At 46.0% G+C, this 143382-nt stretch overlaps 5 protein-coding genes across 9 annotated transcripts; 2 read left to right on the forward strand and 3 right to left on the reverse strand.

Moving 5' to 3' along the window:
• Positions 1–14473: 14473 nt before the first annotated feature.
• Positions 14474–24563, reverse strand: AMER1 (APC membrane recruitment protein 1). 2 transcript variants are annotated; one of them, XM_082323050.1, is made up of 3 exons: positions 24457–24512; positions 23434–23527; positions 14474–22659 (listed from the first exon to the last, which is right to left on the reverse strand). In XM_082323050.1, exon 3 carries the CDS (start codon positions 22563–22565, stop codon positions 19227–19229), a length of 3339 nt encoding a protein of 1112 aa, XP_082179176.1. In that variant the 5' UTR covers positions 22566–22659; positions 23434–23527; positions 24457–24512; the 3' UTR covers positions 14474–19226. The 2 variants fall into 2 exon arrangements, with proteins under 2 accessions (XP_082179176.1, XP_082179177.1); XM_082323051.1 differs by lacking the exon at positions 23434–23527 and having other exon boundaries at positions 24457–24563.
• Positions 24564–26193: 1630 nt separating this feature from the next.
• ASB12 (ankyrin repeat and SOCS box containing 12) lies at positions 26194–28919 on the reverse strand (the record flags this gene model as incomplete). Its single annotated transcript, XM_082323073.1, is given in 3 exon segments — positions 26194–27077; positions 28096–28891; positions 28893–28919. Coding segments are annotated over 3 exon segments (957 nt in total). The 3' UTR covers positions 26194–26943.
• Positions 28920–37534: 8615 nt separating this feature from the next.
• On the reverse strand, positions 37535–63864 carry LOC309595820 (phosphatidylinositol-3,5-bisphosphate 3-phosphatase MTMR8). 4 transcript variants are annotated; one of them, XM_082323186.1, is made up of 15 exons: positions 63771–63864; positions 62063–62185; positions 61222–61384; positions 58725–58882; positions 57036–57164; positions 55914–56048; positions 53831–53963; positions 51969–52078; positions 50717–50842; positions 49000–49049; positions 46705–46905; positions 46137–46265; positions 45057–45183; positions 42902–43229; positions 37535–42819 (listed from the first exon to the last, which is right to left on the reverse strand). In XM_082323186.1, exons 1-14 carry the CDS (start codon positions 63792–63794, stop codon positions 42945–42947), a joined length of 1893 nt encoding a protein of 630 aa, XP_082179312.1. In that variant the 5' UTR covers positions 63795–63864; the 3' UTR covers positions 37535–42819; positions 42902–42944. The 4 variants fall into 4 exon arrangements, with proteins under 4 accessions (XP_082179312.1, XP_082179311.1, XP_082179313.1 ...); XM_082323185.1 differs by having other exon boundaries at positions 37535–43229; XM_082323188.1 differs by lacking the exons at positions 37535–42819; positions 42902–43229; positions 45057–45183 and adding an exon at positions 45186–45249.
• Positions 63865–88585: 24721 nt separating this feature from the next.
• LOC309595712 (protein shisa-1-like) lies at positions 88586–90164 on the forward strand (the record flags this gene model as incomplete). Its single annotated transcript, XM_082322970.1, has 2 exons — positions 88586–88856; positions 89680–90164. 2 exons carry the CDS (start codon positions 88586–88588, stop codon positions 90162–90164), a joined length of 756 nt encoding a protein of 251 aa, XP_082179096.1.
• A 36995-nt stretch (positions 90165–127159) lies between these two features.
• On the forward strand, positions 127160–138185 carry LOC309595900 (uncharacterized protein C8orf48; the record flags this gene model as incomplete). The annotated part of the gene is made up of 4 exons (XM_082323420.1): positions 127160–127226; positions 134071–134303; positions 136805–136957; positions 138087–138185. 4 exons carry the CDS (start codon positions 127160–127162, stop codon positions 138183–138185), a joined length of 552 nt encoding a protein of 183 aa, XP_082179546.1.
• Positions 138186–143382: the final 5197 nt, after the last annotated feature.

A 143382-nucleotide genomic window follows, 5' to 3' on the forward strand; every position in this document is an offset into this window, starting at 1 on the left:
GGTATCGGTCTCACTTCTGGGGCCAAAAACCAGTGATTTATTTGTCAGGCTGTGTTAATTTACCTGTGTCAGCGCAGCAGCACTCAGCCAGCTCCGTTTCCTACAGGCTGCTGCTCAGCTGCCAAATCCATTGCCTCTGCTAAAATCCCTGTTATGTGCTTTTTCAAAAAATTTAAACAATCCTGCCAGACACCCGATTGCACCAGCGGTCGGGTCATGCTCCTTCCTGGGGGAGGTCGGGCGATGCCCGGAGCAGCATCCCTGCACATCCGTACAGCACCGACAAAGTCGGCTCAGCCCTGCGTGAGAAACGGCTCCGCCAGCGGCTGCGGCAAAACCAGAAGCGGCCCCAGTGGTTTCAACCAGAAAAAATTCCCTGCCTTTTCCTCTGTGGGAAAAAAGCAACGGCTTTGCACAAGCCCCTCTGGGGTGGGCTGCCAAGTGTGCCACGCTGTGGCCATGGTACAGATGCTGAGCTTGCTTTATTTAAAGCAGGTTTAAAGCCTGTCCCCAAAAATGCCTGTTCACGGCCACTTTTGCCCCCATTACGTGGTGCCTTGGTCACCGCAGCTCTCCTACTTTGAGGAGCTAAGCATCCAAATGCCAGCATCTCTTCTAGATGCTAGAAAATTGTAGGATTGGGTTTGTTCTGTTTAATGGAAAAATAGAGGTGAACCTCCCCCTGAGCTAACAGATCTACCGGATCCTCTCATTCTGGGGGTCTCATTGCATCCCCCTCTCCTCCTTGGCACAGGTCTCTCACTAGCCTCAAAACCCCCAAAACAAGGAGCTGAGGATGCTGTGCAGCAACCAAAAATATTCCAAGGGGGGCCAATGTTATAAAAGGATTCAAGAAGAGGAAAAAAGGCCCTAAATAAGGGCTGAGAGTTGTCATGTCGCAATAAAACGTCAAGTGCACAGTGCCCAAACCCGCTCTGCTCACTCGGGCTTCGTTACTCACCGCTCGTCACCAAAGGGAGATCGCCTGCAGACCAGCAGCTTGCTCCAGCGTTACGAAGCACCTGAGCTCACGCTGCTTTGGATCAAAATCAGGGGATTTTCTAAAACAGAGAACAGCAAAACCAAACAACCACATCCCCGATGGGGACTCTGAGCTGCGACGGGTGGGAGCCTGGAGAAGCTGTGCTGTGCCACCCTCTGCGAGGCACCCAAGCAAGCAGCCACCAAGCAAAACCAACATGCCATGAGGCCAGGAGAGACATTTCGGGTGTAGAAATACAAGCAGCAAGACCCAGCTTCGCTCCGGGCACTCAGACCTCGGCGCTTCCCTGGAGCCGGTCGTGTCACGCTAATGAATAATCTATAGGCACACGCCAGGGAGTTTTCTTTTTTAGACTGGTTCATGGGTGTTTTTGGAAGAAACAATAGCAGAACACAGCACTCTTCCCTCCCCGGGTCTGGCTCAGTTCCAGATTTCACTTTTTTTTCCTTAGTTTCACAACAAGAGGCACTTTATTATTGCAAACAAATGATTTATCCGAAAAGGAATAGGAGCTTGTAGAAGATAACAGCACATCCTTGGCGTGATGTTAATATGCACATGGAATTTAACTTCCCCACGTTGCAAAAAAGCACAGGGAAAGACGTAGCAGAGCACGGCGGGGAGGTGGGAGATCAGATCAAACGGATCAGATCAAAGAGAGCAAACCTCCCGATCAAAGCCAACACAACTTTGCGTGTCGCCGTTCAACGGCAACGACCCGGGGCGGAGGAGGAAGGCCCTCAGACATGCTGGAAACGCATGCGGGCACCGACATGCGAGTTCCTGCCTTCTCTCGCCAGGCCTCGTGCGAGAAAGCGCCATTTCTTCCCACCGCCGAGCCCTCTGCACGGCAACGCAGGCGGGATTCGCCCCGGGAGGAAGGCAGGGCGCAGTGCCCGGGGGCTGGAGAGGCACCTACCGAGGCTGGCAGGAGGTGTCCTTACAAAGCCCCGTTATGCTGGGTGGGGTGTTCCCGAGGGGGAAAAAATCAGGGTGAAGCCAAGCACATGAAAATTGAATGAAGGCGAAATCACCCAGGGAACAGAGGCGAGCAGGCAAAGGAAGGAGCAAATCCCCACCTCTTGCATCGCTGGAAGGGGATTAACCAAGGAGCAAGCCAAAGATGGAGCACAATCTGCAGCACCCTGAGCCAGAGCCTCCCCAGGCCGCATTACATGAAGGCAGCACACAGCCCAGATGGTCAAGGTGGAGCCAAGCTCACCACCACCACCCCAGCAGCAGGAGAAACCTTCTCTGCACGGCCAGTTAAAGCAGCGCGGCCTCACTCCCTCATCTGCACCCACCCTTTGGAGATGCTAAGTAATGCCCTGGAAACCTTCCCGTGCATTTCCAAAGCGCTAGGAAGAGAAGGGAGTCTTCCTCAGGCAGCTCTTGGCACGAGAACAAACATAGCCAGCCTCGTGTGGCTTTATAAAGGATTGGTTTATTTATATGTTGGCGGGTCTCTGGCACCCTGCCCTTTTGACATCCCTTCTCCAAACACAGCAGCTCTTGCCTGGCCCCAGAGCACCCTTTAGGGGTGTTTAGGGACATCTGAGGTCAGCAATGATGGCACCAACTGCACTGGCCAAGGGCCAGGAGCAATAACCCAGCTGGCAGGACAGGGGCTGGCCCCACGGTACCTGAGCAGGACAAGGATGGTGGCCAAGGCCAACCAAGGCACGTTCACAGTGATGAGGCAGCTCCACAGTCAGGCTGGGAAGTCAACCCATGTGTCAAGGTCTGCATCAACAAGGTCCATGGCCAGTGATGGGCTGGGCTGAGACTGAGCAGGAGCCCTGCAAAACAGCCCCGGAAAGGCTGGGGAGCCAGGGCTGAGCTTAAATGGGCTCCTGGGCCCGTGAGTGTGGGTGGGGGTCTCAGGTGAGGCTACTCAGGGCCATTAAGGGCTGTTAGTGCCCTCGAGCCCTGGTAGCCTGGCTCCAAAGCTGTCCTGCAGGAAAGCAGGAAGAGAGAGATGCCATGGCCAAAAAGGATGAGTTGATGCAACAGGAGCTGGGGCTCAGGGAGAGTCCAGCCATCGCGGGGGCCCTCATGGCTCTCGGCAGCCCCTATGGGGACAATGCAAAGGGAGCACAAGCCATCACCACCTTTGCTCTGCCCTCTTGGGCCGGATCTGTGCACAGCACCCATGGAGCAGCAAGTGAAGACCAGGCACAGTGAGAAACAAAAGATCTGACCCAAAAGGTCCAAATGTGTCCCATCCAACATGAGCGCGAACCACAGAGAAATCCTCCTCGCTGGTCCCCGGGCTGGGAGAAGCTGAGCTGCTGGGACCAGAGTGTCTCCGTGCCCAGCTATGTAGTTTTCAGCAGGCTCCGTTCACTGCAACAAATAGAAAAAACGCACACAAAAACCCCCACAAAATTCATCGACATCTGTGAGGTCTGAGCTGTGTCAGACAGACCCAGGCTCTGTGGCTTTCCTTCAGCTCAAGCCATTTCCCCACGCTGAGCATTCAGTGAAATCCCTCTGTTTATCTCATAGGATTTCTTTCCTCAAGTCCTGTTTTTCAGAGTCAGCCTTAATCACTTTTTAATCATATTTGAGGAGTCTTTGCCTTCGGCATTCCTTAATCTTAGAGATGCTTCTTGTAAAACAGTTGTGCCTGTCTTCCCTCCCGGGGCTCCCACACGGAGGCTACAGGTCTCATTCAAACGAACGTGTCCGTCGTGTCAGCGGCTTCTCCAGCCCCGGAAAGCAAGGGGAAAAGTTCATCGCTGCCTCCAGCTCTGCTACCATTACTCAAAAGCCAGAGCAGCCAGCTGAGGAGTCTTGACTGGCACGAAACGCAGCTTGGCTTCTCTCGCCCAGCTGACTTCTCTTCCACGGTGGTTGTAGTTGATGCAGTTTCTTGAGGAACTCAGACCCAGATTTAGTGGGGTAGGGTTTTTTGGCAAACTTCTGCTTAAAACTGTCTGTCATTAACCATGGGCAATGCACGGGCATCTAATCATTATTCTTCAGTTATTCTTCCATCATCTATAGGAGCTGCCTTTGGCTGCCTTTGGCTAATAAAACCATAACTACCATTTCTCATGTGCCATCAAGTAGCTGTGACACACCAGTGTCATGGTTCCTTGGCTTTTGCTGTCCCATCCCTGTAGTGAGCCAAGCAACTTTCTGCTGTTGTCCTACCATGGAACCCCCATGGCCATACGGTGACATTCCGCTATCGCAATCACATTTGTGGCCATGTATCTGCCTGGGACGCGAGGACAGGAGCAGCCCCAAGCCTGGTTGGCAGCGAAGGCCGGGGGCAGCCAGGGCTGGACCTGGCAGAGCCCATCCCTGCCCTTTGCAATCGCTGGCAATGGCTATGGGGGAAAAGTGATGCTATCTAGATGCAAATCTCCTCGTTGGTTTTATAGAAGGTCCAGCTCAGATCTAGAGAGGCAACCGATGTTCAAGCTTGGAGAGGAAACCCTCAAAAAGCTCAAAAGAGTCTTAAAGTCAATGGGAGCTGGCAGCTAAGGTCATCTTTTGCCCTCTGAAATTCTTCTCCTGTGGTTTTGGGATGCAGATGGCAAAACCAAACTCATGTTCACTTCATCTTCACATGTGCTCCTGGCAATTTCTGATGACTGATGTTTGAGGTGCAGGAGCTCCTCGTGGCATGTGCTAAGGGTGCCTACACATTGACACGGGGCATCCCTAGCTTGTTGGCATCTGTAGATAACCTTACACTTAAGGGGCCTTTGCTGAAGTGTTTCCACCAGCTGGAGAAGATCTCGGCTGGAAGGGATCCCACAGCCATGCCAGCCAGCCTGTCCCACGGTGACGCTGCTCAACGCGGCACTAACCGCATTATCCTGCCCCTGACGTACGGCCACCCTTCAGCCCTGTTCCCCTCTTGGCCGGTATTTATGGGGACAGCCCATTTGTGCTGGAGAACAGGGAGCAAGTGAGTGCCAGGAAGACCACGAGTGACTACTTGCTCCTGATGCCTTCCGGACAGCTGATGAGCAGAGCAATAATGCAGTGGCAGCAGACGTGGCCACTCACAAACCTCCGGGAAGGAGGAGTGAGCTTGGTGAGGATGGGTAAGGGGGAGCAGGGCAGGGAGGTGCCCCCCAGGAGGCTGTGCCTTGTCTAACTGACCCCCAAAACCCACTGGGGAGGAGCTCTGCTGCCCTCAGTGAGGGCTTTCCTGCCCATGACCTGGCAGTTTCCACCACGGTTTTGATGCTAGTGATGGGCAGATCCATGGCTTCCCAACCACAACTCCACTTCCCAGCCAGACCTGGGTCAAACCGCGCTGCCTCGGGTTCACCAGGAGCTTCATGGTGGCTTCTTCTGGCTCCCTCTCCTTTGAGCTCAGCTGGAGAGCAGAGCCACACTTGGGGCTCTTCTCCCCTTACTCATAAGGGGACAACGAAGGGGCAGTTTGGTCTCTTCCATCTCCCCGAGATCCCACCCATGAGGGGACAGGGTGCCATCGCAGAGGATGGGGACATCGCTGCCCCCGGCGCCCCCCGCTGCGCCCTGCACCCAGGCCGAGCCCGTCCTGCTGCAGGCACTCTGCATCCCAGCCCTCCCTGCTTCGGAAGATACGCCATTGTTTGGGGTTTTTTTTTTAGCAACATGGAAACAGGAGGAAATAGATGAAAAGCTGGTGCCTGGGAGACGGCCACCTCTGTCCTCCTTCCGCTCCGCTTGCCGGCAGCGTCTCCTTGCAGCTCCCGCAGGCGAGGCGTCCCAGCGCCAGCCGTGCGGCATCTCCCGCTCCCCCGGCATCCAGGTGCGGCTGGGGAAACCAAACGCTCCCGGGTGAGGGTTGTTTTATCCCCCCCCCTCCCCAGCCACAGAGTTATGAGCTGGTGGGACTGGCAGGAGGGAGGTGGGGTTCAGCGAGGCCGCAGCCGGTCCCCCAGGGCTGTGGCAGGGCTCGGGCTTGTCGGTCCCTCTGCCGAAAACACCTCCTAGGAAGGAGAAGGACGTGGGGAGGGAGGAAATCCGGCTGCTTGGCACTAGCAGCTCCCGGCGAGCAAAACGAGGTGATAATTGGGTTTATAATATAACACGATCCTTCAGGCTTCACCTTATGGTCTCCAGGAATCCTTTATTCATGCCTACCCGCCGAAAGCGCGGCCGGGGAGGCAGTTTGCAGGGCAGTGGCCTGCGGGCACCCGGACCCGAGGGTCAGAGCAGAGGGGGACGGCATCCCGTGTCCTCAGACCCCGCGCTCGCCGGCGGGCGATGTGACCGGCTCCGCCAAGTGCAGCGCACAGGAGGTCCTCTGCTTCTAACCTGGAGTGTAAAACTCAAAAAAAAGAAAAAAAAAGTAATAAACCAACCGTTATACAGAACAGATATAGCTAAAATTATAATATTGTGTACATCTTGCTGACTTGAAGCTGGCTTTTAAAAATAGGACACATTTTCGGGCTCTCAGACCAAAGGGGATGACCAAAAGCCACCGCCTGCCCAGTGCCTGGGGCAGAGCCCACTGGTCTCACTGGTGGCGCTGGGCTGAGCAGGTCCCTGATGCCCTCTGGTGCCCGAGCAGGCCGCGGTGGCGGCTTTGCCCGCCTGGGTCCCGCTCAGCTGCGAAGCCACGAGGATTTGGCACCCAGGGCCCCCCGCACGGCGCACGGGAGCTGCACGGGAGCTGCGGGTGCTCTGACGGTGCAAACCCTCCGCTGCTCCCAGCGCCTGCAGCCACCTCACACACAGCCATCCTGCAAATTCAGGCAGCACCGAAGCCACCAGACCCCTCCAGGGTCCCCGGTCCCCTCCCCACCCCTCCTTCAAAGCAAGACATCAAGAGCCAAGAAGCTCCCAGGCCCTTGGGGTTTTTTTCCTCGTGTTGTTTTTTTTTGTGGCTTTGATGAGGGACAGGGAAAATGCCGATGTGCACGGCTTTGAGATGACAACGGCTTTTCATCATCAGCGCACGGCACCGGCGCATTCATCCCCTGCGTGCGGAGCATGGCCACCTCCGTGTCCCCACAAGAGCAGCGCTCGTCATCTAAACCAAACATCTCAGTGCCCAAACCCCCCCTGCTCTCTCGTCTGTTCACTCGGTGGAAAAAAAGGGGGGGAAAAATAGGGAAGAATGGAGAAACCCTAAGGAAGGCCAGGTGGGGTGGAGCAGACACACGCAGAGGCGGGCATCCAGCCGGCAGCTGTGTGTCCTTCCAGCGCGATGGAGCTGGCTAGGGTATTTTATAGGGCATGGCGTACCTCGCCGTGGGGTTGTGATTCGGAGCTGCTGATGCTGAAGGCTCGGGGGACCGAGGGAGGCCAGAGCCACGGAAGCGTGAAGCTCCGGCTCGTCTCCGCGTTCCCCCTGATGCGTCCCCCGAAAGCGCTGCAAGGCCCTGGGCTGCCTTTGCGGCTTTTGGGAGGACTTTGGGGGAGACCTGGCTCAGCATCGCTCCAGCCCAATAACTGCAATAACTGAGCTCTCCCTTAGAGGTCAGCCCAGCACCAAAACTGGTCCAAAAATCCTCACAGACAGATGCGATTCCTGCAAAGAGCGGGAATTTGGTTAAAAAGGCCGTTCGAGGAGGGCAGGGATGGGCCCCAGCACCTGCAGCCTCCCACCTTGCTGTTGCCAAAGAGCATTCCCAAAAGCTGAGCTCTCCTGCCTGCTCTCCGGCTCCTTCCCACGCACCGGCTGCTCCCAACCCCGTGTCTACCCTGGTCAAGGGGACCCCCCGAAAGGGGAAAGTCTGCCCGGCTCCAGCGGGTGGGTTTTGGGGATCTTGCTGCTGCTGTGATATTTTGCATGCCCCAAGCGGCCAGGACACCCGCTCGGCAGCCTTTCCTTTTGGCTTAATTCCCCCTTCCCTTCTTCTCCTTTCTAACAGACAAATACGACTCAACAAAAATACCCACCATCCCCCCCCAAAAAGCCTGCACTGACAGTTCATGCATCAGAAAGAAAATAACTCGTTTTTTTTCTTTTTCTTTCCCTAAATCCCTCTGGCATAAAAGAGATTTTGGCATCGTACTAAAAATAGAGAGATTAAAAGTAAACCTCTGGCACGGAGCCCCCGCTAGCGAGGGGCACCCGGGGCCGGCAGCCGCCCTGGGGATGGCAGCAGGACCTCGGGGCTGAGCCATGGGGGGACCCAGAGCCCCGCAGCGACGCCAGAGACCCCCAAACCCAGTTGCTGGGGCGATGCTGGGGCATCGCTCTGTACCCAGGACAGGCACCTGGGGACTGTCCCCCGCTGCGCTGGGATGGGAGCCACCGGCGGGGAACTGCTGCCGTGCGGCCCCGTAACGTCAGGCAGGATGGATGGGATATAAGTGCTGCTTGAGCTGGATGGGGGACGAGGCCATGGGCATAGGGAATAAATTAAATCAGCTGTCCCAGGGATGACAGCAAACCTCTGGCAGGACATAAGGTGGAGCAGAAGATGGAGATGGGCGCTGCCGCCGAGCTGCGGGTGACACGAAGGCCACCCCACCGCTCCCCTTCGGGCCAGAGGGATGCAGAGCATCGCTGTATCGCTCATGGGCTGCTGCACGGAGCTGCTTCAGGCTTTCTGGGGGCATCCGCCGGCCCTCGCCGGGGAAGGAGGCAGCAGCCCCGCGCCGTGGCCCTTCTGCCCGTGGCAAACCAGTGCCGCGTCCCTCCAGCCCACCTGCAGCTCGTCCCCCCCTTTTTCTTAATTATGGGAGCTCAAGTAAAGCCTGAAAATGCAAAATGAGGGTAACCTAAAAGAGGCGCCAATAGAAAGTAAATAAAAACAACAGCATTTTTTCCCTTATGAAAAAAAAACAAACAAACAATAAAACGCGCAGCGCACCGGTGGGTTTGAGGGTTTGGCGGCTCATTTTCGGATCCCTCACGCAGCAGAGCCCATCTCTGGCGTGGGCTGGTGGTGAAACAGGGAAGGGAAGGGGATTTCAAAAGAAAGCAAATGCATTGCTGCTGCTGCTGCTGCTGCTGCCTGCTGCTCAGCCCAGGCGGGAGCCGGGGACTGGGATTATCCCGGCGGGATGCCGGAGGAGCGGGCGGGGGGAGCGGATGCTCATCCCAGAGACTCGTGCAGGAGAGGAACCGTGGACATTGCTAAAGCTCGGCCTTACGAGCTCTGGAGGGAGGTGAGAGCCGGTCGGAGACCCGGGCCTTTCCCCAGCCCTCGGGTCCAGGCTCGGGTCAGCGGCTCTGCCCGATACCTTTGCAAACTGGGGCGGTCTCAGGAAGAAAAGCCCGGTCGCCGGGAGTGATGTGCAGAGCCAAGTATGCTCAGGGGTGCGATCCAGCCCTCTGCGAAAAGACGGCAATTAAACAGCAACCGCTCGTTCTCTGCAACCGGCCTGCAACGTCCCGAAGCGCCCAGCCCCGCTTCCCTTCGCCATTGCCTGTTTCTGAGGCGAAATGTTATTTTCGAGTATTTTTTTTCCATCTCTGCAGAATTCAGGGGGGCACAAAGGGTTTTGCCTACCTGAAATATTTTCTCCTGTGATACTTAATCACATTAAGTAGGTCCTGCCTGAGCCGTGGCTCCCTCCTCTGCCTGACCCCATCGGCTTTGCACGCCTTTGAAAAGGGATTTACCCTGACCGGCGCTTGTCTGTGCTTTCACACCCCCGAGAGCAGAGAGTTCTGCTTAAAGCAAGGATTTAGAGAGATAAAGATGAAATTAAATATACAGTGAAGCTTGCCGGGCTGGGCTGTGCGGCAGAAGTGGAGTCGGAAGAGCTTCATGGCCACGAATCCCCAACAACTGCGTGGAGTGAAGGGCTGGCTGCTGATTATCTCACCCGGCTTAAGAACCAGGGCCAGGCTGTGCTTTGCCTGGCGGCCTCGTCCTACTCGGGATCTCAGCAGGACCCAGGGAGCTCCTCGGGGGGTCCCCATGAGTCCCCCCAGCACCCACGTTATTGCTGAGCTGTGTCCCTGAGCTTGAAGCCCTGGGGCCCCACCGCTGCCCTACCTACCCCACCCCTTCCTCCACCAAGGTGAAGTCCACAATCCCGTTGTTGTGGGGTTTTTTTTAATTAGCATCCTCAGCTGAGACTACATCAGAGCCATGTTCAGCCCCAGAAAGACCCATTTTGCTCCAGCCTCTGGGAAACGAGTCCTGAGGAAGCCTGCCAGTATTACAGATGCCCGCGCCTTCCTTTGTGGAGCGATGTTGTTGTGTCGGGTCTTTCTAAATTACTTTGGAGAAAAAAGGGGAAAGAAAAAGAAACACTTCAAAGTGTGAAGTACATTTGCATGATGACAACTAACTTCCAGTGTGCTTTTTCAGTAGGGCCTTGTTTGCAGTGAATGAGCTGATGTGTATTTACTAGTAGGCAATTAAAGCTGAAGGAGCGAAGTGTCCCCGGTGGGACCGGCCGTCCCAGGCGCCCATCACCAGCAAGGCTCTGCTACCCCAGTCGGATGCTTCTCCTGCCGCGTGTGCAGCAGGAAAGCGGTGGGAGAAGGAGAAGGCAACACAGGGACAAGGGGAAATCCATCTCCTGCAGCATCCCCCCGCCAGTCTGTGCCGCGGTGGCTTCTGGCATCCCCTCCGGTCGCCGGTATCCATCGCTCTGCCAGCGAGCTGCTACTCGCTGTGGGTGAAGCCAAGGGGAAAACGCCCTAGGCACCACTGACAACGTGGTATTAAACACCTCCGTCGTGAGCGTTGCCAGCAGTCCCCCCGATAACCCCAGGCCCTGCCGGGGACCCCCAGCCGGCGCAGCAGGCTTTGCCATGGCCCGCGGGAGAAAATGCCGTTGCAGCTTTAGCAGTCTTGGACCTCAAAAAATGGGATCTGGAAAGGCAACCCGAGTGCTTTGGGGAATGTATTTTAAGCCAAGAAGCGTGTAGGATGCAGGAAGGATGCTCGGCATAACAGCCCGGCGGGCTGCAAAGAGGTTGGGCAGGCTGATGACTCCAGAGGGAGAATTTGGAGACTAAGGTGACGTTTGAGCTCGTGACCCAGGCACCACCAGGCACCACCAGGCACACAACCCTCGCCCCTGCCACCCTTTCAACGGCTTTTTTTATTTCCTTTCTGGATGAGGTTTCCATCCTCGGCAGGAGAAAGCCCTTGGCAGCGCTGACCCAGCCCCACGTTTCATTTTTCCCAGCTGATTACTTTCCAGACCCCTGCCCGGGTTTAAAATGAAGGAGAATAATTGGAGCTGATCCATCGGCGGCAGTCAGCGCCTGCCCTCTGCCCTTTCCCCTGCCTGCATATATTTTTTTTCTCTCCCTAAATTCAGTTAGGGACGATCAGGAGCTTCTCCCCCCAGAGGAGCGCTGGGCCAGTGGCCTCTCCCCCGTGATGGTCCCACTCTGCTTGTTGTCAGGGGTGGCCTCAGCTGCTGCCTTCGTCCCTCACCGTCCCCACGACGGGGAGGTCACACGAGCGTGCGGTCCCGTGGGATGGCTGTCAGGGACAGAGCAGGGATGGAGCTGCCCCAACCCCTGGCTCAAACCCCCCTTCACCTTCTCCTCCAGCTCCTATTTTGGGCAAAACCCACCAAAGCTGCAACCGCCATCAACTGTCCCCGATGACATGGTGAAACCTCCTCCCAGGGGCAAAGCAACCAAAAGGCCCGTGTTTAAACCCAAAGGGAAAGCCACTGCCTCACCCCACTGCACCGTGGCTTTGGGCGCTGCCGGAGGCTGCACCCCGGCTCCATCCAGCCTGGGGAAAGCCTTTCCCCACGGGCTCAGGGTATTCCCAGCTGAAATGCAGCAGCTAGCCAGAAAACAAGGCTATGGGTGCAGCCCGTGGTCCTCCCCGGCCGCGCTGATCTCTGCGACAGCCCCCAGCGTCTCCTCCAAGTCGGACAGCAGACAGCCCTTCAGCACGTATTTCCCTCTCTCCATCAGGCTTGGAGGAAAAAAGCTTAAAGTAGGAAAACGTATTAATTTGGTTAAAATAACCTTTGCTGTGGACTGCGTGCGGCACGGACGTGTTCAGGGCAGGAGGGGGGACCTGGCGGTGGGGCAGCCCCGAGCCCTCTCTGCTGCGCCCAAAGGCAGAGGCTCTTTGCTCTTGTCTGTTGAGAAAGCTCTTTAGATACCTGAGCTCTAGCTACCTGCTCAAGAGCCTCTCCGCCACCTTTTCTACACCTTAATACAGTGAACGGTGGTTTTTAGCACCCACCCGTCGCACTGCTAGTTCCCAGCTGCCCCCGTTAGAGGCACCAGGCATAAATAGGGGTGCCCTGCGCACGGTCTGCGGTGAGGTGCCCTGAAGCTTGCCATCGGCTTCAGGCGTCCACGGCCGGGCGAGACAGCGGACGGTGGCTGTGCCGAGCCTGGCACCGGGTGGTTTCCCTGATAGCCGATGCTCAGCCGCATCTGGTGGTCCAGGAGCAAAATCGATGGCCGTGATACAGCCTGTTTGCATCTAGAAGTGAAATACGGAAGGGTTCAGGCTTGGCACGGGAAAGTCTTCTGAAGCGCAATGTTGGGGAAGGCACGGGCAGCAGAGAGGGAGCTTTGAGCGGAGTGTTACAGAAAAGTCACAATTTTCAGAGAGGATCTCCTGTCTAAGGAGGTTTGGGGCAGTGCAAGGGGGAGGAGAGGCGATACGCGCCCCTGGTTGCTCACAAACCCCACCCTCCAGCAGGATGGATGGCTGGGAATCTGCAATGGATGGAGCCAGAAAGGACAAAGCCTCCCCAGGGCATCCGCCTTGCAGCCGGGGCTCGCTCCGGGGCCGCTCCGGACTCGTTAATGCAGCAGCTAATCAGGCGCTACAGATAATTACAGCTTTTTACAGATTCAATTTTTGCCTGAGGAAGGGAGGGAGGGGAAGCAGGACTCTTCTGGGTCTTTCAATGCATTTTGAAACCTTGGGACGTACCCGAGGAACGTGTAAAGCAGCATCCGAGCCACCGCCGTGCTTGGAGCAGGCTGGGTGGGAAGGATGCTCCTGGTACCTGCAGCAGCCTTACGGAGGTACCCACCGTCGCTGCCAGGGCAGTGCTGCAGCGGGGCCCCATTGCCAGCACACGGCAAGCGGAGAAGGTGCCGTCACAAAGAAAAGCGTTTGGCCAGGGCGAAAGCCCTGTCTCCCCCAGCTGCCTCATTTAAGCTGCTCTAGAGGCAGCTGAGCCCCGAGCCAGCATCTCGCACTGCTGCCTGCCCCTCACCCTGCCTCCGGTCTGCACCTCGTCGCACCTCGGACTTTGCAGATTTTCAGAGAAAAGCCGGCCTGCGGTGCCATTAGCAGCAGGAGAGGTCCCGTGCCCCCACACAAACACGGGGTGACGCATCCCCAGCACTCTTGGGTCACCGTTTCTATTCACTCAGAGCTATCGCTTGGCTCAGGGAGTTTTAGCGAATCTTATTTCAGCTTTCCTTCCGAAATCCAGCAATGAAATCGCCCGGCTGGGTGCTGAAGAGCAAGAGGAGGAGGGTGAAGCAGGAGTAACGCAGAAAGGTGGGGTTCTTTCAAGCAGCCGCCGGAGCCCAGGGAAGAGCAGATGCCTCGGCTCGCCTCGCGCCCTGCCCCGTCGGCTCGGCCACGGGCTCCCTCGCCCCAGCTCCACGCTTTTGAGCGCCTCATCACCCAAACTGATGCTGGAGAGGCCGTTAATTAAAGCCAACTGGCGGGATAAGCTATCAATCGGCTGCGAGCTGGGGGAAGACGCAGCTCTCGGTGGTGCCCACAAGCACGTGCCTTTGGCCAAGGGTGCTGCTCCCAAATCCCCGGGGGAGTAGGACACAGGGCTGCAGCAGACACAGCCCAGAGAAACTAACAGACCAGGAAACTAATGCTACTGAACCATAATGCTGATAAATTCCCTTAGAAATGCTTATTGCACAATAAAAACCCAAATTAAAACCATCCCTTCAACCCCTTCTCTTCTATACCAAGGAACCTACCGGTGAGGCCAGCTGGGTAGCATGGGGGAGGCGAAGCCGTCACTGGTTTTCCTGCTCCCACGGATGCCACCGAAATCCCCGTTATAATCAATTTTGCTGAAGAGGAGGGAGCCCCAGCCCGGCTCGCTGCCGTGTGCCGGCGCAGCCGCGGCCGCACCCCGCCAGCGACGCTTCGCTAACCCCGAGCCACGCGATCTCCGCTCCCCATCGCCCGCCGCAGCCCTGGCCCCGCTCCAGTCCAGCCACTGCTGCAGGCGACGAGAAACGAAGAGGGAAAATTCGACTCTGGGGGCTGGTGCCTCAAATGACGGATATTTTGCAGAGTTCATTTAATGGCACGGGGCTTGGCCGAGCAGTGCGTGTTACGGACCGGCGGCGTGCTGCGCTCTCTAAAGCATCTCTTCTGTTGCCTTCTTCCATGGAAAAAGCCACTTCACTTGCAAATAATCAAGAGGTAGGAGGGGAGGGAGAAGAAAAAGATTAAAGCAAACATAAAATAAGCAGGAAAAAAAAACCAAACAAACCACAAGTGAAATCCAATGTTGAATCCAATGTTGTCTAAAAATCTGAAGTTTATTCATTAGAATTCAGTGAAAGGAACATTCATTTTAAAACACAATCAATACATTAAAAAGTTTAAAGGACTAGTAGCGATGAGACCAGAAAGAAAACAAAACACCCCCCAAATTCAGAGGAGGCAGTCGCCGGGGAGGAGCGGCCCCCGCTGCCGGGCGCCTGCGGCCCGGCTCTGCAGCCGGACGGCAGAGGGGAAGCTCGGCCCGACTGCCACAGGGGCTGATTTCTTTTTTTTTTTTTTTTCTTTAGAACTGAGAGGCTTTTGTTGCTTTTAATTTATCACTTCACCCAAGCGTAGCTTCTAGGATGACTCCATACCGGCGAGAAGAGCAGGAGAGGAGGGAGCCGCAAAATTAAAGGGCAGAGGGAATGTGAAATGCGGCGTGGGGCCGAGCGCCCCAGGAATGTTTGCCCAGCAACCTGCCCATCCACTCCCCGTGCCAGCATGGAGGCAAACCGGTTTAAGAAAAATAAAAAAAAAAAAAAGCACCATCAGGTGAAGAGCTATTTAATTAAAAGACATAAAAAAAAAATAAAATCTATGCAGAGCCAAATGTCTCAGTGGCAACTGCCATCTCTGCTGGCATTGGCAAGGGGGAAAGAAGGGGAAAAAGTTTCCTTTCGGCTGTAATCTTTTAGCTGTTCAGCATTTAATTTTCTTTTTGCACGTCACTGTTTGACATCGTTCTTGTCCGCTCAATTAATCACCGTGGCCTTCTGCAGAGAAGCTATTTCAGCCCTTACACCCCGCGCGGGGCTGCAAACTCTGCAGGGGCACAACTCCTACAGAGGCAAGCAAACAAAGCAGCATATTCATCCAACTACATCAAAAACAAAAGCAAGAAGAGCCACGTTAGTGTGGGGCCGTAGCTGACCAGAAGCTCACCTTGCACTTCTGATCCCAAAATTCAAGGCAGTGTTATTCCAGGAGGACGCTTTGCTGGCGCTGGCAACGCAGGCGGCACAGGGCTGGAGCTCCCCGGCCTCCAGCCTAGGGCGGCAGGAGAGGAGGAGAAGGTGGAAACCCTGCTAATCCCACGCGGACCCCAGGATTATCTAAGGATTATTTAATCCTCGGACACGGAGCAGGCGATGCTGCCTGCGCAAGGGCAAAAGCCGAGCTCCCAGCCCGGCCAGGGAGCACCAAGGGGAGAGGAAATTTGTCACCGGTTTCAAGAGCATCGCCCCGCACCAACCAACGGCATCTCCTGCCCGGGGATTTAAGAAAAGCCCCAGTTTTGGATAACTTAAGCACACAGAAGGGAAAGCCCCAAATGAAATCTGTGGGTTTTCTAGTTTAAAAGACAGTCAATAATACTTTCGGGGAGAAATCACCAAAGTCCACAAATTCAGATTAAAAACAGAGATTAAAAAAAAAAAAAAAAAAGAAAGAAAGAACAGTTGACGCGTGTGGCAAAGCGGGATTAAAACAAAGAGGTCTCCGCGGCGTGCGCAAAGGGAGCGTGTGCGGTGAGGGGCCCGGGCTGCGAGGCCGCTTCCTCGCACCGCGCCGGCCGCGGCAGCCAAACTTTGCCTTTTCTCCAGCGGAACGGTAAGCCACACCGCTTCTCAAAGACAACAGGAGGAAAAGAACAGTCCGTAAAATTTCCCCGTGAATAGAAAATGCAAAACTATACAAAAATAGATAAAATCGACCATTTTCTTATGTGTATAAAAACAAAAAACCCCCCCCGAGTCCCCAAAACGCAATACAGAATTACTTGGTAGACCGACCCGAACGTCAGTGGTTTAAGCGCAAGTTAACAGCCGTAATTCACCACTTTTTTTGAATTTTTGAGGCAAGACCTTCCCTGGACGGGACGTATTCAGGCGACATCTTCGAGGGGAGTTTTTCCGTAATATCTTGGCAAGACAGTCTGCTATTCCTGACTTTTATGACTTATTTCTGGTTCAGAAGCCCTTTTTCCATAAAAAGCCTCAATTACCACTCTGAATTCCCCGAGTAAGGCAGTATTTGCCTAACGGCTCGATCCAGATCAAGACAGGAGATCTGCTCCTATTTATCCCGGACAGAGGGGTATTTTCGGAAGAGCGGTACATTAGGCAGTGGAATCCAATCTCTCTACAGCAGTGATAATTTACAGGCTGGGTTAGTGCACTGAAAATTCTTATTTCTTTGGGTTAATGGGGCAGAATACGCCAATAATCCAGGAAATTAGCTCCAAAAATGCTTTTAGAAAGCTCATTTTAAACCAATAGATATTTGCTTCATTTAGTTCACATCAAATTAAGAGGAGAAACCTTTGGTATAAAGTCAGATTATCAAGTCTTGGCTGTATTGCTTTCACGCATTCGAGTCTAGAAGCTGTTTTCACTAAGCCTTTCCGTTACGTACCTATGACCAAAAGAATTATTCCTAGAGACATGCATTTGCAACTGAACATTCATTTTAGCACCGAGACACTTCCATGCCTCACCAAGACTTTGGCAAAGGCTGCACCGTGTCTAAACAAAACGCTACGCAAAACCCCCTTAACCCGCGAGATGCCTTTGGTGACACGCTAAAATAAAATAGTAATTAAAAAAATAAAACAAACAGTAAGGGGCTGCTGCTCAGGCCAAGCAAGTACTGCGAACGCCTGTCTGCGCGACGACGTCTCCGTGTCGCCAGCAGCGTTTGTGATTTTTGATTTGCGAGCGGCGGCGAGACGTGCAGTGCCAAGACCTGACCCCATCCTTGCTCCGAGCAAGAGGGGAGCCTGTCCCAATGAGACAATACTCGTTAGCAGACGCTCGCAGGGGAGCTAACGAGGGGAGGCTGCACGCGGAGCCGAGGGGACCTGGCCGACCGCGCTCTCCTCTCCAGGGCGGGGATGGATGCGGAGCGGGAGCGGCATCGGGAGCCGGGTTTGTCCCACGAAATCCTCGCCGCTTGCGTGGAGGGATGGGCGGAAAAAATGGGGCACGGCAGGTTCCTGCGGTAACTCCCTGCAGCAGCACTGGTAGGAAAATACTGAAAAATTAAGGTTTTAGCCCCTGGATACACAGACGGGCCTACTCTAGCCTCAGCAGTCTGTTCAGGAAAGAAAAACCCATGGAAATAAGTCAAACCGCAGGCAAGCAAAGCCTGGCTTTGCCATTCCCTGCTCCTTCACAGATATACAAGGACAGGGCAGTAAGGAGTCTCTTCTCAAAAAGAAATATCGGGACCTTATTTTGCTTGAGGGGAAAAAAACCCAAACCAGTTCCTTGGGCCTGTAAATTCGGCGATGCAGGGAGCTGCACTTTCCGAAGGGAGCCACGTCTGTACGGGGCTGCGGGTCGGGAGAGCGGCAGGGGTTTGCTCGCCACGGGCAGGAGTCGGCAAGAAAAGCGGGTTAGGGCCGGGCAGAGCCGCCCCTTGCCCCGTACTTTGCCCCGGCAATGGGAGAAACCTCTGCTATTTCCAATTTGTGATTATTTTTTTTACTGCTACAAACTCTGCTGCAAAGAAAAGCAGAAAAGGGGGCAAATCTGGGGGGAAAACAAAAATCGTCATCGGTAACTGAATTAAAATCAGAATACAGAGCTTGGACAGGAGGAGGAAGCAGCTTTGTAAGTCACGGACAGGGAGGTTTGGTTTAGAGACAAGCGCGTTTGAGGTCACGGAGGACATGGGAGACGCCTCGAGGACCAAGGGCCTGATGTCTCCAGGAGCTCGTACGACCTCCTCAGACAAAGTCTGTCTCCGTGGCTCGTGTGGCTCCTCCACGCTCCTTCGAAGAGGAAAAAGAAATCTGAAACCTGCAGCAACCTCCAGCTTTTTTGTTCCCTCCAGTTAGGAGGAAGAAGTCGTGAAGCCTAATTTAGGCTGCGTTACATCCTGTATTCCAATTAACAGAATACTTTCCTCGTATGAGTTTATGCAAAGAAAACAACCGTAAAATAATTAAAAAAAAAAAAGAAAACAACGGAACAACCCACAAAACTTCCTTTTGAAGAAAGTAACAGCATCTGCAACTTCGCAGCTACAGGCACGATGCAAATTTAGCTTATTTGAAAGACCTCGTCCATGTGCCCATGGCCCAGGAGAGACGAGGAGCGCGGCACAAAGCACGGGAAAGGTTTCAACCGGGAATTACGCACCGTGAAGACAGACCACGACAAAGACGGGACCGACACTTTGTTCTTAAAAGGGACACCATCGACAGCACACCTCTCCGAGCGCGGTATCTTTGAGCAAATTAAAACTAGACCTGGAAAACGTTATCGGCACGCACACAAAAGCTCCTGCTTTCCTTTGGGGCAAGGGAAGAAAACCAATAAATAAAAATGTTTCTGCAAAGTTCCCCTTTCAGCTGACTGGCCTCCCGTCCTCGCTCTGGAAATAACCGGCGTCCGTCCTCCCAGCCTCCCCAAACCGAGACTGAGATGGAAGACATTCAAAGTAAGTCTGAACCAAAACATTTCACCGAGGAAGAAAAAACCCAATTTCTCTCAAAAGTCTCCCCAAGGCTTGCTCTGCTAGCTCCAATCCTGCAGAAAAAACCCAAACCTGCCACGCTAGCAACGGGTCCGTTCCCAGCTCGTATTCTAGCAGCAAGGTGAGAGCGCGCCGGGGCCGCTACTGCACTTGGCATTTGAGAGCGTGGCGGCTCGCGCCGAAAAACAAGAAAGTGCCTCAGCATCAACGTACGAATCCTGGCGGCGGCTCCGAACCCCGCCGGAGCATCCGCCGCGGCGAGACCGCGTGCCACGGCTGCGGGAGAGGAACTCATCCTTATCAGCCCAGGTCTAAATTAAAGTCACCCCCAAATTTCTCGCTAATGTTTATTTTCGCCCTCCCTGCACTTTGCAACCCTTTTCACGCCCTCCCGGGAGCAGCTATTCGGCTTCGGTGACCTTCACTGCAGTGCTCCGGCAGCCGGCAGGCAGCGCGTGGCCGGGGGCGGCTCTGCCTTTCAGGGGCTCCCCGCAGCACTCCGGGCTTTTTACGGTGTCGGTGCTGCCGTTGGGATGCTGAGGCACGCCCTGGGCGATGCCGATGGGTTTGCACTTGGCGCGTTTCTCCGGGGAGCAAGCAAAACTAAAGCTCGGGGGCAGCTCGGGCTCTGTTTCTCCCAAGGGTAACAAGCGGGCCAGCTTTTTGGTGGCGACTTCTCCGTGGTACCTGTAGGAACCAGCCGCCTCCCAGGGCCGCCTCGCGTCGGTCTGCAGAGGCAAATTGGAGGGCCTGAGCGGGTGCCTGTTCAGCTCCGGCTCTTGGGACCGCCTGTCCGGAGCGTCTCCAGCAACGCTCCGGGAAAGAGACAGGAAAGGGGACACGGTGCCCGGCTGCTCCGATGGCTCCCAGGCACTCTCCATTGCGGCGGCCGGGGCAAAACCCCAGTGCTTCATCCCCCCGGCAGCGGTGTCGGCGTCGTGCCGGAGGTGCTGCAAGCCCGGCCAGCTCAACCCGCCATCAGGAGCGGCCAGCTCGCCCTCCTCCTTGCTCCTGCTCCTCCTCGCTCCGCCCAAGTCCTTTTTGCCACCCTCCCGCTTCAACCAGAGCCGGCACAGCTGAGGGCCGCCCTTGGCAACCTGCGAGTCGGCGAGCTCAAACTCCAGGCTCTCCGTGTCAAGCGACCGGCTCCTCCGGTTGACGGAGAGCGGTGCTGGCATGGAGGGGCTCAGCCCGTGGAGGCGCAGGTGGCGGGGCAGGCTCGCAACCCCCCAGTTGCAGCTCTGGAAGGAGCCCGGGGCGTACCCCGGGGACATTCTCTCGTCACATTCGGCCAACGACTCTTTCCGTCCGTAGCCGTCGTCAAAGGCCTCGGCAATGTCCTCGCCGGCGTTCATCTCGGGATGCTGCTCGCACTCCCCTTCTCCTTCCTGCTCCACGTCGACGACGTCGAAGGTGACCATGGTGGGGAGGGCGGGGAGGTTCTGGGTGAAGGAGGAGCCGGAGTTGGAGCTCCCCAGACTTTCGGAGAGGCTGGAGAAGAGGGTCCCGCTGCTGGCGAACTCCACCAGCGCTTGCGAGAAGCTCACAGCGTGCTCGGGCTCGCATTCGCTGCCCAGCTGGGGCTGGCCGGTGGTGGCCTCTGCTCCGCCGCCACGCTCTTGCTCGGGAAGTCTGTAGCCGGGGAACACCCCTGCTTTGGCTGGGGCTACGCCGCCGTGGATGGAGCCCCCAAACAACCCACAATCCGGGTCTGAATCGAACCCCGGGTTGCTCTTTGTGAGCTGAATAAGGCAATTTCCTTGGGCTTTTTGGCTGTTGTAACAGTTTTCTGGACACAGAGTCCCTGGAAAATCCCTCCACTCTGGATTTTCAGCTCTAGCCACCAAAACCCCGCTATTCACACCCCTGTTTGGGGCGTGCGAGGCCACCTGCTCACTACCAAGGCCACTCTGACCCTTGCCACTCGAGCTGGCCGCTCTAGTTTTACATTCAATGCATTGCTTTTCCCGGGGACACTTCTCCTTGCTGGGAATATCAAGTCGTTTCAAGACCGGTTCCCTCTGCAGCTCCCAGTACAGCAGCTCCTTCTGAATGGCCGCTAGCCGCTCTTCTTCTGTTTCCATCACCCCTCTTTTCTGATCCATCATCTGGTTCAGGGTCTTCTCAGCAGGAGGGCAGATGTCCAAGAAGTAGCTGAAGATCCCCGGGCTTGAGACTTTGCTCTCAAAGAGGGATTCCTCCCCGTGAGAGGGACTCATCAGCGCGTCATCAGGCTCGTAAAACTCATAAAGTGCATCACCGCTGTAACTGTCTCTGGGAAGACGGTCCTTCTTGATCTCACCGAGCCCATCTCCGGCTTCGTCCTCCGGCCCCGGCGTGGTGGAGTCGTAATAACCCTCGTCGCTGTTAGGGGCGGACTCTTGCTGGTCACTCTGAGGCGTCAGGAGGTCGACGCCGTCCATCGCGTCCCCCATGTAAGGGTGGGCTTCCGCCTCGTGCGAGGCATGTGTCTCCAAACTGCTACTCGACACCTGGGCTCTGTAGCTCCTGTCCCCTGCCGTGTTGCCGTTCCACATCTGGTGGAGGTACTCCTCCGCCTCCTCCGGTATGGCCATCTCCTCCCCACCGCCCTGGTAGGTGACCAGGCAGGAGCTCCGTTTAGCAGCATCTCTGCTGCGCTCCACAGAGATGGTGCTCTCAGCGATGTCGGGCTCAGCAATGTCATCTCCGCACCCCGTCAGGGAATCGAAGCTCTTCAGGGATGTGACGTCTCCTAAGATGAGGCTTAGCAGGTCTCCGGAGTGCAGGCAGGGAGGGTCGTTGTCCATGAAGTCCGGATGAAAGGCCAGCAGAAGGTTGCCATAGTCAAACTCTGCGCAGCCAACGGCATCAGGCTCTGATTTCGTATCCAGAACGTCCCTCTTCCCCGGCATCGCCACCGCGTCGCCCTCAGAGCTGCCTTCATCAGCTGCGAGACAGCCGGGCTCGGCAGCCTCGCCACCGTTGGCAGCAGTGCCTACCGAGCGGTCATCCTCCGAGCTCCCCGGGCAGGCTGGGGCAGGAGGGACAGGGCCCAGTCCCCTCCCCTCCGCGGCCCCTCGGCTCTCCGCTCCCACACCAGGAGCTTTGCTGGCCTCCTCCGAATCCCCGGCCCACTCGGGGAGCTCTGCTTTCTCACACTCGGCAACCTTGCTCTTCCGGTGACGCCGGATGCTGTTAAAAAACCCTTTCAAGCCTTTTTTGGGTCTGGGAAAGGAGGACTTCTCTCCGTTGGGCTTTTTCTCACAGCCCTCGATACTCCCGGGCGGAGAGCTGTCCTGCTGGCCGAAATCAAACTTGGCGCTGGTGTCTACAGCCAAGTGAGCGCTTTGGGAGCTCGGCAAAGGGCAAGGATGCGAGTCCCTGCTCCCCTCGGAAGGGCTTTCCAGCTGCGCCCCGCCGCCCTTGTCGTACGCAGCACCGCTGAGCCCGTCGTGGGTCTTACACTTACTGAGGCCCTTTTTAGAGGCTACTTTCCCCTGGCCTTTGCTTCTGCCTCCAAAGAAGCTGGGCAGCGTACAGATGCTCCTCTTCCCTCCGAACAGTTTGAAAGCCGTTTTCTTCAGCTTGCCGGGGGGCGGCTGAGGCTGCTGCGGCTCCGCAGCCGCGACGGAGGCATTGCCCCACTCGGGCAGCCGGTCCCCGTTCTCCTCCCGCCGCGGGTCGCTTCCCTCCCGCTGCCCGCAGGCCACCGACTGCGACCCGGTCCGGGCAGGCTCCTCCGTGCAGCCCGTTTCCATGGCAGCTGCTCAGTTTGGGGGCATCTAGCTGGAAACGAGGACTTTGGTAGCCGAGTCCTCTTCTGGGCGCAGAGCTCGAAGCATCACAGCTGATCTAAAGCAAAGAGAAAGGGGAGAGAGGTGAGGCGACGGCGGCGGACGGTGCAAAGCCAGAGGCGTAAGTGTCACAAGGCGAAGAGCTTCGTCGCCAGCTGGAACCGGGGCTGCAAAAGCCTCCGATGGCCGCTCGGCTCCTTAAATCCGGGCACGAAAACATCGCGGTGCTTCCATCTACCAGTTTGCAAGCGCGGGAAAACCACGGGTCTCCATTCGGCAGCATCCCCGCTGCCCGGGGACAGGCAGGTCCGACCCCTGAGCCACCTCGCCCCAACGCCTTTGGATTCCCGGCCTTTTTGCCACCGGGGCGATGGGGTTTGGTTCCCAGCCGCCTTCGAGCGGGGAAACGCGGGCTGCTGCGGCAGGGAGGGGGACTGACCCCTGCCAAACCCTGCTTCCAGCTCCCCCAGGCCTAACGCCAAGCTACGGGGAGCATTTGGACCGCGAGCCAAACCAGGACGCAGCCCTTACGCTAAGCACGTGTCCAGGGAGAAAGCTGTTCGCTATTTTTTTTTTTTTTTAAGATTTCAATTGTTTTTAAAATCATCTGTCCAGCAAGAAAGAATTGCATTAAAAACATCCACTGTGAACCACCCTGATCAGATTATCTCAGAAGCAGGGAGATAGGTTTTAAATTTGATCCTGGATTAACGTCGGTACCAGGAGAACTACAATAATAATATTTCTTTTGCAGAGGTGAGGTTGGAGATAGCAAATGCAATAAAAATCGTAACGCGCTGCCGAGCTGTAACGCCCGAGGCTTAGCTCTTACCGGTGTGAGGCCGGTGAAGCTTTCCGTAGTGTTCAGCCCAAATTAAAAGTACACCCAGACAACGGCCTCTAGCTCCTGCGACCCGACAGCAAACCTGCAATTTAAGATTTATTTTTTTCCACCCCCCCCGAAGTCTGGGGACCACGGCAGCGCTGCTTGGCCTCTATCATTAACGATAACCCCCGGCGTTCACCCGCCCCGCTCAAACCAGCAGCTGGGGCGAAGCTGGGGGGCGAAGCCTCCTTCCCACCGCCAAACCGGGCTTGTCCAGCTCTGCCCAGGAGCCCTCGGCAGCCCCCGGTGCCTCCGAAGGCTCCCGGGGGCACGGCGGGGCTTTCCCGGGCGCCCCTCTGCACAGACCCGGGCAGACAGGCCCGAAAGAAAACCCCGCGCCTGCACCGGTAGGCACCGACTGCTTGGAAAGTAGGGGAGGGGGGGAAATGAAACAGAAAGAGGATTTAAAAAATGCAATTGGGAAATTATTTTGCTCTGGCTCCACATCGGCGCTGGCATCAACAGCCACCGCTGCGAGCGCGCAGCTGTTCCCAGGCGCTCGGAAAATAAAGCCACCGAGGGCAAACAGCACGGTAATAAAATAGGAAAACGGGGTTTTTTTTTTAAAAAAAGGACAATAAGCACCGCCGCCGTCCCAGGCGGCGCCTGCCCCCGCCGGGCCCCGCGGGGCGGGTGCGGGGCGCCGGGGACGGCGGCGGGAGGGAGCCCCGCGGGCCGCCGGGGAGCGGAGCCGCCGGGAGACCCCGCGGCCCGGGGCGCCGGGCCCGGCCGAGGGCGGGCGGCCCCGCTCCCGCCCCGAACTCAGCCGCGCCCCGCAAACTTCGGCGGGCGCCGACCAGCGCCCGCGGCCGCCCCGGGGCGGCGGAAAGCGCCGGCGGGGGCGGGCCCCCAGCGCGCCGCGGCCCCGCCGCGCCCCCCGCCCCGGCCGCCGGCAAAGGCGGCCCGCGGCCCGCTCGCCGCCCGCCGCCCGGCCCCGCCGCCGCCCCGGCCCCGCCGCCCCGCACTCACCGGCTGCGCGGGGCGGCGGCGGGGAGCGCGGCGCGGCTCGGCCCGGCCCGGCCCGGCCCGGGCCAGCCCAGGCCGCCGGCAAGTGGCCGCCGGGTCCGCGGGTCCGCCCGGCGCGGCGAGGAAGGGCGGGGTCTGGGTGACGAGCGGGGGGCGTGGCCTCGGCGGCAGGGGTGGGGCGCGGCCCGAGTGACGTCAGGCGGGGGTGTGTGACGCGGGGCCGGCGCGGGGCGCGGCCACGGCGGGGGAGGGGGGGGGACAGGCGGTGCGCGGCGGGTGACACGGACACACACACACGCGGGGGGGGGGGTGTCTGTGACGGTGGGTGACGCCGGGGGGGTGGGGGAGGGCGCTGTCGTGACGTGTGCGCCCCCGCGTGAGAGCGCGAGCGCACGTGTCTGTCGTGACAGTGAGCGCGGCGCCGTGAGGCTGCCGCGGTCTGGCGCTGGTGTCACGCCGCCTGGGCGTCACTGCTGCTGCGTGTCACCCACCCGGCTCACACCCGCCCGGCTCACACCCACCCATTGCACACCCAGCTCACACCCACCCATTGCACACCCGGCTCACACCCGCCCCACCCAGCTCACACCCACCCATTGCACACCCAGCTCACACCCACCCATTGCACACCCAGCTCACACCCACCCCACCCAGCTCACACCCACCCATTGCACACCCAGCTCACACCCACCCCACCCAGCTCACACCCACCCATTGCACACCCAGCTCACACCCACCCATTGCACACCCAGCTCACACCCGCCCCACCCAGCTCACACCCACCCATTGCACACCCGGCTCACACCCGCCCCACCCAGCTCACACCCACCCATTGCACACCCAGCTCACACCCACCCCACCCAGCTCACACCCACCCATTGCACACCCAGCCACCACCCACCCCACCCAGCTCACACCCACCCATTGCACACCCGGCTCACACCCACCCATTGCACACCCAGCTCACACCCGCCCCACCCAGCTCACACCCACCCATTGCACACCCCCAGCTCACACCCATCCACCCCCGCACACCCCCGGCGGCGCAGACACCTCCCCATCTTGGGGAGCCCAGATCCCGACAGCCCCACGGCCGCCGCGGGCCCCGCGCGGGCGCGACGCCCTCGGCTCGTGGGAAGCCCTAACGCTCCCGCAGGAGATGCCCACGGCCTAATTAACAGGTGCTGCTTAATACATTCCACAGCATTTGAAACAGGCCCATAAATAACGCGAAGCCGTGCCTGCGTTTTGGGAAGAGCGGTCCCCGAGCTCCCCCGGGCCGCGTGCCCCCGCCCCGACAGCGCCTGCGTTCGGGAGGCAGTTAGGGTAGGGTGGGCTAAACCGCAGGGGACGCATCCTGCTGCGGCCCCAAAGCGGTCCAGAGCGTCACCGGCCGGCATGCGCTGAGCTGCCGAGGAGCAGCGTGGTTTAGCCGTCAGCTCCCGGCCGCGGGAAGAGCTAGCGAGGCTCCTCCGGCCGCCGGCGGCGGTTGTCCCCACCGCTGGTGACGGGAGCCGGAGAGCGGCGCCGAAGGCGGGAGCCACTGGCGGGCACCAGCCCCGCTCCAGCCTCAGCCTGGAATTCCCCGGCTGCGGCGTCTCCCTGCGTCCCTCCCAAACGATGCCGGCTGGGCTCTTCCGATTAAAGGGTATTTCACCAAACGGGTCACGAGAGTTTAATAAGAACAGTAGCAACATTTTTAATTTAAAAAAAAAGAAATCGCAAACGATCCCTCGGCCATAACATGAACCACTTGTGAGGCGAGTAAGGTGATGTTTAAAGACAGAGCCGGGGCAGGGAGAAGGGAGCCTGGGGGCTCCGGCCGCTGGATGCCGATCCCAGCCCCTGCCCGCGCGGGCACCTGCGAGCGCTGGGCTTCGCACCCGCGCCTCCTCGGGGGCAGGAGCACCCCAGGCCCGGGGACGCAGGGGCGACGGGCACGCACGGCCGCGTCCGGCCGCCCTTCTGCCCTCGCCAGGCTGCCGAAGGGAGGAGGCGCTACGAAACCCCTCGGGGAACGGGGGCTTGGAGGCGGCCGAGGCCACGCTGCGGGGGAAACCCGCAGCCATGAAGCCTGGTCGTGCCTCCCTCCTTCCCGCTCTTCCCCAGGAGGGGAGGAGGTAAAAGCAGCCATCGCTCCTCTCCCTCTGCCCTCCACGCCTTTTCCCAGCCCCTTCTCCAACCAGTGTCCATTAAAGGTGTAAAATCCTTCAGTAAAGAAGGTTTAAAGCCAAACCCAGCTAAATCCGATCCTGCTCTACCATCACCCTGATGCGGAGCCGGAGCTGAGGTCTCCTCTCTCTTCTTCCCCCTTCCCTTCCCTTCCCATCTTTTCGCAGGGGCGCCGCTTTTTGGAGACACCTCGTAAGCAAAAATTACTTCGCGACCACAAATTGACGGCGGTTTCACACCGCGCAGATGTCAGAGCGGCTTTTAATTCGGGCGCTCGACACGTGTACGGCGCAGGCATCTCTCGTGGCGGGCTGCGCGTCACGGCTGGTGTCGGAGGTAGTTCGCCAGGACCGTCGGGATCTCCAGCTCGGCGAGGGCGAGCGGGCGGCCAGCCTGCTTCAGGAGACGTCTCAGCGCCAGCCTGGACTGAGACATCAAGGATTTGGGATGAGCTGCGTAAGGAGAGGGAGGAAAAATGGGATGGTCACCTTCAAGAAACACAACCCCGCTCCCCTCCGACCCGGGCATTATCCGAAGCAAGGGACGTCGGCAGACCAAAACCGAACGCCTTTGCTAGGGCTGCTTATTCAGCCGCAAGTTTTGCAGCACGCGTTTCACGGGAGCTGGGCATACCGAGATGAAATCTTCCACTGTCATATGGAAAGAGGTGCAGTTTTCCTGGACATGGGCAGTACAGGAGAGCCCAAATTGAGCAGCAGAAAGGAGAGGAACGGCGAAAAGCAGCCTTTAACCCAACAGATTTCTATTAAGTGGAAAAACCAGGCTGCGGAAATCCCCGCGTGCTCCGGCCCAGCACCGACCGCAGCGAGGACCCTCACTGAGAGCAGCTTCTTTAGCAAGCGTCTAGGAATATTCATGAAGAGCAGACGCCGAGGTGAGTCCGAGAGGGAAGGTACCACGTAAACGTACGTGGTGGCCGCACCGAGTCACAGCCCAGACCCAAAGCAAGGTAGCCTGCCTCCAGCCGCCGCCAGCAGTGGAAATGGGGCCATTTGGTGGATATTCATTAAAAACAAGCCCTCCCATGACACTCTCCCCGAGAAATTCGGTTTAGGAGTTTCCTGCGGTAGCACGGGTATCCAAGCCATCGGATTTAATCATTTAATCATCAATTACATCGGTGGTGTGCCTCTTCTCCATAACCTCGTGATGTCCTTCTCTTGCTATGTTCAGTATCGGAGACTGGGGTTTTTTGGCCTGAACACAGCAATCATTGGGGGAGAGGGAGGAGTAAGGGTTCAGAGTAAAATAGTGGTAATACCCAAGAGTTTAAGGCTAGAGAGACCCATGCACTCAAGTGATGCTGCAAAGGGAGTCGAAGCTTGTAGGAAAGCCTGGGTAAGGCTTTTGGGAAGCAGAGGTAACGGGAAGGGGAACCTGAAGCAACTTGCACCCAAACGAGCAAAATTAGTGCTCGTTTCCAGCCCTGGGGCCACGCACGCAGATTACCTCGTGCCTGCAGCAGCAGCTCCAGGCCCTTGCTGCGGGATGCCGTCTCGTCGACCGTGACATTGGGCAAGTAGACATTGGCTCCAAAGTCAATGAGCAGCTTGACGAACTCGCTCCTGCAGCCGTGCCTCAGGCAGGTTTCCAGCAGAGTCTTGGGCTCCTTGATCTGGGCAATCACCCTCTCCTCGGTGCAGTTATAGTCGGGATCGGCGCCGTAAAGCAACAGCATCTTAAAGCACTCCAGATGCCCGTACGCAGCGGCGAGGTAGAGGGGACCGGAACAAGCCACCGAGTTGGCGGCCCACTCGGGCAACCTCGCTTGAACGTTGGTTTCCGCGCCGTGGTCCAGGAGCTGCTGCAGGATGTCCGCATTCCCGTCCCTCGCGGCGATGAGCAGCGGCGAGCAGTTGTTGTAGATGCTGCCGACGGGGCTGGCCCCCGCATCCAGGAGGACCTTCACGCATTCCCGGTGGCCGTTGCTGACCGCCGTGAAGAGCGGGGTTTGAGCCTTCACGTCCAGGCTGTCCACCTCCGCCCCGTGGGCCAAGAGGACCTTCATGCTCCTGACACGGCCCCACGTGGCGGCCAGGCGCAGTGGGGTGCTGGGTACCCCCCAGCCGCTCCTGCGGTTGATGAACCTCCTGTACCTCTCTTGGGACAAGAGGTTATCGAGGGCTTGGTAATTGTCCTCGGAGACCGCTCGGTTCAGCTCCTCGCTTTCTCCGTTGTCTTCTTCATCTTCTTTGGGCTGGAGCATGGAGAACATTTTAGTGATATCCATTAGGCTCATTTTTTTTGGTCTGTCTCCCATGTACCGCTTTCATCGTAAATGGTAAAGCCAAAGATCTACGGGACGACAAAAACACCACCGCCACAGGGTTAGAACCAGCCCCCTGACACCAACGCCATCTTTTTATTATTATTTTTTAATACACAAGTGAAGGAAGATTCGGAAAAAAAAAAGAAAGACAAATAACATTGGAGTCTGATGCTGCTGACGTGCTTATTGCCCTGCCACCGCGGGTGAGGAAATCCCCACTGGCGAAGGGCTAAGGCAAAGGCGGAGGTCGCTGCTGTAGCACGTACGTGGGCCACCTCCCCTGCGCCTGTTGTGATCGAGAACGCGCTGAGATAATCGAAGTGTTGGAGTTCAAACGCTGCACGGGGGAGCTCACAGGCTTTTACTTTATTTTTTAAAATTATTTAATGCCGTACTGCTAGCCCCTGAGGCGGTGAAGGGTAGGAGACTACCCATGGGATCCTCGCACCTTGAGCTCAGGGAGGCTCCTGGGTGGCCACGGGCTCTTGCAAGGACTCTGCACCCCGCTGCTGGACGAAGCCACCCATTTTCCCCTAACCCGCGGAGGTCACCCCATCCAGCTCCTCTCTGCGGGAGCGGCTGAGCGAAGAGCACGTTGGAAAAGAGCAGGAATCAACTCTGCTTCTTATCAGCCAAGGCTTCTGGTGGGAGCCTCAGCAGCACCTGCACTTCCAAGGATTTGGGGACCCACGGAAAACTTGGAGGAGTTTTAATTTAGGAGCTGGCAGCGTTGCAAGGTTTTTACACCCTGCCACTTGTTAACGGGATTGGATTTCAAAATAGGAGATGCAGCGAATGGGAAGGTGGCTGGTTTGATTAAGGACTTTCAGCATCGCCCTTCCCTAAACAACGTCGGCGTTTGAACTCAGCAAACCCTCTCCTCTCTCCTGCCTACTCGAGCCCGAGGAGCGCGGCTGCAAGAAGGATCTGGGATTTATAGCAGGGGTTACGGGGTGGTGGGAGGAAGGCGAGGGGGTGCTGAGCCGACCACACCGGAGCTGGGACCGAACCCCGACGCGTCTGCCAGGCGCTTGCTGCAGGATCTGGCCTCCCGGCAGCAGGGGAGAGGAATGCGAGGCCCCGGCCGGCACCTGAGCAGCTGGGAAACGCCGCCCGCCGGGAAGGGCAGAGGAATTTCTCGCCGCGCCGCAGCCCCGTAGCATCTCGGATTTCCTCGGGGAGAGGCGGCAGGGGCAGAGCTCCGTCTCCCCAAGAGGCTCCTCTGATCCTCCCTTGGAGGAGACAAGGAGCTGCACCGAGCAATTAGCCTCTTTCTGCTAACGAGCCTGGCGGTAACGAGGCAGCCACGGGAGGCTCGCCCCACATCCGCCTGCGGTGGCAAGACGCGCGAGCTCGGAGGAGCCCCCCGCGCAAGGCCACCTGCGCAGCCTCGCGTCTGGTTAAGTAGAGCAAGTTTGATGGCAGCGAGCGACGGCAAAGCTCCGCCGCGCTTCCACCTGTTAGGCTAACCCAGACAATTTCTGTAGGAACATGTGAAATTATTACTGCTATTCATTAGAGGCGCTGGTAATGAGCTCTGGAGCTTTGGAACGCCCTCACCTACGTGGCTAATGGGGCGGGGGGTTTATCGCAGATTTGATTCCAAAGGAAGGCCCAGTTATATTGCCAAGGGAAATAATCTGGAAAAGTAAAAAACCAGCTGTACCATTCCCTGAACACACAAATAAACATCCCCAGAGGGACGTTACTCTGACGGCGTAAGCACTGACATGGGGAGCTCACCGATGTTCCTCAACCAGAAGAGCGCAAACCAGAGTTGTCACCTCCTGGGCTGAAGGAAGCTGTCCATGCCTCCGCAGACCCCAAAACGGGGGTTATGACTGGAGCTAAAGGTGACAGAGAACACGCTCACGCTTTTACAACGGGTAACCACGTTACCTTCCATTGCCCGATGCGGCGTAGCCGTCGTCGTGCTGCTGCCTTACCTTTGGGAGGGAGGTGATGCTCACAGCCAGGGCGGGCGAGGCAGCGGCGGTCCCATGGCGAGTTCTCCCTCGGATTAAACAAAAAAAAAAAAAAAAAAGGAGGAGAGAAAGAGAGAGGATCTTGCTGTCTCGGGGATGGACGCCCGCTCTGTGCGCCCGCAACGACGCAGGCTGTCAAGCTCGCAGCCGAAATGCCACCGCGGGGAGAAGGGCCAGGGCGCTGGGGCTAATTTTAGCCCCTCAGGGGTTTTATCTTACCACTTCCATTCTTGGAAAGTTCCCCCTGGATAAATATAGAGAGGGGCAGCGAGGCGGGGGGAGGCTGGGACAGGTGCTGGAGGCTGCTTGACCCATCCGAGCAGACACAGAGTGTTTGCTTCACCGATTCCCTGCAGAAATCACAGGGTAGCGGGAGTTTCTGAGTCCCCAGCCAGGGCAGCGCGTTCCCTGCTGCGGCACCGGCCTCCGCGTTATCTTGGGTGCTGCCAGTCGCCCCATGGATCCCCTCTTAACCCCTCTCCCGACCGCCTTTTCCACTTTCAGAGCAATACAAATGGCCATTCGCAACATCCAGAATTGTTTATTGAAGACGAGAAGGACAAAAGGCACCGAAGAGGGTCCAGATTTCGCGCCCGAGCTGCTCCCGAGGCTTCCCTCCCAGCCAAACCTGCCAGCACAAACCGCTGCTTTGGCTTCGTAAAATTAAGCAGCACAGAGCAAGGCAGAAAACTTTGCAGGGGCAAAAAAAACAAGTGGGAAGCAGTGCTTGGGCTGTCTTATCAAAAGCTGTCAGCCGGTAAGCGCAATCGTATTTTATCCAGTTCCCTTTAAACCTTTTCCAAACTTTTCGGCGGCGGAGCAGGAACGGTCTGACAGTTTGAGGCAGCGTTATCAGCAGGACTAGATAGCGAGAGGGGAACCGAATTATCCCGCAGAAAAATCTCCACTGCTGCAAGAAGCAAAATCAGGGGCTCTGCAAAACATTTACGATGCCGCCGCCATCACCGCCGCACTCGCAGTTTGTCGTCACGCTGTGAAAAGCATGGAGAGCAGCAAAATGTTCAGTATTGATAGGGTTTGGACTTCTGGCTTCCTCATAAACTCACTCAAAAATAGATTGTCACTTCAAAAAGCTCAATTTCCCAAAGTCAACACTACGAATGGAATTATTGAGTAGGAGAAATGGGGATAAACATCGGAGCAAAAGCGGGGAGTTCAAGGTTTATTAAGCATTAAGAAGCTGCAACCACAACAGGGCTGCTGCAGTCAGAAAAGCCAAGCCTGGCTGGAAACCCCTTCAACAAAACGCAGAAATAAAAGCAGCAATTAAGAAGACAGTGTATTATAACGGGAGAAAAAGGGGATACAGACAACAGAACGAACACATGTTAGAAAATATGAAAGGTAGGAAACTGTAAGGGAACTTAGAGATGAAAGGAAAATCCTTGAACGGAAAATGTAACGATAAACTGCATATTCTTTTGTTGTTGCTGCTGCTGCTTAGTTGTTAACCAAGAAAAGAAGTCTTAGAAACAAGATCAGCTCTTGGGTAAGGAAGAGATTAAACCGAATACTAATGCAGCAAAGCGTATGAAGTCCTCGCTGATAAACCCACCCTCCACTGGAAGAACGCAAATGGAAATGCTCCTTGTGCTCCCCGAGCAGCCAAAGAGACAGGTCAAACAGCGTCCCGCCCGAGCATTTAAATCGGGAGATCGGATAAGCCCCAAATGGGAGCCCAAGGAGAGGCGACTGATAAGTCTGGCCCAGCTCGGAGAAGCTTCCCAACGCTTCAAACAGCGGGGAAGGCTGCGGAGCCGGGAGAAGCCTTCACCTTCGGCCTGAGCTCCGAGCGGGAGCGGGCTGCCCCCGAGCCGCTGGCTGCCCCGGCCCGTGCTCCGGGCAGAGCAGCTCCTCGGGCGGCTCCCCGTTCGTTGGGGAAGAATTAAGGGCAGAAGTATATTTAGTGCCAGTCAAGAAGGTTTTTTGGGAAGGTAAATCTCGCCCAACAAAGTTGCTTCCATTAAAGAGATTATAGTTATTAACGCAGCTGAAAAGAGGTAATGAGCTTTCTGATTTAGCACCGCTAAGCATTCCGATTTAAAAGTTTAGCGCTAAACAGCACCAAATAAATCATTCTGCAGGGATTAAGGATTTACTAACGGTCCTCAAGGTCGGAAACGCACAGTTATTGCGCGGGGCTGCTTCTGACTCCCGCCTTTGAACTGTAAGCCACTGCCAAGCCGCAGCAAAGCCTTTGAACTTGGGAGCTCCCCTCGGTGCTCACAACGCCCGCTCGCAGCTTTCGGGCGCCGACGCCTGCCTGTTCTGCTGGCCACCTTCTCGCCACCCGGCCTGGAGCCGGCTCCAGCAGCCGCGCGATTCAGGGATTAACCACGAGCGAGCACGGACACCTGCGGACCATCCCTGCCGACACCGTGCGCACCCGCACGGCCACAGCTCCCAGGGCCCCTTCTTCGGCACTTCTCAATTCGATGGGTGCACTAACGTACAAAATACGGAGTTAGAACTGAAGGAAAAAATCCGGGAACTGTTTCTTCTCCTCCACAAGCTGTAATTCCTCGAGGAATTTCGGCAACATCGGAGCCCCAGAGGTTCGGTGGTGTTGCAAGACGGCTCCCACCGCCTTCCAGGAGCCCCTTTCCTTTTAGGTCCGAGGATGCACTGGAGCCAGCAGCTGCAAACCGGCGTGAGAAGATGATCGTTAAGATGATCATTAAGAAGGCGATTGCTCTCTGCAAGGGCCTGAAAGGAGGCTGGAGCCGGGGGGGTCGGTCTCTGCTCCCCAGGAACAAGCGATGGGACGAGAGGGAACGGCCTCAAGCTGCGCCAGGGCAGGGTTGGGGTGGGTATTGGGAAAAACTTCTTCCCCAAAGGGCTGTCAGGGCCTGGCCCAGGCTGCCCAGGGCAGGGGCTGAGTCCCCATCCCTGGAGGGATTTAAAAGCCGGGGAGGGACATGGGTTAGTGGTGGCCTTGGCAGTGCTGGGTTAACGGCTGGACTCGATGATCTTAAGGGTCTTTTCCAACCTTAACGATTCCATGATTAAGGACCTGAAATACAGAACCCAAAGCCCACTGTTCGTTACGCGAGTTATCTGCACAACACTGATCGTTCACATAAATCTGCCTGTTTGCCCCGGTTGCTCTTCTGTGTGCTCCAGGGCTGGCAACACTTGGAAGTTATTCCTGGGAGAGCTAAGGGGGTCTTCTCTGCTTTTATTTTACAATAGTAAAATGTGCTGGGTTTCATTCCAAAGCTTTCAGGAAGAAGTAAAACTCTACTAATCCGCTCTGAGTCATGCCACCCCCAAGAGCATCTTTGCCCTGAGATCACAGACCATATGTTCAATAAGTTTTTTTTTTTTTATTATTCAAAATATCAGGCAATAAGAGCAGGCATGGGAGAACTACCTGCTCTTAAAGGATTCTCCTACAGCAGGTAGGACGGCGACGACCACCTTTCAGGAACAGAATTTCTGATCCGTGTGAATTGCCAGGTTTACCCCAAACACTTTCTCAAGCCACGCGCGCACTGGATCACCGTGCAACAAAAATCATTGCTTTCAAAACATTACTGGTCATCCCGAGGGGAAAAAAAAAAAATAACCACCTCAAATAAGCAGGAAAAGGAAAGTATCAAGTTCCAAAATGCTGTATGAAGGGACATACGAATAGGATAAAACACCAGAATTGGACCAGATTTCCTTAAAATGGGAAGTGGACTCCCCGTATCTTCATCCTCTCCCCGGTTTCGCCTTTGTCAGGTAAGATCTGTGAAAGTCTCTGTGCTGCCCGAGTCCCTCCGAGCGCCTCACCAGGGAGGGGACTGCCCTTGGGCACCGTACAAAAACCAGAACGCTTGCAGAATACTCCAGTTTTGGAGTGTCAAGTCAGCCTCAGCCTTTGGTCCGTACGCCTGCCTGGCCCCCGGCGCGAGCCTGCGAAGCCATCGGCCAAGAGCAGCGCCTGCTAATGCTGCAGATCCATACCCGTTTGGTCTTTTTGCAAGAGAGCTTTTATATATATATATATATTTTTTTTTATTGATAACCACTCACACTGGGTTCCTTGCTTCTCTCCCGCAGCCGAGCAGGCTCCAAGATCTGTTCTTTGTTGAGAGAGAGAGGAAAAAAACCAGATCCCGTAAGTAGCGTTCCCTTTTCCCAAAACCACTGCAACAGAGCCATGGGAATCAGGGCTCTGGTCTGGCTCACAGACAGGTTATTACTCCTAAGGCTGCTGGGTTTTGCATCCCCCCCCCATCCCCTCCACTCCCCCCAAGCGAAAGAAAATACAAGTTACAGGAGAACACTTGAATTTAGAGAGAAGTTACAATTAACACACCTGCTGCCTATCGTTAAAGAAACATTATTCAGGACAAAACGGCCCTTTGGTTAGGGATTTGAGCGGGGGAGGACCTGCCGCAGCCCCACACGCCGGCCGAGCCGCGCGGACCCACGCCAGGACCGAGCGCGGTCCCCTCTCGGCAGCGAAGGGCTACGGTGAAGGTTCAATCCTGCCCCTGCGCCGTGCTGAGCGCAATGACAGTACCTCCCCTCCTTGCCTGTGCAAACAGATACAAAAATGCTCTTTCTGCTGCTAGGCTGAGTTGACTTTTTTTTTTTCCCCCTTTTAAAAAGTCATCAACCCCCAAATTTGTAGTCTCGCTTCAATATCAGAGGAGTTTATCCATTGTACGTACACGCATGAAGCCTCAACACCGATATTTCTCTAGCAAATCCTCACCGGCATCTTTAACTGCTGGGTGACTGAATGGGATAAAATGTGAGTGCAAAGCTGCATTGCTACCAAAAAACCCAAGTATTATTGCTCTACTGCAGCAAAGAACGCACCGACGCGGAAAGATGGATCAACATTTGAAGGTGGCCTCGGCGCGCATGAACCTGAACCTCAACGAGAAAGCAGGTTAATGTAACTTGCTTTTTCAATCTGAACTTAGAACAGCAGGCTTCACCTTAAACCAGTGATTTTCCAGTCCGTGCCTCCAATTAAGTTTCCTGATCAGTATTTTACTCAGCACAAGTTCGTTAAGAACAAGTCTTCAGCAATACTCCTGCGACGACTCGGAGCGGAACCTGCCCCCGCAAAGCTACAGGTAGCGCCGACAGGGCAGTTTCAAATCACCCGCAGCGACGATGCTGTCAGACAGACAGTAAATTTTCCCCAAATGTAAATTACAGCTTTATCAATTCTAGTCAGCGCTAATGCTAATAATCCAATTAAATGCAAGGCAAGTCTAATTTAGGTAAATGAAGGATTTCACTGGCACCATTAAGAACATTTAAAATTAGCAAGAAGGAAAAAAAAGACTTGAAACATCTGGGGACTGAGTATACCCAAGTGTCAGGCGTATTTTTTGCCTTAATACATAGGAAAGAAATACCCGTTTTTAGGATGCACAGTGCAGTGGAAAACATTCACCGGGGCTGGGTACGAGGTCTGGGGCTTGGCTCTGGTCCTTGCGTCTGTCCGCCCCGACCGACGACGGACGGTTCGGGGCTATTCGCATTTAGGGTTAAAGGCCGAACCGCTGCTGAACTGACCTGGGAGAAACGGTTTGTCCGTCTCTCCCAGGACGTCCGTTGTCCTTCTCCGAAGGAGGACGTTCGGCCTTCAGCACGTTCTTCCGCAAGTCCCATCCCCGCCACCCAGCTCCCCCATCTCCCACACAGAGTATTAAAAACCTCCAGATGCTTATTTTAAAATTAATTACTAAAATAGCCTACATTACCAGGCACCAATTTAAACCATTTACATGAATTTACCCATCCAAATGGCATCCTGAAGCATTTTGTAAAGCCTTATAAACATCAAATTAGCTCGTGTTACCTAATTCCTCTCTGCTTTGCAGATCTGTATTTAATTGTAGGATTTGACTGTTACCACACAGCTGTAAGTTATTAAAGCACCAATTCCCATCTTGGTTATAAACACGAGGCAAGTTTTGCACCTGGAATCTCCCTCTCGAGCATCCTCCCACCTCACTTGAGTTTGTCTGCCCCACCTTGACTCACTACTGAAGTCATGATTAAGAAGAACTGGATAAAAGAGCATTTTTAAGTGATACCACCAGCAGACGGACTGCAGATTCTTCACTCAAAGGTAGCAGAAAAAGATCTCTTCACCTGGTGCTGTGCAACGCCCACGAAGGCCAGGCTCGGTTCCTCACAGCGGGCCAGGAGGAAGGTCTGCCTGCTGGGCAGAAAGCTTCTGAAGTCAGCCTGGAGCCACCTGTAGACAGACTTACCCACAGGTGAGGGACAGACAGCTCGCCAGGAGGAAGGAAACACTGAAAAGGTATTCGGTTTTAATATATAAAGAAAAATCTAATTAAAAAAAACCCCACAGAGTAACAAAGTGTACAGAAGATACCAAGCTTTAATACAGCTTCATTAGTACTATTACTTAAAGACAAGTCCCTCCCGGGGCAGGGAGGTCCCCTGGTTCCGTTCTGTAAAGAAGGGGAATGGACTCCGACTCGCTTTGAGATGAGCTCGCTGCCTAGGAGCCTTTAGTTGACTTCACATTTCAACCTGTGAAGTTCTGCTTTGAGTTTAATTAATAAACAGACTAGTCGTTTACTTTAAAAAGGCAAGGTATTTATTTTTGTAGGGAATAAAAATAAACTGTAATACAAGTGAAACTTCATGGAACAAATACATTTAGAGAAAAAAAGACACAGTGCTCCTCTAAACATGGTACAATTTCTTTTTTTTTTAAGCAGTGCATTAACTAAAATGACTCACACGTATACAGCCATCGCAGCACATTCAAGAATACAGGATTTCATCATTCACAATTTTATACAACTGTCCCTCAACAGTTACACTGACAAAAATGGCGACTGACTGACAGAAACAGCAAAAACACTTAAATTTTCAGCTGCGTACTACACACGATTTTAGGTCCGTTCCTACAAAGATCAGTTTGCGGATGACAGGAAAAGTACGGCTGTGTGCCCAGTTACATATGACTAGATCCAGTGCTACAAGTTATTCCAGTAGTATGCTGCTACATTAAATACAGACGCATAGACATAGATAAACGATACGAGATTTAGGTCAACCATTTTAACCTACCCTCTTTCTGCATTGCTTTTGTAGTTCAGAGATGCCAAAGGGATGCGGCGCTGTACGTTACAATACCTGCCCTAACAAATCACACCGACTGCGACTGGCACCGCCCTGGCTGTTCTTAGTGCTGAAGATGCTTACGAAAGCATGGACTTACACATCACCTGGTTCGAGACATTCCTCATCTAATTAATCAAGTGCTGTGTATTAATTAAAACGAAACTACTACATTCAGAACAGATTCTTCCCCCCACTCCACCCCAAGGCATGGGAAGTGCCTATATGTGCAAGAGGGACAGTATGTAAACAAGGAGTAACTGCGTTAGGGCCGTACAAAAAAGGACCCCAGCACTCAACGCAGCGCGGTGGCGAAGGGGAGAAGAGCAGAACAGCAGACACATTTTGAATTCTCCTGGTCACTCGGGAATGTTCGTTACTAAATCGTGCCAAGAAATGATCCCTTTGGGGGAGCAGCCGGCAGGCGCTGAGGCTACCCAGTTTTGCCAGAAAGGGAACCGAAGCAGCGCCTGGCACAAGAGCGCTTTTAAACGCTTTCCCTGCGGGCGCTGCGGCTTTGTTAGGTGCGAGGGTGCTTTCTCAGCACCTGCTAGGGCTCACCATCTCCAAACCCGATGGGAACAACAGACACAGAGGGGCACTTCACCAACAGGGAGCTCTGCACCTGTAACCCAACAAGGGCTAACTCAAGGCAGAGATCCTGTGATGCTCTGCGCACCTCCAGCTCCCAGCAAATCCCTCTCGCCAGGACCTGAGAAGCTTACTGGGGAAACTGAGGCTTACCAGCTACCTCCAAGCAAGTCTCCTTCTCCATCCCAGTCAGGGTAGCTTCGTGCATCAGCGAGCACTCATGTAGCAGGTGAATTTTTCTGCTAAGCACTTAAATGAAAGGCATTCACTAAGAGCAGTAACAGCAAATGCAGCTAGAAGTACACTGTGCCTATAGGCTCTAACAAACTGCTTTTCTCTCCCATGAATGCGGGCCAACTGACAACTACAACATCTATGGGCAAACCAGTTATTCCCTTTTTTTCCTGTAAAGCAAACAGCACCGATTGGATTTTCTCTACCACAGGTGACAACTGCAAAACAAAAATACAATTTAAGAACCCAGCGCTGTGAAGATCACATTAAGACATTTCAACCGAGAAATAAAGCTACACGAGTCCCTCTTCTACGTCAAAGTAGTAGCTTTAACGCAGAATGTTACAGGCACTGGCCCACTGCAGTGCTGTACCTATTTGTAGCAAGAGAGACTACGTGGAAGCATGAAACCACGATACCATGGAGTATCTTGGTAAAGCAAGAAGTGCTCCAGCAAAGGAAGAGTTTTACATAAACAGAGCCCATGCACAGCAAACAGGATCCCTCCTCCCTCCCAGTTCTCCCAGTCAGAGGAATCCAAATGGAAAGCAGCAAGCTGCATTGTTCAGCTAACAGCTCCAAATAAAAATGAGTCTTTGCGACTTCACAACGCATGGATGCTCCGCTAGGAATAAATAAGTTATAGTAACTTTTCACCCACACAGTGCTTGCACAAGAAGATTCCTACGTAACAGCTTTTAGATTTCCTTTAACACTTTTAAGGAACAGACGATCAACTCGCTCACCACTGTCAGCAGGGCACCCCGTAACGAGTGAGCACAGGCTTTCTGCAGGGCTCTGGGAAGCAAATCCGAGCTGACCAGAGACCTGAGGACACGCTGCACCGCTCTGAACAGCTTTTCCTTTTTGGTCTTGAAACACACAAGAGTTACCATCAAAACTAAAAAGCTTCTAGCTAATCGGTTTGCAAACAATCTCATGGAAAGCCAGGAAACCCTGGAATCTTTCCCAGCTCCATAAATTTACAGCACCAGCATGACTGGTTTTTAATATGTTGTAGACTTTGACCAAGTCTGTATGCATTAAATCCAAGAGGTCTTTAAAAAGACAGACCATTACCCTTTTTTTTTTGGCTAGGTTTTGCATTTAAGTATAAAATCATCCATTGTTTTGTTACTGAAGTCAAAAGCAGCAAGATTACTAAAAGCTTACTAATACTTTCAGTGTATGAAGTAATCTTTTCATGGTTACATGCACCTGTAGTAATATTGTAGTCAAGAGGGATTTGTGGAGATGTCAGCATCACGTTTTAGGGATAAGAAAAGATTATTCTACTTTTTTCAAGGTAATCTATAGTAATTCAAAAGACAAGGCAATGCGTAAACATTTCTAGAAACCTTCTGCAAAATGTTTTTATACAAAGATTAACCAATGGTATGTCTAAATCCTTCAGTGGGCAGTCAAAATTCTCTACAATTCTGTATCTCTCATTTCCATTAGAGAATACATCAAAAGAACCGATGACATCTAGAATAACTGGTCCTAAAAAGTGCCTGCCTTGGTCGCGTTTAGCATTTGAGAGTTCTCTATTTAAGAAGCCGTGCATACTATCCGCTACACTCTTCTACCACCTAGAAAGAAAAGACAGGGTTGATCTATCAGTCCATACAAACGAAACTGCAAAGTGCACCTGTGAAATTGAGCTTTTACAGGATAAAGAGGCAAAGGGAAACAATCTCGCCAGCACCCTCCAGTGGAAATCTACAGCAGATTCCGAACGCTGGGTAGCTAGAGCAAATTGGTTAAGATTTAGGGTGCAACCTCTTCACTTGAGGGGTATGTGGATACAGCAAACTTAAAAGGCTGGTAGACTATCTAATTTAATGTTAGGAGGTTAGCAGATCTCTTTTTAGGAGCAAAGAGACTCAACAGCAGATATTCATCTTGAGATTAAGAAAAGATGCATTCAGAAACGTGCACCCTTCCAAATAAAATACATAGCTGTTGCACGATGCAGTATTTTTGATACATACCCACGCAACAAATTTCGAACATCTGCTTAAGCATATCTGGTTCAGTATTTTATGTGCTTAGTTTTTAAATCAATCGCACACTGTAGTTCTCTCACTCCTATCTTGAAAGCAACTATATTACTTGCTTGAAGATTGAAAAACCTGCAACATTAAAAAAACGTTTCTCTTTGCCATTCTAGGCATTGAAAAAATGCCGTGTTCTCAGGTACTGCCCCTTTTCCTTGGGTCTTTTGATAGGCTTAATAAAATATGTATTTGCTTACCCAAAGTGAGACACTCAGGGCAATTTTGGTTGGTTTTTTTTTTTTTCTTTTCTACTTTATCTTGAACGCTGAAACTAACCTAATCATTTCACCATCGGTTACAAGCATACGAACAGTGGCTATTGCATTTTACGAAGCTATAATGGAATGTTTCTCCTTTTTATTGGGAGATCGGGAAGGCTAACTTTGAAAATATTTTCAGCTTGTTTCAAAATTTTATAAAAGAGAAAAACTGATTTTAAGACCTAATGGCAGCATCTAATTTAAACAAGAGGATCCAAAAGAAAGCAGAAAAGCATCTTGAATTAAGCTGCACAAAGGGACTCCCTGTGCCATTAAGCGCATTTATAGAAGCTTGTCCAGAGCAAGTCCTGTAGAACAGCTTTCCTGGGCCATCCGTTTCCCTGGGGAGACAAGCCCTTGTTTCTTCACAAGACTTCTGTATAAATGGAATATACGTCTCTGTTTTAAACCTGCAACTCTGAACTAGTATCTCCAGCTGAGATTACTGCAGTTTAAAGAAACCAAGTAGTATTAACGAGCACAGTCACAAGCCAAGATGTCCGCTTCTTGCTCCAATAAGGGGACACATCCCAATTTACGTTTTGTCACCAGCTTCACAAAATCACAAAGTTCATTGCCATGAGAGATGTTGTTCATGTCCCCGTGTCTTGACAGTACAGACAAAACATCTCTAAGGTTCATGTAATTTTAACATCCGAGATAACATTCATGATAATCGCTCAGGATGGGATGTGAAGTAATCATTTTAGGCCCCAATTCAATAATGGAACACACCTCATCTGTAATTACTGCCTCGTGGATGGATGCGAGGAAAGCACACCGATTCCAGCTTAGAACAAAGAGTTACTCTCTTGCTTCAATTCAGCCAAGATCACAAAACAAGAGAGAAAAATTCCATATAGATTTTTTTCCTATCTTTTCTCATTTCTAATCCTCCCTGTGTCAAAAATTCATGTGTTACAGGCTGTCTTTGGGGCTTGCTGCACTCTCACAATCACTAAATGAGGTCCCTAAAAGCTTATTTTTTGAAAGGTCGGCTTAGAAAGAAGCTACTAAACTCAGGGGATCGGCAAAGATCCTGGAGAAGCCGGCAGCAGATAAAAAAACCCTTGTTTAAAAATACTGACTACAAAGACAACCAAATACTACAATCTACACTACAACAATAAAAATAGTACGTTGCATGGCTAGACATTAAAATGGTCTCCATAAAAAGGCACAGGGGGGTTTGTTTTTGTTTATCAAATGTGCATAGAAAACAAAAAAATGAATCAATTCTGCCACAAGGTGAGGGTCCATGCAGAGATTCATTCACAGCTAAGAAAAGGGTTTTTTTTTTTTTAATAATTTTAAGATGAACTGAAATTTTTTATCATTTTAAGATGACCTTGCACCACCACTGAGAATAAATGGGTTGCATCTTTCCTACTCCAGTTATAAACACTGCACAGCTCCTAAGCCCCATGTTCATTGGCCAAGATTTCTTTCAGCTTGAAATACCATTACTGGCAGGCAGTCACAAACCTTAAACACACGTCATGTTTCCACTGAAAAATAAAGTTTACGCTAACTCAAGGCAGCCTTCTGGGCAGCTCTGTACGCATCTTCATCATTTTAGCTGCAAAACGATGCGAACCAAACCAAATGCAGACCGTCTTCTCTACAGCGAGCACGGCTCCCTGCAAACACACGTACACAGCTTAGCTGTAAATGGTTCGGTGGTCTACACCCTCGCGGGGGCACAGCTCCCTTATGCCTCACCACTACAAGCGCCTGGTTCGTCGGACACGGTTCTCGGAGCCGATCAGTGGTGTTGCAGCTTTCCGTCCTTGGCTTTGGAGTCTAAAACATCAATGGCGTCACTAAGATCGTGGAGGCCCTGGTGATGCAACAGGTTCTCCTTGTGCTTTCGGTCCACATCTGACACAACGTCTACATCCCCTGCTGAGGCGCCGTTGCTTAACGCAGGAGGGGGTTCCACTTCATAATCCTGAGGAGTGTTGAGCATCGGTGTTTTTGAAGCAGCGTATCCTACTTTAGATAAGGAGCAAGCTTCACTGGGCAAAGGACCATCAAGAAAGGGAAGTTTCTACAAAAATAAAAAGATTAAAAAGCTAAAGATTAAAAAAGATGACAAAAAGCTATTATTCCCAGTTGTCAGGGATATACAAAAAACAACCGTCAAGGTAATAGTCCTGTGTCAGCGCCTCTTTTTCAGCTCTGTAATCTAGCATTAAAGTACATGGGCATAGATCCTTACATGTTTGATACAAACATCATCGTTTAACTAATAAAACTGAAGTTTTCAGCATTCACATTAACCTAGCAAAGGACACTGATCCATCTTCTCACTGGTGTATTTTTAGATGACTCTCCCACTACTGTATTTTTAGGGGTTTTTTTGGTTTGTTTGTGGTTTGGGTTTTTTTGTAATACACATAAAAAGGATATTGCAAGTAGAGCCTTGAGCACGAAGAAAAGCCACACTTCTCCTTTCAGGCAGCTGTACAGGACTGTGGTGGGTTGACCCTGGCTGGACGCAAGGTGCCCACCAAGCTGCTCTGTCGCTCCCCTCCTCAGCAGGACGGGATCAGGGAGAAAATAAGATGGAAAAAATCCAACCTCGTGGGTCAAGATAGAGACCGTTTAATAAAGCACAAGGAAAGGCCGCAAAGGAAGCAAAGGAAAACAAAAGATTTATTCTCTACTTCCTATCAGCAGGCAATGTCCAGCCACTTCCCGAGAAGCAGGGCTTCAGTAAGCGTAGGGGTTGCTCCGGAAGACAAATGTAACAACAAATGCCTCCCCCCTCCTGCTCTCTCTTAGCTTTTATTGCTGAGCAGACCCCCATCTGGTCTGGAATATCCCTTTTGTCAGTCTGGGTCAGCTGTCCTGGCTGCCTCCCCTCCCAAGATCTCGCCCACCCCCAGGCTACCAGGCAAGGGGGGGATGTTGGAGGGACAGCCCTGATGCCAAACCACCGTGTGTTACCAACACCCTTCGCTGCCGATAGACAGCACAGAGCCGTGAGGGCTGCTGGGGGGAAACTGAACCCCATCTCAGCCAGACCCCATGCATATGGAAACACAAAACTACAGCGCTTCACAAGCTAACAAGACTATCTACTTTTTTTTTTCCTGTCTCGCACTGCTGAGAGAGGTATCCACATCTTCATATGGACAAACGGAGCTCTCTGGGGAATCTGAGCAGAGCTGACCAAACCGTGAAGGGTGTTGCTGCTTACTTTATTATTCTGGATTGAAGGAGAGAAATTGGTTATTCTGGACACCACAACCCTGCCCTCCAATAACACAGAACACAAGTAGTAAACGTGGAAGATTCCCCATGTTGTTTTAGCAAAGCACTTCAGATCCGAGGTAGCCCCTTTTAGAGGATAATTCAGCCTACACGATCCAGTCGCATTTTGGCCATTACATGAAAACCAACTTAAGTAACTCCACTGTTTTAACACCTGGTTGATCGTTGTTTTTTCCAATGTGTCTTGTGAATGAGAAGGTGGGAAAGAAAAACGTGGGCATGAGCTGAAAACAAGAATATTTTTGCATATTCATATTATTCATGGGGGGGGGGAAGCAGACCCATTCTTTTAGTCTCCCTCTCCCTTGAAGTTTGCTGGAAGTGGAGTTGAAACCCAGATGTTCTTTTAACACCTGCTTCATTTAGAGAATTAGAACATTAAGACCCTGCAACATAACTTGACCAAACACAGCTTTTACCTCGCAGATGAGAATTTTGGGTAATCAAACCTATTTATTACAGCAGCGTCATTTAACCCCTCATTTTGCCCAGCTCTGCCCAGCACGCTGAAACAATTGTTCAGTGCCAGTGTTCAATCCCAGTTATATTTGCCAAAACCATCATGCGATTTTAAATATTATTAAGATTCAGGACTCACATTTTCCAGTTCAGATGCATTGTCCTCCAGTTTCATCTTTTGGCTCACACAGCTTAGCAGATGATCCAATACACACTGCTTTGGATGCATTCCCTTGTCAAAGCGATTATACATCCCACACCAAAACCTCAAGAACAGGGCAAGAAAAGAGAATTAGGCAGCCAATTGTACACGACTGGCCACAAACTTGATGCTGTTTAAGAAAAAAAATTTTCAACAAATTGAGATTAATAATTGATTTTAAAAAACCGCCACAACCTTGGATTGTAAAATTCAGTTTCAATGGGCAAATTTTCATAAAGTTAAAAAAACTTCCAAGGATTTAAGTACTTCTGCCTTATGATCCCCATGCACTGGCAGTAGGTATTAACATAGGACAAAAATATCCTCTTTTTCTATAGCAGACGCACTGGAGGCTTGGGTAGTTCACCTTGAAGTCCTCAGTTTGCCCTAGCTCCCTACTTTTATTAAAACCCTTTGCCCGCCAGTAACCACACACAGAACTTAAAAACGGATTTGCATCCCCTCCTCTCAGCAGGGAACAGGAGTGAGCCAGAAACAAAGCAAAACCAACCACTTCAGCTGTAACACCCTGGGCAAGCAAACAGACATGGCAACAAGAAATCCTTTCTTGTGAAAACCACCCTGCCTGCACAAGCCTGGGTGTGACTGGGCACTGAAATTCCTGTCTGAAAGACTTCCTTAATATATATTAAAAAGGAGGAAAGGAGGAACTTGCTTTAACAATTGCCTACCCCGTCATGTAAATTTGACAGAGCAAGCAGTCAGGGGGTGTGTGGGGGGGGTCTCTCTACACATCTGAAGTTCTCTTCCTTGCCTCTCCCCACCCTCTTTCTCAATAGCAAAGAAAAGATATTATTTTAAATTACAGGATCTGCATTTATTTAGCAATTACCTGTGCACTACTACTCTCAGTTTATGGATGAGGAATGGAGGAGAAAGGTAAAACACCATGCTAATCAGTGAAAATTTATTTTATTAAACCTAAATTACCAATCTAATCTACCTCACAATCAAAGAAGCGCCCCCATTCTTCCCCTTCTTAAATAAGCAACTTACTGGAAACTGAAAGGTAGTGTGTTTGGTTGAAGCTCTTTGTAAGCTGTAAATCCTCTGTACAAAGGATTTCTCAATTCCTGCTTCTTCTGTAAGAGGAAAGGCCATAGAGAATGGGTCTTCTCAAAGATTCTGTCAATTACAAATAACATCTATCACTAAAAGAAGAACCAAGTTAAGTGGATTATTAACGCTAGCTGTTCTGAGTAGAATTAGATTAAGGGAGCTAAGAATTTTTTTTTTTTTTTTTTTTTTTTTTACACAGTATCTGATTAATTTCCTAAATACAAGATACATCACTGAAGAATATATAATCATTTAAAATGGACACTATCCAATCCAAAAGGGGTATCTGCAAGTTATTACTGTGGTCCAAATTAAAACATCTGACTTTGAGGAAATAATTAATCTATAAGATTTTTCACACTGTAGAACATAAGCATCTATCAAGATGATGTTACCCTTAACCAATCTACAGTTACATTAAGAACACACAAAACACACCCAACCTGCCCTGTTTCTGACATTTAAGTGATTTCTAGACTGTTGGCCCTATAAACTGTCAACTCACTTCAGATCCTCACGCTCCTTATGGCAGGTCCCAAGGAAGTTCCCAAACTGGCAGGAGTAGACATGGTCGTGGATTTCAAGAAGGAAACGCTCATTGAACTCAAATGTGCACGGGAACTGCTGCATCAGCTGCCAGACACATTCAATGAACTGAGTGAAGACAGGGGAGACTTCTTTGGGGTCACCATCCAAATGGCCACACCTAGAGAGATGCAAACAAACCTGAGTTAAATCCTGTGTCACCCAACAAAAAAAGAATCCCATCGCCATTAAGCAACTGGCAAGTTTTCTTCACTACTAGAATAAGAAGTTATTCTGCAGAGTCAGAAAAAACCCCACGTAGTTTATCTTACAGCAGCTGTACGTTAAGACGTGCCACCCTCGGCATTACTCGTTCTCCAACGGCACCTGGTAGGAGTGATGAGAATTGTGTGATGTCCCTTTCTCTAAAGTAAAGTTAGCAATGGAAGCGCCTGCTTAACAGACTTGCAAGCATCACAAGAAATAATTGTGAATCCTTGAGCCTATGCTATGATGTTAGCACAAGGGAAAAAAGGCAATATTCTCCAAAGAAAAATAGATTGCTCGAATGTAAGGAACTAATGCTAGCCCTTAATTGGGGAAAAACAGTTGACACTGGTGGGATTCTGTCTGTCTGCCAGGAACAACAAGAAATGGTGGCGGGGGGAGAAAGTGTCCTCCACAATCTTCTATGGATGTGAGAGTATTTTATGGTGCAGGCATAGCCACAACAGGCAGCAACAGTCAGAACAGCCTGATTTTGCTCCATGGGGACATCAAGAACAAAATCCTGGTAGGCAATTACTCAGAAAGAAAAACAGAAAACCCTCAAACAAAGAAAACCCCAAAACAACAATGAAAAATATTTTTACATCTTTAGATGACGTTCAGAAAAACCCTACCAGTTTTGCAACAATCTAGCCAGGGATCTATTGGTGTTCATTACAATCCATCACAGCAGAAAAAACAAACAGAAAAGGAATGATAGCATTTTTGGAAAGAAACCAAACAGTACATTATTGTACTGCAGTGACTGTTCTTTCTTAAGAGAAAAAACCTGGGGCAGAATCGTCCTTTTCTAGGAAGGGGTATAACCTGGAAATCCACAGAAAGAAACAAGGCATCCCCAAACTTAAGTGGAAAAATGAAGTAAGATTTCTTATGATGGAGATCCAGCCGATCCAGCCCCAGTTCCTGGTCCTGTGATTCCAACCCCAACGCCCTAAGCAGCAGCATGAAGGAGGATTGATTTCCCTCAGAACTGTAAGGCACCGGCCACCACTACGAGAGGAATGATTTTTGTCTACTGGAATAAAAGTTTATATTCTCAGTCAAAGCTGAAATTCGTGTCTCAAGTACTTTTTGTATCCATTGCCAAGTTCTCATATTTGGAACAATCCTTTATAATAGAAGAATAGGAGTATTTGGGGGGGGCGTGTCTTAAAGCAATAAAGGTGAAAAGAATCCCTAAATAAGCAGAAACAATGACCACAGAACATTTATTTGGCCAAATGACCAAACAGCAGTTTATCTTTGACTTCTGCTTCTTATACACCAGTATAAGGGTGTGCATATTGCTTATTTTCCCCAGATATGCTTTAAGGGAACAAATTTCTTTTAATAATAAAAACAGGAATCAGCTTTATATCAAGAACAAAGCTTCAATTTTTAACAAGCTAATATCACTGAATAGACCGGTCCCTTCCCTCCTCGTATTCTTTTGGACCATCTCAGTTTCTAATTTCTATATGGTAACTATAACAAGTAGTAATTCGAGGTAATATCCCTAGTAGATGCAGGCTATCAATTACAGGAATGACAGCATTTTTAATCTGCCTAGAGAATGCAGGTCAAATTGGGTTTTAGCACTGGTTTGGGCTCGAGTTTATGCTTTGAACTTGGTTAAACTCCTGAAAAACATCAGCTGAGATTTTCTTCCAGGACACAATTGCAGAAGAATTAACATGTCTTACCAGAACATTAGCGCTCCTCATGTAATACGAATGCGATTTTACAGGTAGGAAAACACTCGGAATACAAATAATTTGTTCAAGACTATGATTTTGTGAAGTAATAAAAAAAGCACTGATAAAATAACAACCCTAGCAGATACTGGCTTTATGTCACCAACTCCAGTATCTTCCAACTCTTCTCTCCTCTGTCCTGTACTTTCATTTAAATTTTTCACGGGAGTACACGACCTGAAAACACTGTATTAGTTTCACAGTCAAACCTTCACCCCGTCGCTACACCCAAGATACCACGCTCTTCTTACCTGTGTGAGAACTTGTGGCCCATTGCAATCCACTCCTTTTCTATTAGAACCTTCAGTTTTGAAACAGAGGTTAAAAAAAAGAATGTTACTTTGTTTACAAAATGCAAAATGAAGCCTTTGATGTTAAGCTCTAAAAAGCTTACAACCAATGCTACCTGCTGACGCTATTGTTATGAGTCTATCCATAGAAGTCAATGAAAATAGTAATAGTGATTTATAGCTTATCCACAGTTCCCAGTATGACGTCGCTGTTGGAATCAGAAGTTATTTCAAGCAAGTCTAGTACTATTTTGAGGGAGTTTCTATGTTGTTAAAATCATAATATATCAACACACCAAGCTAAAAGAATTAACAGCTTAATATTACATTATGTGCTATTTAATTCGGAAGAGAGTATCATAATAGTCAGCAAAATAAATCAGCAACTGGAATTCAACAAATGTTTAACACGCAAATAGGAATGTAAGAAGTACATCTGTGTATTGAGGAGCTCAGGATGGCATCAGAAGAACTACATGGTTATTTCTCTTTTAAATAGAATGCCTGTGCTATATATAAGAAAATAACAAGGAAGCAGTATTTTCCTTAAACACGTCTCATAAGGAACCAAATGACTGATGCTGAATCTACTGTTACTCGCCTTGCTGGATCATATTTAAAGATCAATTCCTGATACCATCATCCAGAGACTTGAAAAAAAGGAAGGCAGAAATTCACAACAGAGTTCTTTGAAAACTTAAGTTACACTGCTTTGCAAATCTTTCCATTCTTTACACTTCTGATGCATTCATTTAGGAATAACCACTGTCATAGCATTTGTGCATACAAACCATTTGCTCCAAGGACAGACAAGCATTTGTCTGTTTTAGTTACTGCTCCTGTTCCTCATCAAAATCACGTTCCTTAGTTCATACAGAATTGTCCAGAGCACAAGCAAAGCCCAGGCAGATGCTTCACACCCTGATGTAATTTTAATTGTTAAAAGATTGCAGTATAATCCAGAAGCAAAAATAATACTACTACTAAAAATAGCACAGAATGCAAGGAAACAGTCCTAGCAGTAGAACACACTGGAGGAGGCAAAATTTGCATTGTAACGATTTGAAGATTTCTTTTAAGGAACTCTAAGAGCAGCAGCCTGTCTTTCAGGTATTTAACAAAAGGAGATGAATGGAAAGATAACATCACAGATGTACGCAGTGATGGCTTCAAACAAGAAAAAACCCGCAGTAGAAGCAAATGGCCAAATTCATGTGTAATGGCTTTAAAAAAGGTCTTAAATGATGCAAGGATTTTACGTGATATACAGGTTATATGCTGCCCTGTGCACAAGAATGAGTTCACTCAATTTTAAATCCTAGCAGATAAGAGACCATTCACTGTAACAGTCTTAAATGACAAGCTGCTTCACTTTTTTGTGCATTGCTCCCAGAGTCGCATCCTTTGCTCGCTCATCTCTTGCTGAAATGTCTCATTAGCGGTTCTCACGTGGACACTCAAGGAAACAAAGATTTGGGAATTGCAGATCAACAGCTGCCATTTTGTGCCCGTGCTGTTCAGGGCAATTAAAATTTGTTTATAGAATTGAAGCTGGTTTTATATAGGTCACCTACGGTTTGTTCCAGGAAATGGCCTAAAACATTTAATTAGGGTCTGGTTACATTTCAAATCCAGGAAGCATTTTCTATTTTTGAAATTCCAACATTAGTGTTCTTACCATGAAGCCTTTAAAAGTCCTATAAAACGGATCTAAGAGGAGGCTAGCCAGGGAGCAGACCTGCGCTGTGCGATCCCACCCATCGGAGCAGTGGACTAACACGCTAGCCTTTTCATCTTTCACAGCCTGTGAAGGAGAGACCAGACAGAACAGTTTAGCAGCTTTCTAGGTTGGTTACTGTAATTAAATACTATCCCTTCACCCGCATTTACCTGACTGGCCTAAAACCCAAGAGGAAAATTTGTCATTTCTCATCTGGACCATGGAAATTCACCATTTCTGGGCACACAGCCATCAACCCATAGGAGACCCCAACTAGAATAAAATGCTGTAGCATGCCTTGTCAGCAACACAGACCGTCAAGGAACAAAGGCCCTGTGATCTCAAAATGCTCAGTCTTCTGAAAGGCCCAGAATTCTCAGTCCCCTCCTCTGAGGAAAAATTTGGTGGATGAGTAAAGAATAATAACTGGACACATGGGGACTAGGAACTTCAAGAAAAATTAGAAGAGCTCATCCCCACTTCCTCCCACATGGATCACCTTCTTCCCCTCGTACTGGTGGCAGAAGAGAAAAACACAGGAAAATTGCTTGCGACAGGGGACAATTTTAAGAGAGAAAAGACAACGTTTACAGAAGGTCACTACTCTTGCCACACGTTGCCTGCATGCCCTTTACTACTACTGAAGAGCCACGTGCCTCCGTGACTTTTCTCCTTTTGCCTGACCTGCAAAGCCACAAGCTCTGCAGAAATGAGGACTGCATTGAATAATCAAAATTAGCAGCCGCCACATCACACTGAACCAGGAGAAAATAAACTGCTCTAAACAATCCCTCGTTTAAAGCAGAGCTGTTCAATAACCAACAAGCACAAGGTTACGAGCTGTCTGCACTACTAAATATGCGTTATATAGAGACGTTTGTAAAGGTCATTTATTCACATTCTGTGACTTTATTTGTTTCAAATGAGTTTTAATAAAGCCTAGATAACTGCTTGTTACAACAAGGTGAACAGGACAGTGTCCCCAACCCTGTGGCATTTCATTGAGTCGTGGGAAGTGTCTAGGAGAGCGCCAGCGGGGTAACCCACTTGATGTTCTCCAACTGCAGGCTTGTTTTTGAGAGCTGAGGCCAACCTGAATAGCAATGTTTTCCCACCTTCTCTCCAGAGACAACTTCACAGCCTTGGAGCAATCCCTAACAGAAAAGTACAGATTTTTTTAATTCACCTGCAGGTTGGGGTACAGTTTTACCTTGGCAAGAAAGACACCTGCATCCATCACAGCCTTAATGTGCCGTAACCAACCTGAGTTCTCCAGCCCAGTGAGGAAATCGCTCATGGAGGGGGACTTCGTTTCACACACTAGGAACACAAACAAAGGAATTAGCCCACACTGTTAACAACATCTCTCTCTTCTTCCCACCTCCTCATTATCTCTTCACAGCAACAGAGCTTGGTAGATCCTAAAAGCTAACATTTCCACACTTTTCAAGTGTCAGCAGCAACATTCTGTCTAAAGGACACAGAAACTACTGGTTGCATACTTAAATACACAAACCAGCAATTTTTAGCTATGAGAGAACTTGAGGATATGAAAATACCCTCCTCTTTCTTTAAACAGAAACTCATTTTTTCAGCTGAGATTTTTCCAACAAAAAAAGTGTTTTGCGATCTGTTACTTCACTATAAATCACCATCGCACACACATCTAACAACCACTAACATGCAGTCACCATCACAAAGATTTGAAGAAAGGAGAGTTCTAATTTAGAGAGAGAAATAACATGTCTAACCTGGAAGGCAACTCAGATGCTATACTGAAACCCAGCATAGAAAATACTTAGAGTAATACAGTTCAATAGTCCGTAAGCACCAGCGAGAGAGATTTTATCACTGTCAAAGAAGAATATGGGAGTAAAAAAGTATTTATTCCGCCTCTTCTTCCACCACAAAATAAATCTGCCAGGAACAGGCAATTAAGGACTTATACTTGTTATCAGGCCAATCTCTTGGTCGCGTGAATAGCCTCATTTTTCTCCAAGGTCACCACGGATCCTGCAGCGCTACCTGGCCAGGCAATTGGTAGCATCAGTTATTCAACTATTTTGAAGCAAGATGACCATTACGCTGGTTACTAAAATATTAAACTCATATTTTGAATGACAGCACCTGTATTACATTTTAGAAAACGAAGCACAGGGAGCAAGCAGAATGATTTGCAGCACCTACTCTGCCCCGTTCCGCAGTCTTTGTCAGCACAAGGATGGTAACGGGGCTGGAAACCAGCTAGCAGAGTATGCTGGTTTGATCCAAGCTATGCCATCACCTTTAACGGAACTTCTCCAAAATTACATTCGTGAAAACGTGGGCCTGATTCACCTCTTGATCTCCAACGGCTCAGGTAAGTATTTCTTCTGCCCTGCTTTGCATTTTCCCCCTAAGATTACAGTCTCACAGTGTAGCTTAATTACCTGAGCTACGCTGCATTTTAATGTATTAAAACATTAGCTTAATACATTTTGATGTATTTCAATGAAACAAGTTCAGTTAAAGAAATCAGAAATATATGTACATAGTTCTTATTTTTCATTTGAGATTAAAGTCTTTGGAAGATCATGCCAAAATTTGATTTCAAATCAGAAATACTGTTTAACACTGAAATAAACTAAACATAGCAAACCCCAGAAGATTATTTCCTCAACAACCTATGCTAGTTTTCTTTCAATAGCTCACAAAGTAATGACGAGATTATCTTAACGGTAAAATATAATATTTCTCTAGCCTTTTTCTTTTAATTTGGCACATTTAAGAAATTCACATTTTATGTAACTAGCACAATTAAGGAATGTTGTTAGTATTAGTTGCTATTTTTGAACCACTATAAAACTAAGCACAACAATAAATAAAATGTCTAGCAGGAAAGCATTTTAACAACGTTAATACTTTCAGCCACTTCAATACAGCAAACAAAGTAAGACACTGACTTTGCTTATCTGATTACATCAGGACACCCACGTCCACTTGCACACACAGGATTTACATATTCAGCAAAAGGTTCTGTCCAACAGTAGCCAAGGGTAACGAAGACTGGCCGCTTGCACGGGCTGTGCCTACCTTCCAGGAGTTTCTGCAAGCTGTTCCGCATCACATGGATGTTTTCTATGCCAATAAATTTAAAGCGAATGTTATCGTAATTATCTTCATTCTCATAACCCTTCCCAGCAGCACGGTTGGCCATGGCATTTAACTGTCAAATTCAAGGGAACAGGAATAGGACAGAAAAGAAAGAGAGAAAATTACCACAAACAATACGCAGAAATAAACAGTTTGTTTTGCAAATCCTTCTTTCTTTAAAATCTCCCAGAAAATATACTGAACCAAGTTGTTACACAGATGTACTTCCCCACCTCCCAGACATTACTTCCAGCTGTTTCACTAAAATTATGCCAGTGTCTCCAGTCCATTAGTCATATGCAGAGACTCATTAAGACCCTGGACAGAATTTCTTAGGGTAGGCAATATCAAAACCGTGCCCAATTTCAGAACACTGCTGTCATCAAAACAGGTAGAGAGACATTGAGTCTGCCCTAACTGTGAAGCTACGTAAAAAGATTCAGACAGAAGCATACGAAAGTAAAACTAGGAAAGTCATTTTTATGAGTAACATACATACATGGTGGTATAGAAATAGTAAGAGAATTCCAAAGCTTTTCACAGACATACATGCACAGATGAAATAAAGCCACCTGAGGGAAACATAGAAATATTAAAGTTGAGCAGAAAGAATACAGCAACCAACTGGAACTGCAGAAAAGAAGTAGAAAAGAAGCCAGTTGCTCTAACAATTAACCCAAAACAGTTCAAGAGCTACCAGAAAATCTTTAGCGGTGACCAAAAACAAGAGCACCTCAACCCCCCACGTTAATTTGGGAAGAGGAGTGATTTGCCTCCATAGAGAGGAGAGAAGGAAGGGTCAGATATGGTATATACAACTTTAGAACAATTAAATAACACCCTAGAGCTTCAGCTCTACTATTCAGAGCCAGACATGTTGCGTTAGGAAGAGAAATACGACCAATTATAAACTCTCCCTTTTTCACCCAATACTTTAGAACAAAGTTGCCATCAATGATAGATTTCAGTGGAACATCTACGACACTGGAAGCTGCCTGGACCAAAAGAACATGCAGTGATTGCTACAAACATAGTTAGGGAATAGGTTATCTCTAGGAAATGTCGTACCACAAAAAGCCAAAATACATCTTAGAACAACAGGTGAAACATTCCGTTTTCCCAAAAAGACTTTTACCCTTCTTGCCCTTACCATAGTTTAACTAAATCTGTAGTTTCTATAAAATAACTGCAATATCTGAACAGTGAAGCACATTCTCAGAAAGCTCAGTTTTAAAATAATCAGAGCACATTTAAATCTTTGTGTTTAAATAATTGCGTACTACGAAAATCCTTGTGTTCTAATTTGCTTATACTGACACTCGCAATCAATATGCTTAGAAGACAACATTTGAGTTGGTTTCTAAATTGAGTTCCTCAAGACAACAGTCATGAGAGATTTCATTTTGTGAATGTATCTTCAATATCCTCTTACATAAACACCTCAGCAACAAAGTTCTAGCCCCAAATAGCGGCTACGGACCAGAAGAGCTGAACTGCGTTAAACTCCAAGCTGCACATCATGAAAACACGTGTGTTATTTTTACAAAGGCAAAAAAAATGGAGGAGTTGCTTTTCTCCACTGTTATCAGCCTCCATACAACCCCACTTCTTCCCAGGTCTGCTGATAAAAACACTTCAGCCCCGTGGAACCAAATTCTAAGGCTCCTCTCCAACTCGGCGTATTAAGGACCCAGCTCTCTGCCGGAAAATGCTTCACTGTCTCAGCCAGCTTCAAGACTGCCAGTTGCTTCGGGTCATCCTTAGCACAAACCTCAACCCAGGATACTCCACGAGTGCAAGCATTCTTAACAGCACTCAACATTGCAGTTTATTACGCGTAAGCATTTATGACATTAAGACACCAAACCAGGAGCCCGATACTGAACTCCTGATTCAGGACTGGCACAATTTAACCTCATGCAGCATAAGAAAGCATTAGCAGAGTTGTGAAAGAATGAACTGAAAACAGCATTACTAATTCAGACGCAAGCTTTAAAAGTAGCTACAAACCCCATGAAGATACCTTTGGCCTTGTGTCTACAACATACATGAAGGGGCTCCCAGGGTTGGCTTCTCTGATGGCCTGCAGCATTTGTTCATCCTCCAGACAGCGCGCACTGAACCCGGAGAGAGGCTGGCTACAACGACATATGGCAGCCTGCAACACACAACACCTCACATTTTTCTGCTTTCAGATTGTCTCTACTGCACCGCCCCAAAGAACACTAATTTGTTGGTTTTAAGTGTCCTATTCGCCGTTTCCCTGAAAACCTGCTACTTAAATGGACATACAGAAATACCACTGGAATAATTCTCAAAGCTAGAAGTTTGGGAAAGCAGTGAGGGTAGAGGAGCCCTGCTGCAAACTTCATTGCTATGTTCTCAAACCCACTGTGCTCTGCCTGATGATCAGTATCCCAAATGTTAGCATTTCTCATGCTTTCTACTTGGTTTCTGTCGTCCACACCCTTCTTCTCCACAACTTCACTTATCAGTTGTTACTGTTCCACGCTCAGAGCTGCACTGAGTATGCTTGAGGGAAATGTCAATAGTTGCCAGCACAACTCCATGCAGTTGCCCAGGTCAAGGCGTGCTTCCTCAGGAAAACAACAATTTGACTGTGACAGCATTTTCCTAACATCTGCATCTAAAACACTGCTGAGACAGCAAAGTTAAAAATTTACATTCTGGTCTTCAGTGGAAAAAAAAAAAATGAAACCTTCACTTATTCTGAGCTAGTGGGGATTTATTTCAGGGTGGTTCCTCCTCTCTAATACTAAGAAAATCCAGCTGAGTTAACATGTATGTTGTTAAAACATTAAAAAACCATATAGCTAAACAGTAGATTAAAAAAACCCAATGCCAATAAGGCATCGCTGAAAGCTGATTAAAAAAATTTCCAGACAGGAAGCTTGGAAAGTCTGTGCTTTTTGCACAGCTCTGGATGCGTCCTAAGCGCTTGTCCTTAACTAGCTCATTCTGTGACTCAGAACAAACCAGCATTAAAGCCGTTCAGAGAAGCACTGTTCTCAAACATAAGTTAATGTGCTAATAATTACCTCATCCTTTCCTTTCACTAAAAGGGGACTGGACAAGAAGAGGAACCCTGACTCCCCACAAAGACAGCAGACAATGAACAACTAACATTGTTTTCTTTATATAAGTAAGAAAGCACCGGAATCCGCCCTCTGCTTCTGAACCTTGAACTTCCGATCACCACTGCCTTATTAGCAGCTTTAGGCACCACTATTTCTGGAGGATATGTGTTGCAAACCTAAGCGAGAAGAAAGAAAAAAAATCCAGATATTACTACTTAGCAATTCAAAATTCATGAAAAATTCATCTTTAGCTTATGATCGAGCATTTATAAACAACAGGAACAGACTGTTTGCCACAGTGTATCCAATACAGTCAACATCTAAAGTTTCAAGCCATTAAGATGCATTTAGAAAAACAACACAGGAATAGGAGCAAAATAAAAACAATGTAGTAAAGGAAACAATCAATTTTGCAATTGAACCTAAAAAAACAGACTGCACAGTACACAATACATTAAAAGGAAGCTCTTGAAATCCATAAATTTTATGAAAGTTTCTGATTTTTCACAAAAAGAGAAATTAAGAACAACTATATTAAGAAGTTCCCTCTAAATCTTATTCAACTTGAAATGAGCTTCCAGCAATCAGGTAGCATCCTCAGAGACCAGCTTTATCCTTTTTCCTCAAGCAAGTACAGTCTTTTCAGCATGTACTTCACAGATAAGCTGTTCTCCAAGTCTGGCTTTACGTGAGGCTTGACGATTTTAAAACATAAGCTGGAAACCGTGAAGAAATTATAAAGCGTTGGCACTTGAGAGTCACCTACTAGTAAGTAAAGCTTCAAAGTGATTAATGATTTTGGATGCCCACGTTCAGGTGCCCTAATCAGCTAATGGAAAAAGCACCTCTCGTGTCATATCTCAATTCAGGCATCCAGAGGTAGAGTAATTTAAAATTACCAGTCATTTCTGACAGCACAGGCTTATATTTCTTCAATCTAAAGTGTAACAGGAAAGAAAACTAGTGGGGGAAGGGAGTGGAGAGCAGGGGGAAGGGATTCGAGACTTAATATATTGGTGTCTTCCTCAGAATTGTTTGCTCTGTCTTTTAGACAGAAAGGTCTGACTGTAGACAACATCAGAAGAAATAAAAAGGAACTAATATGAAGCAGGAGTTTGAGTAAGCTTCCTGAAAAATGCTTTCATTTAATGTTCTTTAGATTCAATCTGGCCTTACAGGGGCAAAAGAGAAGAAGATAACAGCAGCAGCCAGTTAGGACTGAAATGACTGAAAGCCCTTATTTAACAGAAGATCCAACCAAGCAAGAAAAGAAGAAGAAAAAAAAAAAAAAAGGTCTAGTTTTGGCTGCTGTTTTTTTCTTCCTTACCTAGTCCCTTTCCACTCTGCTCATTCCCCACCAAGCCAAGCTGCTGCCATTTATTTCTCTTCTACACATCTGTCACCAGCCTGGCGGGACAGGGTTTGGAAATACTGAAAGCAGCTAAAGGTACTTCAGGTTTTTCATAACAGATGGTTTGTTTTTCTAGAGGAATGTCAAGTACCTGGTACTCTGCCAGGGGGATCAAAGCAAACCAAGGTGACTCTGCAGCTCTGTTCTGTTTTTCCATAGCATCATTATCTGCAACTTCACATCAAGACGATGCTGCTTCGATTAAAACCAACTGAGCTGGTTCTTCCCCAGAGGCATCACTTACGCAGCAGCAGCAGGACTGCTGTATGCCATTAGTAACAAAGAAGAGATACGGCACTAAATGGCTACTTTGGGCAAGAATTACCTCATAGTCTTTATTAACATCCGTTATTTCCCAATAGTCATTCGGAATTCCCATACGTTGGTAATCTACTTTTAAATCAATCAGCTTCCATCCAATCTCCCGGTTCTCTTTAGACATTTTAGGATTATAAGAGAAAGCATAAAGTTCTTCAGGTTTCACTGGGAAGAAGGAAAAAGAAAAATGAACTAGTTAGAGAGAGATACAGAGAGACATACGGAGAGGTCAACACTTCTTCCTAAAGGCCATCTTTTGGACAAGCACACTGTGCAAGCCAACGAGCTGCAGGTGTACCACAACCGATACAAGGACTGAAAAAAGTTATTCAGTCAAGAAAGATCAGGGGACTTAGAAATCATTTACTAAAGAAGCCAAAGGGCTATGCCACTGTACTGCACAGTTGGCTATAATTTAATAATAGCTATTTTCCTTACGCTTCTGCCTCCTCCAAGATCGGAAGCATGAAGTTTTATCACTTTGCGTACTTCACTACTCTAAGCAAACTTAGACTGATTCTCTCTCCTAAAGGAAAAAAAAAAAAGTGTACTACATAGAAGAGTATAGATATTTAAAATTTCTCAACCTCACATTTACAGGTTTTCGTTCGGGGTAGTACCGAGTGCTGACAATTCATATTGAAATCCTCAGGAACTTCCAATACTCAGTTCCCACATGCAGGGAGATATGCCAAAACATTCCGTTAGAATTAATTAAAACTTCAAAGTAGTAATTCTTCCCAAACAAATTATTTCCTACTGAATTCACTACAATAGACATGTTAGATGGGATTTATATCATAAGAATTAATCCATAAATGAAAACATTATTAAAAGATATATTTTCTGTGAAGAGTTCATAAAACAGCTCTTGCACACCTGTAAGTTCATCGTTCAACAGTGAGTTCTGAGCCGCATGGGAAACTTGATAGATGTCTCGAATATTGCTGTCAGCCCAACAAAAGCTTCAGGCTGTGCCTGACAAATGGTAATTTCTTCCTCCCTCCATCTCTACCATCCCAATTTCCTTCCCTCTCTTCATAAAATGCAAATCCAACCAATAACTCATTCAGCTGATTCCCAAGGCAGCAAGTGCTCCAGAGACAGAGTGAGACCTGCCAGAGTCTGATAAAGTAGCCAGGTTACCGGACAGGTAACCCATAGCTGTCAATCACTCATGTCCAAATCATAAAAAGTTATAGGCTCTGCCAAAAAACCATGAAGGAAGCACACAAATTTCAAAACAACAAAAGAGAACTGTTAAAATCCATAAATAGAACAAAAGAAAGAGCTACAGCATATTACACAAATAACCACAAGACAAAAGAAACTGATGTAATCCCCTGCAATGACAGCTCCCACGCTTTAAGACGCTACATAAGTCTCTGATTTTCAAAACTGAAAGAACAGTGCCAGCTTTTAAACATAACAGCAGAAACCTGCAGATACAGCATTAGAATTAGAACTTCAGAACTAAGAAAACTCCAAAGCTCAGGGCACAAGGGAGGTGCCGGGAACAGGCACAAGCCTTAATATCAATCGAAAAACCCCCAAACTCAGCAAAAACCCTTTCTACGACAGTATTTCTATTCAAGTCCTAGGTGACGGCCAGCATGAAGCAGACTGGTGCCATCAATTCCCTTTCCTCAGACTAGTGACATAATTACAAAATACAATTACAAACGGCATCCTTATAATAACACCAAACTCCAAATACTGGTTCACGGAAGGAGCGCCCCAAGAACAGAAGCTGCCATAGACAGAAGCCAGGTAGGAAACCGGTGGAATGCTGTCCTGCGAGAAGAACAAGGAGCCTGAAGATTCATCCATGATGGACTAAAAAGCTGAAGCCAGAAGAGACCACAGGCTTTTGAGGATGTTTTGCTTATACTCCTAAGGGTGACTCCGAGTCAGGGCAGCCAGGGTGAAGCACAGGGTTTCACAACTGAAAGAAAACACTGAAGAGCAGCCTAAACATGCTATGGGGAAACAAATGAAAGATGCCAACGTTTAAAGCTTTACTTGTGGGATTCCAGAATTTTGTGAACACCTGGATCAACTGGAAAGGGCAGAACTACAGACAGCCAACAGCTAGGTCACAGAAGTGACTGACAACAGCCGGGTATGGGATATGACACTCAGCGTGAGTGCTACAAGAAAAAAGCCCGAGATGCCGCATACAGACAGCCTCAGTCAGGCAAACGAACTTTGCACGGGTCTTCAGAAGCTCCTGGCGGGGACCACCTCATTCCCGCCGCCACGAAAGCTTTGCGTTTAGTTTGGAAGCAAATGCCCTGGTCCACAGGGTATCACTCTACTTACTGAGCCAACCCACGCAGATCGTCTCTGGTGGTGGAAACCGATTCTGATTTCACATCCTCCCCCTCCTGTACCGACACTGCAAAACCAACAGTCTGGCAGGCAAAGCTTTCGCTAGTACTCGCATGAGCCTTCCAGCTTAAAGTGTTTCAACGATTTCCAAAACAGACTCCCGTCCTAAATACCTGGTTGTGAAAGTTTAAGCAAGGAGGTATACACTTCGTGACAGTCACGTTCCTGCCCAATAACAAAGTGAGCCATGTGGAAGTTCTTGCAGTGAATGAGGAGTGGATATCCAGCCGTGGTCAGAGGCAATTTTTCTACAGTTGCAATATGGTGATGCAAAATCTGCAAAACAGGAAATAAACAGCATTTTTCAGAAGCCGCTGATAAGGTTGCGAGCAGTACAAGCAGATATTGAGTTTCTGAAATACTATCAGCTATTTAAGGCTTACTGCATCTAACTAGCAGAGGAAAATGAGTTTATTTGTGATATTTATCAAGCAAACATAATAAATATCCAGACTGTGCACCCAAAGGCTAGGTAACTAAGAGCAAGATTGAAAAAATACAGATATATAATATAAATTACTTTTAGAGATTGATGTGCAGCTCGGTTTACCTGGTTCACTTTGCTTTCCCTCCACTCCCATATGCAATATATTTCATCATTCCCATTTTACTTTAGAATTAATAAAAAAGGCTTCTAATTTCAGTGCTAATTTTGCCCTTCTACAAGCTGTAAATTCAAGTTTGGTGGCTTGGTATATTGAGTTTGAGATAGGAAACTAGACAAGGTTTTTATGTTTCTGGAACTAACACTAATTCAGTGAGTGACCTCTATCAAGTCCCATTACCGTTGTGCTCATTTCCTTCCAAAACAGCTGTTTCTGGTAAGCAGTTGGCATCAAAATACTATAAAAAACCACTACAACTTTGGAATTCACAAACCTGTTCATTTTGGATACGAGATATAAAGTAATTTTTATACTCGTGTTTAAACAGACTCCAGGTATCACAACGTACCCATGTTTCTTTTCTGACTTCAGCAGAAGCATCTACATAGATAAGGTGGGTAGCTGTCAGGTATAACGTCCCATTTGCTGCCTTCCTATTTGTATAGCGATCTAGTAATTTCACATTTTCAACCTGTAATGTAAAAAGAGTATTAAAAAAAAATGAATTGAACTTTTATCGAGGAAATACCTAAGCACCTGTTGAACCACAATCATGTAACTGCTAATATACAACTCGGGAAGAAAGACAGAAAAATATAACAATTAAAGTCTCCCCTGCAACACTAACTCAGCTTTACACTATAAATTCAAATTATTTCTCCATCAATTAAAGCCAAAAAGGTTAAGCAAACAGCCAAGGTTTAGCACCAGTGTGAGTAACAGGATTACTGGATTTGTAGCCAAGATGATCACGGTTGTTACTGTGCAAGGTTGCAGAAATAATAAGACAAAGAACAGCAAAAGAAAAGACTGCCCACGTTCAGTATAATCAGAGTGTTGCTGTGAAAGAAACAGCCCTCTCCAGTCCGACTCCCAGCCGCTCAGGCACTACAAAAAAGTATTAGTAGCTACTTCTTGTAACACACTTCCTAGGCACGTAAGTGCATTTCATAAACCGCTCTGAGCTAATTAATAGAAACAGTTTTAAAAAAACATTACCACAGACATAATAAAATGTTAATTTTAAAGTATTTCACATTATTTGATTGGTTTTTCTCCTGACCTCTTTGCTTCTTAATGAACATAGATGGAATTTTTCTTTCACCATTAAGCAAAAATAACGGGGAAAAAAAAATTGGAAGGACAATGAAAACAAACAGTTAAACAGTATATGATACGTTAGTTCTGGGTATTGAATATGTAAGCTTCCTTACAGGGTCACTGGTCTGAGATAAATCATGGAAAATGTCAGCAAAGAAACCTGAAGAGCAGAGGTCTCAGCTGTATATCTTCCTAGTATGCCATGTTTTTCAGCACATATGATTATTATATCCAATATTGCCCTTTTTCAGGCCACTAGAGACATGCAGGTCCAGCAAAGCACCTTAGGCAACATGGGTAAGGAGCATCCCCAAACTAATACCCTAGAGAATAAAACCAAACAAAATACAACAACCAGCAACCTTCACGGGATTTAAAATCAATCAATCGACAGCTGGACAGACAGCTGCCTGAAGTAAATACCATTTTTTTAGCCGTCATGAGCACAGCATTGCCAGAGCTCCCGCTTCGCTTCATTCAACTAAAAAAAAGCACATTTTGATTTACTTATTCGGACTGAGGGGGTCTCCGCACTTTGATGTACACGAAGTTTACTCGAATCGTAACCAAAACAGCTTTTGATCAGTATCCTTTCTAAAAATTCCCTTTCCAACAAGGCGGTACAGTAAGAAATACCTAAACACCACACCAAGTAGCGTTAAGCTTTCTAGACTCATCCCTGACCCGTCTGAGAAGCGCAAGGGACGGCCCTGAAGGAACGCAAAGGTAGACGGTTTACTGAAATTAATCACGACCTTAAAATAAAAAATGTCGTTGAAATCGCCGACAACAGCCGCGGCCGAGGCCCGCCGCCCCGGAGGGGCTTCACCTCAGGTGTCCCGCGGGGAGGCCCCGGCGCAGGGCGGCGAGCGGAGCCCCACAGCCCGGCGCCCCCGGGGCCGCGAGGGGACCCCGACGGGACGGCGGCTGGCTGCCGGGGCGGCGCGGCCCCTTACCTTCGGCGTGGTGATGTGCTCCATGGCGGCACCGCCCGCCTGCCCCGGCCTCACCTCAGCGCGCCCGCCCGGCCCGGCCTCCGCGCCGCCATTTGCAGGGGGGCAGCGCCCGGCCCCGCCGCAAACCTCGCGAGAGTCCTGCGAGGTGGCGCCGCCGCCGCCATCTTGGGTGAGGGCAGAGCGGGGGTTCGGGAGCCCGGCGGTCGCCACGCTCCTGCCGCGGTTGCCCGGAGCCCCTGGGCTGGTCCCGGGGGACGGCGGGGAGCATCGCCGCCCTCCGCGGCCCTGAGCAGGGCCCGACCTGAGGGCGCCAGAGAGGCCCCTCCGTCCTGCTGCGGCCCCGCCGCCTCCAGGACCCGTGCCCCCCTCCCGGCGTGGGCGCACACGAAGCTCTCGGGGGTATTTCAGGAAAAAAAACCCACTTTTTTCCTCAATGTGTAAATTGCCCTCAGTGTTTAGCAGGCTGATAGCATTCCCCACTCGTGAAAGGGGGGTGCAGACACTTTTGACCACGTTAATACTTAGTACAGGCATGTCACAGAACTCATACTACCTGTTTTATCTGTTTTCCCGTGTATTTTAATTTCGAAGCATAATGCTGTCTCTGGTGGATAGCCAAGCTTGATCCTGAGGAACTGCTGTAATTGCTATTCACCTGCAGCTGCCTCTGCAATGAATATTCATGATGTCTCGCAAACCCAAGGGCAGCAGTTTCCCCAGGTGTCCACTGCCATCTAAACCCTTCATTTGCTGAGAAATTTCCTTCAGGAGGATGACCTTATATCAAGCCTGAGAATTGACGGTTTTTATTTATTACATAATGGGCGATATTAGTGTAATGCGCCGGTGCAAGCATTTGTTAGGGATCCCAGCAAGAAAGGCACTCAGACTCCGTAAGGCGTTGATTAAAATACCGTTTATTAGCGAGAACATGGGAAGGAAAAAGGGGACAGCAGAGATACCGTTACATTCCTTCAGCTGGTGGCAAACCCAAGCTGTACGGGGTCGGACAGACCCCTAGCCACGGCCATGCAGAAGTAAGCAACCCTTAATTTCTACCACTTGTGTAAAAACACACTGCTTCACTTCAAGATGAGACACGCAGGTGGGGTAATTGCCAGGTGCCAGGCAGCACCTGCACCCAGGCTCCTCCACCGCAATTAGTGGGGGCAGCGCTCCTTAATTAGGGCTTTACGTTTCTGCTCCACATCCATCCAAAGTCATTTTTTCCCCCCGGTGGCTTCCCCCGGGGGTTGCGGAAGGATGATGATAGTTTACAATGTTAATAATAAACTGGCGTGATGGTTTTGTTGGGCTGGAGTTAATTTTCTTCATAGTAGCCGGTGTGGGGCTATGGTTTGGATTTGTGCTGGAAGCAGTGTTGGTAACGCAGGGGTGTTTCAGCTGTTGCTGAGCAGTGCTCACACACAGTCAAGGCCTTTTCGGCTCCTCACCCCACCAGCGAGGAGGCTGGGGGGCACAAGGAGCTGGGAGGGGACACGGCCGGGACAGCTGACCCCAACGACCCCAGGGATATCCCACGCCGTATGGCGTCGCGCTCAGCACGGAAAGCTGGGGAAGGAGGAGGAAGGGGGGGACGTTCGGAGCGATGGCGTTTGTCTTCCCAAGTCCCCGTTACGCGTGATGGAGCCCCGCTGTCCTGGGGACGGCTGAGCACCTGCCTGCCTGTGGGAAGCGGGGAATGAATTCCCTGCTTTGCTCTGCTTGCGTGTTCAGCTTTCGCTCTACCTATTAAACTGTCTTTACCTCAGCCCACGACTTTTCTCGCTTTTACCCTTCCGATTCTCTCCCCCATCCCACCGGGGGGGAGTGAGCGAGCGGCTGGGTGGGGCTTCGTCACCGGCTGGGGTTAAACCACGACAACTGGGTGGGGATCGACTCTGTGGTGCTGCAGAACGTACATGTATAATAGCAACACTTCTCCCTCCTCCTCCCAAAGGAAAGGTTACACACAGAAGGAAAGAAAGAAAAAATGAGGGAAGAAATAAGCATGTTGAGATGAGCAGCAGAAGACATGGAGTAATAGATAAATTTCTCAGCCAGACACTATCACCCTCACAGCTTACTCCCAAACTAATTATTGTCCCACCGAGATCAGTTTTGAGCAGGAATCCCAAGGAATAAAGGGTGCCAACTTCTTCCAGGGAGCTTTTCTCAAGTAATAGATGGAGCCCTGGGCAAAGTACAGAGCAGAACTGAGCTGCTGAGGCTGGCAAATGCTCACAGTGGAGAAACATATTGATTCAGCTTCATCTGTGAGAAATTTGAAAGCAAGGGCAATTCTAACCCACCTTTATCATAGGCGTGCTGCCAAGGGGGGAGATGCTGTCCAATGCAGAACTTGCTCCCTCTCACCTGATGCAGCAGCAGGTTTGCAGCTCCTTTTTGGACCCTTCAGGTCTGTCCCCACATCTTCTACCAGAAATTGGCCTTTACTGAACCTGAGGCGATGAAGCAAAGGGAGGTATCAAAAGAAAGCAACTAACAGAGAAGTAGGCCACAGAGCTGAGATTAGCAAATAAATTTTGAGTGTATTTGAGGAGCAAGGCGAAATCATAGAAAAGGATCTTATAACCACCCAGATCAATGATGAACAGCATTTAAAAAGAGGCTATTTCACCTGTCCTCCAGCTTCTTTTGTTCTGTGTTGCTCTGCTTTCTTGTTTTCAAAGATGATATTTAAAAAAGTCAATTTGATCAGACTCTTTGCTAAGACAAGGTTGAGCTGCGTTTCATACAATTAATCAGAGCTGTAACCGGCTGGAATGCTTTTAAAAAATCAAACTCTACTGCATTAGCTTAAAAAAAAAAATCAAACTCCACTGCGTTAGCTCCATCAGAGCATTCACTCCATAACAAGAAATAACATGGCTGCTGTGGTAAACTGGAGGCAGAACGGTGAAAGAAACAGCTGGATTTTCCAGGTACCAGGAAAGTACTTTTAAAATATGAGGTGGAGTCGTCAGTAACTCCTGCTCCCGACAGAGTTGTTGTGAAGTGGAACAAGAAGGACGCGTCCCTGCAATGCAGCAGGTTCCCTTGCAGGGCCGCAGCCTCTCGGCTGAGCAAAATGCACTCTTGAAGGCCTCTCCTTTACAACGCTGGCTGTAAACACGTCCGTACAGCTCACAGCAGCGCCGTTTGCTGCCGAGGTACCCGGCCGCGTACTGAGCCAGGCAGAGCCCCACCAGACGTTAGTACGTTGCTTCTGGCCCTGGTGAACTCTGTAGGCGCAGCCAAAGAGATCAGCCCTGCGCCCGTTAGAAGAGTGGCTTCAGTGAATATTCTACTTGGACAGAGGCTTTTGACTGTCCTCCACTGGATCACGAGGGGCACTCAGCGTCTTAAAACTCCGTTTGCTGGATGAAGAAAACTGACACAGAGCAGCGAGTGTCTTGTACAAGGCCACCAAGACCATGTCACAGCCTTGACTGAACTTTGAAGTACAGCTCACAGCATCTTCAGACTACAGGGGTTTTTTTTGTCATTTTAAGTCACATTTATTACAGAAATCCCCTGTACTACAGGAACCTGTAATTCTTTTGATCTTGCTCTGAGTTCCATACATTGGCATTGATTCTGCCATTCATATGGAGGCCACCATCCGACTTGCTTTCAGTGGTGCTACCCCCAGACATCAAATTGGTCAGGTTACGCAGAGGCTTTCTACTGACAGAAGAGTGGCTTTCTAGAATTATTTTGCAGTCTGCGAGACCAGTTTGAAGATCTTCAGTTTGCAGGGAAAGGTAAGCTAAGTTGTAGGTGTGGTGTGTCCCACACCAAGCAATTCCTGTAATCTCGTCGTTATTAGTCACTCACCATTTAGGAAGCGTTTAACAGGCAGCTAAAGTCTACCACAATAAATCCCTGTCAACAAAACAGTGGAATCTTGTGTAATGCCGATGAAAATTACATTTTGTCTGGGAAACATTTGAGAAAAAAACAATTTATTGTGCCATTTTTACTGAGTGAAGGATGGGAGGGGGCATTACCAGACACCCCCACTGCTAAGCTCCTGGAATATGAGTGCCGAAGGGGCTGTTGAAAAGGGAGCCTCGTTTACAAGTGTTATAAAGAGAATGGTGCAAAAAATACATGGAGATGGTGGGTTTAGATACAGTTCAATAACCAGTCCCAGTCAGTATGCACGCAGTCCTGCCCAGATGCTGGATTCTGTCATTTTGTAAGCAGACAGCATAATGTATGTGCACGGCCAAGTCCATTGCTGGTGCACTGATGCTAAGGTCAGCTGAATGACACCAGGCATGAATTTGGCCATCGGAGTTTGTTTTTCTCACTTTAATGATACTCAAGAAATAGCCGTCTCAAGAAATAGCCTTAGGGAGCACAGATTTTGCCCATATTTTAGAATTTTGACTGTCGCAAATAGATTCTGAAGTATCTTCCCAGAGAAGAAAAATTTAAAAGTAGCCTAATTCAGGGAATATGAGGCTGCTGAGAAGCAGGAAGGCAGAGCTGGGTAAGGGCTCCTGCAAACTTTACTTTAACCCTTGGAGCTGTCCTCATTGTAAAGGGCCCTTAGTGGAAATTTTTTAAAGTGAGTTTAGGTATCATGAGGTGGTGTCAGGGGCCTTATGTGATGAGCTGCAGCATCGTTATAATTACAGCCTCTGCTAAGAGACCCAGTGTTATGCAACTAATGAGTTTCGCCTGAAGGTTTGGAAAATACCTCATGGCAAAAATCTGTACCATTTCTTACCCCTTTTTCTGCTGCCATCCCCTGGACAGCGATGATGATCTTAGTGCCATGCGTCTGGGTCAAGTGCAGTGGTTCCTACCACCTGGTTGCAGATGCCGTACTGCAGTTACGTCTGCCACGTCACAGGATGTCAAGAGATATGCTTGGCAAAACACGACGAGTTCATCCCTTGTACTACTGAAGGAGTCGCAGGACTAGCACATGGGCTGCCTCTGAGGTGGTACTGCTGAAGGAATTCAAAAATCCAGTCTAGCCCCCGATCTCCCCTTCAAAAGGTTTTACACCGCAGAAGAGGTTGTGACTACAAACAGGCACCGAGCAGTCTGCATGCAGGGGCCATCCCTGTACTCTGCTAAATTCAGTACAACCAAATGGAGCAGCTCAGATGTCCCTGGTATTTTTAGACTCCCCGGTCGTGTTGCTTTGCTTTAGATTACTAATCTGCTAGCCATGCTGTGATGGGGCTGTGGGACAGCACCTCCAGCCTGCTTAGAGTCAGAAGGTTTTTAGTTAATTAAAGCATCACTTGCAGAGATGGAAAATCACTAAGGAGATGTGAGGTAAGGAAGTGTTCGGTAGAGTGTTGTTTTTTTTTTTTTTCCTTCGCAGTTGCTGTGGCTAGATGTTTTTAATGGAAAGAAAACAAAATGTCATCATAGCAACTCTGATGAAATCGCCTGACACGTCCACTTCCAGCAGAGTTTAGAGAGCTAACTGATGAACACATAGTCTCATCTGGTTTCTTGCTCTTGGAACTGAACTGAATACTTTCATAACAAATAGTTCATACAGTGAAGTTTCTTCTCTTTTCTAGTGAATAGCTAGGAGCAGGTTGTGATGTTTCTCAGAGGCATTTCAAAATGATTCTACAGGATTCTTCTTGCTTATTGCCTTGCAATTTGAGCTGCACTTCTTGTTTTTAATTATCATCCTATCATTAAGTGGCATTGGTTCTGCCCCCTGAATAGAACAGTCTCCCTGAGCATCAGAAGGCATGCTCATATAAAATTTACTTGCTGCCTGAACTTGAGAAAACAGATATAAATCTGACTTTTGCAAAAAGAGCTGGGTTACTGAGAACTCACTTGCATGAACATTCATGGAATGGGATCGTGAGAGAAGTCTGAGCAAGGCCAAAGCAGATGTGTTTACAGTTTCAAACAAATCTCTGTAGATCGTGTTCTGCAGTATGTGTCTATCTCTGTTTGTGACAAGTAAAGCCTCTCAAACACCGCAGATCCTGGGCTTCCCTAAGGACCCAGAGCTATTCTCCCTCGGCTGGCTGTCAAGTGGCAAAGTTGTTTCCTGGAACTTCTTTTTAGCAGCTTCCATTGCACACTGGGCTCCCGGTTGGATTAAAGCCCTGCATGAATGAATCCATGACCGAGAGCCGGGAATGGCTGTCTTCCCCTTGGCACTGCGCTGGGTTAGCTGAGGGCTGAATTTGGCTGGCTGTCTTGCTACATCTGGAAAGGGATAAGGGCACTGGGACCTCTTATACAATGGAAAAAAAGAGATCATATTGAATTAGATCCAAAGCAGAGCAGGCACTCAATAAGGATCTGACGGGTACTCTTCCTCTAGTGTAAGACATGATCTAACAAAATACAAGTGATCTAGTGCATTAAAATATGCGTGGCAGAGAGACGAACAGAATAGTCCTTGCAATACTAACATGTTTCAGGGTCTTAAACTCTTTATTCCAGCACACAAAGCTCTGACCCAGCCAAGCTTGTCAGCAGTGGCAAATCTATTCCTAACTATTTTTCTTTGATGAAATGGAGTTGTTCTTTTTTTGAGACAGGACTCAATCCACAGTGACAAAGGGTGGATTATCTGCCTCTCAGCAAGCTATTGAAACCTCTCAGTGAATTTGGATGTGGGTTTAGGAAAGCTATTGAAAACATGCCAAGAACCGTATAATGCAGGGAAGGAGAGCAGGGATGGTACTTAAATGCAGTATGATATGAGGATGTTAGCAGCATCCGAGAATGCTGAGATGGTGTTTGGCAAATGACAGAAAGGGATACAAGTCAGGACTGGAGCCAAACTCAAGCTTTACTTGGCTGCAGACAGAATCTCCTCTGGGGTTTTCCTCTGCCATACTTAGAAAATTGTTTTTTCCCATTTGTAATGAAGCTCAAATTTCTGTATCTATGCATGCACTCTGTATGCAGTATCTTTTTAGTGAGAAAATTAGCTAGACCTTTTCCTGAGGCCCAGCTTTTATTCGAGGGTAAACAGAGGGGCTTTTGGAGATAGCTTCTTGTTAGAGATCAAATTAAGGAGGGGATGTCCGTAGGGCTTGCAGTGGAAAAAATACTTTAGGATTCTTCTATGCTGTCTCTCTGGGAGCTTCCTTCTGTGTATTGTGCTTATCTGCGGATTTGACTCTCTTGTTCAGTTACAATTCTAATCATCTTACTCATGCTTCATTTCTCGCTGTAAACAAAAGGAATTTTAGGCTGCACTTTGCTTTTTTCTTCCAAGTGGCTGCATAAATTTGCCCTTTTTAAAAAAGTGACTGATTATTTTATTGTGAAATCATGTGCTCATCTAGTCAACATTACTGAGTTGAGTCATCCCATTGTCAGGGAAAGCACCCTAGGGAACAAAGACGAACGATTGCAGGTTATTTGTCACCAGCAGTGTGTGGAGTGCTTAAACTCACTCAGTGATAGCAAATGACAGCAAGATGACTTTGTACTTAATACATTCGAGATACACTATAGTCTGGTGAAATCTTTCGTGGTTTTATGTATAGGAACAATGGAAGCCTCAAGGGGAGGCAAACGGAACGTATACGTTTTTCCTTCTATCTCTAAGCACAGCCAACTCTTACCTTCTTCCAGTGGGGCTCCCTGATCTTTCCGAAGTCCGTTGCCCATGAGCCATGTTTGCCTGTTCCAGTGTGCACTGGTTCCAAGTTGCAACGTGCTTTGTTAGGTTATATTTCCAAGGAATATCATCCCAGAACTTCCACGCCATCTCTGTTCACTGCTGACAGGGTCAAAACGGTTTCCAGAAATAAGCTGAAAAAAAATATTGGAGAAGGGTGAAGGGGTAGGGAGGGAAATAATGATCTTGGCCACAGCAGTTTCCCCAGGGCTGGGCATGACAACGGCTCCAGTCCTCTCTCCACTCTCTGCTGTCCTTTGCCTAGATCTGCCTGAGAATTTGCAAACACCACTGCCTGCCCCTGTAGGGCAGTCCAGCACTGGAGGAATCCTCGCGTCCCTCCATACCAGTTACCGCCACACTGGTTTCATGCGGCCCGGCCAGTCTTGTTCCAATACTCCCAGCCCCATGTGAACGGATTGGCTGGTTTTATTCTTGCACCCAAAGGAACCCTTAAGGCCGAGCACATTGCTCTAATGTGCTGTGTTCAGGGCTGTCTTGTTGTTGTTGTTAAGGAGAGCAATCTTAATTTGGGGGCTGGTGCAGGGAATAGAGTCCCTTCAAAGTCATCTCTTTAACTTAGGAGTCACAAGATTGCTTTAACTGAAGAGCAATGGAAGAAGCGGTGAAGAATGGTGTATCCCGTTCATCCCTTGCTCAGCTTGTTGGACAATACTGTCCAACGACGACGACCTGCCTAGTGCCGACTGAACATCTATGAAAGCTGGTATGTGGGCAGGTGAAGCATGAATGTTTCTCTACAACGAACTGGAAAAATAATATGTGGTTGTCTAATAAAGTACTTCAAGGACACGCTAAAAGCGAACTTGACAGAGAGCAACTTGTCCAGCAACTCTTTGCGCTCTTAGCTACCAAGAAGTAGCGACAAAATTGATAGTGTGAAGAAGCACAGGCCTCTTCCATGCCCGTGCACAAAAAGCCCGTGCAAGGTGAAGAAAACAGCAGCCAGCTGGCTCACACTTGTAGTGTCACTGGAAATTGTGGAACAGAAAGCATTTATAGGTCTGTACTGTTATGTGCAACTCTATCACATTTACTCATCCACTGCTGGTCTGGCACTATTGTCCCCAACTCAAGATGACAAATCGGATTGAAAAGCCCACTGCATCACCCACCCACAAGCAGAACCTTGTTACTCCCGGATAATGTAATTCCAGTTCGTAAGAAGTGGTTTATACTTATATTGTCAGAAAATAAACACTTACTAACAACTCCCATTTCTCACTTTTCTCACACTTCCTCTTTAATATGAAATCTGAGAAGGGAAACACAATAGATACCGGGATAGTTCCACTCAGGGAACTTTGGCACACCCATCCCGCTATTTACCGCGCCCTCACTGAGCCGATCCGTTTCGAGCAGGCAGGAGTGCTGCTAACTTCCCAGGGGAAAAGCTTCGGAAGAGTTCGGTGGGCGCTCACAGCGGCGGTTACTATGTTAGCAGCGGGATGAATGTGTAAGATACCTGCCTATGCAAATAGAAAAGGATATGGAGAAAGAGTCACAAAAGAAAGTCCTCGGTTTTTTTCCTTTCCCTTAGTAAGATACATAACAGAAAATTTAGCCTTGACACTTAAATGTAAAATTCTTCTTTACACTTAATATAATCTGTGCAACTACTACTTTGTGATGCTAATGAGACCATACGCCCTCTAGAAGACGACGGAGACTATAATGTAGTCTGTATCAACAAAATATGGCTGGCTTAGAACTCAATGAGCCTTGACAGACCAGCAGCACGTACCTGACCCAACACTGCACAGCAAATTCTTTACAGTTTGTTTTCAGTAGAAATCTTTCCTCCTCCTTTTTTCTCTCTTCTGCTGAACCCAAGCTAGATACTTTAAAGGCCACAGCAATTCAATTGCTCATCAGCAGAGCAAGCCTAGGTCTAGAATTCGTATTTAATTTTCCTGGACCATCTTAGCTTAGTCAATTCTCTACACGGTTTAAATGAAAAAAAAAAAAAAGATGCAGCAAAGCAGAACGAAATGACCTTTCAGCCCATGGATGAAGATTTTAACTGAAGAACAAAACAAAGCTGAGGAAAAATCCAATAAAGTTTCTTTTCATACAGAAGAAAAGCAGTTCTTTATTTTGTTCAGATTTCAGGATGTGTATAATAAAGCTAGCCTGTAACATTTGTTTCACTTAACATTTCGGAAGCAAAGAGCTTCCCCTAAGCCAGCCCGTCGGTTAGTTATTCCTAGCACGCTAGGGGGAACGCTGTGCACCGTGAACTATGCCACGCACATCTTTACTGTATGTAGCTCAGGAGCCTCAGAGGAAAGGAATATGATCATTTTGGAAACAAAACTGTACTGAGTGAAGAAAAAAAAATCACAAACCTTAAATCCTCTTACTAAGACATTTAAAATCATACGTGACAATGTTCCTTCTTTCTTTCTTCATCAACCCCCCTTTCACAAGATCGTGCACGTACAAACCAGAGAACTAATGAGTTTGTACCTTAGCTCTGGATTTCTCATCTTTCTACTCTTTACTCACAAAACACATAATTACCGCCCTCATAAATACTTCAACGCTCAGTACACCTCGGATGCGAGACAGAATCTACCCCTTTATGGCTTTGGGAGCTACTTTGAAATTACCTGTTCCTGAGAAATCCCCTTGCAGGGAGAACTTAATGTTTCTCATTCCAGCAAGAAATTCAGTCCACTGAGAAATGCTTTGGTAACATTTTTAATTTGCTACCAATCACTCTGTATTTTGTAACATTAACAAAATACTTCACTGAACAGAAGTTTTAGTCTGCCAGGCTATTTGGGTACACGATTGCAAGAGATTCCAAATGCTCTTCCTTCCTACAATTTCTCCAGCAGTGCTTATGCAATCTGATGGAAACATCCCAGCATGGGAATAAATAAAACTGTGTAAGAATTTATACTGAGCTCTCATTAAACTGCAGATACTTGCCCAGCCTAGATCTTATTCGATCGTATTATTTTGTTCCCGAATGGAAGCCTGAAGTTTTTCTTTTGCCTACATAAACGCTGACCTGGTATAATCTTAAGAAAATAAATTATCTATGTATTTCAGATGTCACTCCTTTCATCAAGAGTCCATGAATGACACTGTGTCGATGTCATTTAGACTTCTATTACCATTTCTCCTGATGAGACTATCGATCTGGGAAATTTTGAAGCCCCTTCTCCCTTCTTAAGCTTTTTTTAATTCTCAGAAAAGTTTTTGTAGTGGGCTGTATTGCTTTTCTTCTAGGCAGCTTTCTGAGTTATTTATAACCTCTTAAGGAAATAGAAGAGTTTAGTTACCAAAGTAACCAGAGCCACCTTAGTTTATCCTATTTAATCTGTTAGTCACGCTTCTATCTCCAGTTCTGCCACAGGTAAGGTACTGCTTAGCAGTATGCAGGCAGAATTCTGTCTCCAGATGACAGCCCCACACATCCACTCGCATCCGTCCGCGGGAGGCACTGCCCTGCCCTGAAGGCACACGGGCATCGTCCTTGTCTTCCTCCTCACCCGTGTTTGGGGACACGTGGATTCCCTGATAGGAAGCTTGGGACCGAGCTGGATCCCACAGTGCGTCTGCAGCCACTCGCCACAGGTGCAGCTCTCAGCGGTAGAGGTGCCACTGGGAGCACAGAAATGAGCACACTGGGCACGCTGGGCCTGGACGAATCTTAATTAATCCCACGCACAAAGCTGGTGGCACAGGCTCTGACTGACGGCAATTAACCTGCCTGTGGCATCTCCCAGAGGTGAAAACTCCGAGCTTCTCAACTTCCAGGCTCTCCGCAGGCTCAGGCAGACCGTCCTATGTTATTTCCATCTTGATCACATTTTCAAGATCGCCTGCTTTACTCTCAGGGTAGGAAACAAAAATGAACTTTGAGAAGTCAATCACACGCCTTCAGGATCTGGAGCACTAGGTGTGTCGTCTCTGTAAGTTCAGGTGACCCTGGTGGCACTTAGTGCACGGTCTGGCTGCTGCCACACAGCCATAATGAAAAGGTGACCATGTCATCCCAGTGGCCACAGCCACCGCCACCCACTTCTCCTTCGCTCCCCAGGGTGGGCAGGTCTGACACAGCCCCCTCGGCTGCCGCTCCTGGCTATGCCCGGCTATCGGATCAGCATCCCATCTTCTCAATTCTGTTCTGTGTTTCCTGTTAATTTACTATGTGTGTAAGGCATTCAGTCTCTGCATCAGTTATTCTGCTTGTAAAATAGAATAATAGGGAAAAAAAAAAAAGGTTGGAAGGCATCTCTGGAGGTCATCTAGTCCAACCTCCTGCTCAAGGGAAGACTAACTGCAGTTAAGGTAAGTATAATAATTACCTACATTAGAAAGTCTGGAGAGATGCAAGAGGAAGGAAAATTTACATAAGATTAGCCTTGCTGTTGAACCTCAGAATCCTAAAGCTGATATTTCCCTTAGTAATTCTATTATCTCCATTAGTGTGAGTAATTTCTTACTCTTCTTGTACTCTCCTATTATATCTTTATTTTCTAATATGCACATTTGTGGATTTTATCTGTTGATTGCTTTTGGCTATAAGACCTCAAACCAGAGCAATTTAAAGACAGAGAAGAAGAACATCAGTTCTTAAAAAAACAGTACAGCAATACATCAATGCGTTACAGTGACAGTTTAATATGCATGATCAGTGTGAAGCTGAGCTGCTGTCCTTTCTATAAGGCCATTAGCTATGCTTCCACAGAGAGTATCAGGTTGGATAACACTGGGTTTACCAATAACTAAGATTATCTTGCAATTTGGAAGTCAATAAACATAGCTGTTGTCTTGGCTGCTGATGTTCTGACAACCAGCAATTTTTCTCAGTCACTGTGCATATCAAACTTCATCTATCATACTTCGGATTACTAGCAGAGCACCAGGCAACATGCCATAGGAAACAATCGCCTGCTGGAAGGATGTTCTACCAGATCTCTTTTGTTTGAAGTTAGCTGGATTTTATTACGATTTTCTTTTCTTGAACCCTCTCTCCTCTGCTACGGCCAAGGAGGGACGTGCACAGGGAATCAGCTTCCTGATCCTGGGCTAGCCACATCTCCAGAGGTTGCTGGAGTTATTCCAGGCTACAAAGGTGGCTGGAGTTATTTCAGTTCCCTGCAAGGGGTACCAGCCCCCGGAGAAGTGCCAGCCATACACCAACAGCTGGAGGCAGAAGAGGAGCCACTCTATCGGCTCTAACATGGGTGGGATGTCTTTCTCCTTCTTGCTCCTCTGACTTCAGCGTCATACGGAGAGAATAAAGCGAATTATTGAGGTCCACCCAGACTTTCCATTGTGAGACAAATTATCAATCGTATGTTTCAATTAGAAAAACTAAAAGCCTCACGTTCAGTTTAACCACCTGCCTCAAAAGAGAAACTGGCAGAGTGGAGGTTTTACACACGTGCTGTTTGTGCCAGAAATGCCATCAGTGTTTTTCAGTAATGCGTTCAGAACACGCTCTGTGCCAGAGGCAGAGCGCAAGCTGCCCCCACGCAGTTCTGCAAACTCAACCCTGACTTGCGACAGCCCTTATTTCAGTCTCGGGGTTCAACAGTGCACCGCAGTCCTGACCTGACATGTCATCAGCCCTTACTGGCAATATCCTCTTCTGGGGAGCGTGCCAATCACAGCGAATCCTTCCATTCGGTGACACTTCTGCATTTGGGAAAGTGTCACCCAGCTGAGAATAAAAACTTCATTCATATATAACATATGCCTCACTTGAGCAGCTGAAGAGTGGTTCTTTAGTCTTATAATTCCACTTGTCTCCGCCATGTCTTCCTGTTCCTGTCCCACCAGACCGTCTATGCAGCAGGCTATTTCTGCCTAACATTACAGCAGATCTCATGAATTTGTTACAACATCAAAGTGAAATTCTACCGTGAAAAGTGACTCCGTAAAATAAACAGACAAATAAAATCTCATCCTGGAGTTCTATCTTCATTAAGTGTCAGTAAGTCCGTATCACACTTGCCTAGGTAACAAGTCAAGGGATGGACTCACCCCACAGCTATTTCTGCACACTCAGCCCGGACACTAATAATTAATGAGCATCTGCAGACCAAATAATGCCCTTTATTTCAAATGTGCGACCTTGTTACTTTCAGTGGGACTCTGGGAATTGATGGCATGGTCTGAAAACAAGGCAACTGCACCGCTGGCTTTGCAACTGAAGTTTGTGTAATGCATATGCCGATATCGTGCAAGACAAAACAGGCTCCAGCTTGGTGTTGCCTAGCTTTGGTCCTTCTAGACAGGCGACAGGAGAAAAAGGTAGTAAAATTTGCCACTGCTGCTAATGGGACAGGTGAATACATACAGCAAATGGAAAACACTGAGCTATTTTTATCTTCTCTGTCAAAGAAATATAAGATTTTAGGCCAAACCTTCAGCTGCTGATTAATCAAGTTGAAAAGTTTTATTTCGGGTGGGGAACTGGCCCTTTAAATTTTCCCTTGGTTGGAATAGGGGAATGTGAAAGAGGCCTCAGAAGACTCTTAATGTTAAAGTTGGTTAAGAATACAAAGAGATGCTTTAGTGTGACCAAGAGCTACAAGCAAGCCCTGCATTCTGAAAATACCCCAGGGGTCGACCAGGTCCCTTCTCACCATCTCACAGTAGGGGTGCAGCCGATGCCTGGAACAGAAAATGGGGCTCTCTCTCTCCAATCACCTCCCTGCCTGCGCTGGGGCGTTGTGCCAGCTCTGTTGAACTCTGTCAACATACAACATCTCTCCTTCCAAGGACAGAGCTAAAAGTAAATGCAAATGTTATCAGCGATGTGTATTCCACGCTTTCGGGAGGATACCCGGTGAGCACAGGGGTCTCTGCAGTCTTGCAAGGGGCTGCCAAGGCCGGTGGTTTCCCAGCCACTGGCACCCTCTGGTGGAAGAGAACACAGGGAGGATTTTATTGCTTAGACACAAGACCAGAGTTGTATTCTTTCAGAGAAGAGGTGTATCTTGTCAGGCTTCTGCCATGTTGCTGATCTGTCCGCAGAAGCGCCAAGCCGCTGCCTGTACCCATCCAGTTTACCTTGATGTTGTGCTGCGTTGTGTCTCGGGAGAGATAAGGATGCTTACGAGTTCTATGAACTGAACAAGGTCTAATATCTCCTCAGAGCATGCAAAAGCCGTATTGGTTATGGTGGCAATTGATGCACGCTCATTCAGGGTGAAAACAGATACCTGCTTAAGAGAGGCCTTCTGCAAGGCTTGATGTTCAAGAAAGCTACACCGATCTCTAGCTTTAGCTGCTGGCTCCTGGAGAAGATTTCCATCACGAAGGACTGCTTGCTACCTTCCTTCCCCTCCCTGGCAGCTCTTCATTCATCATCATCCCTAACACCAAGAAGAGAGCTCTGCAGAGATCTCTGTGCAGCTCTCCATGTTTCCCTTCCTTCTCCGGTGTGCGGTGAAAGCCCACCAATGGTACTGCCACTTAAGGAGAACGTTGTGGGCAATCAGGAGTCGGGAGCAGGGACAAGGCTTGGGACTGGCCCTGGCCAAGTGCTAAAATTCCCGTTCGAGCCGCCCGCGAGGCTTCAGTGACAAGTCGTTTTCAGAGTTGGGGGGCAACTGGAAGTTAACGGTAGAAGGCACTGAAGAGAGATGCAGCCCAGCACGTCACCAGCTCAAAGGTGAGGTAAGCTCTGGCTTAGTGAGCCCCACACTTGGGGCACACGCTTGAGGCGTCTGGCGCTCGACTAACAACCGGCAACACTACAAACCTCTGCTGACACGGCTGCTATACCCGAGGCTGGGACGCAGCTGTGGTACGGGACTGGAACAGTTACGCCAGCAAAACTACGATGTGAATGAGCACACCTTGGTGTTTATTAGTTCGTTTGGGGCAAAAGGATCAGCAACGAGATATCTTAGCGAGAGCGCAGTTTTGTAACCCACAACCAATTGCTAGTGCATCCTACGAGTATTCCCTGACGTAACAGATGAGCCATTCTAGATCTGGCCTAACAGCCTGAGTTAACCCTTCAGGACAGACACCTCGCAGATGGCTGGAAAAGGAAGGGCAACAGCCCAGAATATGGGCTGAACTTCAAAGCCACAGTTTAAATTGCTACCCTTTTTTTGCTCAGTGATTATTTTGTATTGTGTCTGAGGTCGGTCGGGAAAAAGAAAAAGACTTTGAGCAGGAGACTAAAGTAACACGCCAGAACTGTTCGATGTTTTAATGTCTGGGGGATTTAGTCCCTTATCTCTGATGCCAGCTGGGGAGAATGAAAGACATTTCTTGGCATTAGATGAAAATTAACACATCACTTATAAGAAGTAACAGTCAAGCTGAAAGAGGTTCAGAGGTTCACCTTGAGGTTTGGCTTTAAGTATCCAGTAATACCAATGCCTCTTTAAATAATCTGAACCTCTTGGTAATGAACGGGGCAGGGAGGACACCCCGTTTCTCCACATCTTCTGTTGTTCCCTGGGCATAGGAGAGCGAAATGTGGCCACTTTGCTTCCTTTTCTACCCAGAAATCATTCAGCATGGCTCTTATTTTAATGGCCAGGGAGCAGAAATGTAAAATTGCAAAAATACTAAGTGAATTGAACTTTTCTAAATTTCTAGAAAGGCTTGGGTTCTGCGAGGGCAAAGGTTTGGTTTATGGTTTATCTTCTTCAAAGATTTCCCCTTGCCTAAATTCCAGTGACCAGTTTTACCGTACGTGCCAGCGCTTGCGGTTCAGTGCACTTCCCAGCTGCCTTCCCTCCCCGATCTCTCCGCACCGTGCAGAACTCATTGGTTTGTGCTCACATGGGCGCTGTCAGGACATTTTTGACCTCTAGGGCCAAATCCATCCCGTGTGCACCTTTGAGGGAAATGGAGAGAATGGCATCAGAAAAGGATTTGATCCCCGTTGTATCACACGGTTTTGTATCCCGTTGAGTTCTGCTTTTATTACGCTCCGCGTGGCAGAGCTGTAATGTGAAACTGAAGCAACAAACAGCACTCAGCTTCACAGGGTTTGCTCACACATTGTTCTGGGAGAAATCCGGACAAATAGCCTGGAGGTGGGGGTTCTGCAGCCCGTGCTCACAGGCATTATCCCCGGGGTCTTCCCTTGTTCCTCAAGGCACAGTTTCATGGTTTACAATGAGACATCCACACCAGTTATTGCAGACTACCCCTGTGCTATGGCGTGATGAATCTTGCCAGTGCAATCACAAAAAAAAAGAGGATTAAAATAAGGGATTGTGACAGGTGGTCCCCAAGCCACAAGCCAGCGAAGAGAAAGCCAATTCCTCAGTGAATGTACGAGTGGCACATGGTCTGCCAGCAAATTCAAAGCAGCGATAAGTGACTGATGGCATATAAGGTTTCTCTGAAGTGTCAGAGCAATTGCAGAACTGCCAAGCAGATCGCAACTTGTGTCTGCAGAATGTAAGAAAGTGTCAAGAGAGACAATCACAAGAGACATCAAAGTAATTTCATGAAAGAAACAAGCAGTAACCAGAAAGCACTATGAAGACTTGTACCAAGAAACAGAAGAATGAGTCTTGCAATGGACATCTAAATCTGCTTAATTTAATCCCCAGCACAGTGCCTACAGTCTAAGTACAGCACTGGGACTGACCTGTTCTGGGTCAGTCGTCAGGCGCCTTAACTGTCTTCTGGAAACCCTTAGGTGACATGGTGTCTGTGAAAGGATTGCCTCTTTGCTGGTTTGCATATTTTCTGTGTGTCTGTCTGCCTTTCTCTGGGACTGACTGAAATCTGGAACTTACAGCTCTTGGGTCCCAAACCTCTACTTACTACATCGCCTTGCTCCTATAGAAATTTAAAGAGGAAAGTGATTTAGAACGGTGTCTACCTTATCCCATCGTCTTTTCTTTACTGTGAAGGATGTGTTCCTGCATGAAATTATCTAGTAATTTTCTTGTCTTTATTTTCAGTGTTTCAAGTGTTCTTAGGAGAGGCACTGCCAGACTTTCGACATATTGTTATGGTTATCACCTTGACAAATATAACCCTATTCTGTCTGCTTATCCCTCTCTTTGAGTCTTCCCTGCTGACTCCTTATTCTCTTTCCTGTCAAGCATAAGTTTCTTTCCTTTATTTTCAGCATTTTCACAGCCTTTTCCTCAACCAGTTTCCAAAATCTTCATGACTAGTCTTCACCTTTTCTACCATCTCTCAATCGCTATGAAAATGTTCACTCCAATTCCCTGCTAGTCCATAGAAAGCCTCCAGCTTGTCAAAACGTCAGTGATAAGGCTATGGTTTTTTTTGCACTTTCCACTGTCCTGCTTGAGAGAAGGCCCTTGTAACGAAATACTCACAAAGCTAGCTCCTCCTCAGGGCACGCTCTGCTGCGCTGACTCGCAATACATCGACACTTGCAGCTCACCGGTAAGCTGACCTCACTGCCGACCCGTGTCTCCTCAATCAAAATGCCTCACATGAAGACTATTAGCAGCTCAGGGCAGAAACTATTTCCTTATTATTTTATACAGCACCTTGCACAGTTTCCTTGACTGACAGTTGGGTCATGCGCACACAGAAATACTAACGGAATTGCTGTCCCTCGGCCTAACAGCCACTCTGTCAGGACTTATTCCTGACCGTGCCCTGATGAACCCAAACGCCTGCGAACACCTTATGAAGCTGCCATGATACTTCTCAGTGACTTGACTTCAGTTCAGATATAAACGCCGAGCCTCTGATAGCAGTCTTTTATACTTTGCTAGAAAATGCCTACTGCAGAAAAATTCAACAGAAAATAATAGGAGCCCAAGGGGTCAGATATTCATCCGATTCAGAGCTGGAGATTTTAAGAGCAGGTTTTCCTGTGAGATTTCCAGCATTTCAGGCTTCTAATCGTTTAAACTCTGAAGCAGCTGCATCTCAAAAAAGAAAGAAAAAATTACAACTAACTAAATAAAAAAAGTTCCAGACCTGTTTGAACTCCAAACACATTGTGATTTGAGTTGGCAATCAAAGTTTGGCTTAACTCTTACTGTGTTTGATTCCTAGGCTCCGTCTGCCACGGCAGCGTTGTTCAGCACCGCCCGGGCCTGAGCTTTACACAGACGGAGCTCACCCCGCGCTTTACACAGACGGAGCAGACGGAGCTCCGGCAGCTCCTGCTGACTCCCAGCGAAGCTACCGGGACTCATCCCCTCTTGAAAATCAGGCCTATTGTATATGAACAATCAAGAGCATTCAGGCTGAACAACCGTTCAAAAAGCACACCTCAGTAAATCACCATCTCAGTCAGCTCTGCCATTCTCTTTCCTAGCTACCGCTTGCAATAGGTGGTTTTTGTCTTTTTTAGGTGAGGAGGGCCATTGGACTGTCCAGCTTTTTGCCGACATCAAGAGGGGGCTCAGTGAGAGGGAAGAGCCCAGCAGGGAACACAGGAACACCTAATTTCCTCCCTCAAAAGACCTCTCTTGTGGTAGAAGAGTGCAGAAATGAGGCTGGCTCTTCAGGAAGGAGAAAACAGACCTGCAGTTGGGAGGAGGAAAGAAGGAAAATCACCAGGAGCGAAGGGGCTGTCGAAGTCTAACTCAAGGAAAATTTAAGACCTGCATTTTTACTGAAGTCTGTTGGAAATTGCTGGTTCAGTCAAAAAATAATGCCCCAAAAAAGAACTAATCGTGTTAAATACACTGATGTGAGCCACCTCTGTCCCATTCTCTTTGCTGAGGAAGATGAACAGTACTGACTGGTTTTAATATTTCTTGGTTTTGTTTTTGAGGAGGTGCCAGCCTAGCAAACAGGCTGCAGTTAGACTTCCGTGACTAGGCAAATCATTACACGTGGATCAGGTGGGGCTGTGAGTATTAGGCATACACAAAACCTGTTGTAACTGTACATACAGATCAAAGATAGAGAGGTGTCTTCTTTTTCATGCACCTCTCAAAGCAGAACACTGTTTGTTCTCTTCTTTTTCATTCTTTTTTGCTTGTGGAAGTTTTGTGAGCATTTCTGAAACTGACACTCAGTTAAACTGCAGCTCACTTAAAAAAGAGAAAGCTAAACTGCCTAAAAACAAGAAAAAGCAGTAAATTGGGGAGCTCTCCACTCCTAAGGAAAGCTGGCTACTCCAGGCAGCACCCTCCGTTCCTAATGCTGTGCAGCGCCTGCTCCAGCATCGTTCTTACCTGCGCTGTTGATAAGTAAAGCCCCGCACCAGCAGGGCACTGCTCGCATGAGCACACAGCGCTACAGCCAACCAACAGGCTTCTAACAGGCAGTAATGCTTTCTATATAAAACATGCAGAGATTGTGGCCCTTTTTAAACTAATAAGCTTACAGGTCTGCTAGTTCTCTTCCGCAGAGGCAGGGTACATTTTTACAGATATCAATGTTGTTGATTCTCTAGTCTGTTTTCACCTAAAACCTGGCCAAACCACTGAAAGAACAGAAGTCACGCATGCCTACATTACAGAGAGCTATTTTCTCAGTAACATAAGGACACCTCGGTACCACATCACCAAAGAAAACCTGACACCAGGTTTAAATCTGTATCTTCAGAACACAGTTGATACTGCAGCTTTCTCTTCTTCTTTATATTAAACACTCAAGTAATTATTAGCTTCTCCTGTAGTTTTCTCATTACAGAGCATGGATTTTGCTAAGTATCCACAGCATGCCCCCTGGTTCAGGGATGACACCCCTTCACTCATCAACCTCCAGTAATAACGTGCAGAGAAAGATGCGTGCTTGCCCATCACCTTGGCACACGGGCCTCCTGGCTCTATCCTGAATGACTGCCTTTTATTTTCCTGCCTTCTTCACTTCCTTAATTATAACATAATAAGACAATACTACCGTAATTACTTGTAAAAGGACAAATCTTCAGCTAGCAAGCAGTCGCTGTGGGGAGCTACCTGTCTGCATTATATGGAGCCAGAATGAGAAGACGGCTCTATGGGACTCTGGCTTGCTAGCACCAGCCCGTGGGCCAGGAGTAGCTCCCTGCAGCTGCGTTACGCTAACGTGAGGAGAGAATCAGGCCTCAACAGCTTCGTGAGAACAGAACTGCTCAGTGGTGTGAGACACCAGTGTTTTTCAGTCCCATGAGGCTCACGGCTTGGGCTCAGAAATCCCCCAGCGAAACCTGCCTAGCAAGTCTTCGTCTCCAGCCAGTGGGCTCCTCCGCTCCATCCCAGCTGCCTCGGGCAGCCGGTCCCCGCCTCTTACATCCCTCTAACTCACAGTCACCAGTCCTTCCCAAGTCTTGGGTCCTACCCTGATTCTTCTGCCCTGTCAGTCCCAGTCTCCCTCTTCCCCTGAACTCCTCATCCACTGGGGGACTACGGCTGCGTGGATGGCACCGGGTGAGGCAGGCAGCAGCACCGAAGTCCCTAAATAGCTTCAAAGCAGCCATCTCAGGTAGCAGCTGCTTTCTAGCTCACGCTGAACTCATGATGCTCCAGCTAGTTTCCTCTTTCTGACACCGCAAGCAGTCCCCCAGGCCGCCAGAGCAGCACTCCCCTTCCTACCTGTCTCGACTCAGTCCTCCCTACCAGCCTCCCCATTCACACCACGATTCGGCCTCCCAAGTCTGGTTCCCTGCCTACTCTCTCCCCCCAGCTCGTTCCTGGTTTCCTTGCTTAGCCCGGTCTGATTCTCTCTTTCTTCACCTTTGAGCCTCTCTCAATTCGACATTCACACTCAACTAGCTCCTTCCCTCTTGTGTTAATCTTTCAATGTGCATAAAGGCCGCGGGGAGATCAGGGAGAAGGAGGCTGCTGTGTGTTCAGTGGTTAAGCGGCAACCTTCATTCTCCGAGGCTCTCCGGCCAGCACCACACATCCGCGCTTCGCCCTCGCGTGTGGAACCACCACAGGGATAATGAGATGCAGAGGGCCCCCAGCCTCGCAGCTATCAGCTGGAGGCAGGCGGCATTGATGATGCACATCAAGTATGGTAAAAATAAAGTATATGGTGGCTATCTATCATAAAATATTTACATAATTTCTCATAGGCAGCATTTACTCAAGAGCCATGAAATGCAAAGACCTAAGTTACCGTAGGGCATCCTCACTGTGCCTGCTGTATTTCCCTGTGGTTTCTTTAGGGCCGGTCCCGGCCGGTGCCAGCGCCCAGCGCAGTGCTGGCTGGCCTGAAGTAGCACCCACAGCATCGGGAGAATTGATCAGCACCTTACAGGATCTGACCAGTGGACTACAGGCTCCTGTTAGCCGAGAGGGATCAGTTCTTCCCTTGCTTCTTGTTCTGTATTGAACGTTCACTTGGCATTAAGAAATGACAAGAATATACCTGAAATCTGGTGGCAGAGTTCAATCTTCAACATTATAGAAGACTGTGAAATACTGACACTGAGCCCTGGTACTGCAGGGAAGGCAAAGCAGCTGCAAATCAGGAAGTTTCCAGTTTGTGCTTTCTGCTTAGAATAACAGGAATTTTTAATCATCTTGCTGCGCACATAAAATTCATGAGAGGGAATGTACATTTCCCTAAATAAGAGAAACAACCCTCACATAGGAAAAAAGACTTCTCTCTAAGGGCTATTTCCATGGTAACTTGTAAATTCAAAGCTCAAGCTGTTTTGGCTGCAGGGATACTCAGAAAAGGTAACGAGATTGTTTGTTGTTGTTAATAATGGGAAACCATCATCACTGTCCTCTCATGCAAAACAGGCTGGATTGTTTCTGTTTAAAACTTCCCCAAAGCTGGCAAAAAACAAGCATGAAAAATTTCACCCTGGCAGGGTGAAAGACTAAGAAAGCTGAGAGTGCCTGAACATAAGGAATTAGAATAGAATTCACGATTTACCCTTGTAGTTCACAACCAGCATCCCAATATATCCACTTAGCCCTTTTTATCCTATCAAAATTCAAAGTGGGTCACAAGTTCTGTAAACATACACAATTTTGATACGCAATTACATTCATCTGTTTCTACAGCGGTTAAGTGGACATCACAGCACAGAATAGCCTATGACAAAATGAAGATGAGAGATTTTGAGTCGGGAAACAAATGCCTCCGGTAACACGCACCAACACACTCGCAGACCCTGAACAGGGACTCCGCATTTAGTTTCCAAGAGTTTATCCCTGCTAAGTGAGGCAGTGTAATCCTCTGCAGGAAAAAATAATACATGACCATGTTGTTAACGATAGCGTATATGCGGAGAGGGGAAATGATGTAAGGGCAGCGTCATTCGAAGTGTTCGTGCAATGCACAGCTTTATGCATTTCTTAGCATTTGAATACCTGACTTTGCAGGTGTCTTTATACCCTTTTAATGTGGAAGATGGGAGGAAATAATTGCATCCTGTCGTGTTTACTGAGGTACATTTTATTATGATGAACTCTGCGAAGTGCTAAGCACATGCTTAAAACCTGTCTGAGGCTGCTTTTTCCCATAACAACAAATAATAAAAGTTAGCATTTAGTCTGGCCTAATAGTGCTGAGGCTGAATGTGTGAATAAACTAGGATCTGCCCTAAGGCAAATATAGCTTTGGGCTTAAAGTATCACATCAGTGCTTTGAGAAACCAGTCCAAGAGGGTCATCACTCACCTCTGGCTATCTTTTAAAGGGTGGTGGGGCTGCTCGGTATTTTCTAGATTGTGCCCACGGATTTATAGGACGAGGTCCTATGCAGTCAGCCAACCTGACACTTGCAGAGCTGAAACGCACCACAGCAAAATGCCTATCTCAATGCGCTGAGCAGCATTTGGAAAGGTCTCTACTTCTAAACAGAGATTTCATTTAACATTTCCGAGTCCAAGGATCTCTTTAAGCATGTTTGCCAAAAAGCCAATTAAAAAATGATGCATGAAAGGTGACTGACTGGCAAAGGTGATGAGCGCTGACATCTTTGGCAGATTGAAATATAACTCAACTGAACACATGAAATAGTTAATAAAGCATAGATGTGCAAGCTGTTATCTAATATTAAAACAAAAAATCATCAGAAGGGAGATTATTTTGTGCAAATGTTTCTGAAAGTTTGCATCATTGGACAGCCTCCCTCTACAATCAATGGCAACACTCCTAAAAAATTGTGTGGGAACCAGCTTTTGTGTACATTCAAGAATACCTTTTGGAGTCTTCAAGCAAGCCGCACACAGTGCAACACACTACCAAAAGCTGTTGCCCTAACTCCCTGCTTTTCAAAGTGCTCAATTAGCAACAATTTTCTTCCTGGCTGCAGTTAAGCACAGGCTAACCGTGATTCAGCCATGGATCCTGCTAATATAGCAAGTACTGAGACTTGTAAGGAGACTAAGAAAGACCACAAATGGTCTGGCTTTATTTTTAGTTCAAAGATGAAGAGGTCGCTACCACTCCCGTGCTGCTATGGGCTCCTTGTAACACTGTAGGATTTTACTGTGTAGGTCAAACTTCTAAGAGCTTAAAATAGGTATTTGTCCCCCGAAACACGCTTTTTAGTTATGGATTGCACTATGTGTAGGGAAAGCAGAAGAAAATTTTCAGCCCCTAGGTTTTCAACCACGGAGACAGAAATTAAACCAACTTAGAGCTTTCGAAATTAATTTTTCCTACATTGTCAGAATAAATCTTCTTCTTTGTATTTATGTAATTGACTATCCACATTAAACAAGGTAAAAACTACCTTGTTACCAGTTTGTACCAATTAGACTTTAGAGCCCGCTAGAAGATGGTTATCCCTGTATTTTCTTTCTACTCTGGAAATTTCATTTCTCACTTGTCATCATCTGTTGTCCCCAGCGCAGTCCCCAGCCTCCCACCTCTGACACTTCAGCTAGTCGACGAGCCCCTGAGGGCATGAAGCTTTGGTATCAGATAGCCCTGGGCTTTCTGTAGCCCGCACTCCTTGGCCTCGCTAGTTGAAATGCCTAACCGTGAGTGTGAGATGTGCCATCTCCAGCAGGAACCAGTGGCTGCTCCCTGCAGGAACGAAGGAGACATCAGGAAGGTGGAGCTGGAGTAGCTGCAAATGGTTTTCAATTAGTGGGTCCTTTGTTGCTGCAAAGAGAGGGGATTAGAGGCAGGTCAAGAGATAAAACCTCCCGAAACAGGAGCTCAGGCAGTGCCTTGGTGGGCGGCTGGTGCTCTGGGAGCGCTGCAGTCTGCAGCTGCCCGGGCTGGTGTGCGCCTTGCCTTTAAAAAAGGGGGGGAAAAGGGCCGTGCGGGCCAAGTGGCTAGGGGTGAGACCCCCAGCGCGGCCCACCATGGCGAGGGGGCTCCTCTGCGCCCTAGCGCTGCTGCTGGCCCCGCCGCGCAGCCCGGGGCAGGCGGGCGAGTACTGCCACGGCTGGGCCGGCGGCCCGCAGCGCTGGCACCGCGGCTTCCAGTGCCCCGAGCGCTACGACGGCCCGGAGGCCACGCTGTGCTGCGGGACCTGCCGCCTGCGCTACTGCTGCGCCGCCAGGGAGGCTCGCCTGGACCAGGGCGAGTGCCCTGCTGACCACCAGCAGCCCAGCCCCAGGCCTCCAGTGCCAGGTAAGCTTCCCCTGCCTCTCTCGGATGGGACGGGGGCGTATCGGATGGGCTTGCTTCTGTGCGTCCCCTGGAGCACCCTTCCCTCGGGGGCATCGGCCAGATCCCTCCTCTGTTGCCCTGCCCGACAGAGCTCCAAGCTGCAACCAGGGCAGCAGAAGGGCGTGGAGCCCTGGCACCGCGCGTATTTTGGTGGCTGCGTGGGCCAGAGCCACTCAGCTCCCTTCTCTGGGAAGAGGGAACAGCCTGGGGCTTCACTCAAAAGACTCTCCTGTCAGTTCTACTCTTAGAAAAGCCTCTAAGCTACTAACAAAGTAATCCGGTAACGCCTCCGATGTTTATATCCCCGGTGGAACACGCGTGTTGCTAACCCGCTCAGTTAATGCATGTGGATGCCTTTAACTAATGCATTTTGACTTAGTTTCTGGCTTGTAAAAACGCCTGTAGCCCTCAAACCCAGATTCCACAGGCAACCCATCAGCAGTTTAGGTACTAACTGTATGTCGAAACTCAGTTATAAGTATGAATTTCTACTTCAGTCACGCACAAGCGAACAGCAGCTGTGCCATTTGAGCCCTGGCACAGCTCCTGCGTGGATATTAATGGCAGATGCTGTAGGACTGACTGGTCCGCCCGGGCTTCTCAAATGAGCCTGCTGTAGCAATTGCCAGTGTCTCATCTTCTTGCTGCAGCAAGAGAAAGAGTTGAGAGTAAAACTTACTCTGGCCTGCTCCCTGGTGCATGCGTGTCTTAAGGAACGAAGAACAGAAGATAACCAGAATACCCCGTGAACGAATGGCTGGCTAACGTCACTCTTCGTTTGCAGTGCCCGTGTACCTGCCGTTCCTTCTGGTTGGATCGGTGTTTGTGGCATTTGTTGTTGGCGGTGCCTGCGTTGGAATCTGCTGCTGCAAAGGCTTAAAATCCCAGGATGAGGGGCAGCAAAGCGGACTTGCACCTGGCCAGGCTTGGCTGCTAGAACCCGATCTTCCTTCTCGCCTCTCCAGTTCTAGTTCTGCCACCAGAAGCTCGCTGAGCAGCGGCCCCCGGAGCAGCAACATCGGCGTGACTCTGGCTCCAGCCCTTCCTATCGTCAGGTTGGCTGAAGATGCTCGGTTCCCAAGTCCTCCACCGAGCAGCGGACAACCCTTGCGCCCTCCGCACGCTCCCCGCACAGCACCGACTGATCGCACCGCAGTCATGGCTCCAGCGCCTTCCCTTAAGAGAACAGTTTACGGACACAGTGGTAACGCAGCCCCGCTCGGGGTAAGGCAGGGCGGCCAGACGATGTGCTCGGGAGTTCGTGTCTGAGACGATGACACGTCGGCATACAGCCTGAACCGAATCCTACTCCGCTATTCTAAAAGGTTCTTTGGGACTGAAACGAGGACTTTCAAATGTTTGACGCTATTAGGAAGTGCATCAATTTTGGCTTTTTACAGCTCTGAAGATGACGTTTTAGAACTTCTTTTAGGTTTTTGGGTTTTTAACTTGTATTATTTTAATGCTATTGAAAAAGGCAAGATTCTGAGGCCTGCATACCTGTTCAAGGAATGACTGGAACTGTACAAACGAGTTTCACCCTACCCCGGTCCCGTCAAGCTGCCAGGCCATGCTCTAGGGGACACGCCGGGGGCCTTGGTTTCCATTTCTGTGGCTGCATCGCTTTTCAGCAACTTCGGACAGGGAGGTGCCTCGGTGGAGTTGGTAAGTGTGGACACCGGACAGCCTGTGAAGCACAGGAAGGCTGGACTTCACCTACACACTCCTACCAGGGATGGTGGAACACCGCCTGTGACTCCCCTGCCCCATGAACTATCAGTTAGGTGGTGCTGCTGAAGGAGCAACTTGTAGCCCTAATTTCAGTCAAATATATGTAAAGTACAGATACTAGGGGAAGATAATAAAACAATGTATGTGTTGCTTCCTCTCTTCTAGTGGCTTAGTGGTCTTATTTTTTCTTTACATAACTGGACACTTCACATGGATGAAGAATTGCAGGGTAAGGTAAGAACAAAGTAGGACTAATCAGTTTTCTGAGAACATGCTGGAAAAGCTTGCCTACTTTGCCTCCTTGTTAAGATGCATGCTGCCTGACTGCTGCCATCCCCTTCACAGCAGGAGACTGATAGGAAGAAGTTGTCAAATACATACTCACTGCTGGAGTGTTTTAACACCGCCTCACAGCACAGAAACCCGAGTGATTATACTGTGAAGGCACGTTAAAAGGACTCCACAGGTGTTATCAGTAGGAGCAAGGGCCAAGGCTTAAAAAATATTACGTGTATAAGGCGGCTAAAGCCTTTCCTGTGTTAGTACTGCCTATCAAACAGGAAACTGGTACGATAAAGATGCTCGGAGCCTTCTCTTGTAAGTCAATGGGACTAATATACTTTGTAAATAAATGTATGACCTTACATCATGTATATTTTACTTCAGAACGTTACATCTTAATTCTGGTGAGCAGTATGTCCTACAGTAATGCTTACACTAAGCACACATAAATCCAAGCGCCCCGGTTTGTGGGGGCACGGTTATGTATCTGCCTAAGTTCCTGACTCGTTCATGGGTGAGAGTCAGAAATCTCACAGAACTTAGCCTACCCAGGGCTGTGATTTAGGTTTGCTTGGCCAGTTCCTCTTAAAATTGGTTATTCCAATATAATAAAAGCATAAAACCAGAATACCCTAAAAATAAAAGCTTCCCCAAAATACTGAGGCTGGTGTGGTACACTTGTTTTAGTACTGAAAAATAATAAGTTAAGGCTTCCAGAAATGTACCAGCTTGAGCTTAAAGGCGCTGTCCTTGTTAAGAGTCGGTGGAAGGTCGCTGGGATTTACTGGTAACTACACCAACACGCAGCACCGCAGCTGGAACGCTGGTTTTTAAAGTTAGGTTTTAAACTTGCATTGCTGAAAGCGCTTAGAAAATGGCTTCCTTTTTATAAAGTAACTGTTGTTTGCAGTTGGCTTAGGAAAATCTGTAGCTGAATGGAGTAGTTTATCTGGTTAAATGTCCAATTTTGATAGTACATCATGATAAAAACTCGTGTCAGTGCAGAGACAAATGAACAAAATCCGTCCTGATGCTCTTTGTTCTGGGAAATACAGAGCAACTCGTGTCACATTTATGCTGTTAGGAAGATGTATTTTATGCTTAGCAGACTCGGGCAACAGAAATGGAGAAGAGGCGGTTTTATCAGCTAGTCTCTGCTTTACTAAAACATGATTATTCTCTCCTGTAGATTTTCTGAACTAGAAAGGTAAAGGAATATGTGACCTGACAGTCAGTACGCTTAAACCTCAGTCTGCAGTGCATACAGACCTCCTGTCAACTTCAACAGAAATTGGAAGCTCTCCAGGAGGCAGCTTCAGGATAAGGTTTAAAATTAAATAAGAAACCAGAGCAATAGCCTTCCTGATACCATAAAACAGAGAAGGGTCAAGAGGTTCACGTGTAACCCTAAAGAATTAAAAGGAAAGAAGCTGATCAGAATTGAGGAACAGAAAAGCTAAATGGTTTTGTGAATGCTGCCTTAATTGCTCTCCGGCGAGGATTAGCAGAGGGTTTGGAGTCAGCATACCTTCCTCTCCCCCACCTTCCCCTCTGCAGTCCGCAACTGAGAAACTGAGGGGGGAAAAAAGGCAAAAAGACTTAACTGAGCAGGCGCTCACTGGCGAAGCCAGACTGGGAACAACCGGATTTTCTGGATCCCTATCGCAGTATTTTCTGTACAGTTAAAACTAATGTTTGCGGGAACAACCGGATTTTCTGGATCCCTATCGCAGTATTTTCTGTACAGTTAAAACTAATGTTTGCGGCAACAAAGCCAGGTCAAATATTTCAAGGGTTCAATATTTCTTTTCAAAACTGCAAGAGAAAACAAGAAGGAACCAATTTGTTGCACTCCAAGGGCTGGAGAGACGTTTTTCAAAGAACCATTCGCTTAACATCTTCCATCAAGCACCACTGTAAACTCGGATTACCTTGGTCTCAATTAGCATCTGCATTAAAATCAGATCAACTCATGCGGGGACTGAGGGAAAAGCACAGAGTATTTTGTATGTAAATTCTATCCCTTTACTAATTTGAGAGGCCTTGCCACTGAGTTTAGCACATCTTTAGAAAGATGGGATATATTCATGCTAAATCCCTTTTTTCTCCCCTAAACTGCTTTTCCTGGTTCAAGCTAAAGGAGAAGTACTTAGCAGAGACTAATAGTCTACTTAGCACCTATTGTACTAGGTGCTTTGCTTTGTTTGCCTAATGATGCCCCCATCCCCTTCCCCTCCACTTCTCATTAAGAAATGATTTACACTCTTTGCTCCTTAATCCTCAGCAATGACACAGGTGATCTGAATTGTTCTTGCTGTATGCTTTCTGGATTTAGGAAGAAAGAACAGAAGAGCTAAGAATTGAAAAGGTGAAGATGACAGCTTTAGCCCTCAGAAGCCTGTTACAAGGCTTGCAGAAGGGTGTCCGTGCGGTTTCTTACAGGCTTGTCTGCACATGGCATTGCCTTGCTTTGAACAGCGGTTTTAATTTTCTTTAGCTTCAATCTGTTCCCAGTTGATCTGAGACAGACCAAAATGTATTTTTGTCCAGATTTTTGGGACAGATTTAACCAAACTAGTTTAAAGCATGGCAGGTTTCTATGTTGCATATAACCCTGTCTCCACAATATTCCTGGTTTACTCCTTTTTTTGCACTGAATCAATATACAGCGCCGATCGATCCACTCTGTGCTACTAGAAAATAAAAACAAAGCAACTTAAAGAGCTTTTACTTTTCATGCTATAAATCCATGGTTTTTAAAGTACTTAATAAAAAGCAACCCCCCTTTCTGAATGGGTAAGTATCTCCAGTTTTCCCTGGGGAAAACTATGGTACAGAGAAGTTGTTCAAGGTCTTTCACCTCTTTCACTCTTCACCTCTTCCAAGGCTGCACACTGGATGGGCAGAACTGTGAAGAGATTCCAGCAACCCTGGCTCCACAGCTCAGATGAGTCCACTACTGGTATTAACAGTGTAATGAATTTTTTTGCCTAAGAATAACGATCGATATTTGCCTTGCGTTAAGTGACAGGTTTGCTTTTATTCAGCAGAGATGCAGTTTTTTAACTGTAAAACCAGAGTGAGCTGTTATGGATGCTGTGTGTTTTTTTCGTGTTTACGCCAAGGGTTTCACAAAGATCTGCAACAATTCATTCCAATCAAGCCAATTCAACTCTGAACTGAAACAAGAATCCCCTGTCCTTCAAGCAGAGCTACACTGATTTGCAATTCTTCAGTACTCTGGCAGATGGATCAAAAATTGTCAGAGTGCACAAGGCCATCAAATCTACAGTTTTCTGTGGGACCTCAAAGCAAGGAGAAGCATTCCTCAGATGAAGTTACACTATTTCCTTAGGTCCTTCCTACAAGAAAGTGAAGGTAGTTACAATGTAAGTTCAAAGTTGTAGTGGAAAATGGTATGTAAAATTCTATTGCTTTGAAACGGTTTTGATTGTCTTTACACCACTTTATGTTGTATTAGATCTTAACAGAGCAGAAAGGACAGTGCCTAACCAAAGCCCCACACACTGGGAAGTGCCTGCTGGCATCCCAGTGCCTCGATACAGATGCACGAGGGTGCAGGAGGTTCAGAGGGCAAAATGAGGCTGGATGTTTTTAACACAACAAGTTGGGGCATGGAGGAACGGACATAGCCCTGGCTGGCTGGCTGTGTCTGCACAGCCACTACCGTAGCATCTGACGTGAGAGCGAGTGTGCTGCTGCACCAAACCTCACAGATGTGGAGGAGGGCAGAAGGCTGCAATCTCTTGTTTCCAGTAAATCTACACCTGCCTAGGAAAAAACAGATCCTTATGTGCTCCCTCTTCCCTCTCGGGCCTCTGAGAGATGCAATACATATCTGTAAATGAGCACTCTTGCCAGTATACTTTCTGTTTGCTTTTTTTTTTAAATTAAGTAAGCTCTCTTGAGCAGGAGCACTGTGGGAGGCTTCAACTTGCCTGAAGCGCTGCCAGCTTGCTTCCTTCCCTTTGATGCGTGATGGCTAGCATAGCAGCCCCTTTGCTGACTTCCAAACCTCGTCCCTATTGCTGAGAAATCAGGCAGTCACTGCTTAGGCAGAAATGGAGGAGAGCAGCCTGGCAGACCTGGGTGCAGATGCCGAATGAAACTGGAAATGTTCTTCCTTTCCTAGGAAATATGGCATGGAGCTGCATACAGTGGCCTGCTTGCCTACATACCTGACGCCTGCCTGCGTGCTTTCATGTTGCTCTGCACACGGATTTTGCTGGAATTATTTTTTTTTTTCCTCTTAAGCCCTTAACAGTCACTATTTTACTGACAAAAGAGAGGTCTATCATGCTAGAGATGGATACTTGTTCCCTGATCCTGGTTTATGGCAAGGATCAAACCCCACTGATGTTTGTGGTTATCTCCTGTTTCCACTGCTGATTAGTTCAGTCCCTTCTTCCTCAAAGCATCCAGACTATTGCTTTCACAAATGAATCAATGACATGTCTCAGTATGAGACTTGTGCATGCATAAATTAAAATATGGTATGTTTTGCTAGTCCTTTTTTTAATTTGCCAGGCAAAATTTGGGAAGAATAAGGTTACAGTGAGTTTGGTGGGCACTTTGGATGCTGAAGTTCAGAATCGTGTCCATCTTTACAGTACATTCATGTTTATTCTGTCAGAGCCTGAGGAAGTTGATACTGGATCCAGGATCTCACTATAGCTGGCACCGTACGAGACCGGGTCCTGGCCTGTCGGTGCCCAGGCAGTGTCCGTTCCAGCAACGTTTTCCAAATACAGGCATAGTGCTACTTTGAACTGACACAGTGCTTCTAGGATAGATGCAGTTGCACTGACAAACAGACACTTTGTACCAGAAAGATTACTGCTAAGAACAAATCAAGCTCTAGAACAGCTGCACAGGATATTTTCTTACTAAATCTCCAGAAGGGAATAGAATTGCTTGCTAGCACACTCAAATAGCATCATGATTTTGAATAACATAGAAATGCCAGGAAAAATCTGGCATAAAGCAGACAGGAAAAGAGATGTATGTCCCTTTATTACTTTCATGGATTGCAGCTGAATTTCTTAATTTCTCTGGGCTCTTTAGTCAAGAGGATAACTGAACCAAATGCATTTTGAGGTTTGGAGAAACTGGGATTCAGTTCTGCACTTAGCAGAATATATGATGCAGACAACTTGCAGTGTAACCTGCACACTTGGAATTCTTCTGCACTGCATACTTAATTTCAGAGGACCCCCTTTGCAAACGCCTGTCTTGGTTCTGCTCATTAAAAACGGTCACCAGGGCCACATATGCTATCCCCCTTCTAATGGGGATCTTATTTTAATTAAGTTTTTGTTTTGCGTCTTCATGCAAGCTGTCAAGGACGCAAGTCTATAGTTGTGTATGTGTGAAAAATAAAATGGTCCTTCTCTCGGTATAACAAACCCACTGATAAGTAGTTCTGTCAGCAGCAGAAACGAATGAAGCTTGGCTTCCTCTGGAGTCGCCTCATGTTTATATGCTCTGATGCCTAACAAGGTGAAAAATGCGTGACGCTTTCCCAAGGCTTGGCTGTTCATCACAGCTCGCTGGCCCGTGGGGGGTCATACGGGGCGAGTCCTATAAATCACCTCCCTATGGGAGTATTAACGGGATTTGTCTCTTCCACCTGGCTACCTGTTCTCATGAAAGCTGTAGGAACTTCAGATCTTTGAGGTTTCAGCTCCTGTATCATATATGCATGATTTGATGAATGGATTCAAAAGGTATTGGGGAAGATTAGGAATGGGGACTTGACTAGTAAACAATACGTAAGTCTCGTTTCCTTGGGATGCCAGACTATAGACTGTGCTGTGCCGGGTCGTGGAGCCGTTCTTTAACCGACCAGCTCTTTCCAGCCATCGGGCTCACCATTTGAAGGTTTTTTTTCTTTCTGTTCCCTCATCTCCTGAATTTGAATATCGCATTTCAGTAAGGGTCTTGAGCTGGCTATTACGCAAAAACCACACGCACATTTCCACTGGAAGAATGTGAGGCTCTTTGCATAAGTTCTTGGCCTAATCATTAAGAAAACTATTCCAAAATCTTTCCATCTCCCGCTGCTGTGATCCTGTCATATCAGAGGCTTGGAGACAAACGAAGACAAAAAGAAAGACTGATTTAGAAACCAGCTCATGTTATTTCCAGTGAAATCTCCTTGCCTCACAGATGTAAAAGTGAACCTGCTACATATCTTTCTGTGGCTTTTAAAAATAATCTGTAGATAAAAGCAAAAACGTTTTCTGCTTTGGGGATGGCTTTAGGAACAATTTTCAATTAACTGTGTTAAACAATGTTTTCTTAATTTCTCTGTGTATTTCATTCACATTCTCACGCTATCAAATTCATCTTTTACCCGAAGATACGTCTTTCATGTCTGCCATGTAATTGCAATGATGAAAAGGAAGGAAGGTGAGAGAGCAAGAAGTGGTGTATGGAAGAATATGCATCAGAGTCCTCCAATAAATACAGCAGGCTGCAAAGACTTTCTGTATAGCAAGGTGAGCAGAATTCTTTGCAGGTACCAATAAAGGCAGCTGCCAATGTTTATGATACAAAAGTGCTGTAAAAGGAATCCAGTGTTCTTAGGCCTTACATGAGCAGCTTTTCTCTTATGCCAGAGCATGAATCACTGCTGCACCTGCTCATCAGCGCACTTTAATGAGTCCAGTCAAGACCCTGATGGCTCCTCTCCAATGGAAATATCTGTCCTCTTCCTCGCTCGATGCCTGTCTTCTACACTTGGCGTAGAGGAACGGATCACAGCACTGGGTAATTATGCCTGTCAGAGAAGCTGCATGGAAACGGGCAGCCAGGTGGAAGAGACAAATCCTGTATTATAGGTGCGGGAAACGGCAGTAACTGCAGTTACAACTGTTAACTTGTCCACAGCATTTACATTACTAGTTTAACAGACAGGGAGATCAAAGCAGAGAGATTAAGGCCTAATTCTTCTAGAGCAGTCCACTAATATTTCAGGTTTTTGATTCTGGGGTGTCCAACTTGAAAAATCGCAAACTAAATTTCAGATGCACTGAAGACTCGTGGTTACAGCAGGAGCAAATGGAGCAGAAGGTGTTGTGCGCTTCTGCAAGTCAGCCTGCAGATGTCTCAAAGTGGGTGTTCCCGAGCCTCCCAAATCAGATATTGCTTATGAAGCTTGGCCTTGCATGGCCCTTAATCGTAGTTCCTGGCAACGTTTCCTTTATTCAGACAATATTACCTAGTCATGGAGGCTGTGGTTCAACTTTACTGTCGGATATACGAAGTACTAGGTAATCTGGCAGTACAAATTTGATTGAATTAGGCAGGACAATATGATCACATTTTTTATCAAACTAGCCAGAGCGTACACTATGGTGTTTATGCACCCTTTGTGGTTTATGTTAGCTTTCTGCCAGCTCTGTAAAGATAAATGGTACCTTTTATGTCATAAAATCTGCCGAGACAAAGTTATTACACAACACTTTTTTTCTAACAGACTTGACCCAGAGAGTTTACACTAGTTCGATGCTTTGTTCCACGTGTCATTGGAGCTTTTAATCTGGTACAAAGTGCCAAAAACCAGATTCACCACTTTTTGTAAAACTACAGGCTATCAAATAAATGTGTGCTCTACAAGTGAAACCTTGAATGATCCTTTACAAACTACACTGTTGATTTTAATCGGAGTAAACCTGATCACCATGAGAATTTTTGCAAGTGCTGTAATCAAAACCAATTTAATTTCCAATTGGGTATGCAGTGGCAGCAGTCACAGCTGGAATTCATGAATCCTCAGGGCTTCCACCCAAGCTTTTCCAATGGCCAAGAGTTTCTGCAGGGATTAACTGAATAAATTGTATGAGACTCCTACAGCGAGTAGGAGAATCTGAACTTGTGGGAGTTTATTTTCCTTCTGCGCTCATTTAGGAGCGATGATCAGATTTCTGAAAGCAAAAATGCTGTGGCTCAAACAGCATGGTAATTTATAAACTCATACTGCCCTGGGCAGAATAAAATAAATGCAAGACTGCACACATGACCCTGCTTTGTAAGTGGGCTTTTAACCCACAAGACCTTCAGTAGAACACCTTGGGGAATTCTCTTGCCCAACTTAGTACGTTTATGCTTCACTTTCACTAAAAGGGCTATTTCTGCCAAGACCCTAATTCCTGACAATTTCTTCAGGCATTTTTCCTCTAGATCACGTGGCACTTCGATAAGGGATCCATACCAGCCAGCCCATCACAACCCACTGCTTATCTGTGGTGAAATTTGATGGAGCCTCGCTAATATTTTCTATTAGTGAGGTCAGACAGAGAGCAATAATCCTACCAAAGAACTTGGCTCTAACCAGAGCAGGATTTTTACATTAATAATAAAGTCTTTTGAGGACTGATGACTGAATTCTTAACAGATACACAGTTTAGAGGACAGGTGTGGTAGTTCTGAAGGGTTGTATGGAAATAAGTATACAGGATCTCTAACATGAGCATGAGTGTTCAGGCACTTTCAACTGTCTGTTTTTAAAGATACCATCTCACCTATCACGATATCTCTTGATAATGTGCTGGGAGGCATCGATGCAGCATTAGCAGTCAAGGGAGAGCATTAGTAAAATACGGTAGAGAAAAACAGGTTCGTTGAACTCAAACAGCAGAGGAGAAGAGTATCTTTATGGGGTTCACGCATAAGAAGTGGCCACCTTACAAACTTGCTGTGTCGGTTCGGAGATGGGCTCCCTAAGGAAAGGCTAGCTGAATCTCCGCCAGCTGACAAAGATGGCGAATGATTTCTCTAGGACTTTTCAGAAGTTATGCTTTTGAACAAGCTGTAACTCAGGTGCTTTACCTTTTAAGTGAACATTTTACTGATAAAATTCACAAATGTAATGAACTTGTGCCACCTTGCAGACTGTCATTTGCACAGTAGAAGTGGAAATAGGGTATTATTACTGGAAAAACCGTGCCCATATATATTCAGGAACAGACAAGGCACTCTGGAGGCAGCTGCCAAGGAGAAAGGGAGGAGCGGGCTGTGCAGCATCTCCTGTCACACAACAGGCAGTATTTGCTATGCCAAGCAGTAGTTTTTTACAGATTACAGCATTCTCTTCTTAAATCTCCTCCTTCTCTATCGTTCAAATTAAGATATGGTTTTCAAGGCATCCAAATTAGTTTTGAAATGACAGTATGTATATATACTGCTTAGCATAGCTCCTGGAATTCCAGGGGTCTTCAGATCTCATTCTCTGAACCACTCGGCTTGCAAAAACAGGTCCTGACATTCAATATAAAAGAGAATCCACATACACAGACTAGAAACTATTACAATAAACAGATGGATGCTTTTGATTCCCTCCAGAAGAGAACAGATGTGGTTGCAAGCACAAACATATGCATTCACCTAAATTAATCATAATATTAATTTTAGGTTTCTCTCTCAGTTTATCTCAAATACATGAATTAAATATTCTATTAAAGTTTTATGTGCTGTAGGTCAGTGTGCTTTGGCTTTCAGACTGACTTCTGCAATAATGAAGTTAACATAAAATTGCATCCTGGCTGTGAGACAGCACCTTGAAGTAGATACAATTCATTTGTCATGTCTTTTACAAAGCCAAGTCAAACCAAAATAACCTAACAAAATTAAGACCTGGCAACAAAACAGTTGCAATACAAACAATCACAGCTACGTAACTCAGAGCAGTACTTCAGAAAAGTGGTGGATGGGCAACATCCTTGAAACTTCTTTAACAATTAAATCAATCAGGATAGTACTTCACGTGCAGGCAATTTCTCCCCTGTATAAACAGGAAATTATAGCAAACAACCCCTTGTTAAAGAAATGTTATGCATAAAACCAGATGAATTGGTGAAAATATTAATTCAAGGAAAAGTTATACTTTTCTATGCCTTATGAAGACAGCCTAATTCAGCCAGGGATTACAAAAGTCATTACTAATTATTTTCCTGTATGCAACTCATATTATGAATTTTTTGTTGTTCCTGATAACGATACGTTTTTCACTGAAGATAACAGACTCGTTTCTCAGTTCACAGACGAGCTCTTCAGCTACCCACGAGTGACATACGTACCTCTTGCTAAGATAGTTCTAAAATCACCCGATAACATGATCTGCTGTGTGCAGATATTGCTGCAAGAAGTTCTTGCAAATCTAAATCTTTGCCATACTAGATAATACCAGAAATATTAAATAACTGTATAACTGCACTGTGATACTAGTCTTATGTGCTTTGGATTTCTTTATCCGCACCAGGGGATTACTGGTCTCTGCTGGGTGACATCTCTGGGGTTTTGCCTCCATTCCTCTCGCTTCTCCACTCTACCTGCGTGGTCTCCCTGAAACAGCAGTGCAGAGGGGCAGCCCTGCTCCCTCACTGTTTTTTCTAGTTCCTGGACTGGACACATCTCCCTTTACCCTTCCGTATATCCCACCAATTTCAAAAGAGTCAATGATGCTGCAATTCCAACTTTATGCCCAAGTGAAAAGCCCTGCATCGCTTAAAAATGTAAGCACCCACTTGTTTTGTAGAAATACACTTTAAACTAAACTAAAAATATTTGAAAATTATCTTCTATTATTGAACCACAAAGCACTGCAGCCAGGTTCCAGCCTGTAGCTCCTGGAGGCCAACAAAAGATATTCAGTGGCTTAATGACCCAACACAAGACAAAATGCAAAATCAGATCCTGTAAAACTCCCTTTAAAGAAGTCACAGAACTTTCCAGATTAATTTTAATCTCAGCATTGTAGGCAAATGTCAACTAGAGCCAGTCTGCCTCTATACCCACTTGTTCACTGCTCTGCATCTGTCTCCTTCCTGCCCAAGCAGTACGTGGCATGTTTTTGTTTAAAATTCTTTTTTAATGTCACCCTAGTACAACCCTGGAATGGGCTTAACTACGATGGAGAATGAAATGATTCATTTCTGCTCAGGTACAATGTTGAAGGATGTCATGGTAAAATTGAAGATAGATTATATAGAACTATCCTCTCATTTGCAAAATGATGGGGATGTCGATAGCAGTAAGATCACATCAGTGTCTGCCTAATAATACGGACTGCTGGTTTTATGTGGCTCTATTTACAGTAGCTATCACAGAAGACTGTAGAGCGCCTTCTGTAGACCTCATCTGGGGCCGATCACAGCTCGTGCGTGGAAATTCCCTACATGCTCAGTGATCATTTCTACAGGTGCTGCTGGAAATGATTTCATTTAACCATATATTACAGTTTTCCTCTAAGCTTGTTCTGGAGAAAAATATCAATGCACTGCTAAGCTAACCAGTCACAACAGCTCATTGTGATGAGGGGTGCTGAAAAGACTTTAAAGGAAAGGGAAAATTCCAGCAGTACCTGTCACAGGTACCCCCCAGCTGGTGAAAAGCAGTCTCACGGCTACAGGATGCGCTCATCAATTAGACAGTTGGCATCTATTATTCAGAGATCAATCATACATCATTACTCAGTTTCAATCACAGAAGAATTCAGGAGCAAAGATACCCATCCAGCAGCCCTGATACATGCAGAAGTTTCCCTAGGTGGTAACAACAGAGTTGGCTATTATAAAGGAAACCACATTTATTTCAGCATCACAACCACAAAAAAGATAAGCAGAGGTCCCCTATGTACGAAAAGTGTTTTGCCAAACAGGGGTATGTCTCCTGGGTTATAAGTTATTTTTTGTCATCGGTTCCCCTGCTGCTTCTGCTGAATAAACAATCCCAATTGATTTCCCTGCTCCAGATGATCTGTACAAGCAAATAATCTTTTCATTTCTTTTCCCCTTGGAAAGGAGGAAAATCTTTCTTTTCTATTAAAAGATGGTTGCATGGGAATATTGGTCAATGGCCTACGAAATGAGAGAAAGAGTGAGAGAGAAACTCTTTGCTGATAATTTAGATAAAGATTTATTGAGAGCCGTTCTTCTGGGTTTATCCTCTCAGTAACTGTCATTTCACAGAACAGAGGGAACAATGTCATTCTCACTTGAGTGTGTACGTGCATTGCTTCTTTCTACTGGAAAGAATCAAATTTTTCATCTATGTGTCACGAATCCTATAATGACATAATCTAATGGAAATGTATCCCCTGTTTATTGGGAAAGTATCCCCATTTTAGGCAGAAGGAGACTATTTTTGCATTACAAGGATGTGCCTAGCCTCAGTGGAGACACTGCTGACATCTGTGAAGTGTCCAGAAAGCTACAAATTTGTTTCAATATGAGCTGTCACTCTGAAGAGGAAAACAGAACCGTGTGACGCCAGGCGTATTTGAGTAACATCCTGAAAAGACACTGAGACATATTCCAGCGTGGTCCCAAAAAGAGCTGGACTGGCACAACTCAGAGGTAGAGCAGAGGTGGGAAGAGGCAGTTAGGCGTGAGAGAAGGGGAACCGCTTCAGCAGGCAGAGCCAACAAAGCCTGTGCACAGATGAACTACGGCTTCAGTTAGATATTCAGTCTGCTTTGGTCCTCTCTAGAGGCAGTGCAAAGACAGAGAAACCTCTAGAAGGTGATCTGAGACATCCGAGTTATGCTTTTACCATGAGTAACCTTCAGAGGTTTGCATACCCTTTGCCGGCCTCAGAAGAGCAGCCTGGTATTTCACTAAGTTAGGCACTTAGGGTAAGCCTAAAGATAAACCTAACCAGGAAACTCTTCCCCCAGATTTTGTAGCACGTGTAACACTTGTAACACTTGTACAGCGCTGAGGGTGAAGGGGCCCAGCTTCCCTTTCCCTCTGGTGCTAGGGAGTAACTACTACATACATTAGGCAGAACTTGAAATGTGAGAGCAAGAACAACCTATTCTGAGCTCAGATCAGTCCCAGATGATCAGCAATATACTTCTTGTTTCATAGGAAACAGGTATTCAAAAGTGTTCAGCTTTTTAAGGCATCATCTTTTCACATAACAAAGGAATCTGGGTGTCGGAAAGAGCAAAACAACCACCTCCTGAAAAACAAGGTCTCTTTAAAATGTCTCTAGTTAGCAATCTAGAAATACACCCGAAGTCACCGACTGCTGCAAGAGATCGCGCTGCTCATGCAGAGATCTCCTCCCTGGTGGCAATGCTTATGGGATTTTCACCTTACTTGTATACTGGTGATGAATTTATAAGCAGATGCAGGCAACTTGATAGCCCTTCTCTTTTTATCCTACCTATTCTTATTCATATAATTGTCTAATCCTTATTTATAACTCCCTAAGCTATTTGCCTCAATAATTTAAGTTTTATTCATACTCTGGGGTTTGAAGAAACAGAGCATAGTGTCTCCTGCAAGAAAAATCCAAATGATGTTTCTCTGTGGCTGGAATTTAATCTATTCTAAGTGGTGCCTCTGTTCCCTAGTGCTTTGCTTACCAGAGGTTAGCTCTCTGGTGCTGAAAATAGAAGATCTTTTAGCACTTCTGTGCAAGTGTGTGCATGCAGGAATGCAAATCTGTAAAAGCTCCAGAGTTCATCTAAAATGCTAATAGAATTATAGAGCTCACCACCTGTAGAGCTTCCAACCTGAAGAATATGTGGTGCTCATCGCTTCTTCCCAGACACAAGCAATGTAGCTATAGGTCTGTCTCTTTTTCTGCTGGTCAGCAGGGAGTGGTCTTAATTTTCACTGTTGTTATGCAAAGAAAATGGCCTTGAATTTTATTGAGGGTGAGGGTGTTGCTTACTTTCTTGATCTAGAGGTGTTCATTCCAGATGTGGGGGCAGCCATTCTCTGAGTGCTTTTTAAACATGTATAATTCTGCTCAGGTGTAATCGAATTTACCAGTTAGAGCATCCTTCCATATACCAAAAGGAAAGAGACAAAACCAATCAGCTCTCTCAGCCGTGTTACAGTGAACAGAAATGGAAATGGGAGAAATCTACCACAGCTTCCCTGAAAAAAGAATATGGCCCGGCAGTAGTAAGCTCTGCTGCAAGCAGAATGATGTGCTGAGCAGGGACAGCTCTGAAGAGGAAGGCAAGTAGGGAATACCATGGCCGTGGGCTCCCATACTCCCGAGTATCACATCCTTGTGTGTGCTCTAAAATAAATCACTTTTTGGGCAATCTAATTTGACAGATCTCCCTCATCGTCATATGTAAATGACATGTTCTTTATTTGCATAGTGCAACAGGAGCAAATGCCAAAACGAAGTTTGACGATCTAGTTTCTGCTTCTGTCGACTACTATCTAAGTGACCCTGGGCGAGCCATTTTCTTCTGCACCTACTCCCCATTCAGGCAAATGGGCACATCACCATCCATGAATACTGTCAGGCAGTTTAACTTATTAACATTTTAAAGTAAAAGAATTTTAAATCCCTTGGTAAGAGCTCCTGAAAATTGTCCATAGTGAAGATTTTGAGCAGCTCTGCATTTCTTGGCTCTCTCCACAATAGGATCCGAACTTGTTCAGGCATCACAAGAACAACCGCTCATATGTCACTCACAGCATAACGACAAGGCCAACATATACAGAACCTGATCTTGCCAACTCCATATAACAGGAGCCCCGATCCAACAATTATGTCAGGTGGGTGAGGAAATGAGGGAAAAATGAGGAAGCTTGCCTGGAAAAATTTCATCCCAAAGGTCAGATTATTCCTGAAACCTACACTGGTGAGCAGCGCCTGGAAAGGTTACGCAGATCCCCCCTCATGTCTGCATAAATCATCAGCTCTCCTGGGGCCAGCAAAGCGCTGTTAAAGCACTTGAGTTCCTTTTGGGAAGGATCCTGCGAGGCAAGTTAAGAACTGGAAAGCATGTTTACCGAATAATAGTCTGAGGTGAATTTTAGATCTCTCAAGAGGCTTCAGCCACATAATTGCAAATGCTCGTTATTTTATCTGAACCTCATAGCTCTAACTTGCAGTGATTAAGCTAAAATTCCCATCCCAGATCTGCAGGAACACAAGACTTAATAACAACTGCTAAATCTCAGTATCGCATTCAGCCACCTTAGTAGTCTGTTTAAAAAAGCAAAACATCTGCAATCACATTATCAACCAGCCAAGGGGCTGAAATATCCCAAAGGGATATCTTGGGTTAGAGAGAAATTTTGCTTAAAAAGGAAGCTTATATCATCAGGATGAAAAATCCCAACCAAAGAAAGCAGCTATGTGCTGTAAAACATAACCACCATAATGAATAGCAACCTTTTTTGTCTCTCTTCCATGCCCGAACAATTCAAAAGCTTACAATGGATTCTCCCCCTCCTAAATGCGGGTCCAGTCTGTTATTTAAAAAGATTGCTTCAGGTTTATCACAATGACTGTAGAATTCTTTGTTTGTGCCCAGCACAACTAATACAATGAATACCCTCACATTCTTAGGTGGTACTGGTAAACAAATAAAAATAATCCCTAACCCTAACACGATTCCCCATCTGTCATCATGATAACAATGCTCTGGAGCATCTTGTGCCTGCACACCATCATCATCCAAACAGCATCAGCCATCGGAGTGAGCCAGGGTACACGTTTTCTTCTTTAATGAACCAGAGAGAGAGAAACCAAATGTTGAAGCTGATCTTGCTGAACGTTTTCAGGTGGCTGCACAGAACCCTCACAGCATTATGACACATCCAGAAAAAAACAGGCAGACTCAGTTTCACGTGGCTAACAGCATTGCTTGTGCAATTTCTTCTGTCAAGACAAAGTTTCTTCGGAAGAACTACAGCAAATATCATTCATTGCAATCAGTTTGTAGAGGCTACTGTTGCCAGTGGCAACTTCGGTCAGAAGAGGGTAACTTGGTGGTTTAGGGAGAAGTTTGATTCAGAGTAGATGACAAACAAAGACCTCTGACATATGGAAAGGTGGGTGGGAAGGGAAAGGGGCTGTTAGGGCAGAAGGCACAGGGGTACTGCCTTCCCCGCTTCATGTCACCGACCAGTGTCGTTGCTCAGCGTTGCTGCTCCAGGCAGGATGCAGTCAGGCATCTAACACATGATGCTCCATCGGACACTCATCTGCTGCACCGTTTGCCTGCGTGGCTGGGTCTCAACACTCTCCGCTGCACACTCTGCTTGTGTAATCAGTGGCAGGGTCTCAACATCAGATTATTTTAAGCGAGGTCTCAACATCTATAACGAGAGACTTGGTCCAAATTACAGCAGGCTCAGCAACGCCACCAACTTACAGTAGTGTAGCAAGTTGCGACCTTTCAGCTGGGCTAGGCACTGTCTGTGTGTGCCTACCCAAATGTGAGCTAATGGGGCTTGGACTAAACCGAAATGGTTTAATGGAAATTGGATTACTTCACCAAAGGCACCTGATATTTAACCTTTATCCCAGCCACTTCCCTTTTGTTGTTGGATGTTGAAGTTGCAGTACACACAGGCCAATGGCCAGCTCCCTGCCTGATGCTTCGTTATCTTTTTGATAAATTACACTCATTAACTCTACCGTTTCTTCTTCTGCAATTTGAAAGGATTATGAAGACTTGGACAATAAGATAGTTAACTAGGATTGCAAAGCACATTTTCAAGGACTAAATTTTACATCTTCAGTTCTCTATTGTTTTTCAGTGACTGTGAAGTACAGAATGAGGGGGCTCTAGCTAAAAGAAGCAAATGAAGTCTTAAATGCATACTTGATTGAGTACAATTACCCACCAACTCTTTTGAACATCCATCTGCAGACAGGCAGAGATGAAGCACGGAGAGAAGGCACAACAATAGCTTTTTATGTAACAAACTTTAATGCTTTTGGTTGGGAAGCAGTACGCTTAAGGCTTCGCAAGCACTTTCTGATGCCCCTGGTTTCCTTCACGCTAGGAATGCATCGACAGTAGAAGGGATGCTTACAATTAAACAATTGTTAATATGCTGTAGTTAATAAATACACATGGATTCGAGTCTCAGCATTAAAATTTGGATATGACAAAATACGGGGTTATTTAGATCTGGGGTTTTACTTTAGCATGCTGAAAAAGACCAATCCGAACCGATTCTGGCTTTCAAACACCCTCAAACATGGAATTCCTCATGCACACAGGAGAAATTATAAAAGATGGAGAGATGTCCTGTCAGCAGAGGACAGGACGAGGAGCACAGTGGGCAGCATTGTGAATTATATTCTGTTCCTGACTTTTCTTGAACTGGGAAAATTCACTTCATCTCCCTAGCACAATCCATAGCTTTGTACATCAGGTCGCTTTGGATGTGCTACTACTCAAGACCTCGTGCTACTACGTTAATCTGCTTATGCTCCCACTGGCTCCAAGACCTAAATCAGTTGCCTTTTTTAGCCCTAAGACTGGCCCACGTAGCCTGGTATAGCCTGGCACGACTTCTTTCCTCCCGCACCTATTTTGCAATCAGCATCCCAAGTAGTTAGTTTAAAGCTCTACTGGGTGTTTTCACATAAGATCACACCTCTGACTGCAGCACAGGCATACCCAAAGTTCCTGACTCTCTGCCTCATTACAAATCAGAATAACGAGCACTTTAGTGACATAACGCTCTGCACAGTGTTCGTGACCAACGGCCAGCCCAGGACAATTCTACGTACGGGGCGACATCAGCTCTGTTCTTGGTTAGGGGAAAGCAAAACAGAGTTAAAAATGAGAATACCGCTAGATTTCCCAGCCCCTCTGCCATGCCTTCTACATCAAGCCATGCCTGTTACACAAGACTTACCACATTAAAAATCAGAAATGGTTGCAAAAAACACGTGTTAAAGGGCTGGCCATGGAATATTACGATGACTTCTGTTAAAAACATCATATGCTGCAGGTCAGCTACAGCACTGTTTTGCCATTAGAACAGAACAGCCAAGAGAGACAGTAGGTATTTTTCAAATTACTTTTTTACCATTAGGACAGTGTATTATATCCCAGATGATTAATTTAGATGGCCCTCAAGACACCTGTAATACTTGTATGTTCTTTCTCTTCATAATTCATTGGCAACTTAGCGTAACTGCATAAGAAGCAAGCAGGCTGGGCATTTGTTAACGTGCAAAGAGCAGGGACACAAAGATCCTGAATGGCAGCAAAGAGAAAGATGACGGCACTTGGAGGTTTTTTGTTCTTGTTCACCTCTAGGGACTCAACAGTCAACATACACACAAATTTTGGTGCACCAAAACCACATTAGCAACTTACGAAGGAGAAAATACCTCCTTTGTAAAGGAAACCGCAGTTTGATCGTCCTTAGTAAAAATACACAGTCTGAATAATCACTGTATTTGTACTGTCAGCAAGAAGCAGCCGCATCAGTGTCTTCTTTGCCTCGTCAATAAAAGGCAAAACCAAGCACCCCGACACGTTCGTGGTGACTAGCAATGGCCTCTGACTCAGCAGAACTCGGCACCCCTCTGGTCTGCAGAGGAGGGGGGATGAAAGAGGCAAAGGATACCCGTGTACAATATTCACATTTTCTTCGGGGGAGCTACACTCACTGATGGGATGCTATAATGACAGTTCTCATAGGGCCATTTCATGGCAGCAGCTGGATTTCATCTGTTGATACCACTCAGGGCACTAGGTCTTGGATACTCTATTTTTCTTTTTTTTTTTTGGTCCTAGATCAAAATTTTGCCTACAGATTCTTAGGTGCAAATTACCACAGATGTGGGAGTCTGCAAAAGTCAGGTATAAACAAGAGCCCTCAGATCATACACTCTGTGTGTTCGTGTGCCTGATATTTTTTTAAGCAAGCCATTTTCAGATCCCTTATGAAAAATACTTAGGAAAGATGTATTCCCTTTTATTCCATTGAACCAGATGATTCTGTTCATTAAAGATACGCTTTATTCCCTGCACACTGCAAGCTCCTGCTCAGCAGGCCTTGCTGGCATGCAGGATCAGTATATTCACCCTCCACAGACCCCAGTGTGTTTCAAAGTCTCCTTGTCCTCTATCACCACAGGCAAGTTTGGTTACAGAGTAGCTCCTTAAACTTTTTTTTTTGTGATTCTGTGATTAAGAAATGTCTTCAACCTCTCACTTCACAGCAGCACAGCATCACTGAGGTTGGAAAGGACTCTGGGGACGGTGCAGTCCAACCCCCTGCTCACAGCAGAGTCAACCGGGCCCAACTGGGTTTTGAATGTTTCCCAGGATAGAGACGCCATGACCTCTCCTGTTTGAGTGCATTTAAATTTGAAATTCGCTATCCACAATTACCTCAACAGTTTTTATCCTTATAACTAAAAGCGACTATTAGCAATGTCAGCATGCAAAGATCACACACAGATACCCTATCCTTGTCTGCCCCAGTGTGAGAATAGTGCCTCTCGCCCCCAAGTCAAACCTCTCCCCATAAGATACAGGATTGTTGTTGCCAGTGTTTAAAGGAGTTTCATCATAATTAATTTGTTTTGAAACGATATCCAGATTTCCAGAGCACATAATAGGACTGAGTCCACAGAAGTTATAATATTTACTTTGCCTTTTATCACTGATGCTTGGCATTTTCATTTCAGTGCAAACATTAAAACTATAATATCTTCTGACAGTTTTATTTTCCATTTTTTATCAAACTTTTGTTATAGGCCTGCTTGCCTCTGATACTCATCGTTTTAAAGTGTAAGTGCTATCTGATCTTCAATGCAGACTAGTATTAAAAGAAAATGGCAAATTGCTTTAGGAGATTAGTAATGCAATCCAAAATAGCTACCTCTACACATTTTGGTACTATAACCTTCCCACTTCCTTTTCTTCCTCTACAGAGCCTAAAGTTAGCCTAAGATACACGCAATGTTGTAACAGCAAGAAACACTGCTGTGGCTTCTATTCGCTATGGAAGAGCTTCTATTCACTGCTAAGAGCTGAGAAACACTACTAAAAGAGTAAGCAAAACTTATCTGAGATTGGACAGAATAAAAATGGAAATTCATTCCAAATCGACAGATTATTTGACAAAGTAGAAGCAAAGGAACCCAAGACAGAGCGTGAGGAACTCTATCTGCAACTAAGCAAGGTTTTGAATTATGTCCCTTCATTACAGTTACCTGCCACTGCCTGCTCTACAGGTAAAATCCGAAGGAGCTGAAAACTTCAGCCAAGTAACTGAGAAGTTCTAAGAATTTCATGGTCAGCACAGCACAGAAAGATGCTCTCAAATCCCAAAATACTTGCGATAGTAATCCTTAAGTTTTGTTCATAAACAGTAATATTCCAACCTAACAGGAGCTTGTGTTTTACAAACCATGGAGGAAATAGGGACTTTCTAAACTAAGGAGGTAATCCCTTCCCTTGCTTTTGCAAAATTTGCCACTCTCTTGTAGGAGATGTTGTTTGAATACTAAGCGTGAAGTTTAACACCCTTCTCTATTCAAAGTTAATACTTCCAAGAATCTAGTCTGTGCTCAGTCCGCATTGACAGACTATAGCCAACATCGTAATGTTAGTTTTGGCACCACCCATCTAATGCACACCAATCTCCACCCTGATATTTTATGTTCTAAGTCATTTGGCTAGGGCGTGACACAGACTCCCGTAGGCAATTAATAGAGGCCCATATGCTACAGCCCTCTTAATGTTCACACAAGCGCCTGAAAACACAAATGCCCAAGAAAAAAATTGTAAGATACCCATCTATGGAAACTGTGTAATAAAAATGAGCAAATAATAGTGAAATAGTCCTCACAAATAATGCAACTACAAATTTACACTCAATAAAATTATTCACTATTCTTCCACGACAATCACTGAGTAAGTTATTTTCTTCCTTGTCCACCTAGAACCTTCAAATCACAGGTGAGATCAGAGGCAAATGAAGAGGAAATTACCATTCCAAGGACAGATATTATTATCTTCTGCTTCTAACAACAAATACATTATTGGGTCATAGACAAAGATGCCCTGCCCACCAAACAACAGAATAATAAATATGCAAACTGAATAATTAAAAGGCACCTGAAGCCATTGGAATCTCTGCGCAGAAGGAACACTTAGTTTGTTATGCGCTGTGGCTCTAGCGGTGTCTTTTCCTTTATAAAGAAAAGATAATAAAATGTGTTTCTTTGTAGTAGTAACACTGACTACATTATTGTAACAGTGGTAAGAGGCCTGGGAGTGACATCAGGTCTGATAAGCCCACATAGGTCAGGAATGAATTAGAGGGAAAGTGTTTTAGAGACGGCTGCAAAGATCATAATTGCCAGCAGCAGTAGCTGTGCCTACAGAAACACCTAACCAAGCCCGCCAATCAACAGGGGAAACCAGAAAAACAGCGTATCTTACACGGACGCTGTGCTCCGAAGTAGTAGCTGTCACTGCAACAAGAAGAAAGGTTCCCTAGTCCAACTTTCCGTGTCATTTTTGGGAAAAGATCCCAGTACGGAAAATAAATGAAGATCTTAAGTTCTTGAATGATTTCCATCTGTACGGCAAGTGGAAAGCATTCACAGTAACTTGGCAAAAATATTTATTTTAAAACAAAAAGGTAAGGTTGAGTTAGTGCTGGCTCTCTTCATCGCTGAAGAGAGCCAGCAAATTCTGCATTTGTCATCGAAACCAGTACTGAGCGGGCAGCAGCCACGCCAGCCCTCGCTACCTGCAACCTTCCGCCAGGGGTCTTTAATCCCACTGTCACCCACGGCCTTCAGGGAGCAAACCGGCCCTGTCATGCTGTGGTTCCTCTGCAGAAATTCCCCGCAAGGAAGTCAGTCAGTGGTTGTCTCTGTAGAGCAAACCCTGTAGGATGCTTTGTTGTAACACGAGTTTGTTCTTCAAAGGAAATTCCGAGATGGCCCGTCTCTTGCTGTAGCTGTCAGGGCAACAGTGACAGTCCTTCCATACAGTCACCACAATGGTTTCCCAAGTCGCGGCTTGAATTAATCATGTGCATCTATCTAGTAGGTACTACACTCAAACTTCTAACTTGTTAACTGCTTTAACTGAACCATTATTGCATTACAATGATTTTAAGCTGACACTATCATTAACAGGAGTTGAACCAGCAACCAAACAGAAAGGGCCTACAACCCGCATTTGTGTTTCACTAGCCCATAGAGCTGCAGTAAGAGCTGCTATGGAAAGCCAGAAAACGGACAGGTACCCTTCAGTCCTTACAAATCCACTTTGGAAAGAAGGAGGTCTCTAAAACAGTCTAGCAGCAGAAGCAATTTGTAGGAGAGGACTGAAATTTTACTAAGGATCTGTCTAGAAGATTACGACACATGCATGACCACTGCAGTACAGCCCAGGTGGAAAACAGCTTGGGCCCATCCTCACCTGGGCAGTGCCAACCAGAGCAGGACCTCGGACACCAGATCCACAGGCAAGCTGGGACTCTGCCAGGGAGGCAGCCAGTGACACCGATACACTTCAGCTGGCACATCACACCAGCCAGCTAAGAAAATTTTGTCAATATTTCGATTATTTGGGGAGAGAAGAGAATAAAGTTTAAATAACAGCCTAGTTTTTAAGTTTTTAATAAAGCCCCTATAACTCCTGGGATTATATCAGTCTAGATCAAGGTCACCTTATCTAGACGTTTTTTGTTTTTAGGCGCAAGCCTGCTCTTGTGTTTAATGTTCCCTGATGCTGCAGAGGACCAAAATGATAATAAGACCCTGTTGTAAGGACATGCAATTTATTCAGGCAGAGTACATTTCAACACACATAACAGCTTCTGTTACATGCTAATGGTGCCACAGTTTCACTGTCTCATCTTACTCTGTCAACTTTGTGGCTGAATTATGGTTTTAATATCTTAGTCTCTGCTCTGACTATGATTTGTTCTTTGTTGTTCTTCTGATCTGCACTTTAGAGTAATACATTGTTAGAGACACTTTAGCTGGTTATAACAGTGCATTGCAAAAAGAAAACCTCTTCACTCTTACAAATTATGTGTATCTATGGTCGTACGTGATCTAAACAGGTTCAGAATTTGTAAATCTTTCAGAACATTTGAGTAGAAATTCCTGACAGAATAAAAATACATCTTTACTCTTCATTTTTTGATTAAAACCATCAGCACATTCCTGCATAACACTTTTCCCAGTTCACATATTTTCATCACAACCTCCATTCAAAATGCATCTTCCATCCATTCTTTACAATTATTTTGCTTTAAATATTTAATGACAAACACACAAAATACAATATTGGATCAATGTGGCCCTTATTTCATGAACAATTCCCAAGGTACTACATACATGCATACAGCCTAACACATAAATAAGTATACAGCAGATCGGAGTATATATTATTATTTATAACTGAGAAAGGACTATAAATGTACATTACTCTTCAAAATTCAGGAACAATCTATCAGAGTCTTTTAAGTTGAGCTACCACAGGAGTCAGCAGGTGTTCTGTGAATGAAGAATTTGAAAGCTCAGGGCCTCATAGCTCTAAGTGTTCCCCAGTTTGAAGAATTTATAAAGGTAAATAGGTGCAAGAAATAATAACGGAAAATTCCATTTAATACAGGACAAAGGAAGGGCAGATGTAGATATATTCTTAATGAAGGCAATAAAGCCTGACAAGGAGCTGAGAGACTAGCCAAAACCTTCAGTTCTTCTGGGCAGGTAACTTTCCCCGGCTGAATCCATATACGGATGGTGCAGATCACAGGGGGACAAAAAAACTGCCTTCCACCAAATCAAGTTCAACACTTTTTCCGCCATACCTATTCAGACTTGATATGCCCTGAATCCCTTTCCATAGATCTAACCTGTTCCACAGTCCTGCCAGGTAACTCTTCCGTCGGGAGCATTCTGGTAATGAACAGAGGGTTACAATGATTCAGGAGATTCATCTGCTAGCAGGCTGGGATTTTCAAGCGAAGATTGCCAGGCTCTCAAGTCCACAATTCAAAATGCACTCTAATGTGAAGATACCTAATCCAATTCTAATCTAGCTGTGGAGAGCTAAATTTTTAGACGTTTAAAGGGAAAATAACTAAGGCAACAAGTTTTTATAGCTCTCCTGCTTAAGTATAATTTTTGAAAGCATATGGAGTTGAGGTAACTGTAATAGAACGACACTTTAATGACACTTTGCCCATTAGGTTATTAAGGAGATCAGTCCATTTGTTTCAGCTGCTTTTAATTATCTTCTGTGAAGTCATTTTGGTTTTATACTGGTGTAAACACATCACATCCCATGCTGTTTAATTTCCTTAAAGATTTTGTTTGCCTGTTTTTAATTTTATGAGGACTTTAACTTCCAGGTGTTTAAATCAGCAATGAAAGAAAACGAAGATCATCTTAGAATGAAATGGAATCAATTCAAACTATATTTTAACTTTATGAGTGTTCATTTTCTTATACTGGCAATTCCCAGTCACCAATCTCAGGCAAGATAGCCTGACACTTTTAACCATATAAATACCATAATTTTGAAATAACTATAGGCTTCTGCTTGTTATTGCTTAAGATTCAACAGAGGATGCATCGCAAATGGGCCTTTAAGGAAACCAATTCTATTACTCCTGCTAGCTGGGGCAATGACTACCATCGTGAAAGTAAAATTACTGCCATTAAATCAAGAAACTAATTAGAATCAGATCATCAAGTTCATTTTCTGCTGGAGACTTGGTCTACTGGCATGGGGTAGAATGATTTACTTAAGAGTACATATCAGGACTGAGCCAAGTCTGTTGGCTTAGTGTATTTCTGATATTCAAGCTGCCTGAAAGAAGCTCAGCAGTTCAAGAAGGTTCACAGGCACTTGTGGTAGCTAGATCTGGGCTAGCAACTCTGAGAGGAAGGTGGGGAGTACACAGATCTGGAAATCTGGCTCATGCCTATGTATGGAGTCAAAAGGAATCAGACTCTCATCTTCCTCCAGAATCCCAAGCGGACATGGAGCCCTCAGATGACTGCATCAAAACCAAAGACACTATTTTTGCTTTTCCGTTCATTTTCATTATCAAGAGCCCTCCATCCCCAAACTCTGACAGCAAAGATCAATATAATATCAAATGGAAAGGATTATGGTCTGCCTATGCTGAAGCTTCTAAAATAGAGAGAGAATAAATCTCTCTAGGTCACATAACGAGATATTAACTGCATTTGACAGTACTTGTGAGATACTGTTTACGCTGAAAATCCTCTTTCATACACAGACACTGGAAATCCCCTCTGCATGTCATCATTTAACCTGTCTGCCAAACTCAATGTCAGCTTCCCACTGTCTGTCTCCTCCCTCTGTAGGTGGTTCAGCAACTCAAAAGGCACATAATTATTTAATAAATATCCACCAGTGAGCTTACTAAATGTGGGAAAAAAGCATAGGATTCTTTAAGTTCTGATCTCGTACGTACTTGAGAATGCCGTGATATGGTGATTCGCTCCAAATGATAACATAACCAATCAGACAACTTTTCATTATCAAAGGATAATAATGAAAAAGATAATGAATAAGAGGACGCATCTTGTCACAGCAAGAAATACCACGGTGAGAATCCAGGAATCTCGGCTGTCATTCTGTCTGACCTTAAAGTCATTTACTCTTTATGCCTTTGATTTCCCCCCTCTAGTGGATGGCAGCACCAATACTTATTTTACATGTCTTTTGAGAGTAATTAATGTTTTGAATGTTCTTCAAAATTATATGATGAGTCAGTGCAAAATGTGTTCCATATGTACACTTTATTGTTTTTTGAGGACATTTTAGGCATATGCATGCTCACATGCCTACTATGAACTCTTACCGGCCTATAATAATTGGAGACCAAAAAAAAAAAAAGCCCACCAAAATTTACATACATGATGTCCATTCTATTAATGGGACTTCAGAGTTAACAATTTTACAATTGTGTTTTCTTTATAACCAACACGCACCGGAGGGAATGATAAATTTACTTAAGAGCCACAGCATTATTCAACACAGAGCGTAGCGGAACGTTCCACAAAGCACCGAGTGGTTTGCCCGATCACCTCCAGCTACCCATCCCCCAGGAGCTGGAAACATCAGCTAGGTTTCAAGTAAGCTACTGTTAAGAATATGATAGCTTAACCAATACAATGAAAGTCACTATTTAAGATTATAGAGGCTATATTTGTTGAGAAGCTCTGTCTTAGACTAGGATACTAAAGTTCTCAAACTTCTCCACACACGTACACACACAGGTAAGTGGCACAAACTGGTTGCCAAATTTCAGATGAGTGTCCATTTTCTAAGTTCACAAACAGCCCCAGAAAATTAAGAGAGAAGTTCTTTCTCCAAAAAGACAATCACCCAAAACAACTCACCTCCTTACCAGTGAGGAAATGCTTAGAGCAACATTGATGTTCCTTCTTCCAGGACCACGAGATTTCTCAGAAATAAGCCCACCTTCAGAAGAGATTGTAAGGATCTCAGAACAGTGTCCTCTGAACAAACTACAAAATCACTCCACCGTCTCCAGTAGAAATAATATTCCACCAATAAAGAATTAGAAGAAAAACAGAAAGAGCCTTGCTAATACGACTTACAGCATGTGCAGGACACTTCAATACCGCAATGACTAGTATCACAAAAGCTAGCTGAAGAACGAATAAATACTGTTTTTTTACAACAGATGGATATATGATGGGTTAAACAGACTGTCAATATGAAAAGCTGCAATTTCTAAATGAAGGCATTTTCTGAAGTGTCAAAACAACTCATCAGTTTGAAGTAAATTCTGAAAGATTCCCAAAAGACTCAACCTATTACTGAAGAAAGCTGATTAATAAGTCTAGTATCGATCTGTCGAAAGTGACTTTGCCTTTCCCTTTGAAAGCTCTCCCCACAGCAACACACGGGGAATTCATCAGGATGGTCCACAGGGAAATCATTAAGCAAAAATAATAAAAGGAGAGAAGAAAATGAAGAAAATCTCCAACATTTACTCTATGGGTTTCTGAGCTCTCCTCTTTCACATGAATTCATGTCATGTTCAGGAAAAAAACCTAACCTGTCCATCTAAGGGGACACATTATTCCTCAGAAGCACAATGATAAACCACTGGTCTTGAATACCCAACTATTTAAAGCATCTCCTTGAAGGCGCCTACAATAACTCTGCATGGGGAAAAATAAAAATGAACTGATGCAAACGTAGACAAGGATGCAAACCGACTTAAAAACACCACCTTTGTGTGTCTCTGAAAGGAATAGGATCGTGCACTGGAACTTTCTTACGCTCAAGTTGCTGTTACAAGCAGCACTGAATCTATCCAGACAGAAAAGATCGAGACTATCGTGAAACACCTGACTTAGAGATTCAGTCCCACCCCATGCGATCTTAGGTTTGGGATCAGCAAACAGACAATTCCAAGTGTAGTACTTTGAGAAATCAAGAGCGGATCTAACTCTAACGCTTCTCCACTACAAGTTTTACTTCCTCTGTAAGAAACTACCATCAAATGCCTGGTCAGTCTCCTCTCTGCTCTTCAGACAGAGCGCTTCCCACCGCTGCGCCTGTTCTCCAACAGGCCTTTACATCTCTGGTGAGGAGTCTGGATGCTTCCATATAAATGGAAATATCTATGTATGTACATATATGAATAGGTATTTTATAATGCTGACTAATGGAACTTTACTGCATTTTCAGATGTTTTCCCATGAGATCACTGCAATTTCTTGCTATTGGAAGGAGAAAGGACTCACAAGGAAATCTGCAATCTATGCGTGCAGTTTGCACCCAAACACGGGAAGGTAGATGTTGGCTCTTTACCATCACACTAGGACACACAGTAAGAATATTTATCCAGCTGAAAGCGCAAAGCAAAATTAGGAAGGCAGAGCGTAATTATGCTAACTGGAATCAAGCCTATGTACTGAGGCTAATACCAAACCTTGTAAATGCAGCCGTGGCTCCTTTGTAATCCCAAGTAGTAATTTCTGTTTTCTGTCTCATCCTAAGGACATCCTTTCCTCAGGTTACTCTAGGGAGAGCGTACAATGCTCTCCAGCAACTTACAGAAGCAACACATTGTACAAAAACTTGGCATAAAAAGACACTTGTCACGCTCTTCACAACCAGGACCTTCACTGGATGTTTCTCCCCTGGGTGGTTACCAATCTGACCAAGATGAAAGAATACCTGCCTGCAGAGATGCTACTGTGACCGAGGACAAGATAGTAAGAGACAGTTTATCTTTTTTTCACAAGAGATTTTCAGTCCTCTTTTCTCCACCATGAAGCCTAGTGAAAATGCAGCTAATTGTGGTTTCCTCCTACTAACCAGAGCATAATTAACAACAGCTACCTACAGCTATCTACATTTTTTTCTACCTGAAACTCTGTGGACACTTTTAATATTTAATTTGTATGCACACTTCTGATCTGCCATGGACACCAGCCAGTCTCGAGCAACTTTAAGCAAAAATCAATCCATTTCTTAATTAGAGATGTGAATTAATGGAAACTGAAATGACCATTTTAAACACGGCAGGCCCTAAACAATGACTCCCTGAGATGCTGCATGCCCTAGAGCGTTTCCTTTGTAATAGTTTCAAACTATCCACTCTCATCAATGATTTATGCCGTCTAGGTGCTACTTGGCAGTACTTTCAATGTCTGTGCTGATAAAGAAGAAAACTTTCATTGCATCTTGAACTGTCAACAAATGCTTTGAAATTTCGTAAGAGTTCTTGCATTTGTCCTTCATACTTCCAGAGTTTAAAAAAAAACAACCTCAAACTACCTGCCTTTTCATACAGAATAATGCTTATGAGCATCTCATTAATGAGTCACATCATTAACTTTCTCCACCATCAGAATATGCTTAATTCCATTGGCCTTGCACCATAATTCTCCAACTGGGTACTGAACCTCGTTGTGACAGCCCAATTAGTTCTGCTGGCAACGTTAATGACATTATGATTATTTGAGAAACATACCTAGCAAGTATGAATTCTTATGCAGCCCTCTGGTTAAAAGGGATATTACAACTTTAATAGAAGGAGACATCGAAAAGCATTTACCCACACAAAGGGATTCAACAACTGTGTTTAATTTAATATAACATATGATAAAGAGACGAGGTGGAGTAAAAGCCTGTCACTGCTTCTCACACAGTATTATTTATGGCTCTATATAGGACCAACTCCATGACATTAGCAGACGGAAATCTTAATACCTTCTGACACAACTGGGTTGAGCCATCTATTATCACCCACAAATCCTTTAAAAACAAATACTGGTTCAAATAATTATGGCGTTCAACACATTCAATTCCTAGACACCAACAAGGGGAACCACAGTGATAAAATTACCTGTTTTAGGGAAGACCAGGGAAACAACTGATCTGTACCCCGGGCTTCAAATCAAAAGCCTTTAATATTGGGATCACACTCTCCACTGAATAAATGTCAGAGAAATAAACTTGATAGAACAATATATTTTCCATGCTGCAAAATTATGAATTTTAAAAGGGACTGAGAACAAGAAACTACAAAGTCTTTAACCTCTAGGGAATAAATTCAAATACCAAGCAGGTCAGTAATAACCTAATCTCAACTGTCACCGTAAAAAAACGGACAATGATAAATAACAAAGTACCAGGCTGCCAGGGAAGTATTTAGTGGGAACTGTGAGGATCTGTGTTATTCTTGGTTATTCTGTGTTATTCTCTGTGTATCGTGATTAGAATTTTGAAGAAAAGGTAATGTTTCTCCCAACCCTATTTCACCATCGTTTATAACCCAGAGCATGAAAACTGTCAACCTACCTCTTCGATTCTTCCAGATACTTATTCAGCTTGGGTGCTTGCTAGCTTGTCTGCAACATTACTTCCCTGAGAAGGAAAATACAACATAGAGCAATCAATGAAAGGTGAATCTTGGCATTGGAGAGGTTTAGGACACAATGCAGATTTTGCTGATCTAAATGGCATACACTTTTTTAATTACATCTTCCTCCCTCCGTAGTGTTCGCAGCCTAAGTCTCATCAGTGTTCAGCTGACTCCCACTTCCTGCAGTATGGATAAAGGCCCCTTCCATTTGCAGCTGCACGCCTCTCTGATCACTACTAAAATTTGTATGGATGGAAAATGTAAAAGAAATGTTTATTACATATAAATTATTTTAATTTCTTTTAGCAAGCTACATGAAAATGAAAAGGGCCAGCACCAAGCAGTCCACTCTCTGCAGAAAGCAGTGAACGACTGAATCTTAAAACACGCGAACAATATGTAGGCACACCTGTTTATTCCACTTTGCTTTACACTCCACTGCATCAATGCATTTATTTACTCTTGCAACACTGTCGATCTATCTCATTACGCCGGCCACACTTCCTTTATATTATAGGTATAGTTGCAGCACACAGAGTTCTCTCTTTCAAGAGAAACAAGATCACGTGCTGCACTTAAGCAAACACGAGAGAAGACAAGATCCTAAAGATCTCAGCTCTAAAGAGTTCAGCCAAGCTGAGAGCTTGGCAAGTCAGTCCAAATACAGCACAAGGTGTTTAGGAGGATAAAATACCTCAGTGACTTACATGTGAGAGACCACACGCTACGCATGCCAGAACTGAAGAATAAGCTTTTCTTGATAAAAAGAATGACTTCCCTGAAAGAAAAAAAAGTGGTATTAGCTAACCTGAAATAGCAATGTTAAACCAAGATCCCAGCATACAGAAGAGCTGCTTTTATCACGACATACCTATTGAAATTGGGCCTCAAGCTACAGGTAGATTTCACCCCCTGAAATACGAACTTCTTGCACCTTATTTCCGTGACAGTGTGGCACCAGGGCTGTAGCTACACTACCACGAGCACCGGGCTGCCCACAAAGCCCCTGGCACCCCACACCAACGGCCGGGCCTTGCCATGACCCACACCAGCACCCAGCCTGTCCAGCCTGCCTGCCTCAGCCGGCACCTCCCAACCTGCGCTTTCGATGTAAAAAGAACAACTATATAAAAGCAAAAGGGATTGTAACGAAAGGCTTTTCTCCACGCCTGGCTCCCTAAGGGGCACGGAGGACGTGAGGAAAATGGCGGCAGGGCCAGGGCGGGAGTGCCGCCCTCAGGCCAGGCCCCCGCCCCTCACGCCGCCCCGCCGGACCCCTCACGGCGCCCCGCCGCCCTGGCAAACCCCTCCGCGGGGAGACGGGGCGGAGCCGTGCGCGAAGGGAACCGGCCTGCCCGCCCCGCCACCCCGCCCCGGGACGGCGCCGGGGCCTCGGCCGGCCCCCCGCTCCCCTCGGCCGGAGCCGTCCCCTCCGCGGGGCTGGGGTGAGTGGCGGTGAGCGTCAGGCGCCGCGCCCGCCCTGTGAGGGCGGCCTGGGCCGCCTCGGCCCGCCAGCGGGGCCGCTCCCGCTCCCGGTCGCCCCGCTCGGGGCTCAGCGGCCCCCCCGCGCCCCGGGGCACCTTTCTGTGCTGAAGCGGGGTCGGTGTGGCCGGGCTGCCGGCTCTCGATGCGCTGGCGGGCCGGGGTAAGGAGCCCCGTCTGCGGCGGCGGTGTGAGGGGAGGAGGCCGTCTTCGCCCGGCGGGAAGGGACGCCCGGAGGGGAAGGCGCCGGCTGCCGGCGGGGGTTCAGGGGGAGCGGAGGAGGCCGGACACGCACCCGGGTCCCTCCTGTGTGGCAAGTTACCTGCCTTGGGAGGGGACTTCTCGGTGACAGCTGGGCAAGTGAATGTGCTGGGGGGGCTCGTCCCTGGGGGCGAGCCTCGGAGGTTGCAGGAAGGCCCGGTGTGGGTGCTGGCAGTGTGGTAAAGGATCGCCTCAGCGTCTGGTTCGTGCCAGGGTGTTCGAGAAGGGAATTCGTCAGTTGAAGCATACGTTAAACGGTTTTGGAAAGTTCGTGTTTTCAGCCTGGAAATGCAGGATTGTGGAATTTAAAAAAAACAACAAGCCACAAGCAAAAGAACACCCCACCTCTGTCGCCTTTGGGTTTTAAGTAGAAAGTGCATGGAGAACAGTTTCTTAATCGGCTGTTACTTGGTGGAAACGTAGGTTTTTCACGAGTGTGGTGTGTTGCAGTCACATTTTTGCCTACTGAGAGGACGGAGCTTCTTTCCCTCAGGTTTTCTTCTAAAGCGCTTCCCATTTTCAGTGGCACTATATCACGGCAGCCTCTTCTCAGTGGCGAGTGAGGGTTCTGTCACCGCGTCTGTAAGACAAAGTGATTCTCAGAAAAGCAATTCAGACACTTCTGCGGCTTTTCTTTTTCAGAACCCTTACTGAAGCACGGAGCTTGCTTTCCGCCGATCTGTTAAGGTAGATAGTACCAGCCTTGTGAGGAATAAAAGCCGTATGATAGCAGATACAACTTTAAAGTTGTCTGTAAACATGTTTTATTTGCTATTTATGAGTATACTTATGGCATCTAAGTAATTTATCTGCTGATGTTGTAACAAATACCTATTTTTCACTGTGAAAATTAGCTAGTATCAGTCCATTTGATGTTATGAAGCATTTCTAGTTCAGCCAGTCATGTTACTTGCTGAAATTCATCTTCTCGCTCCTCAACCATCCACGTGCTGCTTGTGCAGCTGCGACTTCTGAGGTCAGCTGTGGGCAGGAGAACTAATTGACTCTCTGTTTGCATTTCCCATTGTTTTTTTCCAGGAGTCCTGATCTTAATAACCAATCTCCAGCCTGAATCAGTGGTGGTGTAATGAATAAAAGAATTCCTCAGCGTTTATTAATATTTAAAGTTTAGATGACAACAATTCGTTAATCTTTGGGACCATGTTAAAACAAAAAGAAAACCTTTGGGCCTAGAAATTGGGCACTACAGATTGGTTTTGGAAGTCTAGCCGTGGGAAGGAAGTCCTGAATTTGTTTTAGGGGCACAGGGTCTTTACACAGTGCACAGAAAGACTTTGGCAGTAATGTGGCATGTAGAACAGGCAGCGTAGCATATTCAGTAGGGAAATGGCCAAGGTCAGCACCTTTAAAACGAAGTTGCCTAAACCCCAGTAACAGACGCCACGTACAGTGGCATACCTGAATTTCAGGCATGACAGAAAGTGCCTTTGTCTACCTGCTGTTCTCGTGTTGGGGTTCCCATCTTTCTGAGGAAGGAGCCGTGACTGGGACTGCTGCAAGCATCTTTCCAGAGGGGTGTTGCCCATACATTTACTCTCCTTACTTTATGAGAGTAGGGAAGCAATTGGAGCAAAATTATTCAGGACAAAGTTATTTAGGTCTTTAAATTCAAAGGAAGAAGGGGTATTGCATCATTCTAATAAAAAAGGATAAAATAAGTAAGGACAAAGCTTTAAAATAAACCTGTTACATGATAAGTAATTATCTGAGGTCTGTTTTGTTCCTGGAGCTTGAATCTGGAGAAATTTTATTTCTTTTTCACGTTGGAAGCATGACTTCTTATTTGGGAGCATCAGCTGGCTGATGCTTGTTATGTTTTCTTTTTAATTTTCTAGGCAAAATCTAAGCAGAACAAGGAGGTTTTGCATTTCTGAGTGGTGAGAGGCTTAATAATCTGAAGGCAAAAGAAACCCAACCCATTTTTAAAATGATTTTGTTTTCATGAATGATTTTATCCAAGTGTTACTGTAATTTGCTACAAATTTGAAAGGAATGCTGCTCAGAATTCATTGCTAATGTTCAGTGATAACTGTTACTGTGTGATTACCCAGCGGATCTTAATGATGTAGTACTTTGATCAGCAGTAGTGCTTTGAAGGGTGTTGCCTTGATCAGTGCACTGATTAAGTAGTTATTTCATCCATCCATAGTGGTAGCTAGAGCTGTAATATTCCTTCGTATGTCCCCCATTGCTATAAGTAATCCAGTCATTCTTCCTGTATAATTGAACCTGTTATATGCTTTTGTTTTTATTTGCAATGCTGCACCGTGGCGACTCCCCCAGCAGATAGCTCTGGTAACTATGAAAAGTGGAATTAAGCCAGGGTTACAGTAGCTCTGGTTTGGACTATTCAGAAGATACCTTTGAGCCCCTCAGGGAGGCAGCGAACCCTCTGAATCGTATTGTTCCACAGAGGATTTAGAGTGGTCTGCTGTGTCAGATACGTTGGAACACATGTCACGGTTGGCAGGCCAAAATCATGCAGGTATGCAGAGCTTACCATGCTTGAGACCTGTCTTTCGCAGCTTTAAGTCGGTGCAGTGGAGACTTGAATCAGCAAAAATAAAAATGTAAAAATTGCACGCAGTGTTCTTGCTGTGCAAAGCAACAGAACCTCAGTATGCTGACTAGATCTGTGTCTTGCGCGCTCAGGATTTGCTGACAGCTACATGCAGAAGGGTATAATTTGACCGTGGAAACCCTTCCTTGTAATGCTGAAATTCTGTTGGCATGTTAAAAAATATTCTGCAAGATATCTTGACAGAGTTACCCTGTATGAAAAGGGCTGGGCCGTAAAATAATCTTTCCAAGGGCACAGGGAAAGTTCCAGGACTTGAAATACTTAAGAGGGCTAGATCGTACCTTAAAGCTGCATCAGATGAGTGATAAAGAAGCAGGCAGCAGGACATAAGCTAACTGCCTTAATGTCTTGTTAGGTTTTCTTCTGTCTCTGTGGGGTTCTCTGTCATTCTTCTGCATTCTCCCTTTTTCCAAGTTTGGTCTGGTCAGTATTGTGATTACTTGAAGAGATTAATATTTTTTTAAATCTCTTTTTAGTTTGGGAGCTTGTCGGCATGTAGAAACATTATTGCTTTAAAGATTAGCTACAAGATTTTTAATATATTTTTAAAAGTAGCGTAGACTTAAGATATATTTTAATGTCTATTAGCTGTTACTCTTGTAATCTGATTCTACTCCGTTCAACTTGATCAGCTGGCATATACCAATATATAATTAACCTTGTCTATATTTTAAAATTGGCAACCTGTTTCTTTTCCTACTGTAGACAAGTCCAGTAGAGATGTTCCTCCTGTCCCTCATCTAGCCAAGATTTTACTGTGGGTTGTTGGGGTTTTTTTTCCACTCTGCAGTAATAACCAGCACCATTATCACTAGGAATCCTTTTTAAATACTGTTTAGGCATGAAATCCCAACAATGCGGGGCAAAATTTGTTGCCAGGTGTATATATAGGTGAATGTAAACCCTGTTTATTGTAGCACAGCATTAGATATCAGTGCTTCAAAAATCTGAATAAAGAGACGATCATTGCCTTGGTGTCTTACTCATGCTACATTTATATAATTGAACACTGTCTAATAGATTTAACAGTTTTGCTTAAAATTTTTAGTTTCTACAAATGATAAGTTTTAATAAACATTTTTTTTTTTTCTATAACAAGTTTTTTTTAACTTATTCCATGTCTAACTATTGACATCCTTATTTCTGGCATCAAGGAGTACATGCTGGGAGGAATCCTTGCTCTGTGTGTAGATTTTTTTTTTTTTAATAAGTGTTACCACTTTTTATCTTTACAAGGTTAATGTTTCATAAAATTATGGAGTCTTCTGAATGCTACCAGTTAAATGAGAAACTAGGGAATAATTCACAGAAAAATATTTTGGGATATCGATTGCTTTCTGTGGTATACATCTTACCGAGAACAGCATATATAAATAATGAAAACCACAGAAAACCTGTCGTGCTGGTGTGCCCATGGGGAAACATTATTTCTCTGTATAGGCCCACTGTTAGTTGCTGTTAGTACCCTGAAAACAGAGTGGAGAAGTCAGGTGCTTCCTGAGCGTGCTCAGTATTTTAAGCTAGGACCACACCGTATGCATCTTGCCGTCAGTGGCGGTGACTTTTCAGACCTCTTAAGTCTTTTGTCTTTTCCCAGCTATTCGCTTTCACATCTTTGCTGTTTCCTCAGTTTCTGCAGAACTGGAGTTGTGCTGGAACAAGCTGGAGAACAGGGAGCTGATACAGATTTTTTATTTCCCCTGCCCCACGTTATTTTTCACTTGGATCGATACCTTGAGGCAGGTCACGTAAGCTCCCAAGAGTACTTGTACTGCCACAAATGAAGAGCCTATTTAGGGCTGAAAATAAGCGATGAGGCTGAATGAGGGAGGAGGTAGATTGAGGTTAAGTTAGCATTGCAGGTAGAATTGAATGTGTCAACAAGCTCTAAGCAGTAGTTTCTGTTTTTCTCAGTGTATCCTATCTTGTCTTTCAGTGGGGTGATTAGAAATGAGCAATATGAGATACGTTGTGGGACCGAAGCTTGCTCAGCATTTCACCCTGACATCACTGATATCATCTGTATAGTCCTATGGCTTGGGGTTTCTTCTCTCTCAACAGAGAAAACTGTCCCATTCAACTGGAGGCTTGTTTGCCTCCCATTTTGTTTGTCTGCAGTCCTGCTTTCTTTACAACGTATGTTCAAAGCTACCTTTTTTCGTTGTAGATGAGCAGTCTGAAGTAATGGGTTCTGCTGCTATAGAAAAGGACGTCATGGGAAAATGGATTATCTTAAAAATAAAGAAACTGGCATTAAGCAAGACAAATCTGTCGTCAAAACTGATGCCGGTGAGTTCAGTAACTTCAGTAAAAGTTATAATTCTTGTTCCTTTCGAAAGGGGAGGTAAGCTTTTAACTAGACTTAAATTTTCTATACAAGCTATTAAAGCTAAGCCAGGTAACTAGCCTGGCTTAATTAGCCAGATAATTAAGTACGAAGTTTCTCTTTTATGCTTTCTCAGAAAGCAGTTTGTCTCGCATAACACACGTGGCTTTGATGCTCCTGACATAGTGACATCACCCTAGTGATGCATTATCACAAGATCTGGATAAATACATTAAAAAATGTGTCCACATTTTAAATTTAACTGTGATCCTCCAAATTTTACTAGACTGTTTAGTTTTTCTCTTCTTCACTCCAGCTGTACAGGTACTAGGAGTGTGGGCTTTTTCCCCTCCAAAGTAAACATGACTTCAGAATTTATTGTGTGAAATGTTTTCCCCCCCATTAATCAGTTGTATTAATTACTGAATTACTTGTTTGCCACGTTTTAGTTCCTTTCCCAAGCTGAGGGAGGCAGCAGGGCACCAATTTTGGCAAGAACAATGGAGCAGCTTTACCCAACACAATGATGTAGTATATGGAGGAGGAGAGGGGAAGGGAGGAAGGAAGGATGCCGTTTGCGTGTACTGGTTATGCAAGTAACTGTGAGAGCAGATGGTGGGATGCAAGTCCTGCTTAAGTCTTTCTAAAAAGTGGGTCAGAGATACTGTTTTTAATTTTAAAAAAGAGCAAGAAAGCTGTAGTTGAGCAAAAAATAATTTAAGCAGAAGGGGAATCTTCCTCAGTCTGTACGTGCATGAAAAGTGAACAAGCTCAGAAGTTTTGTAGGTCACCTGTGAGACTGATTAACCAGGGAGATCCTTCTGCCTAGGTACTTCATGGCATTGCATTTGCATGCAAGCATCCTCAAACCATCCATATATATCATAGGAAAACAGGACCTAAGATCATTTTTAGGCTATTCTTAATTGTATAGCTCATTCACAACAGTGGTGAGTCAATGTTATGAGTTCCTGACTCATCTTCAGCATTTATCTTTCTATTACTGGTTTTCCAAGACTGCCATGTAGTCAAGTGAGAAGACAGTTAATGTAGATCATCTCCTCTATAGTAGAGAGGCTTCTGGTGAGCTCCTCTGAGATAGTCTTCCTAAAATACATCAGAATCTTGTGGCCATTTGATTCATAGAGAAATTGAGAAGGACCTGATGAGTTCAGATTCATTGAATGAGTGGTAAACAATGGTATAAGGCTGAGGAAGTTTTCCATCTCGACAGAGCTTTCCCCTGAAAGTCACGCTTGGGAAGATTTTCTCCTCTTAATCAATTTCAGATTTTTGTAGTTCTGCACAAGGGACTTTTTGCCTTTGGTTTATGGACTTCGATGAGCAGGGAGAGTCAGAGTGGTCGCTCCGTCTTGAGTAGCAAGTTCTGTTTCATTAGCTTGCGCTGATGTATGAAGTGATGCATTGTCTTCTGTCTGCCTGTCCTATCGCTTGTCATCTTAGCAGCTAAGCCCTTTCCAGGTACATAGCTGCAGTGCTTCCAACTACTGTCGATATGAAGAGCACAAAATAAGGTTCGTGCTTATGCTGCTTTCAGGCAAACACAGTACGCTGTCATGTGATTGACAAGTTATCCCCAAATTCATCAGCATCAATCACACTTAGCCGTGTACTACATTTTTTATTGCTGAATATTAACATATAAACAAAATAAGCACAGCAAGTTTTGTATACTGATATCTATAAATGCCTGCTTCTCTTTGACTTAATAATTCAGTACCTGGTAGCCCCCAAGCCTCTTGTTATTTTATCAACTTGGAGATTTTTTTTTTTTAAAACTAAAATAGAAGATGAGCTCACCTAGAACTAGACTGGTGCACAGTTAGTTCCCTCTGCAAATTCAGCAAAATGAATGATGTATGCACTGAGCATGTGTGCTACTTTTTGAATTTGTCTTCAGGTAATAAAACAAAAATTCTTTTTATTATCTTGCTACTGATAGAGTTAACTGTGAGGGGGGAAAAAAATCCTGGTTTGCACATGGGAATGCCCTGGAATGTGATTCTTATTTTTCATAGTCCTCTTTGTGGGCTGAAATAAGAAAAAACTAGATGATGGCCTCAAGCGAAGTGAGAAATTTTTGTCATAGTTGTCTTTCTGTCTTCCTCTTCTCTGGCCCTCTACCCCAGTGTTGTAGCAACTAGCTGTTATTAGACAAATGCATCACAAAAGGACTATATGTCCCTAATTCCATATAGATTATTCCAAAGACCATTACTCATCTTTAAAATTTACTACAGGAAACTGCAGTTCTTCAGCTTAGGTGTATCTGAAAGTTCAGGTGGGGCTTTTTAACGCTCTGACTTGTGCTGTATTCAGAAGTTTGCTCTCACCTTTGTTTGTAACATGTCTACATTAAACGTTTTGCTCATTTCTCTTTCTGCAGTGTTACCACTGCACTACTGCTGGCAAAAGTGAGAGAGCTTTAGTTGTTGATGTTATTTAGAGGCACAGGAATGTTTCAGCAGCATCAGGCAGTTTTGTGGCTGAAATACAGTTCAGTCAATACTATCAATTTAACCGTTATTGTTCTTGTGATAGTGGTGTCAACGACGGGAAATCTAAAAGTAAAAATGGCCAGTGTAGATACAGGGAAATAAATACCTGCGGTTCACGTTGCTAAGGTGAAAGGCGCTGGCGTGTGCACGTAGATGTGTGCACACTGACGGACGTGTAAGTGTTTATTTTTCTGCATCAGATTTTTTTTTTTCCAGCTTGTCCAGAGTATTTCTGAGTAGAAATACTAGCTAGTTTATATTCACTTTGTGAACAAATTTTCATATGTCCAAGCATTTAATTCTTGACTTACCAAATAGTAGTAGTAGTTTACTAAATGTATTTATTAAAAGTAGTAGTAGTATAAATAGTATTCTATTTATAAGAATTGAGAAAACAGCCTACTGCTCTGTGTGGAGAAAGGAGCAGGTATCTGATAGTCTATACTGGCTCTCTTGCCTGTTCCTGAGCTTTTCGGCACCAAAGCTTACTGCTTGATAACGTGCACAGGTTGTGGCATTGCTGCAGCCTTAGGCCCCGAGATTCCAGACTTCTATTTGTGTAGTAAAATAGTATTAATGTATGCTAGATGGGGAAATTCCAACCAGCAACATCTAAATGGAAACCCCTGCTTGTAAAGAAAGTTTATCGAGTTCATTAATGCCTTTATGGAACTGGGAAAGAATGAGTTTCTTCCGAAAGACATGGATTCTGCAAGGGTCTTAATGTTGTCTCAGCTCACTAATGTTGGTGGAAACTGAGGGTATCCTTCACCATGCTGGAGGAACGTTACTTGCTTTAAATTCACCTTTATAATAAATAGCCTGATGTTTCAGACTGTTTGTGTCAGTTCTGTGCTGTCTGCACAAATCTTTCAAATGCTGCGTTTGGTGATCAGGCTGTCAGCATGTTAATCTGAACGGCTGCACTCAATTGTACAAATGCAATTTAGATAATTATGAAAATGTTATCTTGAGATGCAGAGTTAAGATCTTTCTGAAGAGTAGTTATCAGTTACTGCCTTTCACGATTATCTTTCCTTTAACTGTTTTACATTTTTTCTTCTTAAAATAGAGTATTAGTAGAGCATAATAAGAACAAAATGCCTGCCTATTTTCCTATTAAATCAAAGTTGGACATCAAAGGAAAAGGAAACTCAATAAAGATTTTCTTTATTTTTCTCCCTCTACTCATATAGATTTAAAATGTCATAATTAAAGATGTAATTGCATACAGAAAGCAAAATCTATGTAGGTCACTTAGTTATAAACCACACAGCAGGGTTTAGAATGTAGACATGGAGATTAGCTTATCTCCTTCTGTTGGTACACGCCGAGTGCTTCTGTAATCAGAGCAGCTTCTTGGTCCAGTTTGTTGTGCTTTACTTTCTAAATCTTCCGTGCCTTGTGACCTTACTAATGTATGGTACGTGGCTCTGACTTGATGGCTGTTCTGGCGTCTGGTTTTGCTCTTCTTGTCACCTCCTCCTGCCTTGCTCCTCTCCGATGAAGAGGGTGTGGGAATGCAGGATTCGGGGCAACCAAGCATCAGCAGAATGTTCTTCTGGAACGGTAATTGGCACTGGCAGGGATTCTCTGCGGACAGGCATGCAGTGACGGTTACGTCTGCCACCACAAATGGAGATTGAGCATTCGAGCATGTCTAGTTCAAAGATGGAAAGGAGGGAATACGTGAAAGACACAAGAAATAAAGCCAACTACCAAAGCAAGTGCGTAGATCCTCTCGTATGCATCTCTTTTCTTTCGGCTGAAGGACAGGTGAACCTCGTATACCTAGAAGAAAATCTGAAAGTGTAAATAACCATTGTGCAGTTAAAAGACTAACTTTTCAGAATTTAACTGTGCGCTGACTTTTCTTATCATTTTTTGTTCTTGTTTCAGTAAAATTATAGTCCTTGATCCTTGATAATTTTTATTCTTTCTGAGCTTATTTACTGTTAAACATGAATTAATATTAAACAAGTAACTTCTTGAAATTGGTTGTGCAGTCAGGTTTAACAGTTGCTGTTCTCTTTGCTAGTGTTTCTTCTAATGTCTGTAAGTGCAAATGAACAAAGGGATGGGTGTATGGCAGCACACGATTCGTGCACTATTAGAAACCAATTCTTAATTAAAATGTGCTTCTATATGTCAGGAGAAACTTAAATGAATTAATTAGGCTGGTGTTAAATTGTCACAAAATGTTCAGCAGACCCCATATGTTTTACTTATGCATTTGAGTACTCAACTTAGTCTATGTAAATGCTTTGTTGTAGGTTTTTTTTCCCCCCACAGCAGTAACTTTTTCATCTTTTTATTCATTCTATGTGCAACGTAAATGAATATGCCGCTATTTTATTAGTGCGATGAAACCCAGTAGTGGCACATGATTTACACTGTTTTACAGGGGTTCTGCATTGCAATTGTAAGGAAAATGGTCTGATGACTGAAGTGGTGGTTTCCACTCAAATGTTTATGATCCTACCCAAGAAACATTTTTTGTTAAATTGCATTTTGAAGTATTGTTAATTCTTACTGATCTGTCTATAAAGTATCACTGTGTCTTTGTCTTTAGTCAATTTGATACATCGTCTTCTAAGGAGGAACAAATTGCTTTACGATGATTGATTCTGAGCTGTGGTAGTTGCACTTAAATCATATCTTGTCCTTGTTGTCCATAAAGCAAAGCTCACCGATTCCTGCTTTGCTTAAGTCTTAACTATAGATCCACTTATCCTTTATAGGGATTGACTGCATTTCTGAAGAGATACTCAATTTACTTGCAAAATTCCACAGCCGTATCTTGTGTACTTGAGGCTAAATTCATCGTAGCATATTTAGGCGAAGTTTTACATTCGTATTGTTCAGTGTTTTAAGGATTTGTGTCGTGGTTATGCCAAGGTACCCTACAGGACTGGAATGCCAATGCACTAGTTGTCAGACAAGCACCCTGAAATATGCAGTGAAATGTGCAGTGCCTCTCTAGAAGAACTGAATTTAATCACTGAAAATGAGTGAAACGGACAATATGGAGGGATTGTTTAAATGGTATCATCATACTTTCCAGCTATGTGGGCAGTCTAATTTGTTTCTGAATACTTTGAGTTAAAACAAACTGACCATACCTTACCTGTGTAGTCACTATCAGTTGTCTGACTTTTTTTGATTTTCAAGAGTGGAGTCCTGAGAAGGGAACGCTGTGTTGGCATTAGCTATGTGCAAAGGCATTCACAAGGCTTCTAGTAATGCTTACTGTAATGTTTTGTCTTCTCCTCGTTCCTCCTTTAATTACACACATTAAAGTGTTTAGTTGGGCTTCAGTAGTTGCATAAAAGCGAAATCTGTGTAATAAAGGCAGGGAGGTACTCTCCCCCGTTTAAAGAGTTGAAAACAGTGGTATCTTTTAAGGCCATGTAGTACTACACAGCATCGTTATATGCTGATGCTCCTGAAATACTGAATTTGTAACACAGTTACTCATGTTGGCTCCTCTGTATTGATGGGCTGTGTTTAAGCCTGTGGAAAATCTCCCACTAAGCACTGAATGATGTTGTAAATCCGTCCTTACCTGCCCATCTGGAGTTTAGTCTCTCAGTATTTATTTATGATTGCAAGCCACTGGGAAGGATAAGAAAAGATGAAAGGTATTGTTTAAACAAGGTCATATGAAGAATTTAGGAAATGATCATTGAAGCTTTAGAGGAAACTATTTTCTAATATAATTGCATTTCCTAAAAAAAAAAAAAAAAAGAGATGCCTAACTATAGGTTGTAGAATATATTTGAGGTGTTTTCCAGAGTTACTTCAACAGACAGTGCCTCTAATTTTTCAGTGTCTTATGAATTGCTCCTTAGAGTTACTAGGAATAGCTTTTGTTAAATGTTAATTCATTTTCTTTTAACAAGTTGCGGTTTCAGGCAGGAAGAAGCTAAATCTGTATTAGGCAGCCATTGAAACTCAGTTTATTTAATATCATAGTATTGAAGTAGTTGCTTTACTAATACACTTGTGCTGTATCATGAAGTAGTCTAGTTCTTTACGGTTCTTATCCCCTCCCCTCTTTGGAGACTATTCATAGAGACATTTAGAGTGCAAGTTCCTACAGTTATCATCCAGATTTTTATTTAAATTCTGCACTGCTGTTATTACAGTCATTGCCTCTAGGCTTGACATTAGGTTTGTTTTTTTATTAAATAGATAATATGAGGTTGCACAGATAGAAGACCAGTGATTTTTCTCTTTCCCTGATACGGTAATTGACACTTCTGTTTTGTTGATTTATGCCTGACAGAAATTACTGGATTATTAGATGGAGAACTGGATGCTCTCCGGTCTTTTTGCACCATTAAGATAAGCAAGATGCGTCAGCAGCTGATCTCTAAGCAGGCAAAGGGTGGCACGTCAAGAAAGCTGCAGCATGGATTCACAGGAAAGAAACCGGAGACAAGTGACTTGAGCTGCATTGTTCCTGATCGGCTAATCAACAGGATCTGCCTGAAAAATATCAGAGAGACTGTTAAACAGGTACTGCAAGGAAGAAAAAAAATCAGATTTTGCCTACGCTTTTGTGAGAACCACTGGGGAAAAAAGCAGTAATGTAAGCATCAAATCAGACAGGCCTTACTGATGGCATGCTCAGGCCTCTGAAAGAGATTTTTGCTTGATATCTCAAGATTTACCTTTCTCATCTTTTTGTTAGACACTACTGCAGAACTGTTGCTAGTTAAAAAATCATTGTAAAGCATTGTCTGGTGATAAAATAATGATTTTTGTGATTCAGCGAGGCTGGGATGGCCAGTTATTGCAGTCCACGACAAGCCCTGGATCAGCTGAAGAAAAAAGCCTTGTTTTCTGGTTACGTTTGCACCTGTTAGTTATAGAAGTATTCTGCATATTATTTGATTGTGGAGACCTTGTGATTCCAGTATTAAAAGTATTCCGAAGGCAAAACCTGCCCCCTGCTCCCAGCTATCTTAGACGTTAGGTAATGTTAAGAATTAAAGCGTGTCCAATAGAATCTTGGTGACGTCAGTTCCTTTATTAAGAAGCATCTGTATCATCTTTACACAATGCAAAGTGCTTTTCTTTTTCACAGCCCAGTGTTTTTTTCCCACCACAGGGTACGCATTCTGACACAGGTCCTCCCTTCAGCTCTGCATCTAAGAGTCTCAAGATTGGTATTTTTTTTGGCCAGTGATCCTTGCATTCCTGCTTTGTGCTTGCAGATGGATTTGAATATGGGGTTCTGTGGGTTTGAATAGTGATCGTTGCCTACAGACACCTTTACCCGTAAATCTGGGCCTTGGCAAGTGTCTGTACTTTGTTTGAAATTGGTACAGAATGTCTGCATCCGGAAAAGTATTTCTGATAAAACAAAAAATGAGCTTTGAATAGTAGTTAGTCATTTATTTTGTTTTATCTCTATCACATTTGCTGGCTTCAATTTATTGCTATATAGCACAGTCAAAGTGATAAATAGCATATTCCTCTGCGAAATCTGTGCCAGAAGTGATACTTTCAAAGTCAGTTCTGGTGTAATGATTATTTCAGGCTTCCTGTTTGTTTAAATAGTTTTGAAATTTCAACAATCTGCATTCTTTTATTGTATTAATGTTAACCAACCCACCATCCAAATTTTGTAGAACTTTTACTGCCTCTTTATTTGTCTTACAGTGTGGTAATACATTTTCTAAGAAAAGTAACTTTGACTGCTATGTCTGTTTGCTGATGTCTTTACCTCCACATAGTAGCATTTTTATGCAGAGGAGAAGTAGTCAAGGAAGACGACGACAGAGAGGCTTGAGACATGACTTTCTAGGATTGATTCCACTGCTTTTGTAGCAACTTATTTCGTTTATGTAACCAGATGGAATCTGTGTAAATTAAATCATAAAATTATTGATATTTCATAAATGCACAAATACTGGGATTTGCGTAATGCTATTAAATATGCTTAAGATTTCATGGCGGATAAACTAACATAGGAATTAAGAAGTAGTACTGTTTATCTTACAAAGAAAACTGTAGAATTTTGTTTGTATTCTGACTCAGAGCTGCATGTAGATATTTGAACTAATTGCTTCAGAGTTTATTTACCTCTTAGACTTTTTAAAGATAATCATAACCTCTTAAAATTTGTAAAGATAATCATAACCTCTGTGGTTGGTATTTAAGGCCTTGTCTATACAGTCAGCATAGGAACACTGCTGTTCCTATAGCCTCCTTACAGACAGGCGGTTATATATGGTGGAATTATTGCTGATTAACAATTGCTGTTACCGAGTTGTGATGATCAAGTATTTGAAACGTGGAGTAAAATATGTTAATTTAACTTAATTGAGCCTTCAGGAGTTAGTGTATTTGCTGTTGTGGAAGAGTGGTTAGCATGCACAGGCTGGCTTCCTGGAACAGCAGGTACTCATTAAGCAAGAATAACTAACGGCTGGTGGTGCTCTAAACGTATTTAACACTAGCAAAATATGTATAGATTTACACTGGCAAAATTGTAATTTATACTGAGTATCCACGCAGGTCAAAGGAGTTATACTAATTAAAACAAATTTTTTGCCAGTATAACTGTATCCACACAGTTGGTTTTTGCTGGTCACTGATGCGTTGCTTGGCAATCACATGACTTCGTTTTTTTTTGACCATTATAGTTTCTGTGGAAGAAGTCAGTAATGTCCATGCAACCTCAAGCGTCAGGGAAACTTTGCCTATTACAAGAAGAAATAGTATATTGCAGATTAGTGCTATGGTTCTGAGATACAAGTAAATTTTAATGAAACTGTTGTCAGTGCTGGAAGGGGTAATAGCTGGGGAAAAGCAAATCTATTTAGTGTGAACACATTCAGATGGGCTCATCTAGATGATGCCGTGACAAAGATTATGAAATAATTTACAACTGCCTACAAAAGCAAATTTTTGTCTTTAGACAGTATCTATATCTGTATTTTTATTGATTTTTTTTTTTTTAACGGAGTGGCCATCTAGGTTGCTCATTGCATCAAAGTCTCATCTTTCAGGTGACAGAAGCTCAAATCCATGAATCTTCAGTGTGCCCTGACTGTCAGCAGAAGAAAGCAGAGTTAGCCAAGATTACCTTTCTCAGACGAAAGAAGATGCTAATGGAAAGTGCTTTAATCCAAGAGAAACTGGAAGAACATATTTACTCCAGGGTAAGCAAATGTTTAAAAAAAAGTTGTGGTACATTTTATACATACTGTAACTAAAGAATCCGTAAGCCAGATTTCCCTCTGATTTATGGCAATTCAGATTGACCTGAATGCAGTGCAAGTCAAAATAGAATTTGGCTCCATATCATTAATAAAATGCTTGGGACTAACATACTGATCAAGTCATTTGAGTTTGCCTGATTTATATAAGCTGAAGGTCTTTCCCAGGATGTCCTAGAATTGTTTCGGGTACATCTTGATTATTTCTCCAGTTTGTTTTCTGATGGGCTGTCCAAGACAAAATGGTAAATAACAAAATGATGTGATAGTAGGTAACTGTGCCCATACTAGCCTGCCTTAGTCATCCTTTGCCGTAGGAGTCTCAGAGTAGGACACTGCAACGTGTTACGGAGGCTAAGGCCTCTCGGATACACTGAGATTTCTTCTTGGAAGAACTGTCTTCTGTCTGTGTGTGGTGTCACGAAGATTCAAGCTTTATTGTTAGGAAATACCTCTGGAATAGATGTAGGCAGTGTAAGCTGAAACTTACGGATTTCCTTGGGCCTTCTGTGGCTGCTCCTCAGGATGATCTTCTTCCTGAAGGAAGAACTCTTCTCTCACTTTTTGAAAGGGAGTCAGATTGAAAGCAGGTTGTTCTGAGCAATGAATAAGCAGTGCTTGCTGAAGCCCTGAGATCTGTCTTTCTGAGTTTCTAAGTGGGAATTTGTGCACTGTACCATGCGTTCGTTTTTTTACCTAATAATGTCAGGCTCCTGATTTTTGCCTCCCGTTAACTCCATATCTAAGGTTTGAGAACTTCAGTCTCAAGCGAGGCTTCACTTTTTTCCTCTTGTTTTTCTCGCAGCTTCCCTGAAAAGGTCAGCTGCTTTTTCCTTCTCCTCCTTAGGGAAGAAACCTGCTTTGTGGGGCAGATCACTGGCCACACTGTTCAACAAAGTTTTTAAACAGGATGCTTTAAAAATACAGCAAAATTGTGCTGATGAGTGCTGCCTACCTACTGGTTGCTTTTGAGGGACTGGATGTAGCTGCCAATGGTAGGCCTGAGATACAGGACATGAGAAATGGCAGGAATACAAAACCAAGTAATTTTCATGTTTCCTTTTTATTTCAGGATGTGCTTACACTTATCGGAGAAGCACTCAGAAGCTTTCCCAAACCTTCAGAGGATCCCAGGAACTTATGGCAAAGGCTGAAAGGTCAGAAAATATAAGGCCTGAAAGTAGTAAACATAATTTGAGGACATAAAGAACTGGGAGAGTCTTCTGTGGGCAGTCACGTACTGAATGCCAACGGCTGTGGATATAACCTGTTTTGTCAGTGATGAATTGGGTGGTGGTTTAATATTCTTGCAGGTGGAACCAGATATGCCCAGCCTGCTGACGTCTGGGTTATGATTCAACTCTTTATTCTTCCTAAATGCAAATGTTGCAATATATTGTACTCCAACTATATACGTTTTTCAAATTACAGAAGCCAACACTTTCTATTATTAATCTGACAAGTAATAAGTATTGTTTTTTGTGGGATTGCTTGTGGGATTTCAGGGCAGCTCACAGCTGCTTCCATCCATAAGAAAAATAAATGATTCCGTTTTTCGGGGCAGGGAGGTGTAATTACTGGATTTCAACTCAATCTTTGCCCACTGTCTCATCTTAAATTGAAAGTGAGAGCCCCAGGTGGAGGAGGAAAAGAAGGTTGCAAAGTAACTATAGAAAAGAGTAAAATGAAATGGAGTATTTATAGAACTGAAATAATGAGACTGTAACAGAAATTAATCAGCAAGACTGAGGATGCCAAGACAAGAAATGATAATAAATTAATCATAGAACCTATATAGGATAGGTGTCTAGGAAGAGAAGAAACAACATAGATTAAAATTGGAATAAGATGCCAAATAATATTTTTGACCGTTTTTTGATTATACTTTGGAATTTGTTGTAATTTTCTGTGATTTTTCAAGATGACAAAGTCACTATCTTTCAAAGAATATATCTGCGTGAAAGATTGGTATTATCATAGAATCACAGAATCGTTAAGGTTGGAAAAGACCCTTAAGACCATCGAGTCCAACCGTTAACCCAGCGCTGCCAAGGCCACCACTAACCCATGTCCCTCAGCACCACATCTCCCCGGCTTTTAAATCCCCCCAGGGATGGGGACTCAGCCCCTGCCCTGGGCAGCCTGGGCCAGGGCCTGACAGCCCTTTGGGGGAAGAAGTTTTTCCCCATACCCAACCCAACCCTGCCCTGGCGCAGCTTGAGGCCGTTCCCTCTCGTCCCATCGCTTGTTCCTGGGGAGCAGAGACCGACCCCCCCGGCTCCAGCGTCCTTTCAGGCCGTTGCAGAGAGCGATGAGGGCTCCCCTCAGCCTCCTCTTCTCCAAACTCGGTACATATCCAAATAAATGGCTTTGTGCTGGGGATCTCAGTGGGCTAGACAACGAAATCATCTTCATTGTAGCCTCAAAAGATGTATGCTGATCTGTGGGCACAACTGCAGCCCACCGTTCTGATTACTGCTGACAGCAAGAGCTCATTGCGTTGCTCTTGCAGTGACCCTGTGGCCATTGGACTTGTGTGAGTCATAAAGTTTCTGACTCTCATCAGTCTCCAGTTTCCTGACTTGTGTGCATTTAGATCTCTGAAGGCTGTGGAAATCTTGAAGGAATATCCTTATCTATGAACTGTTACTGAATTTTTGTTACAAAGCAAATAGGATTAAATCTTACTGTTGCATTTTGTTTTCCCATTTTGGGACAAGAATATGTGTAGTTGAAGTTGGTTTTGTATTTTATACCCATTCAGTTATTTTCTTTTGTATGACATATTTTTTTATAAGAGTGCTTGAGGGCTGTTTAGCCTCTTGTTTTCACTCCCCAGAAATCAATGGAAGTCCTGAAAAGCAATGCTAGGATATAGAGGTAGACAGGACCACCTGTGTTAGCGAATATCTGCCTAGGTGCTTAAAAACCTACCTTGAATGATTTCACCGGGAGGTGATCCTGAGTAGGTCAAGCTCCAAGTGAAAACACAATGCAGCCCTAAGGTGTTCGAAGCTAGCTGTCCCCGCTGCTTCATCAGCAGTCTCTTCTGGTGTCTTGTAACCAGCAGGTTTAATAGTCCGTCGAAAATATTCCCCTAAGCTCGGCTTTAACTTTGAGTTGTCATTGCAGATTGCCTAGCTGCCTATATAACGAATAAACTGCTGCTTGTTTCTTCCCATTACTCTATAATCCTTTGAAATGTTTAAATCCCTTAAATCTCCTACCTTCCAATCTTATAAACCGTTTCGTTTTAGATACTCCATCTCTATCCCTTATTTGCTTTGGACTACTCTCCCTGTTTCTCTCGAGTCTTCCGAAGTCTCTAGCAATCTGCCTAACACCAGGCGAAGGGCGCCCGTTATTCTCTGTGAAGTCTCATCAGGGCTGTCAGATATAGAAGTGGTGATCAGGAATTGAATCCTTTGAAAATGTAATTTTCTTGTTATTGCCAATAAACACAGCTTTCAGCGCTTACAAAAAACACAGCAAGTGAGTTCCAGGACTCTGAATATAGATTGATTATTTTTATAAGTAAAAGAAGGCATTTTGATATTTTTGCTTTCAGTACATAGATGCTTTCTAGAAATACTGAAATAGTTCTTTGCAACTCTTGTCAAGCCTTTATGTAAATACATTGAACTATGAGCTATTTGGGTTAGGCATCTGACAATATTTGACTGTAAAATAGCATTCATACTCGCGCAGCACAGTGGCTGTACAGTTCTTGTTTGTTTGCATAAACGTCACAAAGACAGTTCAGATAGCTCCTTTGAAAAATCAAAGCGTGTTTTGCTTATGTCTGTTGCATGCATTTTCCTACTGCTTACTACAGTTCTTCCATTTTTTTTATCAAGAATGACTCTGAGATCTGAGTGTTTGTCTTCTGCTTTCTTGTAGCAGCTATTAGGGATGTAAAATGGAATGAATGATCTGAGTCTCTAAATAATTGATTTTATAATCATGCAGTGTTTGAGACTAGAGATCCAAAAATTCTGACGTGGAGGATGTAGGGAAAAAAAAAAGTAGATCATGTCTCTTCCTCTTCCCCTCATAGGAGCTTCCCCCTGCCCCCACCTTCCTCAGCAGTAGATTTTTCTTTTGATCCAAAGAAACACTCTAAAACTATGATCAAGAAATATTTATTCATCTGCTCCCTTGTTTGTGCTTGCTGGGGCATAAAAAGAGTGGGGTGGATGAAGGGTGATTCACGTGGTAAGCAGCCGTAGTACGGAAACGAATCAATCTGCCTAGTAAGAGTACTTGGAGCTTTTGCTTTCTAGCTTTCATGCTACACATAGTTGTGTTATTTAATCTTCTGAATGATTTGTGATGGAGTAGAGTTTATTGCTCTGAACTTTGTACAAATACAGAAGGGGTTTTCGTATATACATTGTTTTATATTATGTGTATGCTGGTAACCGGTTTCATGATGTTATACTTTATAACTGACCCTTTAGATAAAATTATATTCCTCACATTATCAATAACTGACCCTTTAGATAAAATTATATTCCTCACATTATCATTAAAATCAATTTCCTGTGGACTGCGGCAATGTACTTTCCACTTTCATTTGCCCTAGCTTTCTCTCTAAAAAAAAAATTAACCTGGCTTCCTGGCTCAGTCATTCCCGAGTCTTGTTTCTAACCATCTGTTGGGCCGTGGGACTTTGTATTTGTTTCTCCTCTAGGATAAACTTCCATCTCTTTCACAATAGGCTACTAGCACGTGTTTGGGAATGAAGTTTTAGTGCAATTAACTTGCCTGGATATGAACTGGGAACAAAGATAAACACGTTTGAATACTGATTTCCAGCTACTTGTGAAATACGTCATCACAGAACGGCGGAGGTTGGGAGGGGCCTCTGGAGGTCACCTTCTCCGACCCCCTGCTCCAGCAAGGTCGCCTAGAGCCAGCTGGGACCTGGTCCCACTGGTCCAGCGGTCCTTACATTGATCTTGAATCTTTCCTCTGAAGCTATACTAAACACTGGAATGCTTCAGACCAGCTTTGGGCCACCACCTTTTCATAAATCCATCTCCCAGCCGTGGTTTTGTTGTGTGGCAAGAATCAGTTGGGTTTTTTTCCCATAGCCAGTTTGATCAGCTTCCAAGAAGAGGAGCTGAACCCGTTTATTCATACTGGGAGCTTGACAAAAATTTTAAACTGGTGGCACCGAGGACAAAGTTTTGCTTCTGGAGGGGATCATGTTCCCCTGTGAAATTGTTAGCTGACACAGCACCCAGATTCGTCTTCAGTAAAAACCTGAATTGTAGCTTTTAGTGCAGTTATTCCAAATCATACATACATACTCCAGCAAGAGCGGGAGTGCTTCCAGCTATGTCTGTCTTAAAGCATTTTGAAACATACTTGCATTCTTCAAATTGTAATTTTATTATCATTCAGTATGATTTTCAGAGAATGACTTTTTATTGTCTCCACTCAATAAGAGCTAACCTAGACGCTGTGCGCAAATTGTTACTGCCTGCAACCGAGTTGGTATTCTAAATGCCGCTGTGTTTAAAAAATGTTTTTTAATTTTGTGAATACATACATTAGGCTTACGAATACTACATTTACATTGTTTTTATGCAACTAGCTACCTGTTCCTTTTTCCTCCACAACTGATTCTGAAGATCTTTGCCTGCACTGACGGCAGCATGATCTGCATGGGGGGAGGCTGGGAAACGAGGGGGAGTGCATACCTTCTGTCAGGAAGGTACTAGGTCCTCTGTCTTCCAAATTACCTACAGAATTGATCAGGGCACCTTTAAAAAATACATTTTCCAGCTTCTGGGCATGGATATTCACTGCTTATTTATTCATTTATTTATTTTGTAATAAAATAGTACTGTTTGTTCTCACATAGACTAGTGTGTACGATCCATAAATACGTTTGTAAAATATATCTGTAGCATGTAACAGAATCCTTTAGAATATTCTGTGAAAAATCATATTTTTAGTTGATAGCACTTTAAGAACATTTACATCCTTCATCTTGACATTTTTAAATAGAACATTTTTTTTTGCCTACAGAAGTAAGTTTACAGCATCATCACAGTATTATAGCTTGTTTAAAAATACATACAGCAGTAATGGTAATTGCAAGCAAGCTATATACTTGAGCAGGGTTTTTGTTTGTGATTTTACATGTTTTCTACTTTTTAAAACAATTACGTATATTAATATTACATCCATCACTTTGTTAGAAAATATTACTTATATATGCTACTCACAATAGATCTCTCATTTTTCTGTGACATAATATTACAGCCTATGAAAATAGAAACACACCATTGTATGGTTGGTTTAAAAAGAATTACAAGCCTAGTTAAAAAAAGTGTGTTAGGCTTGCTCTTTCCTTG

This window comes from Platalea leucorodia, assembly GCF_965183815.1.
Source record: "Platalea leucorodia genome assembly, chromosome: 10".
Lineage (NCBI taxonomy): Eukaryota > Metazoa > Chordata > Aves > Pelecaniformes > Threskiornithidae > Platalea > Platalea leucorodia.

Bases quoted from the DNA above. Each gene is read 5' to 3' on its own strand.
- AMER1 (XM_082323051.1), bottom strand. From the start codon at position 22,565: ATGGAAACGGGCTGCACGGAGGAGCCTGCCCGGACCGGGTCGCAGTCG.
- LOC309595820 (XM_082323186.1), bottom strand. From the start codon at position 63,794: ATGGAGCACATCACCACGCCGAAG. The intron at 58,883-61,221 runs GTATTTAGGACG...CCTTCTTCCCAG, and splicing joins GCTTAAACTTTCACAACCAG to TGAAACCTGAAGAACTTTAT. The intron at 53,964-55,913 runs GTATCTTCATGG...TGAATTTGACAG, and splicing joins TTGTAGACACAAGGCCAAAG to TTAAATGCCATGGCCAACCG.